The sequence below is a fragment of the Hemitrygon akajei genome, chromosome 10 (assembly GCF_048418815.1).
Source record: "Hemitrygon akajei chromosome 10, sHemAka1.3, whole genome shotgun sequence".
Lineage (NCBI taxonomy): Eukaryota > Metazoa > Chordata > Chondrichthyes > Myliobatiformes > Dasyatidae > Hemitrygon > Hemitrygon akajei.
Window position 1 is genome coordinate 41,787,263 of NC_133133.1, and position 144,179 is coordinate 41,931,441.

A 144,179-nucleotide genomic window follows, 5' to 3' on the forward strand; every position below is an offset into this window, starting at 1 on the left:
TATAACCTGCCAGCACCAAGGTCTTGTCACTAGGACAACAAGCTGTTTACTGTTTACTGTTTTATTTGTATTTTTACATGCATTTTCAATTATATTTTATTAACTTATTTATAGTATAATATATTGGTTTATGTGCTGTGTATGATATATGTTGTGTGGGTGCACCGTGGTCTGGAAGAATGTTGTTTAGTTTGGTTATATATACAGTACAGTGCAAAAGTCTTAAACACAAATTTCATGACATATGTGAATGATTTTTAAACCTGATTCTGAATTGGGTCTCTATTGCAGACAGAGGCAGGGAGAGAGGAATCATGATTGTGAAAAAGGGAAGGGTGAGGGGAGAGGGAGCAGGAAGCATCAGAGAGACATTCTGTGATGATTAATAAACCAGTTGTTTGGACACGTGACCTTGCCTGGTGTCTCAGGGCTTGGTGTGTCTGCACTGCGTCACCCTCCAGCCCTGTCCCACACCACTCCCATGGTGCTCCACCCTTGTCAATGCTCCTGCCAGATTTACAAACTCACACTCCACTCCATGTTGACAAATACAGTACTGTGCAAAAGCCTTAGGTACCCTAGCTAAGTATATGTGCCTAAGGCTTTGTAGTCAGTTAGGTGACCTTGAACTTGAATTGTTAGAAATGTGGGAACATTCTTGTTATGCAGTCTATAATTGTTCAAGAAGGCAATTTCCACGAATTTCACAAAGGCAGTCAGGCATGGACAATAAGTGCTGGCCTTGCCAGCAACATCCTCATCCTCTAATTAAATAAGAAGTCCACTTTTAAAGTTCAAAGTAAATTCATTATCAAAGTATGAATATATAACCATATTCTACCTTGAGATTCATTTTCTTGTAGGTATTCACACTAGAACAATGAAATACAGTAGAAACAATAGAAAACTACACAGTCTGACAAACATTCACTGTGTGCAAAAGAAGACTATTTGTGCAAATACAATAACAACAATAATAATAATGACAATAATAATACATTTACTTGCCTTCATCTGTACCTGTTAACAAATACCAACAATTTACTTAAAAATCCTGATAAAAATGCCCGAATTTTTGACAGAAGTTAAACCATGTCTGTAACCTAAAGGAGAAATCACAAAGGATCCATCAAAATATCATCCTATTACTTGCTTACAAACTATATATAACATTGTAACATCACGCATCTCACAACTAATCACTACTCACTTTCATAACCACAATATACTTACAGAAGAGTAGAAAGGATGCTGTAAGGGTTTGAAAGGACATGAAGAAGAACTGATAATAGATTTTGTAATTCTAAATCAAGCCCAGAGGAAAAGCAGACATCTTTTATGTTGTTATATTGACTACCAAAAAGCATTTGATTTTGTCCCACACTCATGGTAAATAATAGCTCTTAATATATATAAATTACACCCAATACTTGTGAAATTCCTACAACATCAGATAAAGCGTACTATAATCACCCTATCTATGAACAACTAAAAAAGAATAATCACCATTATCAAAATAACCTGAGGCATTTTCCAGGCTGACTCTCGAAGCACATTATAGTTTTGTCTAACTTTCAACCCACTCTCTAATTTACCGAATCGAATGAAAATAGGGTCTCAAAATCAGAGACAACCAAACAAATGATACCATGACATGCCTTCTATACATGGATGATTTGAAATTATATTCTCTGTCATCCGTAAAACTAAAGCAATTAATTCAAATGGTGGAACTATTTCCTAAAATATAAACATGAATTTTGGATTAGGTAAGTGGAGAATATTAAACATAAAGAAAGGTACAATAGAGTTTACAGAATATAAAACAGAGTGTCAGGATACAATACAACCGATGGATGAATACAAAGCATATAAGTATCTGGGATACCGACAAGCAAAGTAAATAGGTCATAGTGAGATAAACTTCTAACAGAGTTTACTTCAAGGCTTAAGAAATCTACCAAACAGAGCTCAATAGAAAAATTATAACAAAGGCAATAAACAATTTCACTATACCCACATTAATGTATTCTTTTGGTATAATGTCTTAGTCTGAAACACAGAAAAATAAGAACTGAAATGAGAAATTTTAGAAAAGACTAGGTACACTAGAACATACTTAGATTAACACTACCAAGGACAGAAGGAGAAAGAGGAATAACAGACATAAAAAAATTATGCAATGATCAGCTAAAACCTCTAAGGATATATTTCATCAACAAAAACAGGATTCAGCACTCCACGTGAGCATATCCAATTCTGATAAGTAGTACACACCACTAAACTTAAATAGAAGCACAACCCAGAAAAATGAAGAAATTATAACTACAGAAGAAAAAGTTAACCAATGGAAGAGCATGACCCTCCATGGAAGATGCTCCAATGATCTGAGCAGATCAGATGTCGACAAGAAAGCATTGGACACCTGGCTTAAAGTTGGAGACCTCTTCCCTGAATCAGAAGGGTTGCTTGTGTTAATACAGGACCAGGTGGTTAACATAAAAATGATCAAAAATACATAAAAAAATGACCAACAAATTCAAGACAATGAATGAGGAAAATGCCAAGAGAAACCAGAAACAATACAACAAATTACAGGATCCTGTAGCAGTTTAACTCAATCTGATTACTTACATAGGCAAAAAGAAGTGGCAAACATTACTCACCAAAATCTTGCTTTAATTTGCAAACTCATAAAAGAAACCACTCCTGATTGTAAATACAAGTCTGATCCAGTTTTAGAGTCAGGATCCCAGAGATTATATTATGACCAATCTATTATTATAGATAGGACAATCTGTAATAACCATCTGGATATAATAATATAGGATAAACAAAAAGAACAAAATTACTTAATAGATATAGCCATTCCAACACACATAACATACATAAATAAATAAATATGTGAAAAACACCAGAAATATGCTGAATTAAGTTCTAAATTCAAAATTTAAATTAAATTTATAATCCAAGTATTGTACATATATGTGACCATATACAACTCTGAGATTCATTTTCTTGTGGTCATACTCAATAAATCTTTTGAATAATAGCCATAACAGAATCAATGCAAGACTACCCAACTTGGCTGTTCAACCAGAGTGCAGAAGACAACAAACTGTGCAAGTACAAAAAGAAAGAAATGATAATAATAAATAAATAGGCAATAAACATTGTGAACATGAGATGAAAAGTCCTTGAAAGTGAGTCCATTGATTGTGGGAACATTTCACTGATGGGGCACTGATGGGGTTACCCATGACCTGACAACTGTTTTCTTACGTCCAAATGTCACATACGTTAATTTAGTCAGAAAACACTTCCATTATGATTGGCAAATCATTAGATGACCCAGAGGCAAATAGAGCAACATCTGTGAAGAGCAGATGCCAAATGGTGAGATGGATGTTGTGTTGTGAAATTATTTGGTTTTGAACAAGCTGCTATCAATCTTCAGTTCAATGGGTGGTTAGATTGAAGAACAGGGAAAGTACCAAAGAATCAGAATCAGAATCTGGTTTATTAATACTGGCAAGTGATGTGAAATTTGTTAACTTAGCAACAGCAGTTCAGTGCAATGCATGATAATACAGAAAGAAAGAAGTAAAAAAAAGTAAATCAATTACAGTTAGTATATAAATGTGTGTAATAAATAAATTAAAATAGTGCAAGAGAAGAAATAATAGATATTTAAAAAAAAGTGAGGTAGTGTTTATGGGTTCAATGCCCATTTAGGAATCATATGGCAGAGGGGAAGAAGCTGTTCCTGATTTGCTGAGTGTGTGCCTTCAGGCTTCTGTACTTCTTTCCTGATGGTAATGATGAGAAGAGGGCATGCCCTGGGTGATGGGGATCCTTAATAATGGAAGTCACCTTTCTGAAGTACTGCCCCTTGAAGATGTCTTGGATACTACAGAGTCTAGCACCCAAGATGGAGCTGACTAATTTTACAACATTCAATTTACAACTAATTTTACATGCTAAATCCCAGTCGTGCTTCTTGCTAGTATCAGTGCTATACCCAGATCATAATTCATTATTTTGGGTGATTGTCTTATTTTCCCCAAGAACTCCTTGAATAGCACAAGTATCTTCTGGGGGGGCAGCTAATTTTTAATAGGATCTTATAGAGGTAATTTCCACTTTATTTAGCTTAAGAAATACTATGTGGGAAGGTGCTTGTTGTACAAAGCCTTCCTCTTACAACAAGCAGCAGCCCCTATTGTAACTGGCTGTAATTTTACTGATGTTTATCCAGTTGTCGCACACTATCAAGCTCAATAACAGCGAATTGTAGTCTAACTTTTCCTTTTATGCATTGGCATATCAGAAAATTGCTAACACAAGGTTTCCTTGTGCCAGCATGTATTTGGAAAAATACCCCAAATGAGTCTATTTATTGAACATATCTCCTTTGCCCTTGTAGCATTTGTTATTCATTTTGGTTAGTAACAAGCTAGGAAGGACTGCATTATTTTAAAACATGTGGTCTGAATTCATCAACCATCTCACTGTAACACCTACAAGCATTTCTGGATCAAAGGAAAAGTCAGCAAAGTTTCTGTGCTTAATCATGGGTTCAAAATTACACCAAAATTGGTACAATACTGCTGAGGAGTCATGAGGTCTTCCTTGGTTCTGTCAGAATCACTCAAGGAGACATTGCATACAAAGTACACAGCAGCATTCTGCATTGAAATAATAAAAGATAGCTTAGCATAGATTTGTTGAACATTAAGTTGCAAAAGCTTAGTTACAGAATTGCTACTGATGTACCCAAAGACTGAAAAGTAAAGAGGTGTTTGGAAACCATTTGTGAAGCAGCCAATGCTTTTTGGTCCAAAAGCCTGCCACTGAGAATTTCAGAGTTGTTATTTTTTCACTGATACTGGGCCTTCCATGATGAAATAAGGGATTGGGGTAAGGTATGGGAGGATCACAGGGAATAGAGGCTCGTTTTGTGGTGGATCGGTCAGGGATCATAATGAGCGTCCGATCAGGTAGACAATTTGAAGGGTGAAGTGATAGTCTGGTAGATGGGTTTAGGCAAAGGTTATAGAGTTTGGCGAGTGTATGTTGCTACCTGTAAGGGTTTAAATTAAGAGGAGGATGGGTGGTGGGGGGAAGAGGGGATGAAGGATTCCTAGGCAGAGTTCAAGAAAACGAGCTAATTAAAGCTGACATGCCTGAAGGAGTTGCCCAACCTAGATTGGGTCCTGCTCTCAGTCAGATTCACTTTCAGTAAGAATAAAGTTGGTTTCATGAACTTTGTGGACACCTGTTTCAGTCTCAGTGGTCCTTGGATGATGAGGACCACATGGATATAAAAAATTTAAGGATGTGGCTTCAAGGCATAATTTGCTATTATGCTTGTCTGGGCTCCTTTCTTATTGCTATTTATTTGGAATTAAATGACAAAGCACATGAAAATATGGCACCAAGCGATGTAAGTTCCAGGCAAAGGGAGATTAGAATAAGGATGAATAAAGGAGGTGTTGAAGTTACTTACAGGATTCCTTACTAAAAAAGGATACAAAATAAATCTTCTTCTCTTCTGTGGGTAAGGTGTAAATTTTATTAATAAGGAACTAGTCAAATCTCCTTTCTTCCTGGATTGCTTAAATTGAGAGTAGGTCTTTGTCCCTTAGAGAAATACCTTTGGAAACAATGTAGGCTAAAACATTCAAACTTTGCGAAGGTCCACAAATGGTCAATCAAAAGACTCCTGGCTGTTTGTTGCCAGCGGTGACCTTACAGTCAGAATCATGATCTCTCCAGCCCTGCAGATTTAAATATGGACTGAGTTTGAGCCTTCCCTGTTATTTGTTGTTTGCTTCAGAACTGCTCCCGACAAACCTTCAACCCTTTGTGATCACACCAAAGAGAGCAGGATATAACACAAAGAGTTAAAATTTTCCAAAGAAGTTAGATGTTAAGGTTTGTTGCTTGCGTAAGGAAATATGCAGTGTGTAATTTCCCTTAGTAGTAATAATTAATTGCCACTTTGCATTTTTATACAAGCAATTCCTGATGCCAGATGATGATAAGGTGGGGGAGAGCAGTGCTCCGTAACTACTGTTTGATGTCTACATCTCTGTGCAATGGATGAGCGAAAGGTGCAGTTTGACTCCCATTCTTCATCCACTGATCTTGGAGGAGCTGGCTGGATCCGTCCATTCCCTTGGCAGGAATAAAATTCCTGGAAGTGCCAGTTTACTAGCTGAGTTATACTTAGCTCTGTGAGGCTGGATGAGCCCGGAACTTCTGGAAGTGTACAATGCTATGCTTCAGGCAGGCTGCACCACTGTGTATTTCCTTATGCATGAGATCAAGTTCATGCATGTGTGGACTATAAAATCCCACCCGGGGCCAATTCAAACAGGGTCAAGCCTGATCTGGAACAGGCGAGTCATCCAGATCAAACCTCTGACTTACCAAGCATGAAAAGCACTTACAGTTTGAAAGATAAGCCTTGCCTAACTGCAGAACAGGAGGGTGCAAACATGACTGATCAGCTTGGATCAGGAGAAGGATTCTGACTGGATATCACAAACATACATAGTGGATATGCTCTCCAAAATTGTTTTGAGGAGGGAACCAGGAGATGGATCTAACAGCTCCACAGTGATGCAGCCTGCCTGAAGCATAGTATTTTACACTTCCAAAAGTTCCAGGCTCATCCAGCCCACAGAGCTAAGTAAACCGTCACTTCCAGGAATTTTATTCTTGCCAAGGGAATGGATGGCTTCAGCCAGCTCCTCCAAGGTCAGCTGTCTGTAGTGGAGTCAAAATTAATGTGTGGGTTCAGATCATTTCCCCGTCAAGTCAGGTAGGGTTTGTCTTGCTTGTGTGCTGCATAGAACCCTTTGCCGGGTCCATCAGGAAGAAGGACAGCATTAAAGGGGTGATGTTGCCAAACAATTGAGACACACAAGTCAAAACCTCCATTTACATGAATGATGTTTCCATCTTCTGCTTGGATCCATGGACAGTTTGTAGATTGATCAGCATCGGGGACCAGCTTTAGTTGCCTTTGGGGGCCGGAGTCAACCAAAGGAAGAGTGAGACCATGCTTTTTGTTAAATACCCAAATATCCAATGTCTCTTTTGCCGTCAGGTCTGACTATCCAGAAGGTGCTGGGATCTTGTTTGGAGGAGGTGAGGCACGTAATGAGAATTGACTGCAGCAGCTGGGGAAAGTAAAACAAGAAGCAAGTTTGTGGAAATGGCATTCTCCATCAAAACAGGAAAGAACTTGGTCATCAGGTGTAATATACTCTCTGGGCTGCTGTACTTTGCACAGGTGTGGCCTGTTCCCAATCCTCTGCCTTGGTAATTACCTGGGATGTCTTTCAGTTTATCCGCAGGACCAAGATGGTGTGAGTCTGATGGGTCACCATACATGTCCCCTGAGGTTATGGGCAAAAGTGTACTCGGTGCCTCTGTCATCCTGATGACCAGCTTCATGTGTGGCTATATCTGTCAGTGTGTGGATCCAAAGTACGTGGACATTATGTGCCACGATGTTATTGTGAAGAATGGGCCTGGCCCCGTTACTACACAGTGTCCCAGTTAGTTGGAAATTGCTGTGCTACCTATCCTTTGCGGTAGGCTAATTCCATGTAAACACCTTTGATCATAGTTCCATCAGGCAGTGGTCAGTGCAGAAATATCCTGCACATACTGCGGGACCATAAGACCATAAGACATAGGAGCTGAATTAGGCCACTCGGTCTATCGAGTCTGCTCCACCATTCCATCATGGCTGATCCCGGATCCCACTCAACCCCATACACCTGACTTCTCACCATATCCTTTGATGCCCTGACCAATCAGGAAACTGTCAACTTCTGCCTTAAATATAGCCATGGACTTGCCTCCATCACAGTCTGTGGCAGAGCATTCCAAAGATTCACTACCACCTGGTTGAAAAAAATCCTCCTTACCTCTGTTCTAAAAGGACGCCTCTCAATTTTAAACCTGTGCCCTCTAGTTCTGGATACCTCCACCATAGGAAACATCCTCTCCACCTTCGCCGTATCTAGTCCTTTCAACATTTAATAGGTTTCAGTGAGATCCCCAAGCATTCTTCTACATTCTAGTGAGTAAAGGCCCAAAACTGCCAAATGGTCCTCATACGTTAACCTTTCCATTCCTGGGATCATCCTTGTGAACTTCCTCTGAACTCTCTCCAATGATAACACATCCTTTCTGAGATATAGGGCCCAAAACTGTTGACTATACTCCAAGTACAGCCTGACTAGTGTCCCATAAAGGCTCAGCATTATCTCCTTGCTTTTTATTCTATTCCGCTTGAAATAAATGCCAAAATTACATTTGCCTTCTTTACCACGGACTCAACTTGTAAATTAACCTTTTGGGAGTTTTGCTCAAGGACTTCTAAATTGAACTGCACCTCTGATATTTGAACTTTCTTCACATTTAGATTATAGTCCACACTATTGTTCCTGTTACCACAATGCATTATCATACATTCCCCAAAACGGTATTCCATCCGTCACTTTTTTCCCCATTTTTCAATTTGTCTGTCCTGCTGCAATGGCATTGCTTCCTCAGCATCACATTCCCCTCCATCTACCTTCATATCATCTGCAAACTTTAACACAAAGCCATCAAATCCATTATCCATTATGATCACTGCCTCCTAATGGTTCCTTGTGGCGACCCACTTCCTAGCGCACTCGAACCGGCTCACAAATAGCCAGCGCGCAGGCACAAAGGCCAGGTCCGCAACAAAGGGAAAAAGCCTGTGGGGGGTTTGTGAGTACGTGTCCCTTACAGCATCCGCGCCCGGGGAGGGCGGGATGAGGGAGGCTTTAAAGCAAGACTGTGAAGTTCGAATAAAATCATCTTTAATTGCAGTTTACCGACTCCGTGTCGTTATTTTAGCGCTGCGTGTAGCACACCGCTACACCTTTACATTAAACTCCCTAATAAGATCTGGGTTATTACACAACACCAATCTAAGATAACCTTTCCCTGAGTGGGCTCAGGCACAAGCTGCTCTAAAGAGCTTTCTCGTCGGCATTCAACAAAGTCCCTCCCTTGTGATCCAACACCAACCTGTTTTTCCCAATCCCCTTGCATATTAACGTCCCCCATTACAATTGTGTCATTACCCTTATTATCTGCCTTTTTCAGCTCCCTTTGCAATTTCAACCCCACTGGACACTGTGGATACAGTAGGGTGTTACCAAGGGGATCACAGGTGTGGCATGCTGTTATTGTTTCTTCTCTTTTAATAAAAAAGTTTACACTACTGAATATAATAAAGGTTTTGCGCTACTTCTTCCTGTGTGCGTATGTGTGTATATATAGAAGTCATATGTATGCCCACAGACGTTGACTGCGCAACACATTCGTCTTCCTCGGACTTCGAGAGACTACTACTATATATATAGATATAAAATGAATAAAGCATGTTCTTTGAAATTTAAAACAAAATTCTATTGATTTCATGACGCAAGTCAAATTTGAGGTGAAATTGATTTCAGTTCAGCAATAGCAGGAACAAGAAGTAGATGGAAGGGGAATTCAACCCTTTGTGGCCTCTGGTATTTCACAGTGACCATTAGCAAGAGATACTGACAGGAATCCGGGAGGAAAGGCATTCTTGACTAAATAGGTTAAAGATCAGTAGCAGGAGGAACATTGCTCTTGGTCTGTTAAGTTTTCCTTCACCTGAGCAGCCTATGCATACTCTACAATGTAAATTTCACTTCATGAATCCCATATGGGTAAAGGCTGGATTGCTATGCATTAGCAGCAAGCAACTGGCTGCCATTTCATACAGTGTCAGTAGATTTTTGCTGATTTATCCACTCTGTACACAAAGATCATTTCTTTGTACAGCGCGTTAAGACAAAGAGTGCATATGAAAAAGGTGACATATTGCAAAAAAGCATCAAATGCAAATATGCCCACAGCCAGTAATGTTCTGAACTATTGGGCATATCAGTTGCTTAAGATTATAATTGCTTTATTTGTCTGAACTGCTAATTTACTTCGAATATAAGTGGGATTGCTTTTCAGCAATTCACAAAATGGATACAAAATTGTACCTAACTACCCTAAGACAGATGAATAGCGGAGCATTCTGAAGGCTTGTATATAGAGAATGAAGAACAGTATGGAGGGAAATATCCCAGATTCTGCCAAGAAAATAAAATAAAGAAAAAGATTTCTTTTAATCCACAGATTATATATAACAGTGAGAAAAAAATCGTGAACTAGAGAATTATGAAGTGATTTTTTTTGCCTTGATATTCCCTAATTAGTACAGCTAAATTTGCTATTCAATCTTCTTAGCACTTACTCTGAAATTAATTTTAGTTCTATTGGCTTGGAAAGAATTTCCTTGAAAATGTATCTGAGTGTCCCCAAGTATTAAATATGAAAGACATCTTGCATATTCAAGAAATTAAATGTTCATATTGCACTAAAAATGTCAGAGCAGATGTACCTAACTAGAAAAGTTAGTTATCAAAACAGATGACAGCTTGCTTCAAGTTCACAGCTTCCCTTCTGTTAATAACTGTTGGATAATATTCTATAAGGAATCTTGCTTTTAAAAAAAATGTGCTTGATTTTTATGGCTATGGTAAGGTCTAAATTCACGAGGTCTGGGCAAAATCCAAGATTGGCATTGGTGATCAAGTGCAGCTAGTTTACACAGTTGGTAACACTTTCAACCTTTTCCTGATGATTTAGAATGGTCTGAAAGGGCAATAATTACCCAGACTGGATTAGTTCTGCTTTCCTGAACAAGATATACTTGGGCTATTTTCCACATGGTTTGCTAGTGTCCAGTATTTTAACTCTACTAAACAGCTTTGGTAGAGAGATGGGTAGTTCTGGAGTGCAGGTCTTCAATGTTAATTATGGGATATAGTATGGCTTCATTGACATTGCAATTTCCATTGCTCTCAGCTGTTACTTGATTTTGTGGAAAGTGAATTAAATCGGCTGAAGACTAGCTTCTGTGAAGATGAGTATTTCAGCAGGGAGCCAAAGTGGATCATCTACTTGGCGCTTCCAAATGAGTTGGCTGCATACGCTTCAGTGTTATATCAAGCATCTGCAGTTTGGGTTCCACCTTTGAGGGTAGGTTTGCATTTGGAGTTTCCTCCTCCTATTAGCTGAAGTGTTTTGATCTGATCCTCGTCACTAAGGTGAGTCTATCACATGATTTTTTTACAGGGCGATATTTATGCGAGGCTGTGTGCCAATTTCATTTTTAAATACTTCTTACAGCATGCCCTTACACACTGTTTTTTGAATCAGGATTAATCGCCCAACCTTGATAATAATAGTGGAGTGAGGGAAATGCTTGGGCATGAGGCTAAAGATGTATTTTTGAGTTGCTGCTAATGATCACCGATAGATCCATGTAAATACTGAGTTATGAGCTGCCAGTTTTGTTCTGGTTAATCAAACTTAACATAATTTTAGTGCCATAAAACTCAGTGGATTGTGTCCTCAGTTGTCATCTAGTCCCTTTGGAGTTGGCCATTGAAGTCTTCTATATTTTGCGGCTCTGTTATTTTCAGTGCCTCTCCCAAGCATTTTCCTCAGCAAAGCACCCTGATTGTTCAGGAGAATGATTTCAGGAGGGTGATTCCTTGTTCCTGTTTGATCTGGTACCATGAGATTTCTGAAGCTCAGCAATCAGTAGTGAGAAATTCCTGCCACATAGCAATACCCCTTCCAGTGGATCAGTCATGCCATTGGACAGAACTTACCCAGAGATTACAATGGAGGAAACTGGCATATTGCCTGTAAAGGGAAAGTTCTGTCAGGTTGTTGCCAGACCTAGTCTATGGGACAACTCTCCTAATTTAGGACCTGAAGTGGTGGTCATAGAAGATTACATCAAGGTCTTCAGATTTATCCATCCATCCATCTCTCCAGCAGCGGCCGGCTTCTTTTATTGTGAGCAAGAAGGATGGTAAGCTCCATCCTTACATTAATTATTGGCTCCTGAAAAGCATCACACTAACAAACCACTACCTTCTTCTCTTGCTTGTACCTGCATTTGAACATCTCCTGGTGTGCAATGCTTACAACCTGGTTTGCATTCAAGAAGGTGAAGAGTAGGAGACAGCATTCAACACCCCACTGGCCGCTATGTATGCCTCATGATGCCACTTGGTCTGGCCAATGCCCTTGCAGTTTTTAAGGCCATATTTCAACAATCTTGTCCGGGACATGTTGAATCAGTTTGTCTTTGTGTATTCGTTTGGCATTCTTATCTATGCTGCTCTCACCAGGAGCATGTCCAGAAGTCTCTCAGACAACTCCTCAAGATCAGCCAAGCCAGAGAAGTGTGAGAGCAGGTGTCGTTCTTGGGCTACATCTTTACCAGTGTTCAGATGGACAGTTCAGTAAATTTCAGGCAGTCACAGAGAGGCACAAAGCATCTACGGTCAACCAAGGAGGCAGTTCATGGGAGTTGCCAACTTTTATTGCCGCTTCACCAGTAATTTCCATCACAGCTTCCACTCACCAAGCACTAGGGTTTACTTGTAATTATATCTAACTGTCTTCCTTTGGTTTCAGGCATGTCAAGTTTTGAGCGAAGCACAGTGATGACAATGCTCCCTGCTTACCTTAGTCCATGTTCCAGAAAAAAAAGATTAGTGATTTAGATAGGCACTATTAAAGGAGTGGAATTAGTTTAGTTCTAGGTTACTGCTTTTGAGCTGCAGTGACAGTGTTAGGTTTTACTTAGTGGCCTATTGCCTCTGAGCAGTTTCTATTAAAGCTCAGTGAACTGTTCACTCTGTGTCTGTGTCTCCCTTCTGCACTTGGCCTTTACTGAACTGTCATCTTCCACATGGAGTCCTTATTTGTTCATTCATGTGTACTTCTCCAATCTTAAATAGAATGAGATCGGAAGAGAATTGTTAAATTCCTTTATTTCCATGACTAAGGAAAATCTGCTCATTAATATATTCTATAACCCCATTGTCTCCCACAGATGCTTTAACAAATCAGTCTTCCAACTTCCAACTTCCACCCTGCCCTCAAATTTATCTGGTCCATTTCCGACACCTCCCTCCCCTTTCCTGATCTCGATGTCTCTATCTCCAGAGACAGCTTATCCACCAGTGTCTATTATAAACCCACGGACTCTCACAGCTACCTGGACTATACCTCGTCCCACCTTGTTACTTGAAAAAGCGCCATCCCCTTCTCTCAATTCCTCTGTCTCCACCACATCTGGTCTGAGGATGAGGCTTTTCATTCTAGAACAAAGGAGATGTCCTCCTTTTTCACAGAAAGAGGCTTCCTTTCCACCACCATCAACACTGCCCTCAAGTGCATCTCTTCCATTTCACTCATTACCCTGCTCTTACCCCATCCTCTCGCCACTCTACCAGGGATGGGGTTCCTCTCATCCTTACCTACCACCCCACCAGTCTCCACGTCCAGCACATAATTCTCCGAAACTTCCGTCACCTCCACCAGGATCCCACCGCCAAGCACATCTTTTCCTACCCCCCACTTTCTGCTTTCCGCAGGGATCGCTCCCTAGGTGACTCCCTTGTCTATTCGTCCCTCTCCACTGATCTCCCTCCTGGCACTTACCCTTGCAAGCGGAACAAGTGCCACACGTGCCCCTACACCTCCTCCTTCACTACCATCCAGCTCCCAAAACAGTCCTTCCAGCTGAGGCAACACTTCACCTGTGAGCCTGTTGGGGTCACTTACTGTGTTCAGTGCTCCAGATGTGGCCTCCTGTATATTTCCATCCATGGCCTCCTCCACTGTCAGGACAAGGCCACACTTAGGTTTAAGGAACAACACCTTGTATTCCATTTGGGTAGCCTCCAAACTGATGGCATGAACATCGATTTCTCAAACTTCCAGTAATACCCCCACCCCTGCCTTCACCATTTCCCATCCCATTTTCCCTTTCTCACCTTATCTCCTTGCCCGCCCATTGCTTCCCACTAGTGCTCCTCCCCCCTTTTCTTTCTTCCATGGCCTTCTGTCTCTTTCACCAATCAACTTCCCAGCTCTTTACATCATTCCCCCTCCCCCACTCCAGGTTTTAACTATCACCTTGTGTTTCTCCCCCTCCCCCATCTTTAAAATCTACTCCTCATCTTTTTTTCTCCATTCCTGCTGAAGGGCTTTGGCTCAACATGTCAACTGTTTACACTTTTCCATAAATGCTGCCTGGCCTGCTGAGTTCCTCCGGCATTTTGTGTGTGATCCTCAAATTCTGTTTGTTTTAACATCTCAGTTCCATTCTCACAGCCCTTCATCACTGTCACACTTAGCCTTCAGATACCAATGCTTTTGATGTGTCCACTTCTTTAGTGATCATTCCCTTTCATTGCAGATAACAGGGGCCATGAGCCTGTCCAATGCATTTCCCACTCCTATTTCCCTATCCTTTCTCCTCCCACATCCATTACAGGGTTCTCTTCACCTTCCCTGTTATAAGGGAATCCCCATTAAAGGGAAAATGGAAGATTTGTTGAAAGCACTGTAAAGGCAGATGGCATTGTCAGCAAAGATGCATTGGAGATTGAAAGAATGGAAGAGTTCTTGCAAGTAAGTTTGGAGGATATGTGGTCAATGTGGCTGAGAAATGCAGTGGACACTGCTTATCACTTGAAATGGAAAGAGTCAGCTGTGGTCCATGTAAAGATTAGAAACCGGTAAAACATCAAATATCTGTGTCAGCCTTGACTGACAGCAACTCCAGGGTCTTCACGTCCTGCCGCTGGAACCCCCATCTCCCTTTTCCCCACCAACACTCTGCAATCCCTTGTCTCTCAGATCCTACCGCCAGCTCTTGGACCCTCAGAAACTCCATCTTCCTCTCACCGTACCTTCCCTGAACTCCCCAAACCTTCCCTTTCCTCTAACACGATCAATCACCTTTCCCCTCTTATCCCAACTCTCATCCATGCCGGGTCTTCACCATCACCTCCGATGTTCCCCTCTTTGATGTAGTTTGTTCTGCTTTCAGTGAGAGCCTCACCTTTGTCCCCCTGCAACCACACCTCAATGAGTTCTGCATCCGCCATGACGCTGAGCTCTTCTACCGCCTCCTCCATCTCCATGACTACTTCTTTAGCAAGGACTCTCCACCCCGCATCAATGACCCCTTCTCCCATCTTCAACCCTCCTCCTCTTCCTGGACACCCCATTCTGGTCTTCTGTCTGCTCTGGATCTTTTCGTTGCCAACTGCCGACAGGACATCAACAATCTTGACTTCACCATTCCGCTCTCCTATTCCAACCTTACTCCTTCTGAACGCACTGCTCTTCACTCCCTCCACACTAATCCTAAGCTCAACATCTAAGCTGCAGATAAGGGAGGCGCTGTAGTAGTTTGGCAGACTGACCTCTATCCAGCTGAGGCCAGTTAACAACTCTCAGACACCTCCTCTTACTTAGCCCTTGAACAGGAGCACCACACCATCATTGATCTTATTAACTCTGGGGATCTCCCATCCACTGCCACCAACCTCACAGTACCCTTGCCCCGCACCTCCTGTTTCTACCTTCTACCCAAGACCCATTGCTTCTGCTTGCTCCTGCCCCACTGAACTCATCCCTGCATACCACAAATCAATTTATCCCCCTTGGCTCAGTCCCTTCCTACCTACACACATGATACATCACATGCTCTTGATCTTTTCAATGATTTCAAGTTCCCTGGCCCTGAGCCTCTTATTTTCACTGTGGATGTTCAGTCCCTATACACCACCATCCTCCATCAGGAAGGCCTCAAAGCTCTCTGCTTCTTTCTAGACACCAGAGCCAACCAGTTCCCCTCCACCACCACTCTCCTCCATCTGATGGGACATCCTCACTCTAAATAATTTCTCCCTTGACTCCTCCCACATCCTTCAAACAAAAGATGTAGCCATTGGTACTCACATGGATCGCAGCTATGTCTGCCTTTTTGTTGACTACGTGGAACAGTCTATGTTCCAAGCCTAATCTGGTATCACTCTCCAACTTTTCCTATGCTACATCGACGACTGCATTAGTGCTCCTTCCTGCACCCATGCAAAGCTTGTTGACTTAATCAAATTTGCCTCCAACTTCCATACTGCTTTTAAATTTACCTGGTCCATTTCCGACACCTTCCTCTTTCTCGATCTTTTTGTCTCTGTCTCTGGAGACAGCTTTTCTACTCATGTCTATTATAAACCCGTTGACTCTCACATCTACCTGGACTGAACCTCTTCCCACCTTGTTACTTGTAAAAATGCTATCTCCTTCTCTCAATTCCTCCGTCTCCGCTGTTTCTGCTCTCAGGATGATGGTTTTCATTCCAGAACGAAGGAGATGTCCTCCTCCTGCAAAGAAAGGGGCTTCCCTTCCTCCACCATTAACGTTGCCCTCAACCAAATCTCTTCCATTTTGCGCATGCCTGCACTCATGCCATCCTTCCACCATCTCACCAGGGATAGGGTTCCTCTTGTCCTCACCTACCACTCCACCTGCCTCCATGTCCAGCACATAATTTTCCATAACTTGTTCCATCTCCAACGGGATCGCACCACCACGCACATATTTCCCTCCTCCTCCACTTTCTGCTGTCCACAGCGATTGCTCCCTATGCAACTCCCCTGTCCATTCATCCCTCCTATTACGATACTGCAACAATGAATATAAAATTGAGACAGGTATTTTATAAACAAATAAATATTTATTCAAACTCTGCTTAATAAAAATGAAAAGTAAACAAATGACTAACTTAACTGGAAGTTAACTGCTATACAGTAACTTGAACAGATCTTAAAGCGATAAATGCGAACACAGTTCTTAAAGTGATAAATGCGAAAGTCCAAATAATTTATACAGTCAATTAGGAGAGACTTTCCTGAAGTAACGAATTCCTCGATGACGTGACGTTACTGCTGATCCCAGCCAAAATATGCCTTGTCCGAAGGATTCACGATGAAGGAAATAAAAATGGCTTGAAGGAACTGACCTTTTCCTTGACGAATAACGCTGCACCCAACTCTTTCTGCTCTTATGGCAGAGGCTATCTCGGATACAGGTTACTATCTCTAGAAGGAAGATCCAATAAGGTCAATCCTGTATTACTGCAGACGACACCAACTTTACTCGATCCTCCGGGTTTCCGTACCTCGATAAATCTTCACTCTCCAATACTTAGACTTTAAAATTAAATCGAAGATACATCAAACATAACTGGCAGTGATTTTCAAAACTGCCGGCACAAGAACAATGTACCGTACAGTAAGAATTAAAACTCCACTTTAAAACAAAACTGCACCATGAAACCAAATACGCAGCATTAACGGAGTAACGGACAACTTAAACGCTGTCCCAACAAAAACTCCTGCAACACAGCAGGCTTTCCCCGTTTTATGCCTGTTGGAACAGGTCATCACATGACCTCACACTGGCAGGAAAATACATCACCCCACCATCACAAGGCCATTACATCACGCTCACCAGATACTCAATTACATCATAGTCATGAGACAGTCACAGGACACCCACGAGGCATTTAACACTCCCCAATGATCTCCCTCCTGGCACTTACCTTTGCAAGCGGAACAAATGCTACACCTGTCCCTACACCTCCTCCCTCATTACCAATCAGGGCCCTAAACAATCCTTCCACCTGAGGTGACACTTCATCTATGAGTCTGTTGGGGTCACTTACCATATCTGTTACTCTCAGTGTGGCCTCCTGTATATCAGTGAGACACGACGTAGATTGGGAGACCACTTCGCTGAGCACATATGCTCCATCTGCCAGAAAAAGTGTGATCTCCCAGTGGCCATGCATTTTAATTCCCGCTTCCCATTCCCATTCTGAAATCTCAGTCCACAGCCTCCTCTACTGTTGCAATGGCCACAGTCAGTTTGGAAGAGCAACACCTTATATTCCATCTGGGTGGCCTCCAATCTGATGGCACGAACATTGATTTCTCGAACTTCCAGTAATGCCTCCCTCCCTTCACCATTCCTTATTCCCTTTTTCCTCTCTCACCTTATCTCCTTAGCTGCCCATCACTTCCCTCTGGTGCTCCTTTCCCTTTTCTTTCTTCCATGGCCTTCTGTCCTCTCCTATCAGATTCCCCCCTTTTCTGCCCTGTATCTCTTTCACAAATCAACTTCCCAGCTCTTTGCTTCTCCGCTCCCTCTCCCGGTTTCACCTATTACCTTGTATATCTTCCTCTCCTCTCCCCACCTTCTATCGAGGACTCCTCATCTTCTCTTCTCCAGCCTTGAAGAAGGGTCTCGACCCAAAACGTCAGCTATACTCCTTTTATTAGATGCTGTGAAGCCTGCCCAGTTCCTCTTGCATTTTGTGTGTGTTGCTTGGATTTACAGCATCTACAGGTTTTCTCTTGCTTGAGCTATACCTGAGTTGTCTTCACAAAGACATAACTGGATAGGAATGTTACCTAACAAGCCAGAGACACTGATGGAGTTAGCTATTACCAAAGCAAGTTACATGGATGACTTAAAAATCCATGGAAAGTTTTGTTTCAAGCAATAATTTCTGTAGAATTCTTTTTCTTACCTGTATAAGACTGCATCTTGCCCATAGTTCCATCCTACTTTCTTGAAGTGGTTGATCTTCCAGTGAGAATCTAGGCAATGTGAAGTAGCTCAACAGTATGTGTACTGAGTTGGGCATTATTCATAGTTACATTGCAAATTTCTGGACAGCATTCAAGAACTTGAAATCTGCTTTACTCCCTTGCCTTCCAGAACAGTTATGTGGTAGCTAATTTTAGTTTTAAGGGACATGGTTTGATATCATACTCTCTTCCTGTACTACACAAGAGCTGGGATAAAGAGGAAATGGGAGAGGTGCCTTCAAGCAAAATATTTCAACATGTGTATCCAGAAATAATGGCCCTCTATTAATAAAAAACAAAGCTTTGGCTCTTAGCCCTGCACTTTACATTTCCACATTGTGCAAGGTTGTTTATTTCAAATGTGCTACTTGCTCAGTGAGAAGTTTCTGCTCAGAGGTGTATTTGTATGTTCATGTTTCATAAATCACTGATGACTCAGCTGGCTTTAATTGCAACTAAATTAGTAAAATTATATTAATAAAGTTACTGCAAAATAAATTGAGTGTCAGCATCCTCATCTGCATAAGAGATTGGAGCCGGAATACTCGTTGAGTTCTGTTATCACGATACATTGGTATTGGTTTATTATTGTCACATGTACTAAGCTACAGGGAAAAGCTTGTTTTGCATACAAATCAAATCATTACTCAAAGTATTGAGGCAGAATAAGGTAAAACAATAACGATGCAGAATAAAGTGTAAAAGCTGCTGAAATGTGCAGAGCATGTGAATGATAAAGTGAAAGATTACAATGAGGTAGATTGTGAGGCCAAGAATCCTACTTATTGTATAAGTGGCCCTTTCAAGAGCATGACAGCAGTAGGATAGAATCTGTCTTTGAGTATGGTGGTATATGCTTTCAGGCTTTTGCATCTTCTATCCAATGGGAGAGGAGTTAGGAGAGAACGTCAGGGTAAGTGGGATCTCTGATTATTCTGTTTACTTTACTGAGGCATCAAGAGGTATAGACAGAGTGCATGGAAGGGAGGCTGGTTTCTGTGATGTGCCATGATGCACATCCTCCGTTTCTTTCTCCTTCAAAAGTCTAAAAAGCATTCGTTTAGTTTATGCTGCCCTCTGTTTTAAAATTTGTTTCAGCTTTTGGCGTTTTGGTCCTAAAGTCATATATAGATTTTTCTTTTTAACCAGAGTTTGACCTGTCCCAGGTTTAGTAATATCTTCACATATTGGTGGTGTTTGGAAAAGACAGTAAAACTAGGCTCTGTTTATCTTCTCAGGTTAACTTGCAAGTTTTATGCATGATTTTGAAAAGCGAGAGAGTTATTTCAAAGGGCTTGATAACACTTATTCCTTAATTAACACTATAAAAATTGGGATTGGTGGTAATGGGAAATTAGTGGTGTTGCTAAATGGAGTTCAGTTGGACATCAATGAAAGAGGTATTTGACTCACTGAACACAATGCATTTTCACTGCCTTTGCTTACTGAGTTAGTCATTCTAGCTTCCATCCAAGACAACAACAACACAAGCCTTGCAAAATAAGCTACTACAAGGTATGTGCAATATACTTTTGATATAGTGGGCTGTTACATCCATTAGCTTCTCAGTCATCTGTGCTAATCACTTTCCTCTCAAAAGTGACCATAATTGGGACTAGATTGGTTCACCCCGAAATAAGTACAGTTTTGACTCAATTCATACTCTTGATCTCTGATTTTATGATGTAAGCAATGGGGAAATGTAAAGCAGCTGCAACATGATAGACAGATTAAATGAACGGGCAACCAACTGATGATGGAAAATAACACAGATGTATTTTTAATTGCTTTGGCAAGAATAATAGAAAAAACAGGAAAAAATGGTGAGAAATGATTAAATATTATTCAGAAAGATTCATGTTTCCTTGAACATGAAGGATGGCAAGTTAATTTGAAGCCATTAAGAAGGGAAATGATTTGCTGTTGATTGAGAGCCACAATTCAATGTTATGAAATCTTGCAATTCTACTGGAAGTTGGTGAGTCTTCATCAAGAGAACTGTGGGCTAGTCTGTCTTGCCAGCAAAGGATGGATGTACATGCCCAGGAAGTACGTTTGTACTATAACAAAGCTTCACAGCTTATTTCCTGGACTGAATAGATTGCCCTGAGAGGGGAAATTGATAAGGGTGGGTGTATAGTTTTTTAGTCATATGAGGAATTTTATTGAATGTTGAGGCTGGGATATGAGAGTGAGCAATAAAGTCTGGCATGTCTGAGCATGGATGACACTAACTGCTTACTCCAGAATCCTGTACCATGTGTCTCTAAGTGAGCTTGATATGCATGTGCTGCAAGATGATTTTCTCCAGGATGGATATCAGGACAAGCGTGAGAATCTCAGGTGAGGGGTTGGAGATAGGCTAATTAACATAGAAAACGAGGAGGAAATTCTTCACGTAAATGGCTGGGAATCTTGATGTCTCTCTACCACAGAAGCCTGTGTACAATTAGTCATTACAATCTGTGTACTTTTGCTAGAGGATTTTTGTCCTCTTGGAGGACTTGGGAAGTGGGCTTTGAATTAGTTGAGTGAAAGATGGGCCATAATCTTATTGATTTGTAGAGCTAGCTGGCTTGTGGGACTTACTCTGCCTCGACTTCAAACATTCTTGTGCTCTCATGGTATCTGTACAATGCAAAGTGCACTTTACCCCTGATGCACCTTGTGAAGCTGAGTCTCCAGCTCTTCATTTTGAGCAAATGCATATTGTCTGTAAGTGATTGCAAACAAGTGATTCATTTTCCACTAGAACAACAGCTTTTTAAGCCCCATGGTAAAATGTATTATTTAATCAAGTGTGGCACAAGCCCAGCTCTCAAGGGAAGTTATTCCAGCATCAGTAGCCAACATTAAGCAGTGGGTGGTCAGGTAATGGGAGAGGGATGGGAGCACTCGTACTGTAAAGCACAGTGCTCTACTCGTACAGCTACCCCAGCATCCCTGACAGCAGTGATCCAGTTTTGCTACGGTTACAGATTGGGGTGTGTATTCTCAGGAGCCGACACTGAATCACGGAGAGCATGACTTTTCCAGGGGGGAAAAAATCTTTTGTTGAAGTAGCAAACACTGAAGGAAGCCACAGAATGAAATCAAAGCCACGTGGGCCCAATCATGTTCAAGCTGATGGGTTCCTTCTGTTTCTGTATAAAACAGTTGTATCCGTGTGCCGAAATTGGCACTGTGTACTAAAAATGAGACACTGATAGATTCAGCCTTCACTCCAGCTGAGTCTTACTGTTGCAGAAATGTACTTCTGCTGCAATTTCCCACCTGCAGTTCACAGAACAACTGATAAGTTATATGGTGAAGCGAACCCACTTGATCCATTGATTCTGTATTGCCTCCATGTGAGAGCAATTCAGCTGGCCTGACTCACCCACCCTCACACCGCAGACCTGTAAATTCTTTTCTTTCAGACACTTATTCAACTTCCTGTTGTCTGCAGTAATTCAATTGGCCCTGACTTCTAACCCTCGTTCTTCATTCCAAGTGTTAACCAGCTACAGTGATCGGTTTTGTTATGCGCTTAACCCCTTTGCCAATGGGAATCGTTTCTTCACACTTACTCATTTCTTATGTCTCATAATTTTAAATACATTTATCAGATGTTCTTGCGTCCTCCTCTGCTTCAGCGACAGCAAACTTGGCCTCTCTAGTGTAAAGAGCTTCATCTAAATAACTAAAAGCCATCATGCCATGAATCATTTAGGTAATTTCTTCCACATCCTCTTTCCTAAAATTTGAAGCTGCGTGTGATTGGAACCTATGATTTACATTTTGATGGTGTGTTTTTGGGCTGATTGAGTGATGTGGCACTTTGCTGTCTCCGAGGGAGTATGGTGAGTTTGAGTATGTGAGTGAGTATATGGTGAGTATGTGTGCACCGGTCACCTGGAGGATTGGACGTGGGGTGCGAGGCTATGATCGATTCCATTGCTTCTCCCCAAATGAGGCACCAAGCAAGGTTGAAGTCAACGAAGGTGAGAGCAGAGGAAGAGCGTGTCTTCGCTTGACCAGTCTTCCTCTCTTTCGCGCCAGCTGCTGTCAGAGGTAAGTGCAGAGGTCTTGGTTTCGAAGTTGATTGATTGGCGAGGCTTGTGGCTCTGGACTCATTTTGGGAAACTTTGAGGTTCATGCTGCATGTGGTTCTGGACTTTGGTTGCTTTTCCTTCTGTTTTTGAGCGATTTGATTGGGGCACTTTGGCGAAAACTTGTTCTGAGGCCTGTAGTCAGCTAGTGGTGCTGAACTGAACCGAACTAAACTGAATACTCCTGGACTCCCAGTTTGATGTTAATACTCTAAGTGTTGTTTGCTAGCTTTTTACGGATTGTGTAATTTGTACTTCTGATCGTGCTTTAGGTGTTTGATGTTTTTCCAGGTACGGGTTCGATGATGTTTCCTTGTTTCATGGCTTTACGCCGGAGCACGAATCTCAGAGTTGTATTCTGTATATATACTGTGATAATAAATGTACTTTGAACTTTGAAAATGTGAAACTCATGAATGAACACAGTACAGCTCAGCCAATAATGCTTTGACTTCTGATTTTTTTGCTCTTGTACCCAAAGTTTCTTGTTATAAAGTACAGATAATTTATTCTTAAAACCACTATCTTAAATTGCTCTTCCATTTTCAATGCAGATATACCCCAATCCCTCAGTTCTTGAGGCCCATTTAGAACTGAGTCCTTGGGTTATATTGACTTTCCTCATTCTCTTTGCCAAAATTTAGCATTTGACATTTCCAAGTGCTGAATTGCTTCTGTCACCTAATCTTCCAACCTATCTCTAACCCCTCAATGTCTTTACTGTTCTCCTCATTGGTCATTGTACTTCCAGCTTTTGTGTCATCTAGAAATTTAGAAGTTCTGCTCTGCGCATTCAAATTCAGATCAGTAGTATGGCGCAAACACGAGGAAATCTGCAGATGCTGGAAATTCAAACAACAGCACACACAAAATGCTGGTAGAACACAGCAGGCTAGGCAGCATCACAGCAGATGCTGCCTGGCCTGCTGTGTTCTACCAGCATTTTGTGTGTGCTGTTGTCAGTAGTATGGCAGTGTGTCTGGTGGAGATCCTTGTGGAACTCAACAATACTTTTCCTTTGGTCCAAGTTAACAGCCCGCAACGGAACTAAAATGCTCACCAGGCTGCTGCACTCGTCTCTTTTCAAAACGGTCAGTTTTGACGACAAGCCTATTGTCACCTGATCAAATCCCTTTTAGAATTCCTTACATATTACATCAACTGCATTTGCCTTATTCTGTTATCATCAAAAAACTATCGAATTAGTTAGACCACGTGCTTTCAACAAAACCAGACTGGACTTTTTCTCAAAAACCTACACTTGTCTAAGTGACAAATAATACTGTTCCACATTATTGTTGCTGTAACTTTCCCCACCACTAAGATTAAACTGACAGGTCTGTAGTTAATAGATTGATTCAAGAAATTATATAGAGCCTCTCACTAAAATTATATAGAACATATTGGTGGTACATGGAATTTTTATACAGTTTTGATCTTGATACCAAAAAGGGACTGTGACAAAGATTCAACTGAATGGTGGATGGTGGGTATTCTGTCTGAGGCAATATTGAGTATAGTGAATCTGTATTTTCTAGAGTTCAGAATGAGAGATAATTCACATTGAAATCTACACATGGCTTCGTTCAGCGGACCCTGGCAGAGGAGTTCAGATCCAGAAGTCATAATCTCAGAATAAGGAATAGACCATTTACAACTAAGGTGAGGACAAACGTCTTCACTCAAAAGGATGGACTCCTCTCTGTAATGCTGTGGACACTTAATCCTTGAGTTTTTCTTTCACAAAAATGATCAATAGATTTCTAGCTATTAAGAGAATCAAGGTATTTATAGATAGTGCAGGAAAATGAAGATCAGCCATAATCTTGATGGTGATTGAGCAGACTGAAAGGTATATATGGCTTAATCCTGCTCTGAATTCTTATATTTGTATGCTCTAGTCCCTAATATTTTTTGCACAATACTGGAGCATTTGTGATATTATCAACTTGAATCTGGAAAATTTGGAAGATAATGCAGCCACCTGAGCGATTTCCTTCCTTACTTTCCACAGCAAATAAGGGTGCATCCCATCTGCACTGAGAAAATTTATCTGTATTTCATTCTTTGGCTATCCAGAATCTCGTCCATGTCTTCCTTTGCTCAGACTTCAGCAGCATTTTCCTCGATGGAGATACTTCATTTATTACCTCAGCCCTGTTCTCTGCCTTCATGAGTAGAGTGGGTCATTTTATTCAATATTCTCCACTATTTAAGCATTATTTCTTGTCTAGCTGATGGTGTGAAAAGGGAACCCATCTTCCTGTTGCACCTAGAATCATCGTAAGATATTCTGGGATTAAATCCAGCCAACGTTAGATCCAATATTACACCTGGAATGCAGAACAGTACAACACTGGACAGGGCACTTAGCCCATGATGTTGAACCTATCATGATGCCAATATATACTATATGTTCTCCTCCTGTGTATCAATATGCTTCCAAATACATTTGAAATCCTCCAATGTACTGAACTTAAAATCCATCCTTTATTCTTTCATTCCAGTTCCTCATTTCATCCCACTATTATAACTTAGCTACAGTAGCATGGTACAAGCCCCTCAGCCCACTGTTTGTGACAAAATCAGTCAGTAACACCAACTCTGCACTGTTCCCACTGTTGGATCCGGAGATGATAATGTCCAGAGGTTCTTCAGAAGTCAAGAATGAGGTGTAAGTCTTGTGGATACAGATAGTTTGTTAGATTTTCATACAAAGAAGTAGCAGTAAAGAATTGCAAGCAAGTAATACAGCAGCAGACTAAATCTAACTGTAACCAACTCACTGTAATAACAAACTTGTCTTTCTTTAACCTGAAAACTGGACAGATAAAGGGAATGTTCTCTGATATGAACAGTCTGTGAGTCTCTCTTCTCCTATCAGACTCCTTCTTCCCCAGCCCTTTGTCTTTTCCACCTATCACCTCCCAGCTTCATATCCCCCCAACACCCCCCCCCATCCATCTGGCTTCACCTATCACCTTCCAGCTTGTCCACCTTCCTTCCCCCCCCACCTTCTTATTCTGGCATTTTTCCCCTTCCTTTCCAATCCTGATGAAAGGTCTTGGCTCAAAACATCAGCTGTTGATCCATTTCCATAGGTGTTGCCCGACCTGCTCAGTTCCTCCAGCATTTTGCGTGCGTTGAGCAAGGAGAGTTTTGAGTTACACTGCCATGTCATCTCAAGTTTACAGATAAAGAATTTACAGAAGTATAATTGAGCTACCTACATTACAAATGACTGAAAATCCACTGAATATTTACAGACGTACAGGTGATTATGCAAACAATATCTCTGACTAGCTAACCTGTATGCAACATATTGATACAGCTATAAAGAAGGCCAGATACCGCTATATTTCATTAAGAGTTTGAAGAGATTTGCTTTGTCAACAAAAATGTGCAAAAACATTTCAGATGTTGATTGAAGTACTACGCAGATGCAACAAAAGCATTCCTGCGCAGGTCCGGCGAAGAGCTTTAAAAAGTACAAAGTTTTTTGACGGAAGTTGTTGTTTGTAATACTGCGCAGACACAACAGAAGTTTTCCCATGCAGGTCAGGTAAAGAGTTTTAAAAACTCAGTCTCTATGAAAGAGAGGTAACACCTAGCGGATTGGTCATTGTGGGAGCAGTTGTCTTCGGAGCTTTGACTCAACAGGACTTCTGCGAGAACAGGCAGAGGCAAAGTAACTAGGTAAGTGCATTCCTTCTTTATGATTTAAATCTTGAGAGAATAGGAGTATGTCTAAGGAGCCAGTGTTCTGCTCTGGGTGTCAGATGTGGGATTTCCAGGAGACCCCCAGCCTCCCCGATGGCCACATCTGCACCAGGTGTATCGAAATGCAACTCCTTAGATACCGAGTTAAGGAATCTCGATAACCTTTGGCTTGTTAGGGAGAGTGAAACCATGATAGACAGGAGCTACAGGGAGGTAGTTACAAGAGACAGATAAAAGTGTGACGGTCAGGATAGGGAAGGGAGAACATCACATTGTAGAGCACCCCTGTGGCCATCCTGTCAACAACAAATACTCTATTTCATTACGGTTGTAATAGGCGATTCTGTGGAGTGAAAAGGAAATATGCATGGCTCCTGGGTGCCAGAGTCTGCGATGTTTCTGAATGTATCCATGAATGAAAAAGGAGGGTGAGCAGCCAGAAGTTATGGTACATATTTGTACCAATGACTTGAGAAGAAAAAGGGAGGAGATTCTGAGAAAAGAATACAAGGAGTTAGGATGGAAGTTGAGAAGAAGGACCTCAAGGGTAGTAATCTTAGAATAGATGCCTGTGCCATGTGAGAGTGAGGATAGGAGTAGAGTGAAGTGTCAGATAAACATGGCTGAAGAATTGGAGCAGGGGGCAGGAATTCAGATTTCTGGAGAATTGAGACCACTTCTGGAACAGGTGGGACCTGTACAGAAGGGACGGGTAGCACTTGGTTGTAAAAGGAGCTGGAAAATGTATGTAATAAAGATAATTTCAGAATTTTAATGGGTGACTTCAATGTGCAAGGTGATTCGGAAAAATCAGGTTGGTGTCAGACCACAAGAGAGGGAATTTGTTTAATGCCTACAAGATGGTATTTTATAGCAATTTGTGCTTGAGTCTACTTGGGGAAAAGCTATCTTAGATTGGATGTTGTGTAATAACCCAGATCTTATTATGGAGCTTAATGTAAAGGAGCCATTAGGAGACAGTGATCATAATATGGTTGAATAGATACTGCAATTTGAGAGGGAGAAACAATGCCACATTTGTCAGTATTGCAATGGAATAAAGGGAGTAACAGAGGCATGAGAGAGGAGCTTGCCCAGGTGGATTGAAGGGGGATACTGGTGGGGATGACGGTGGAACAGAGGAGGCTGAAGATTCTAGGAATAGTTCACAAGGCGCAGGATAGATATGTCCCACAAAATAAGTTGTCCTCAAATAGTAGGCATAGGCAACCATGGCTGACAAGGGATGTTAAAAGCATAAAAGCCAAGGAAAGGGCATATAAGGTAGCAAAAGTGAGTGGGAAGTTGGATGATTGGGAAGCTTTTAAAATCCAATAAAAGGCAGCTAAAAAAAGCTATAAGAAGGGACAGGATGAAATATGAGGGCAAACTAGCCAATAATATAAAGCTAGTAATAGAAAACGTTTTTTTTCTCAGTTATCTAAAGAGTAAAAGGATGGTGAGGGTTGATATTCGACCACTGGGAAATGATGCTGGTGTAGTAGTAATGGGGGACCAAATAATGTCAGATGAACTTAATGGGTACTTTGCATCAGTCTTCACTGTGGAAGACACTAGAAGGGAACAGGAATGTTTGCTATTGCTATTGCAAAGGAAAAAGTGCTAGATAAACTCAAAGGTCTTGGACAAGATGGACTACATCCCAGAGTCCTGAGAAAGGCTGCTGAAGAGATAATGGCTGCATTTGTCATGATCTTTCAAGAATCACTTAAATCTGGCATGGTCCCGGAGGACTGGAAAATTGCAAATTTCACTTCACTCTTTAAGAAAGAAATTATAGGCCAGTTAGCCTGACCTCAGTGGCTGGGAAAGTGTTGGAATCTATTATTAATGATGAGATTTCGAGGTACCTGGAGACTCATGATGAAATAAGTCAAAGTCAGCTTGGGTACTTTAAAGGGAAAGTTTGCCTGACAAATCTGTTAGAGTTCTTCGAGGAAGTAACAAGCAGGGTGGACAAAGGAAGACAGTGGATGTTATTTGCTTGGACTTTCAGAAGGCATTTGATAATGTGCCACACATGAGGCTGCTTTACAGGAAAGAATTTGGCATCGATAGTGGAATGGATGACAGGCAGGAGGCAGTGAGTTGGAATATAAGGGGCCTTTTCATTTTGGCTGCCAGTGACTAGTGGTGTTCTTCAGGGGTCAGATTGGGATCGCTACTTTTTACATTGTTTCTCAATGATTTGGATAACGGAGCTGATGACTTTGCGGGAACGTTTGAAGGTAGCTGGAAGGGTAGGTAGTGCTGAGGAAGCAATGCAATTGCAGCAGGACTTAGACAAATTAGAAGAATGGGCAAAAAAGTGGCAAATGGAATACAGTGTTGGGAAATGTATGATAATGAATTTTGGTAAAAGGAGCAATAGTGCGGGCTATTATCTAAATAGAGAGAAGGTTGAAACATCAGAAGTTGAGAGGGACTCCTCATGCAAGACTCCCAGAAGCTTAATTGTTTGAGGTTGAGTCTGTGGCAAAGAAGGCAAGTGCATGTTGGCATTTATTTCAAGGGGAGTAGAATATAAAAGCAAGATGATAGTGCTGAGTCTTTATAAGGCACTAGTAAGGCTGCACTTAGAATATTGTCAACAGTTTTGGGTCCCATATCTAGAAAGGATGTGTTGTCATTAGAGAGAGTCAGGAGGAGGTTTATGAGGATGATTCTCGGAATGAAGTGGTTAACGTATGAGGAATGTCTGGACGTTTTGGACCTGTACTCACTGGAATTTAGAAGAATGTGTGGGGATCTCATTGAAACCTACTGAATGTTGAAAGCACTGTATTAGGTGGATGTGGAGAGGATGTATCCAGAATTAAAGGACGCAGTCTCAACATTTTAGAACAGAGGTAAAGTGGAATTTTTTTGATCAGAGTGTAGTGAATCTGTGGAATGCTCTCCCACAGACTGCTGTGGAAGTCACGTCCATGGATATATTTAAGGCGGAAGTTGATAGTTTCCTGATTGGTCAAGGCATCAAAGGATATGATGAGAAGGCAGGTTTGAGTGGGATCTGGGATCAACCATGATGGTGTGACGGAGCAGACTTAATGGCTGAATGGCCTAATTCTGCTCCTATGTCTTATAGTCTTATGGTCTTATGGTACTGTGGAGAGCATTCTGACTGGCTGCATTATTGTCTGGTATGCGGGGGGGGGGGTGGTTTGCTGTGGAGGGAGGCGTGGGTGGCTACGGCACAAGATCAAAAGAAGTTGCAGAAACTTGTAAAATTAGTCAGCTCTATCATGGCTATTAGCATCCTTGGAATCCAAGACATCTTCAAGGGGTGGTGCTTTAGGAAGGTGATGTCCATCATTAAGGATCCCACCCACTTAGGACATGCTCTCTTCTCATTGTTACCATCGGGAAGGAGGTACAGAAGCCTGAAGGCGCACACTCAGTGATTCAGGAACAGCTTCTTCCCCCTGCCATCCGATTTCCAAATGGACACTGAACCCATGAACACTACCTCACTACTTTTACAGTAGTTCTGTTTTTTTGCACTACTTATTTGAACTTAACTATTTAATAGCTTTAGGAAGGATAAGGCAAGGGAACATGAACTAATCACCATAGAGGGATCAGAAGTGGAGAGTGAGCAATTTTTAAGTTCCTGGTTGTCAAGGTCTCTGAGGATCTAACCTGGTCCCAACATATCAATACAGCTGTAAAGAAGACAAGACAGTGGCTGTATTTCATTAGGGTTTTGAAGAGGTTTGATTTGTCAACTAAAACACTCGGAAATATCTATTGATTCGGACATATATGTACTTAATTGAACTCAATTTTTTCTCTAAATTTATTCGTCATGCATTTCATTGTACTGCTGCTGAAAACATAACGGATTTCATGATATATGCTGATGATATTAAATCTGATTCTGATTCTGACAAGCAAAAAGGAAGTTATACTACATGAAAAATAATGATGTAGATCCTAATCCAACATCACATTATTTTGCCAATATTCCCCTTGACTCCTGCTGGATTCCAGCACTTGTTTACACACTAACACCAATTTACAGTAGCTAATAACTCTGCAAAATGCACAGATTTAGGATGTAGGAGGAAACCCCTGCAGGGAGAATGTGCAAACTTCTGCACTGACAGAACTGGAGGCAGGATCGGACTTGAGGCATTTGAGCTGTGAGGTAACAGCTGTACTAGCTGCCCTTTCAGACTAACGTTCAATTCTTTCCTCTGACTCAGGGTTTAATGCATCACGGGCACACCAAATAATCAGATTTATGTGGGCAGAAAACTGTTGCGACAGACTTTTGGAAAGTTTAGCAGGAACATTCTGAGAGTTATTAGTAGCCACTGAAAATCAGGAGAGGGAATTTAATGCTGCACAGCTTAAATATTGACCTGTTTACACTATTGACCAAATTTCAAATTGTCTCCACTGTAAGCAGTTTTGTTCTTTACAAAATATTTTCTTGTAAATTAATGTGTTATAACATATAATAAGTCATTGATTTATTGGTATTTATCATGTATTTATCTTGATAATGGGCATTGCTCTGCAAATATACTTGACTGTTAGGCAGCAATAAAAAGTCTCCATCAATAGCTCCAGGTCAGAAAATGAGAAATGTATAGGCAATTTTAATTACATGGACTTTATTTTGATTGCTTCAGTAAAAGTACCGGAAGATATTTTATCCATTTAGTTTAAATGGACACATATCCTTCAGCACATTTTAGTTAGACTCAACATCAATTTTTCCAAAGTTTAATAATTTATTTGAATTGTTTCACGGAAAACTGATGTGCATTGAAATTGAACTAATTATTTTCATTTGTATTATGATAAAGAGCTTGAGGTAATGGAAGGTCAAATACTATGTTGACCACATAACAGTATGTTTTCTTTCAACAAATTCATCTTTTGATGTATTGTACTACACTTTTCAAAATTATGTGAACCATACATCATTGTTAACTAAACAAACAAACTTGAGCCTGTAACTGCTGTTACAGCTTAACTCTAGGCAGCTATAAGTTAACTTCTAACCGACATGAAAATAAGTCTTAAAATTATTGCACAACACTAAGAAAATCTGAGATCTTTAATGAGAGAACATCACATAGAAATGAAAAGATCATTTGCTGACATTATGAATATAATGCTATCTTTTAAGTTATGCAGATTTCAGATCTTCTGCTTTTAATATTTCCTTCAAGTAATTTCAGGTTGAGTAACTTTTAGATTAACAATTAAGAACCAGCCCAGTGAAACATTCTTCTATGTAACAGCACTTTGCTAGAGCTTCCCCTGCTCCCACCCTTCACAATAACTGGCTTTGCAACGGTTCCTCCTGGGACATTTATAAATCTTGAACTAGCAACAGGACTGCCATTGAATACCAGATGCCTGAAAAAGCAATCTGAGAATTAAAGGCCTCTCACTCTGCTGAGTGTCTGAAGAGAACTTTTACTTTCTTGAATATGCTTGGATGGAATCAGATGAATTGATGTGGCTTCTTCATAATCTCGTAGAATTATCCCGCACCAAAGGAGCCCTTACATCCCAACACATCCATAATAATTAATGGGCTTACCTGAGCTAGTTCCCATTGCCTGCATTTAATCCGTTTCCCTCGAAGACTTGTCTATCTATTGACCTGGCTGGATATCTTTTAAACATTGTACTGTTACTGGCTCTACCACTTGCTGTCCTGATAATGCCACTTATATTCTCATCCAAATTACAATTATACAGAAATGACAGATAACAAAGGGCCCCACATTGACTTCTGAGACATACAGATATGATTAGTCACAGTCTTCCCATCTGAAAGGCAACCGTCCCCTACCACCTTCTAACTCCTTCTGTCAAACCAATTTTGTATCTATTAATACAGACCCTGGATCCTATGTGACCCAGCTTTCAGGTTCAGCCTACCAAGCAAGAACTTGTCAAAGGCCTTGCTAAAGTCCATGTAAACAATCTCTACTGTCCTGCCCTTATCAATCCTTCATCTCTTCAACAAACTCAATTAAATTTGTGAAACATGATTTCCCACTCACAAAGCCATACTGACTTTCCCTAATCAAATCTTGCCTTGCCACATACAGACAGAGCTATCTCTCAAAGTCTCACCCAGTAATTTCCCACCACTAATGTTAGGCTCACTAGCCCAAAGTTCTCTGTCTTGTCCTTACAGTCTTTAAGTAAAGAAACAACATGAGCTGCCACCCAGGTACTTCACCTGTTGTGGTCAAGGATACTAAAATATTTTCTGCTACTTCTTCATTTGCTTGCCACAATGCCCGAGAATACACTTGGTCAGCCCCTGGAGACATATTGAAATATATGAGGTTTATGACTGTCAAATAGCAGCTGAAAGTTTTAGGAAAGAAACAGGATGTATCAAGTTCTGATCGTTTATTCCAAGAAGGATGTCAAACAATTTAGTCCTGGGGATTCTGAAGCACCTAAGTAGGGTGAAGAAGCAATTTCAACCAGGGCCTCCACTGCAAATTATTGTTGCATTTAAACACACGTTGCAAATATTTGCAATGGAAAATGTGTCAACTGGCATCACGTTAGAGTTCAGGGGTTCAGGACAAGGGAGGACCAACAGTTGGAGGACAAGAATCAAAAAGGTATGGATCCTTGAAACATTTAGTAAGTTGGGCAGAAGCTGTGGAAGAAGTTAATGTTTGTGAGAAAGAGAGAAAACTAATTTGCTTTAAGTTGCAGAGGAGTGTGGGAGGGATGAAACAGTCTTTACTAAAGAGAAGCAAAAGTTTCTGAGGTGATAAGTCATTGATGAATCTATCAATTTGATAGGTTAACAAGAGAAGTTAGAGATTAGGAAGATGGCCTGTGGATGGAGGTTATAGCAAATATGGGAGAGTCTGGTTCACCTGGGAGGGCTGGGATGAGCTCAGGTTGGTTAATTAAATAAGTGAAGGAGACCATAGCATTTGGGACGTCCAATAAGAGAAAGAGTCATGAGGTTGATACATAGGTAAATTAAGTAGTTGATGGAGACGATGGCTGAAGCAGGTTCAAAGCTCGAGTCACAAGGATCAGCAGTACAGTTAGGAAGTTTTCGTCTATCATGTGTTTGAGGTGTAAATAGTTTTTACAACACTGAAGAATCCTCTTATGTTGTAGTTATCAATCTGTTACAGCATCTCCTGTGCACCTTCTCCCAACTATCTGTTCTCCAAGCCATGTGTTTTTAGTTGTTAGTTTTCAGATGCTGGTAGAAATGTTCCTGCCTCATTGAAGTTTGGTGATTCCAGTCCAGGATCCCTTTTCACTTGCAGTTAATTAGCTTCTGATTCCCAGTTATCTTCATTAAAATAGTCCTTACAGTGGGCTTCATGGAAGTGTGACCAATGTGAGGTCTATGTTGTTGTTGTTGATTCAGAGTCATCCTTTTGCTTGTGAGAGGTCCCAGTGCCCCACCAAACACCTTCTGCCCTACCAGTGGCAGAATCTGTGGAGTGCATACACTGGCTTCAACACCTACCTTATACCACTCTACCCCAAACTGCAATGGAAGCATGCCATCCTCAACCTGAGGATATGAAGGAAAGTTCACATAATGCTTTGGGTGCTGCCTCACCGAAGTCCGGTACAATTGCAGTACAATTTTGGAGAACATAGAGCAGCATAGCCCAGGTCAAGCCCTTCAGTCCATGATGTTGTTGCAAAACTAATAAACGAAAGACTCCTAATTAATCTAATCCTTCTTCCCTGCATATAGACCACACCCCTCTCTTCTCTGCACATTCATATGTCTATCTAAGAGTCATTAAATGCTCCCATGCTATCTGCCTCTGCCATTACCCTGACTCTACATTCTAGACTCGCCATTCTTTGTGCAAAAAAAAATTGCCTTGCATATCTTCTTTCTACTTTCCCCCTCCCACGTAGTACTAGATATTTCAATCCTGGGAAGAAGATATTGGCTCTTTATTTATGCCTTATATAATTGTATAAACTTCTATGAAATCTCCCGACAGCCTCTGCTGCTTTAGAGAAAACAGCCTCATCTATTCCAACATCTTCTTACAACCCATGTCCTCCAAACCAGGCAGCATTTTGAGAAACCCCCTCTGCATCACTACCAAAGCCACCTTTCTATAATGAAAGGATAAGAAATGAATGTAATACTGTACACTAAATGTGACCAAACAAGAATTTTTCTAGTTTTTAAAAACTCATTTTATTCCAAATCTCAATCAACGGTAAGGTATTTGCCTTCTTAATTGATTCAAATTAACTTTCCATCCTTCACGTTCAAGAAGACACAAATCCTTCTGAATAATATTTAATTGCTTCTCATCATGATTTTCAGATTTTCTATTCTTCTCACCAAAGTAATTAAAATGACAGTGTCTACCATTATTTTCCATGTACCACCTGGCTGCCCATTTATTTAATCTGCCAGTATCACCTTGAAGCTCCTTTCCATTTTCTCAGTGCTTACTTCATAAAATCAAACCTCCTCAGTGTGAATTAGGTAAAAAAAATTGTGCTGATTTTACTTCCAAATATGGTCGTCTTTGAGGAAAGTAAACATTGCAGATGCCTGAGAAACTGATGATTTAGAAAATCATTGTTCCTTTGTAACATAAATATCAGTGGCAGATTTTGCGAGGTTCATAATGTTATCTTGATATGGACTGAATGTTGATAACTCAGTCCAGTGAAAGTATAGTTGAGAACTCATTGCATTCAGAAGGATATTCACCTCTGAGATTGCAATCACGCCCCAGCACTATCACTATCTGCTGTACAAAAGTAGCTATCATTTTATTCTGCTGTGGGGAACTTCTACTTAAATAGGGAACATTCATTATCCCAATGAATATTAGACAAATATACAATCATTCTCACTTCTTAATGCCTTCTCACTTCCACCTTCGAGTCAGTCAAGCTCAAAGTTCAAAGTAAATTTATTATCAAAGCACATATATGTCACTATCTACAACTCTGTGATTCATTTTCTTGTGTGTATACTCAGTAAATTGATAATAGTATCGATGAAAGACCACACCAACTTGGGCATTCAACTAGTGTGAAAAAGACAACACACTGTGCAAATGCAAAAATTAATAATAAATAAATAAACAATAAATATCAAGAACATGAGATGTAGAGTCCCTGAAAGTAAGTTCATAGGTTGTAGCTTCTAAGGGAGAAAGAGAATGAAGGAACCAGAACTGAAATGGGGGTGTGGATAAGAAAAAGAAGAAAACAAGGAATAATGAAAGGAAGACAAGAAAGTCTGCAGATGCTGGAAATCCAAGCAACACACACAAAATGCTGGAGGAACTCGGCAGGCTAGGCAGCAACTATGGAAAAGATCAAACAGTCGACCTTTTGGACTGAGACCCTCCAGCATTTTCTGTGTATAATGGAAAGGAAGTCCATACGACAAGTAATTCTAATTTTTCAAGACTTCCCCCTGATGTTTAAAAATTAATAATTTTCAAGGTTAAGGATCTTAGACATATGTATACAGTTTTCCAATAGAAATTTCTGATAGAAAGAATACCAAACTCTCACAAATGGCAAGTGGAAAACAACACAATTTTTTTCTGATGGTCAGTTAAGGAATAAATATTAGTCAGGACAGTTAATATGACTCCAGTGCTGATGCAGGTACTTGACCTGATTTTGAACGATTATTTCTTTCACTGAAAGTAATTGGTGTTGCAGGACTCATCGAGTTCCTGCAGCATTTTGTTTGCTGCTCAGGATAACTCTTCTGTTCTTTAAAATCATAGTGTAAACTTAATCTCTTCCAAATAATAGCTGTGTCAGCCTAGATTAATGTGTCATTAAAACAATAGTCCTAATTGCATTTGTTAATATAATCATAAGGCCAAAGTAAGATAGTCTAAGTGCAGGATTTGGTCATGTGGCCATCGAGTCTGCTCCGCTATTCCATCACGGCTGACATATTTTCCCTCTTCTGCCTTCTCCTCAAAACTTTTTACGCCTTTACTAATTATGAACCTATCAACCTCTGCTTTAAATATACTCAATAATTTGGTCTCCTCAGCTGTATGTGGCAATAAACTTCAAAAATTCATCATCCTCTGGCTAAAGAAATTCCTTCTCATCTCTGTACTAAAGGATGTCTTTCTATTCTGATGCTGTGCCCTCTGGTCCTAGACTTCCCCACGATTGGAAACATCCTTTCCACTTTCACTCTAACAAGCCCTTTCAATACTCTGTAGGATTTAATGAGATGTCCTTTATTCTTCTAAACTCCAGTGTGCACCGGCCCAGAGCTACCAACTTCTCTTCAGACACTAACCCTTTCATTCCCAGGATCATTCTTGTAAACCTCCCCTGGACTGTCTCCAATGCCAGCATATCCTTTCTTAGATATGGGGCCGAAAACTGCTCATGATACTCCCAAATATTGTCTGATCAATTCCTTCTAGATCCTCAGCATTATAACTAGGAAGCAAGAAACTTGATGGGATCTGTTAGTTGAAGATTCACTTACAGTATGTCTATACATTACATGCTGGTTTTGTTGTGCTCCTGGCTATAGTTTGACAAGGCTGGCACCTCATTGCTGCTTTCACATGCCCTTCAGAACTCCTCATTGATTCCTTACTTTTACTGTAATGAGCAGTGATGGAAATACAAGGCCACAAGGTTAGATTTGGATCAAGTGCATAAATTATTGAGGACTATGATATGTGAAAATCAGCATGTGAAAGCATCTTGCAATTACTCTAAAGACCATAAAGTTAGAATTTGCATTAGTCTGATTTATAGCACCTTCCCTATTAGTCGAACGGTCATTCCAGCAATTGAGTACGTGGAGCTTATGCAACGTCTCTTCAGCCCATCAATGCAAACAGATTAGTACTGGATATTTGCAAATAGGAAATGGCAACTGTACTGTTATGTATAATTTGAGATTCAGTTTGGGTTTTGAAACTATTATCAGAATTGTAAATGTTATAGAATCTTTGCTAATGCTGCAATGGACTTGCAGCTCCTAAGCATTTATATACAACTGAGAAAATTTGTTGTTAAGTCAGTAGGTGTAAAAAAAAAAGTTAGCATAAGTTTCACAACTGGTCAGAAAATGTCATAGTATATATAATATATAATTATATATGTTATTAAAGAAGCAGTGCAAAAAGAAAGCAAGAAAGAAGTGAAGTGGTGTAAATGGGTGGAGATGACTGTCACCTGTTTGAGGCATTGCCTTTTGAAGATGTCTGTGATGAGGGGGAGGCCACTGCGCATGAAGGAAATGGCTGAGCCTGCAACTTGCTGCTTGCAGCTTTATCCAATCCTGTGCAGTGGTCCTTCCATACCAGATGGTGATGCAACCAGCTGATCTGCTCAGCATGGTACATCAGTAGAAATTTGCTAGTTTCTTCAAACCCCTAATAAAATAAAACTGCTGCTGTGCCTTCCTTGTAATTGCATCAATATGTTGGGCCCAGGACAGATCTTCAGAGCTGTTGACACCCAGAAACTTGCTTTCCACTGCTGATCCCTCGAAGGGGCTGGTGTGAATTCCCTTGAGTTCCCCTTCCTAATCAATTTCTTGGTCTTACTGACTTAGAGTGCAAGGTTCTTGTTGTGATACCTCTAAAGTAGTTGATCTATCTCACTCCTGTACACCTCCTCATCACCATCTGAAGTACTGCCAACCCAAATAGTTGTGTCATTGGCAAATTAATAGACATTGTTTGAGCTGTGTCCAGCCACACAGCCATGGGTGAAGAGAGAGTGGGGCAGTGGGCTATGCACGCATCCTTGAGATGCACCTATGCTGATTGTCAGCAAGGAGGAAGTGTTTATTTCTGATTATTAAATTGGAAATATCCAACCCAGCCACAGCTGTCTAGCATCCTTTATTGACGGAAGTTTAGTGTGGAATTGCCATTTTGCCTGTGAGAGGGCTTTCTGGAGATTGGACTTGAACCTTTAGTAACTTTCTTGGTCACCAGATATGAATATGTCTTATCTGGCCCTCAGCAGATCTTTGATCTCATGGTTCATCCATGGCTTCTGTTCTGAATGATTTTGTGGGGATTTAGCTGTTTTTTAAAAAGTCTATTACAGCAATGATGCGTTGATTCAGATCCCTAGGTGAGTGCTCAGTCCACCGACTCAAAGTTATTCTGTAATGGCTCCCCTGCCTACTGCAACCACCTCTTCTTTGTTGTCATCACTCTGGAGCTTTGCTCTTTAGCCTTTGCCTGTATGCAGGCAGGAGAAGTTGAGCCAAGTGATCAGATATCCTGAAAAGCAGACTGGGCATGGAACGGTAAGTATTCTTTATCTTAGGATAGCAGTGGTCTAGTGTGTTGGGACCCCAGGTTATATGCTGATGGTATTTGGCCAGCGATTCACCGCTGATTGAAATCCCCTATTATGATTTGAAATACATTGGGCTGGACCTTTCCTTGTTTGGTGAAGGCATCATTCGGTATCTCAAGCACTTGTTCATAGTTGGCTGCTGGTAGTGTGTAAACATTGGTCATGATCAAAGAGGAGAACTCTCTTGGTGAGTAGAATAGTTGGCATTTGATCATTATGTGTTCCAGATCGGGTGATGGTGTGCGACAAAGCTGCCACATTGGAGCACCACAGAGAGTTTATAATGAAGCACACACCTCCACCTTTTGCCTTTTCCAAATCAGCAGTTCGGTCCACCTTGTATTTTGAGAAGCTTTCAGGTCTGATCGCCGTATCTGGCGTATCTGAGCAACCACATTTCAGTAAAACACAGAACACAATAATTCCTCATTTTCCTATGATAAGCATCCATGCCTGTGGGTCCTCAGCTTTGACCTCCAGTACCTGCAGATTTGCTAACAAGATACTGGGTAGAGGGAACCTCATTCCTCTGTGTTTCAGCCTCTTTCCCTCTCTCCTGCTTTGCTTCCAGCTATGATGATGAACCTTCATCTACTTAAAGGTGCTACACCTGCTTGCTCGAGAGTTAAGACCGTAAGACCATAAGACACAGGAGCAGAATTAGGCCATTTGGCCCATTGAGTCTGCCCCACCATTCAATCATGGCTGAGCCTTTTCCCTTCCACAGCCCCACTCTCTGGCCTTCTCCCTGTAACCTGTGATGCCATGTCCAATCAAGAACCTGTCAAGCTCTGCTTTAGATACACCTAACAACCTGACCTCCACAGCTGCCCGTGGTAACAAATCCCACAAGCTCACCACCCCCGGCTGAAGAAAGTTCTCCATATTTCTGTTTTAAATGGATGCCCTTCTATCCTGAGGCTGTGCCCCCTTTACCTAGACTCCGCCACCATGGGAAAAGTCCTTTCTGCATCTACTCTGTCTTGCCCTTTCAACATTTAAAAGGTTTCAATGAGACTCCTGTTCCCCATTCTTCTAAATTCCAGTGAGTACAGACCCAGAGCTAACAAATGTTCCTCATATGATAACCCTTTCATATCCAGAATCATCCTTGTGAACCTCCTCTGAACCCTCTCCAATGCCAGCACATCTTTTCTTAGATGAGGAGCCCAAAACATTTCACAATACTCAAGGTGAGGCTGCACCAGTGTCTCATAGAGCCTCAGCATCACATCCCTGCTCTTGTATTCTAGACCTCTTGAAATGAATGCTAACAATGCATTTGCCTTCCTCACTACCAACTCAATGTGCAAGCTAACCTTTAGGTTGTTCTGCACAAGCACTCCCAAGTCCATTGCATCTTTGATTTTTCAAGTTTTCTCCCCACTTAGAAAATAGTCTGCACATTTGTTTCTACTACCAAGTGGATGACCATGCATTTTCCAACTTTGTATTTCATTTGCCACTTTCTTGCCCATTCTCCTAATCTGTCTACGTCCTTTTGCAGCCTACCTGTTTCCTCAACACTACCTGCCCTTCCACCAATCTTCATATTATCTGCAAACTTGGCTTCAAAGCCATCTATTCCATCATCTAAATCATTGATGTACAGCATAAAAAGAAGCTCTTCTAACACTGACCCCTGCAGAACCACTCGTCTCTGGCAGCCAACCAGAAAAGGATCCTTTTATTCCCACTTGCAGCCTCCTACCAATCAGCCAGTGCTCTAACTATGCCAGTAACTTTCCTGTAATACCATGGGCTCTTAACTTGGTAAGCAGCCTCATGTACGGCACTTTGTCAAAGGCCTTCTGAAAGTCCAAAAATGCAACATCTACTGCATCCCTTTTATCTATCCTACTTGTAATCTCCTCGAAGAATTCCAACAGGTTTGTCAGGCAAGATTTTCCCTTAAGGAAACCATGCTGACTTTGTCCTATCTTGTCTGATGTCACCCAATACTCCATAAACTCATCCTTAACAAGTGACTGCAACATCTTCCCAGCCACTGAGGTCAGGCTAATTGATCTATAATTTCCTTTCTGAAAGAGTGTAGTGACATGGTGCAGTCCTCTGTCACCATGCCAGAATCCAATGATTTTTGAAAGATCATTACTAATGCCCCCACAATTTCTACTGCTACCTCTTTCAGAACCCTAGGGTTCAGTTCATCTAGTCCAGGTGACTTATGGACCCTCAGGTCTTTCAGCTTTTGAGGTTTTTTTCCCTTATAATAGTAACTGGACTCTCTTCTCTTCCCTCACTCCAACATCTGGCACACTGCTAACATTTTCCACAGTGAAGACTGATGTGAAATACATAATTAGTTCACCTGCTATCTCCTTGTCTCCCATTATTTCTCTGGCCTCAGCTTCTAATGGGCTTTTATCTACTGTCTTCTCTCTTTTATTTTTTACACACATGAAAAATGCTTTTACTATCCACTTTGATATTCTTTGCTAGCTTGCTTTTGTGTTTCATCTTTTCCCTCTTAATGATTCTCTTAGTTGCTCTCTGTAGGTTCTTAAAAGGGTCTGGATTTGAGAGGGTGAGCAGTTTCAAGTTACTTGGTATACATATCACCAAAGAGCTCACCTGGACTGTACACACCGGCTGTGTGGCATAAAAAGTACAACAGTGTGTTTTCCACCTCAGGTGACTGAAAAAATTTGGCCTAAGCCCCAAATCCTCAAGACTTTCCACAGGGGCCGTTGAGAGCATCCGGACTGGTGGTATCACCTCCTGGTATGGGAACTGTACCAACCTTGATCACTGGGCACTGCAGAGAGCGGTATGGACAGCCCAGTGCATCCGTGGACGTGAGCTTCCCTCTAATGAGGATATTTAAAGGAGCAGGTGCAGAAAGAAGGCCTGGAAGATCATGGGGAATACCAGTCACCTCAACCATTAACTGCTTCAGCTACTTCTGTTTGGCAAATAGTACCACAGCATTAAGGCCAGGACCAACAGGCTACGGGACAGCTTCTTTCTACAAGCCATTGGACTATAAATTTGCATGTCTATACATTGCAACGGAACCACAATGCAAAGATTTTTACTCCCTTGTGGTGTGGGATTTAAAAGATTTAAATAAATACAGAATTCAGAATATTTTCCTGCTAATTTTTGCATCGTTGTATGCCCTCTCTTTTGCTTTTACATTAGCTTTGACTTCTGTTGTCAGCCATGTTTCTACTATTTGCCACTTGAGTATTTTGTCATTTTTGGAATCCATCTGCCCTGCACCTTCCTCATTTTTCCCAAAACTTATGCTATTGCTGCTCTGCTTTTATCCCCGCCAATATCTTCTTCCAATTCACTTTGGCATACTCCTCTCTCATACCACTGTAATTTCCTTTACTCCACTGAAATACTGCTATGTCAGAGTTTACCTTAAAATGATCAAATTTCAAGTTGAATACAATCATATTGTAAACACTGTCTCCTAAGGGTTCCTTTACCTTAAGCTCCCTAATTACCTCCAGTTCATTACATAACAGCCAATCCAATATAGCTGATCCCCTAGTAGGCTCAATGACAAACTGCTCTGAAAAGCCATCTCATAGGCTTTCAACAAACTCATTCTCTCGAGAAGAGCTACCAACCTGATTTTCCCAATTGATCTGTATGTTGAAATATCCCATGACTCTCATAACATTGCTCTTTTGACATGCCATTTCTATTTCTCATTGTAATCTATAGTCCACATCGTAGCTAATGTTGGGAGGCCTGTGTATAACTGTCATCAGGGTCCTTTACCCTTGCAGTTTCTTAACTCAACCCACAAGGATTCAACATCCTCTGATCATATTTCACATCTTTTCACTGATTTGATGCCATTCTTTACCAGCTGAGCCACATCACCCACTTTCCCTTCCTTCCTACCCCAATACAATGTGTAACCTTGGACATTTGGCTCTGAACTTCAACCATCTTTCAGCCACAATTCAGTGATGGTCACAACCTCATAGCTGGTAATCTGTAAAGGTGCAACAAGATCATCCAACTTATTTCTTATACTCTGTGCATTGAGATCTAACACTTTGAGAACTGTATTTGCCACCCTTTCTGAATCTGCATCCTTAATACACTGATACTCACCCTGCTGGCTGCGGTTTTGTCCTATCATCTGCCTGCCTTTCCTGACAGTCTGACTTCACGCTAACTTTGTGTTTTTACCATCTATCCTATCCTGAGTCCCTTCACTCCAGTTCCCACCCCTTCACTCCAGTTCCCACCCACTTCACTCCAGTTCCCACCCACTTCACTCCAGTTCCCATCCCTTTACTCTGGTTCCCACCCTTTCACTCCGGTTCCCACCCCCTTCAATTCAGTTCCTGCCCCTTCACTCCGGTTCCACTGAGTCCTGCAGAAGATCATGAAATCTGTGGTTTATCACATCAATTGAAAAGTAGACAATAGACAATAAGTGCAGGAGTAGGCCATTTGGCCCTTCGAGCCAGCTCCGCCATTCAATGTGATCATGGCTGATCATCCACAATCAGTACCCCGTTCCTGCCTTCTCCCCATATCCCTTGACTCTGTTATCTTTAAGAGCTCTATCTAACTCTTTCTTGAGAGCATCCAGAGAATTGGTCTCCACTGCCTTCTGAGGCAGAGCATTCCATAGATCCACAACTCTCTGGGTGAAATTTTTTTTCCTCAACTCTGTTCTAAATGGCCTACCCCGTATTCTTGAACTGTGATCTCTGGTTCTGGATTTCCCCAACATCGGGAACATTTTTCCTGCCTCTAGTGTGTCCAATCCCTTAATAATCTTATATGTTTCAATCAGATCCCCTCTCATCCTTCTAAATTCTAGTGTATACAAGCCCAGTCGCTCCAATCTTTCAACATATAACAGTCCGGCCATCCCGGGAATTAATCTCATGAACCTACACTGCACTCCCTCAATAGCGAGAATATCCTTCCTCAAATTTGGAGACCAAAACTGAACATAATACTCCAGGTGTGGTCTCACCAGGGTCCTGTACAACTGCAGAAGGACCTCTTTGCTCCTATACTCAACTCCCCTTGTAATGAAGGCCAACATGCCATTAGCTTTCTTCACTGCCTGCTAGACCTGCATGCTTACTTTCAGTGACTGGTGAACAAGGACACCTAAGTATAGACCTTAAAGGGAAATTACATGTTGCATATTACAGTGAGAGTAACTTTAAGGAGGTACATTTAGAAGCTTTGTATATAGCCTGCAGAATTTCCAAATTTCTGTCTGAAACTTTAAATCGCAGCCTTAATAAAATAATGGTTGTAATGTAACCGGTGCATGAAAGATACTAAAGTGGAAAAGCCTTGCACAGAGACAATCCCACTCTCTTGGCCTCAGAAGTCAGGATCCAGTGGCACGAAGAATCGTTACGTTTGGCAACTTCCTTGGCTGCATTGGATGGCCGTGTCGTCTCTGCTGCACCCTACAAACTCCACGATGCGCTGCTGCAATGCCTTCTCAGCCGTCGAACCCCCGGGGTTTCCTCCGCCTTCTCCACCGAAGCAGTCTTCGCATGCTGGGATGAGCAACCTTTATCATCTGTTATAAACAGTTAGAAACAGATCTTGTGAACTTGTCTAATCATTTCAGATAACACAACCTGTAAAGTAATTTACTTCTGCATGACTTACTGCTCTTGAAGCCTGGTGATACTATGTTCAAAATCAGGGAATATCAATATGAACATTAGATGGCATGGTGGTGAATCCGTTAGTATTGATGTCTCACTGGTCCGCCGACCAGCGGTGAATTCTGGTCTCAGGTGCTATCTGTGCATAATTTGCACATTGTCCCTCTGAACGATTGTGTTTCCTCTGGGTACTCTGCTTTTCTCCCATTTCCTAAAGATACATTGGTTGATTATTGGCGAGTATAAATTATCTTTTGTGGTAGATTAGTAGTAAAAAGAGTAACAAGGAAGGTACTGGGCATATGTAAGAAAGAATAATTTGAAAGGGCCTGGATCTGATAGCTGAATTTTTTTTCTTCTATGACATCACACAATAAGAAATGGCCACTGCTAGTAATTTCTTGTGTCTTTGTGTGGAAAAATTTAATTCCCAAAAAGACTATTCAAAGTTTTGAAATCTCAAGTAAGAATACAAGCTGATTTGAGACTTTCCCAATCTGAATCTAATGGGAATGGAATTGACTAATCCATGCTGTACCCACAGGCCCTCACTGAGATCTGCTCTTCTCCTGCTGCTCCCTCTTTTAGAGTGTTCCCCATTCCCAAAGGAGACAATCTGGTATATCAACCGAGCTTGGACAGTGGATCCTCTTGGTAAAAAAGTGTATAGACCATGTGGAATTAAAGCTTGTCTTATGGTTCCCAGTACAAATCTCCTGGCAGGGAAGGGTAGCAGTATCTTCCTGAAGCGGCAGAGAAATCACAAAAGCAGTATGCTGAGAAAACAGCTTCTTTGCACAGATTATTCACTGCAGAAAATTGCAATGAAACTGCCTGTAAAAGCACGAGAAACTCTTATGTAAATTTCTGCACTAATTGGTGACCACAATGCTGCCAAGTGCCCCTTTACGCTTAAGCTGAGCAAATATTAGACCATAAAATAATAAGACATAGGGGCAGAGTTGGTCCATTCAGCCCATTGAAGGCTCCTTACATTTATGATTGAGATCTCTTTCACTTCCACTTTGCATTATTAAACAACAACTAAAACAGTCCTGAGAGGATGTTGGAATGTGCCTAATTCAGCATTTGGCAAGGGCCATTAAAAATAAGCTAGGTTTAAGCGGAGTGGCCATTGTATGAGTGGGCCAGTAATAGAGTGGGGATCAGGCTTTGGCTCATAGAAGACTTGGTGAGGAGAGGCAAAGATAAATTTTTTATTGTTTATTTTTTTCTTTTAGTCAGGATGTTGAGGGGTTGATCGACAGGACATAAGGGAGGTAGTTACACACAAGATGCAGGACAAAAATAACTGGATGACCACCAGGACGGGGAAAGGGGACGTAAAGTACCCCTTTGGCCATTTCCCTCAACACTGTTGTGGGGATGACCTAGGAGAGGAAAGCCACAGTGGTCATGTATCTGGCACTGACACTGGCTCTGTGGTTCAGAGGGAGGAGAGGTGAGCTGTAGTGGTAGGGCATTCATTAGTTAGTAGAACAGACAGGAGGGTCTGTGGACAAGAATGAGGGTCCAAGATAGTATGTTGCTTCACAGGTGCCAAGGTCAAGGACATCTCTGATTGAGTCCACAGCATTCTGAAGTGCTACTGCAGTACAGGGGTGGGGTGGGGGTTGTTAAATCAGAGTTGCAGTGGGATGGGATCCAGAGTGACAGAGTATATAGTAGAGAGTTTGAGGAGAATGATATTGTTAATCATAAACACAAGAAATTCTGCGGATGCTGGAAACCCAAGCAACACACACAAAATGCTGGAGGAACTCAGCAGGACAGGCAGCATCTGTGGAAATGAATAAACAGTCGATATTTCGGACTGGAATCCTTCTTCAGGGTTGGATAGGAAGGGGGGGGGGGAGGATGCAGGAATATAAAGTTAGGGGGAGGCGAAGCATGATAGCTAGAAGGCTATTGGTGAAGACTGTTGGGTGGGAAAATTAAAGGGCTGGAGAGGAGAGTGGAGCATTGGAGAAAGGGACAGAGGAGGGAGAACCTGGGCAAAGGGGATAGGCAGGTGAGAAGAGGTAAGAGGCCAAAGTAGGGAACAGAAGAAGGGAGGGGGTGGGAAAAATTTTATTCGAAGGAGAACTTGATATTCATGCCATCAGGTTGGGTGGACTCATCATGGCACAAGGGGAGACAATGGACTGACATGTCGAAATGGGAATGTGAATCATAATTAAAATGTTTGACCACTGGGATGTTCCACTTTTGGCAAAAGGAGTGGGGGTGCTCAACAAAGCAGTCTCCCAATTTATGACGGGTCTTACCAATGTAAAAGAGGCTACATTAGGAGCACCAGACACAATAGATAGCCCCAGCAGATTTGCAGATAAAGTGTTCCATCACCTACAAGGACAGTTTAGGGTCCTGAATGGAGATGACGGAGGAGGTGATTGAGCAGATATAGCACTTAAGCCTCTTTTAGGGATAAGTGCTGGGAGAGAGATTAGTGGGGAGGGAAGATTTCTGCTGAAAGCAGAGGAGGGGAGTTAAACTATGTTGGGTGTTAAGATCACTTTGGAGATGACAGAAATTGTGAAAATTATGTGTTGGATGCAGAGGCTCATGGAGTGGTAGGGAAGGACAAGAGGAACTCTATCACTGTTAAGGCAGTGGGGAAGATGGGTGAGCGTGAATGTACGGGAAATGGAGGAGATGCGGGCAAGGGCAGCATCTATGGTGGAGGAAGGGAAACCCCATTCTTTGAAAAAGGAGTACATCTCTGATGTCTTGGTATGGAAAGCCACATCCTGGGATCAGATTTGATGGAGATGAAGGAAATGAGAAAAGAGAACAGCATTTTTACAGGAGACAGGGTGGGAAGAGGCGTAGTCAAGATAACTGTGAGAGTCAGTAAGTTTATAAAAGATGTCATTTGACATTTGTCTTCAGAGATGGAGATAGAGAAATCAAACAGGGGGAGGGAGGTGTCAGAAATGGACCAAATGAATTTAATGTCAGGGTGGAAGTTGGAGGCAAAGTTGATGAAGTTTGCCTCCAAAACTTAGTCCCTTCAAAACTAATCAGCAAAATCTAAGACTTAGGCCTCAATGCTTTCTATATTTCCTCACTTGCTGACCCCAGTCAGTTTAGATTGGCAAAAAGATCTTCTCCATGATGAGCACAGGTGCACCACAGGGCTGTGTGCTTAGCCCCCTCCTCTACTCACTTTACACCTATGACCGTGTGGCTAAGTACAGCTCTAACACCATATTCAAGTTTGCTCATGACACCGCTGTTGTGGGCTGAATCAAGGTGATGATGAATCAACACACAGGCGGCAGTCTGAAAATTTGGCTGAGTGGTGACATTGCTCGCACTCAATGGCAGCAAGGCCAAGGAATTGATTGTAGACTTCAGGAGAGGGAAACCAGAGGTCCATGAGTGAGTCCTCATCAGAGGATCAGAGGTGGAGAGGGTCAGTAACCTTATATTCCTGGGTGTTACTATCTCAGAGAAACTGTTCTGGGCCCATCATATAAATATAATTGCAAAGAAAGCATGTTAGTGCCTCTACTTCCTTAGGAGTCTGCAGAGATTCGGATTGACATCAAAAACTTTGTCAAACTTCTATAGATGTGTAGAGGAGAGTGCATTGACTGGCTGCATCATGGCCTGGTATGGGAACCCCAATGCCTTTGAATAGAAAATGCTTTAAAAAGGTCATGGATTCGGCCCAGAACATCACAGGTAAAGCCCTCCCAACCACTGAGCACATCTACATGCAGCAATGTTGTACAAAACCAGCATCCATCATCAAAGATCCTCACCACCCAGGCCATGCTCTTTTCCCACTGCTGTCGCTAAGAGGTACAAGAGGCTTAGGACTCGCACCATGCTCAAGAACAGTTACTATCCCTCAACCATCAGACTCTTGAACAAAAGGGGATAACTACACTCATCTATTGAGATGTTCCCACAGCCAATGATTTCACTTTACGGACTCTTTCTCTTGTTATTTCATGCTCTCGTTATTTATATTTGTGTTTGCACATTTCGTTTTCTTCTCTGCTCTGCTTGATCTTTCATTGATCCTGTTTACAGTTACTATTCTATAGATTTGCTGAGCATACCTGCAGGAAGAGGAAACTCAGGGTTGTATGCGCTGACAAATATATACTCTGATCATAAACATTTACTTTGAACTTTGCCAGCAAAAAGGGAGGCATAGCTGGGGTCCTTATGGATGCCCATGGCTGCCCTTCGAGTCTGGAGAAAGTTGGATGGAAGGAAAAAGGTTGAGGGCGAGGACTGTTTCTGTCAGATGGAGGACAGTGGTGGGCAAGAGGAACTGGTTGGTTCTTTTATTGAGAAGGAAGCTGAGAGCTTTAAGGCCTTATTGATGGGGGATAGAAGTATATGGGGACTGGACATCCATGGTGAAATTCCTGGTGGTCAGGCATTTTAATTCTGATTCAGATTCCCGTTCCAGCATGTCAGTCTATGGCCTCCTTCCTCTGCTCCCCACCTTTTTTATTCTGGCATCTTGCTTCTTCCTTTCCAATCCTGAAGTGGAGTTTTAGCCCAAAACATCGACTGTCCATTCATTTCCATAGATGCTGCCAGACCTGGTGAAGATATTAAGCTTTCATACAAAGTCATGAACCAAAAGGTTGAGCATGGTGGGAATAATATTGAGTTCTGAATAGTTGAATACAATGAGTATTATAGGAAAGTCTGATAAGCTTAGGGCATGGATCAGCACTTGGAATTATGTGTCACGGTCCCAACTGAATAGTGGCAGGCATCCAAGATTCAGGGCTCCATTCCCCAGAGTATAGTTAGCAACCACTCTCCCTTTAAGACTCAGACTGCCAATTGTTGGTCTGCCATTTTCCTTCATGGAAAGTCTGTACTTAAATGTTTCGTGCTGTGCACTCAGTACTCAATTGGACGAGTTCCATTTCTAGTATTACTGTTTGTGATTTTGCCTTGGGTTCACCACCATCCAGAGCTCTCTTGTTGCTGAATGATTGAGCCATCATAAACCTAGCAGAGTATGAATGTCTGTGAACTGCATTGGCCTCCCAACATTATGCTTCAGGAGATCATCATCACTCTCCAGAAGTTCTCCAACTCCGGTAGGCAGAATCTGGTGCAGCCGGAGCAGCTGCAGCTCCAGGCATGTTCAAGCTGGAGACTCTGTCGATACTCATGAGGGATCACTGAAACTATCAGCTCCTGAGGGGTATGATGGTAACCCTGGAGTATGCTGAAGGTTCCTGGTACAATGCTCCTCAGCCTTCGAGTTACAGCTATCCAAGTCCTGGTCGGAATGCAGTAAGGTAGCCTGTGTTCATCTCGTTCCTTACTGGAAGAACCCTTGCCTGGGCCACTGTGCTCTGGGAGAACTGGGAGAGGATTCATGTGTCTGTGCGAGTGTAGACTTCTCTTCAGAGACATAGTTCACTCAGCCTGCCTGAGAACACGAGTGATAAAGTTCCTCGATTTGCACCGGGGAATTGGTCTCTTGCTGATTATTCCACAGAATTTTGTACCTTGGCTGCAGGCAGCATTTGTAATATAGAAGCACAAGCCATTCTATTCCATAAGGGATTGAGTGATGAGCTAAAGGATGCTTTTGCCGCCTGGGACCTGATGGAGGATCTACAGAGCCTTATGAACCTGGCGATCGACTTGATAACAGAATAATGGAAAGGACAAGGGATAGATGAAGGAAATTATTCTGAAGAGATTTCCCCCCCCACCCCCGACTATTCTCTGTCCTCTCCTGTTCCCTGCTCTAGGACTTCTCCTGGACTACCACTGTTCCCAGACTCTGAGGAGCATAGCAAACAGGCCAGATCAGGCTCTTTTATTGAAGGAGAGAGAGGTGCTGCATTTACTGTGGAGAGGCCAAACATTATTAGACCCGTTGTCCCAAGCTGTTGGGCAACTCTTGAAGCTATGCAGGGGCCAGGTTTTACTTCATCACCACAAAGGATAATGTATTAAGGTCCTGCATTGACTATAGGGGGCTAAAATAAGATCACTGTTAAATACTGGTACCCTCTCCCGCTCATGCACATGGCTTTTGAGATTCTGCAAGGAGCTGCAGTCTTTCAAGCCTTTATCGATGGCATGGAGATGCTACAGCACTTTGTCTTTGTCTACCTAGACAATATACCCCTTTTCTGTCAATCCACTCAAGAACACATATTTGAGGTATGATGTTCTTGTTGGTGTTTTTTCTGTATGGGCAATCTGTTAGTTTTTCGTGTGTGTGGGGGGGGGGTTGGAGTTTGAGAGTGTAGTGGACAGTAAGGAAGGCTGTCACGGATTGCATAGGAATCTGCATCAGTTGGAAAAGTGACAGATGGAATTTAATGCAGGAAAATGTGAGGTGTGGCACTTTGACAATACAAACTGTGGTTTGACCTGCGCTGTGAACGGTGGAGCACAGAGGGGTGCAATAGAGCAGAGGATCCGGGAATACAAATTAATAATTCTTTGAAAGTGGTGTCACAGGTAGATGGGGTTGTAAGGAAAGCTTTTGGCACAATTGAATCATAGTATTAAGTCCAGGAGTTGGGATGTTATGTTGAAGTTGTATTAGATGTTGGTGAGGAATAATTTGTCTGCAATTTAGAGTTTTGTGTGCAGTTTTAGTCACCTGCCTAGAGAAAAGTTATCAATAAGATTGAAGGAGTGCAGAGAAAATTTACAAGGATGTTGCAAGAACTTGAGGACTGTGTTCTCAAGAAAAGTTAAATAGGTTAGGACTTTATTCCCTGGAGCATAAAATAACAAGTGGAGTTTTGATAAAGGTATACATCATTATGATGGGTATAGATAGGGTAAATGCAAGCAGGCTTTTTCCATGAGGTTGAGTGACACTAGAACTAGAGGTCATGGGTTAAGGGTTAATGGTGAAATATTTAAGGAGAACACGAGGGACATCTTCTTCACTCAGAGGGTGGGGAGAGGGTGGAATGATCTACCAGCGGAAGTGGCAGATACAGGTTCGACAGCTATGGTCTGGGTGTAGTTCAATGGAACTAGGCAGACTAATAGTTCAGCACAGACTAGATGGACTGAACAGCCTGTTTCTGTGCTGCAGTGTTTTATGACTCTAACAAGTAAAGCAGTATTATCCTAAGACAAGACTTCTGAGAATGAGAGTGAAGCTGATTTTGACCGTGAACTCGTGGTAACATTTTAGGATATCATTGATATGAGAAAGAAACACCTTGTTGAAGAATAGTCCATGTACTCCTAGCTTTTGAAGGTAGCGTTGATTAGAAGTTGCTCTCTGTGTAGCTGATGAGGTGAAGATTTTTGGAGATCTCCTTTCATGTGTTCTTTACATTTGAACCACTTTTCCTTTTGCGGACTTCTAGCATTTTTCCCATTTAATTCAAGGCACATCCACCCGAAATCACCTGCAGACATGGTGATTGGGATCCTGGTTTGAATCAATCTTCACTCTTGAGAGTGATTGCACTTCACCTTTAACTGTAGGAGAAATGTGTCTGGATCTCCAAGTTATGTTTGTAGAGTCATAGAGAGATAAAGAATGGAAATAGCCAATTTGGTCTTTCATGCCTGTGTCAACAATTCGGCATCCATTTTACACTAATATTATTGATTAGTGCCATCCTTATCTGAGCCTTCAGCATTATTAAACAGTGCTAATGTACACAAAAATCTTATGGTTAAAATGAAGGTACATTATGAAAGACTGCTGCTAACTCATTCAACTCTGATACCTTCCTTATCATTGCGTGGGATTTCAACCAGGCCAGCTTGAAGAAGTCTTTGAACCACTACAACCAACATGTCACCTGTGGAAGCAGAGGAGCCAACACACTTGACCACTGTTATATCACCATCAAGACCACTAACTGCGCCATCCCTCTCCCACACTTGGGCAAATCTGATCACCTGGCTGTAGTTTTACTCCCAGCGTAATGAAGTATGTATACTAATAGGATCAAAAGTTAACTCATTATCAAATTACGTATGCATGCAGTATACTACTCTGAGATTTATCTTCTCCAGGTAGCCAGAAAACAAAGAAAACCATGGAAGTCATTCAAAGAGTAACAGCAATGGCAACACAATCATTAAGCACAAACACCCTACTCCAGCACAAAACACAACAAGAACATCAATCTCCAAAACACCCTACACCCACAGATAAAAAATGAAAATGAATAGGCAAAAACACAATATAAAAACCATAAGACTGAAAGCGTTAATAGTCCATACTCCAATCCACAAAGACTGGACCTCGGTAACATCCTCTGACATTATTGAAAGAGAGAGACACCACTTGAACGCAAAGGCCTGCCACACAGTCTCCTCCTCCGGCAGCAGAGGGACACTATTGGTAATCAAGAAGCAGGCAGACGGCACTGAACCCTCATTCGCTTCCATATTCTCCGTGATGTTTCAATCTTCCTCAATGCTTTGATCAATGAGTAATGGAAGCTTTAAATGGTAAAATGGAGTTGAATATTGGCTCATGCCTCTTCTCAAAGTTTCTTCACCTTGAGGGTATTCAAACTTGCTTCCTGGAATCTTCTCAGAGACAGTAATATACACCTTTAAGATTCATGACTATCTGTAAGGAGATGAATCTCAAAGTTGTCTGTAGCATACATATTTGATAGTAGGCTGCTGTTTATTGATTGTACCTCAGCATACAACATAATCACACTCTCAGTTCTAATCAACAAGCTCCAAAATCTGGGCCTCTGTACCTCCCTCTGCAACTGGATCCTTGACTTCCTCACTGGGAGATCACAGTCTGTGCAGATCTGAAATAACGTCTCCTCTTCACTGACAAGCGCCACTGGCTCACCTCAAGGATGCGTGCTTAGACCACTGCTCTACTTTTTCTACACACATGACTGTGTGACTAGGCACGGCATGTACGCCATCTATAAATTTGCAGATGACGTAACTACTGTTGGCAGAATTTCAGATGCTGATGAGGAAGCATACAGGAGCAAGATAGATCATCTGGTTGAGTAGTGTCACAACAACAATCTTGCTCTCAACATCAGGAAGATCAAGGAATTGATTGTGGACTTCAAGAAGAGGAAGTCAAGGGAAAACACACCAGTCCTCATTGAGCGATCAGCAGTGGAAAGGCTGAGCAATTTCAAGTTTATGAGTGTCAACGTCTCCGAAGATCTATCCTGGGCCCAACATATTGATGCAATTGCAAAGAAGGCATGGCAGTTGTTATATTTCACTAGGAGTCTGAGGAGACTTGGTATGTCACCAAAGAAACTTGCAGATCTCTATAGATGTACAGTGGAGACCATTCTCAAAGGTTGCATCATCATCTAGTATGGAGTGGCTACTGTACATGATCAAAAAAAGTTGCAGAAAGTTGTAAACTCAGCCAGCTGAGTCATGAGCACTAGCCACCCTAGCATGGAGGACACCTTAAAACACGATGCCTCAAAAAGGTGGTGCCCATTATTAAAGACTCCCATCACCCTTTTCACATTGCTACCATCAAGTAGTGGGTACAGGGGCCTGAAGACATACAGCCAATATTTCAGAAACAGCTTCTTCCCCTCCATCATCAGATTTCTGAATGGACAATGAATCCATAAATACTACCTCACTACTTTTTTCCTCTCCTTTTGCACTACTTATTTCATTTATATTTTTAATATATATACTTCTTATTGTAATTTAAAGTTCCTTTAATATTATGTATTACTGCCACAAAACGACAAGTTTTATGACATACGCTAGTGATATTAAATCTGATTCTGAACTTAATATAAATGTGATAACACAGTATTAGCACAGTTTTCATCTGTTCAATATTTTGTTTTCTGGTGTTGCTCAGATGAATTTCCAGAATCGTGATTGTTGTACCTTTGAGTGGAGCATGTGGAGATTTTTTCATATTGATGTACAGGAGGGTGGATTTCTTACTTCAGTCCCCTGGTTTCCTTCAAATTTCATGATGTACTTTATTTGTGGAAATAAGAAGATTCATTTGGAGTATTTATTGGTAAACAATACTATGAATTAATTTATAGGGCTTCTGAAAGCATGTGTGGGCTTCAATCCCTGACTGATGCCAATGCAAAAACATCACAGTCAGGAGGAGGAGCAGGCAGATGGCTTCTTAAGGTACTTCCACATTCAAGAAGACCAGCCCTGATCCTGTATCTTATTCAGTGGTTCCTGCCCAAACCTATAACCTGTAATTATTTTTTAGTCAAAAAGTCGCAATGAATTCTGCTTTAAAATATCAAAGGTTTGGACTATGGGTGGAAAATATAAAAGATTTACAAACTTCTGAGTAAATATGCTTTTCCTCTAATTTATAAATAGGTGACCCCACCACCCCCTGCCATGAGAATATGGCCCCTAGCACTATACTCTACAGCTTATGGAAAAAGCATCTTAACATCCACCCTATCAAGCTTTTACAGAAGCCGCACTGAGATGATCTCTCATTCATTGAAATTCCAGTGAGTGTAGATTTTCTTACTAAGGTTTTCCTCACAGGACAACCTTCCCAAAGGACAAACTTCCCACCTCAGGAATCAATGCAGCAAGGCCCAATGAAGGGAATGAAAGTTCATTGATCTGAAATAGTAATTCCGTCTGTCTTACCATCTCCTCTTAGATGGTACCTAACCAACCATTTCCATTTTTTACCATTTCATTTATGATATCTGTGCGTCCTGACTCCCCATTCTTTATTATTGTTTCTAGCGTCCTCCAACAACGGATGACAGAAACCTGATCCATTTGTCTCTTACATTCCCTTTTGCTCTTGAATACTGTTGTTATGTCTATTTCCTTCTAACAGGTTTTCCTTCTCGCAGGCTTGGTCCACTGAGCTTGGGTGGGACTACAACTGGAGGTCATGGATTAAGGGTGAAAGGTGAAAATGAGGGGAAACTTCTTTACTCACAGGGTTGTGAGAGCATGGTATGAGTTGCCAGTGCAAATGGGCATGCAAACTTGATTTCAAAGTTTAAGAGAAATTTGGATAGGTACATTGATGGTAGGGGTATGGAGGGCTACTCTCTGGATACAGGATGATGGGAGTAGGCAGTTTAAATGGTTTGGCATGGACTAGATGGGCCGAAGGGCCTGCTTCTCTGTTGTATTTTTCTATGACTTCCTGCTAGAATTGACTCAAAATCTAGCTATATGTGGAAAATCATCACTGATGCATCCAGTATCATTGCAACTACATCTACTAGAATTGTGATATGCAGGTTCAGAGTTGAATCAAATTTATTATCACTAACATATGACATGAATTTTTTAAAGACAAAGCTCAAACTTTAAGTTTACAGTAAATTTATTATCAAAGCACATATATGTCACCATATACAACCCTAAGATATGTTTTATTGCTGGCATACTCAGTAAATCCAAAAAAACGTAACAGAGTCAATGAAAGACTGCACCCAATAGGACAGACAAAAAAATCAATGTGCAAAAGACTACAAACTATACAAATACAAAAGAAAAAGACATAAAACAATAATAATAAATAAATAAATAAGCAATGTATATCAAGAACATGACTTAAAGAGACCTTGAAAGTGAGTCCACAGGTTCTGGGAACAGTTCAGCAATAGGGCGAATGAAGAGTGGTTCAAATGATGGTTAAGGAGTAATTGTTCCTGAACCTGTTAGTGTGGGTCCTGAGGCTCCTGTACCTTCTTCCTGATGGCAGCAGTGAGAAGAGAGCATGGCCTGGCTGGTGGCATCCTTGCTGATGGATTCAGCTTTCCTGCAGCTGTGCTCCATGCAGGTGCACTCAGTGATGTGGAGGGCTTTACCCATGATGGTCTGGGCCGTGTCCACTATCTTTATCTGTTCAAGGGCATTGGTGTTTCAATACCAGGCTCTCCACTCTATATCTATAGAAGTTTGTCAAAGTTTACATGCCAAATATTTGCAAACTTCTAAGGAAGTAGAGGCACTACAGTGCTTTCTTCATAATTGCACTTATGTGCTTGACCCAGGTCTGGCTGACACTGAGTGAGAGGTTGTTGTTGTGGCATCACTCAGCCAGATTTTCAATCTCCATTCTATATACAAATTAGTCACCACCTTTGATTTGGTCAGTTCAAGAAAATTAAATATGGCACTGGAGCTCTGCTTAGCATCACAGTCATAAGTAGAAAGTGAGTAGAGCAGGGCCTAAGCATTCAGTCTTGTGGTGCACTTCTGCTGATGGAGATTATGACTGAGATGTTGTTGCAAATCCCAACTGACTGCAATCTGCTGGTGATGAAATTGAGGAACAAATTGCACAAGGAGGTATTGAGGCCAAGGTCTTGAAGCTTAATTGACTAGTTTTGAGGGGATGAGTGTTAAATGCTGAGCTGTAGTCGATAAAGAGCATCATGATATATGCATCTTTGATGTCCAGATGTTCCAAGATTGAGTAAAGAGCCAATGAAGTGGCATGTGCTGTGGACCTATTGTGCTGGAAGGCAAACTGGAGCAGATTCAAGTTGCTTCTCAGAAAGGAGTTGATCTGTTTCATCATCAAAACACTTCATCACTGTGGATGTAAGTGCTACTGAATGATAGGCATTGAGGCAGGTTACCATGATGTTATTAGGCACAGGTATACGACAAGGGAATCAAAAGCTATTGTGAAAGCAAAAGAAAGGGCATATAACAAAGCAAAAATTAGTGGGAAGATAGAGGATTTGGAATTTTTTAAAAAACCTACAGAGAGCAGCTAAAAAAATCAGTAGAAGGGAAAAGATGAAATATGACAGCAAGCTAGCAAATAATATCAAAATAGAAAGTAAAAGTTTTTTTCAAGTATGTTAAAAATAAAAGAGAAGTGAGAGTGGATATAGAACTGCTAGAAAATGAGGCAGGAGAAATAATAACAGGGGACAAGGAGTTGGCTGATTAACTAAACGAGTATTTTGCATCAGTCTTCACTGTGGAAGACACTAGCAGTGTGCCTGATGTAGCAGATGAAGGAAGAGAAGTGGTGCATTTACTGTTACAAGAGAGAAGGTGCTCAGAAAGCTGAAAGACCTAAAGGTACATAAGTCACCCAGACCAGATAAACTGCACCTAGGGTTCTGAAAGAGGTAGCATAAAGATTGTGGTGGCATTAGAAATGATCTTTCAAAAATCATTGGACTCCGGCATGGTGCCAGAGGACTGGAAAATTGCAAATGTTACTCTTTAAGAAAGGAGGAAAGCAGCAGAAAGGAAATTATAGACCAGTTAGCCTGACCTCAGTGGTTGTGAAGATGTCAGAGTCAATTGTTAAGGATGAGATAGTGAAGTACTTGGTGACAGAGGACAAAATAGTACAATGTCAGCATGGTTTCCTTCAGGGAAGATCCTGCCTGATAAACCCGTTGGAATTCTTTGAGGAGATTGCAAGTAGGATAGATAAAAGGGATGCAGTGGATGTTGTATATTTGGACTTTCAGAAGGCCTTTGACAAGGTGCCACACAGGAGGCTGCTTACCAAGTTAAGAGCCCATGGTATTACAGGGAAGTTACTAACATGGTTAGAGCATTGGCTGATTGGTAGGAAGCAGCGAGTGGGAATAAAAGGATCCTTTTCTGGTTGGTTGCCAATGACAGGTGGTGTTCTGCAGGGGCCAGTGTTGGGACTACTTCTTTATATGCTGCATATAATTGATTTAGATGATGGAATAGATGGCTTTGTTGCCCAGTTTGCAGATGATATAAAGATTGGTGGAGGAGCAGGTACGAAGATGATACGAAGATTGGTGGAGGGGCAGGCAGTGTTGAGGAAAGAGGTAGGATGCAGAAGGACAGATTAGGAGAATGGGCAAGAAAGTAGTAAATGAAGTACAATTTTGGAAAATGCATGGCCAGGTAGTAGAAATAAATGTCCAGTCTATTTTCTAAACAGGGAGAAAATCCAAAATTCTGAGATGCAAAGGGACTTGGGAGTCCTTGTGCAGATCAACCTAAAGGTTAACTTGCAGGTTGAGTTGGTGGTGAGGAAGGGAAATGCCATGTTAGCATTCATTTCAAGAGGTCTAGAATACAAGAGCAAGGATGCGATGCTGATGCTTAATAAGGCACTGGTGAGACCTCGCCTTGAGTATTGTGAACAATTTTGGGCCCCTCATCTTAGAAAAGATGGGCTGGCATTGGAGAGGATCCAGAGGAGGTTCATAAGGATGATTCCAGGAATATAAGTGTTATCATACGAAGAACATTTGATGCCTCTGGGTCCGTACTCACTGGAATTCAGAAGGATGAGAGGTTATCTCATTGAAACCTTTCAAATGTTGAAAGGCCTAGACAGAGTAGATGTGGAAAGGATGTTTCCCATGGTGGGAGAGTCTAGGACAAGAGGGCACAGTGGTCAGGATAGAGGAGCACCCTTTCGAAACAGAGATACAGAGAAATTTCTTTAGCCAAGTGATGGTGAATTTGTGGAATTTGTTGCCACATGCAGCTGTGAGGGCCAGGTTGTTGGGTTTATTTAAGGTAGAGATTGATAGGTTCTTGACTGGACATGGTATCAAAGGTTACGGGGAGAAGACCGTGAACTGGCGTTGAGGAGGAGAAGAGAAAAGGATCAGCCATGATTGATGGGCCAGATGGTCTAATTCTGCTCCTATGTCTTATGGCGTTATGGTCTTATACTTGAAGCAAATGGATACCTCAGTCTGCCAAAGCAAGAGGTTAAAGTTACTGGTGAACATTCTGACTAGTTAATCAGCACAGGTATTAAGTTCTCTGCCTGGTACACCATCTGGACCAGATGATTTCTGTGGGCATACCATCCTGAAGGATGCTCTTACATCAGCCTCAGAGGCTGAAGTCATATAGTCATTGAGGTAGGTGGGAGTTCATGTAAGTTTCTCCAGGTTTTGATGGTCAAAGCATGCATAGAAAACATTGAGCTCATCTGGGAGTGAAGCCTTGTTGTCAACTATGTCACTTGGTTTAATTTTGTAAGAGATAATAGCAATCAAGCCCTGCCACAGCTGTCAAGCTTCTTTCAGTAACTCAAGTTTGGTCCAGAATTGCCACTTTGCCTGTGAGATGGCTTTCCAGCAATCGTACATGGACCTCTTGTATCTTATTTGGTCACTATACCTGAAAACCAATGATCTGGCCCTCAGCAGTTTGTGGCTGTCATAATTCATAAGGGGTGTCTGGTGGGGGAGGTTGATTTTGTGGAAGCACACTTGCCTACTACTGTTTTTATGAAGTCTGTGACAACTGTGGTCTATTTATTCAGATTGTCTGATGAATCCTTGCACAGGGGCCCAGTCCACCAACGCGAGGCAATCCTGTTGCCGCGCCTCTGCATCATGTTAATGCCACTTTGTTGTCCTTATCTCTGAAGCCTTGCTTTTTAGCCTCTGCCTGTAAGCCGGTAGGGGAAGGACAAACTAGGTGATCAGATTTCCTGAAGTGTGACCTAGGCATGGATCGGCAGCATTCCCTATCATCGTGAATAGTGCTCTAGTGTGTTGGCACCTCTGTTTATTTGTTGATAATAATTGGGCAGAGATTTCTTCAAACAAGCCTTATTGAAGTCCCTGCATATGACTTGAAATGTGTCATGGTGGACTGTTTCGTGTTTGGTGATGGTAGCATTAATTACCTAGAGTGCCTGAATAATGTCAGCTTTCAATGGTATATAAACTGTAGTCAGGATTATGGAGGAGAACTCTCCTGGTAAGTAGAATGGTCGGCACTAATTGTTAGATGTGTCAGGTTGGGGGAAACAGGAGTATGACAAAACTGCGATGTTCGAGCATTACAGAGTTTATTATGAAAGACAGACTCCCACTTCGTGCCTTCTCTAAATTAGCAGTTCGGTCTATCCTGTGTATTGTGAAGCCTTTTGGTCTTATTGATGTATCCGGGATGTCCAGAGTGAGAAATGTTTCCTTGAAACACAGAACACAGTAATTCTTCATTTCCCTCTGATACAGAAACCTTGCCCTCAGGTCCTTAATCTTGTTCTCCAGCAACTATGCATTTTCTGACAAGATGCTGGGTAGTCCTCTATGTTTCTGCCTGGCTTGGAGTTCTCCCCTCCTCCCTCTTTTCTGGCCGTGGCTATGTAGCTTTGTCCTCTTAAAGGTGCCTCACCTGCATACTTGAGATTTAAGTCCACTGATTCCTTCAGACGATTGTGAAATCGCTAATTCATTAAGATGGTTCAAAAGTACATTGCTTAAAGGGAAAGGACAGCCTGCAGATTACAGTGAGTGTTGTCAATTTAAAAGAGGTATATTTAGAAATTTTGTAAGCAGCTCACAACACATTGCCATGGTTCACCAGTGCCAGCACGCCAAGTAAATAGTGGAAAATCTGGAATAATGAGATGCTGTTCATGAAATTCAGAAATCCGATGATGGAGGAGACAAAGCTGTTCTGAACTGATTGAGTGTGAGTCGTCGGGCACAGCAGTGCAATCTGCAAGCAGATTCAAACTCCTGGGAGTGCACATCTCACACAACCTCTCATGGTCCCAGAACACATCCTACACAGACAGGATATCTCACCAATGCCTCTATTCTCCAAAGAGGCTGAGAGAGCTGGACTAAGTACATCCACACTCACGTCATTCTACAGATGCACGGTAGAGAGCATTTTAACAAACTTGGTACAGCAACTCACTGGAGTGGACAGGAAAGCTGCACAACAGCTAGTCAAAACTGCCCAATGCATCACTGGTACCAGCCTACCCGCCATCAAGGACTTCTATACAGAAAGGTGCCAGAAAAAGGCCAGGAAAATCATGAAGGATGCCACTTACCCTGCTCATGGACTGCTTGTCCCACTCCCATCTGGGAAGAGGCTACGTAACATCCATGCCAAGACCAGCAGACTCAAAAACAGTTACTTTCCCCAAGCAGTAAGGTTGATCAACACCTCCACCCATTAACTGACCACTCCACCATCTCCCCCCAACCACCACTACTTTATAATTTCTTGTCAGTCACCTAATGTAGAAACACTCCTGGGATTAGCATCACTTTATAGACATAGAATACAATCAATCTATGTTATATAAGCTATCTTACATATTTATATTTATTATGTTTTATTATTATTATTATTATTATTATTGAGTTCTTTAACCTTTATGCATTTTTGTGCTGCATCAAATCTGGATCAACAATTGCTTCATTCTCCTTTTCACTTATTTACAGGAAATGACATTAAACAATCTTGTATCTTGAATATTGATTCCTGTACTTCCTTTCTGATGGTAGTAACAAGGAGAGAGCATGTCCTGGATGGTGAGGGTCTTTAATAATAGTTGCAACCTTCTTGAGCCACTGGATCCTGAACATGCCCTTAATGTTGGGGAAGATTGTGCCTGTGATGGATCTGACTGAGTCAATAAAACTTTATAGCCTTTGTCGATCCTGTGTATTGGAGATATCCTTCCAGGCTGTGATGTAGCAAGTAACAATTTGGTGACATATCAAATACACGTACAGATTTCTATAGATGTCTAGTGGAGAAGATTCTGACTTGCAAACTCCTAATGAAGTATTGGAGTGCCTTCTTTGTGATTGTATTGATGTGTTGGGCCGAGAATAAATCCTCAGGTGTTGACTCAATGATTTAAAGATTCAAATTATAGTTATGCAGAGTCATCTTCCCGTGGACAGCCACGAAACAGAGAAACACCATGGAACCTGTTCAAAGGAATCATTAAACACCTAACATGCAAAAAAAAAACCACCAAATCACGCAAACAGCCAAAGAAATGAGCGAGAAACACACAGAATATTAAACGTCAAACCACAGAGTTCTTGACACAATCTAGGAATGATTAGTTCAATACTGTTCAATTTAGCGCTGAGTTGTTCGTTGACCGCAGGCCGCAGAACTAGACCTCTCCGATCAAAATTGCTCAGAACAGCAATAAAAAAGGAGAAACCAGAAACAAGAAAGATATATAACATGAACTGCAGGATCCTCTAAAATGAGCCTAACCCACAAACCGTGTCAATCAACCTTGCCCAAGACCCAAGCCTCCGGCACTTTCCTCAGGCAGCGGTGAAGGAGAAGGAGAAAGAGCCCAATCAAACGCTGGCAGATGCCACTGAACACCTGCTTGCTTTCCCCTCTCATCCCTGCTGATTTCAATATTGTTCAATTCTTTAATCAGCAAAATCAGTCAAATCAGTAAGAAATGGATTTGATCATGAGACCGGGCCCTGTCTCCAGGCTTCTCGGCCTCCAGGCGTCACACTCCACACCAAACCTCAACGAACTCTCTCGGAGACAGCAAAGTGCCAGATTGCTCAATTGCCCCAAATATATGCCATCGCCATGTAACTCACAGGTTCCAATTGCATGCAGGTTAGTAGTAGAATTATATTTGAAAGAAGAAGTAAAATAAGTAGTAGTTCAGTGAGCAATCTGAAGGACATTGCCTTTAGTAACATTGTTTGCTGGTACCAACTTCATTCAATCTGATGCTCAGGAAATTGAGGGTGCTCACCTATTACAATGCTGATCTCTCAATGTGGACTGATGCGTGTTCTCCTGATTTGCCCTTCCTGAAGTCAACAATATTTCCTTTGCGGTTCCGGATTTTGAATGTGAGGTTTTGTTGTGACACCATTCGGCACAGGGCCGAAGGGCCTGTATTGTGCTGAAGGGTTTCTATGTTTCTACCATTCAACCAGTAGATCTGTTTCACTCCTTAAACCTCTTCATTGCTGTCTGAGATTCTACTAACATCCGTGGTGTCATTGGCCAATGTATCTATGTTTAGCCATACAGTTACGGGTGTAGAGAGAGAAGAGCAGTGGGATAAACACATATTCTTGAGGTATGCCTATGCACTGTACTTCAAAGACACACGGCTGGTTTCCATGGACATTGCACTCCCACCTGAAGGCTTCAGCTTTCACTGCATGGACTAGACAGTGGCATCAGGTAAGGCAGCGATGGCACTGTTTGCTTCATGATTACTTCTTTTTGGTGCACAGACATGACAGTTCTGTCTCAGTCCTGTTTCCCTAACCTGGAACATCTAGTAGTCAAATGTCATCCAATCTGTCTGTCAAGGGAACACTCTGTTGTCATTCTGGTAGCAGCATACATTCAATGCCTGGCAAGCACTGGGCTGGCATTGGAGGACCTGAGCATGAGACAATGCACTCAGGTGCCTTCCTGGTTATCGTAGTGGTCTTCAGCCAGGCTAGCATGTGGAAGTCTCCAAACAACAGCCATTGCCATCTGTGGAAGCACACTCAATCACTGTTACACTACCATCGAGAAAGCTTATTGTGCCACCCTCACCTGCACTTTGGCAGGTCCGATCACCTGGCTGTACTTCCACTGCTGGCATATAGGCAATTACTGAGGATCGCAGCGCCAGTAGTAGGATAACAAAGGTGTGGTCAAAGGAGTTGGAGGACCATTTACAGTACAGGTGTACTGGGCAATATTCATGGATTTATCTTTGGGACTGAATGAATACACCAGGGCCATCACTAACTTCATCAAAACCTGCGTGGATGAGTATGTGTCTTCAACGACATGTTGAATCTTCCCAAACCAGAAGCTCAGGTACAACCTATGGAAGGCCACGGTGAGGGTGAAATAGCAAATCTGATTGAAGCTGAAGACAGAATTAGACACATGACAGCTGCGGCAGAGTTCGCATGTCATTAACTTCCTATAAGGGGAAATCTAACAGTATAAATGGCTTCACTCCTTGATGAGCTCAATGCCTTTGAATGGAAGAACAATAATACACCTGTGTGAATCCCTACAGCATCTGGCCACCCTGTGACCTCTGTCTCAGAGCCGATGCCTGTACATCATTCAAGTTGGTGAAGCCTTGCAAGGCATCAGATCCTGATAGTGCACCTGGCAAGTTACTAAAACCCTGTGCTGAAAGGTTACATGCATTGCGCAAAATTTCTTTACTCCTTTCTCTGGTGTTAATTAATTCCCTTCAATGTCATTAGAATCTATTTACTGGGATATTCATTCTGTCTTTTACAGTAAGACATACAAAATATTTGTTTAAAGCCTCAACCGTTTCTGTATTTTACGACTTTTCCCTTGTTTCTGCTTCTAACAGACCGTCATCCATTTTTTGTCTTCTCATTTTCTCTTTGCGGAAGCTTTTGCAGTTTTGTTTTAACACTTCTTCCAGGTTATGTGAAAAATGTTAAGTAAAGATTGTAAAGCAATCTGAACAAATAGATGAAGAGATTACTTAAAAACCAAAATGTTTCTCTGCAGTATCTTCATTATCATTAAACAAGCCATATAGTTTATTCAATTATTTTTCTAAAGCTTGATTATTCTGAGGAAAAGTATTCTAAGAGGGAGAGAGGGAGAAAGAGAGAGAACCAAGCAGCATTTGAAGTTTATAAAGTGCAGATCAACCCATTGCTGAAACTTGATCAGTTGTGAAAGAAGTAGCAAAGGCAAGATTTCTGAAATTATTGAATATATTTTACTAAAGATTCAAAGTTCAGAATAAATTTATTATTAAAATACGTATATGTCTCCATCTACTATGAGATGCATTTTCTTGCAGGCATTTATGGTAGAACAAAGAAATACAATAGAATCAATAAAAACTACAAACAAAGACTCATGAATAACCAATATGCAAAAGAAGACAATCTGTGCAAATGCTAAAAAAGCAAGTAAAATAAATAACACCGAGAACTAGAGTGTAGGGTCCTTATAGAGTCAAGAGTTGAGGTGAGGTGAGTGAAGTTAGCCACACTGCTTCAGGAATCTGATGTTTGAAGGGTAATAACTGTTCCCTACTCGGTGGTGTGGGACCCAAGGCTTTGTGTACTTGCTTTCCGAGGAAGCAGCAAGAAGAGAACATGGCTGGATGATGGGGGTTCTTGATGATGGATGCTGTGTTCTTGTGGCAACGCTCCTTGTAGATGTGCTCAGTGGTAAGGAAGACTTTGCCTGTCATGGGCTGGACTGTATCCACCATGTTCTGTAGGCTTTTTCCATTCTTGCCCGTGATGCAACCCGTCAAGACTGTGCATCTAAAGTAGTTTGTTGGAATCTAAGATGACATTCCAAATTTGCACAAACATGGAAGAAAGTAATGGAGCTGTTGTGCCTTCCTTGTGAAGGCATGACAGGTTCTATGATATAATAACACCAAAGAATTTAAAGTTACTGACCCTCTCAACCTCTGATCCCCTAAGGACTGAGGACTGGCTCATGGATCTCAGGTTTCTTCTGGAAAATGTGGTAGTGTTCCTCAATCTCACATTGCACTTAGTTGGAAGATACAGCAGTTAGTTCAGAGTGGGAGAGGGATGGTGAATTTAAGTGACAGGTGAATGGAACCTAAGGGTCATCATTATGGACTGAACAAAAGTATTCTACAAAGTTAATAGAGAAACCAATCAGTGTTTGGTTTCTCTATTAACCAGGTGGTTTTATAATCAATGGACATCTGAGTAATCCTGTCCAGACCCTGTTTGGGACATTCCCTTTATTCTATCCATTCATCACTGGCTCTCTCTATCACTTAATTTTTTTTTAACTTTCCAACTCTCTGATGGAATTTTGAGCTCACACGTAGCATTGCCTCTCTTTCTACAGATGCTGCCAGCCGAATGTTTTCAGCACTTTGTTTTTACTTCGAACTTCTGGCTTTGGCAGTTTTGTTTTATTTATAAATAAATATAGATAATATAGATTCAGCCTATTTTTAGATGCAGAGTTTGGGGAGACAAGACTTAGGATACAGTCCAAAAATGAAATTCAGGGCATTCAGAAGCAGTTTGAACCTGTCAATATAAAAAAAGCTGTTTTCCTGTAATTTAATACACCAAAAACTCTCCCTAGAAATAACTTTCGCTGTTACATTTCCTTTGACATCTTAGGTCATGCACAACATGGGAACAAATTTTGGGCACATGGAAATCACAAACCAAAATGAAATCCTCATAGATGTTTGGCAAAATCTTCTACCGAAATTTGTCTAAAGTACATTACCATCTCATTAACATAAAATGCCAATATTTTGGGTGTTTCGAGTTTCCAACCAAATATTTGATATGCCCAATATATTAGAGATTACAGAACAAGGAGAGGTAACTGAGTTTGCTAAGGAATTCTTTGAGATGGAGGAACAGGCTCAAAAGAGTAACCCCCAACTATTCTGAAGTAGCTAAAGTAATCCCAATATTCCATTCTGGATGTTGATAATTGGAGAGTGCTGTACTCTGTTCTTTTGGCCCAGTGAACAATATGGTATGCAACCAGGGAGCAGAGTGCGGACATTTCAGATCAGACGTTACCTAATTAATCATATATATATGTTTGCGGCACACACAGACACATTTCCTCACACACAAAAGTTTATATGTGTACAAGAGTATTAATTTATATTCAAGCAGTTTCATTCACAGATGGATTCACATGTTCACTCACACATGGATGCATGTGGCTAAGTGTGCACTGCTGTAAGATTCTCCGAAAATAACAGCAATATATCTTAAAAACTACGATAGTCTCTGTTCAGTCCCTTTTCCCCAGCAGCATTCTAACACTTAAAGAAAAAAAACAAAAAGGTTTAAAATTGGGATGAGAGCCAAAACTTCCTGCCTTCCAGGGAGTAGAAGCTTCTCAAAAAATGTGTGGTTGCAGGTATTTCTGGGCTGGTTGCCATCACTGAAAGTAGCACCTGGCAATCACAGATGAGCTTTTGTCTTACATTCCCCATTTCTCCATGGTTACTATAATAACAAATTGTCTCACACTGCTGTCCACAATGTCTCCATCAACCGCAAAAGGAATCTAAACTGAGAACCAGTACAGGTACCTGTCTATTGTCAACATCTGCCCAGCTATTGAGCAATAAACACTTGGTCTTAATACTGTAGTTCCAGGAATAATTGCCCTGTAAATCTTCAAACTGACAGATACTAATTGGCAATCTCTATTAATTAACAGATTGCATTTTTCGATTTGAATGCAGATATTGAAGAACAATAGGATAGAGGCATTTCTTTTTCAATGTCTACATGCAAATCCAACAAATAGGATAGAGGTGAGAATCAGAATCAGGTTTATTATCATTGCCAATAGTTGTGAAATTTGTTAACTTAGCAGCAGCAGTTCAATGCAATAAATGATAATATAGAAAGAAAAAATAAACAATTAAGTCAATTACAGTAAGTACATATATGTATATTAAATAGTTCAATTAAACATTATCAAAACCAGAAAAAAAAATTATTATATTCATAATCAAAAACTTGCTTCGAAATAGAAACTCAAAAATGAAATCACACCTTACTATAAATACAACCCCGATCCAGTTTCAGAGTCAGAATGCCACAGATTATATTATGACTGATCAGTTATTATGGATACGGGAAATCCATACTAACCACCTGGACAGAATAATACAAGATAAACAAGCAAGAATTACTTACTTAATAGATATAGCCATTCCAAACACACATAACCTATAGAAATCAACAAGTGAAATATGCTGAATTAAAAGAGGAAATTGAAAGACTATGGAACATGAACAGGGCATACATTGTCCCAATAGTAATATCTACAACTGGTGTCATCCCAGAGGTACTACACAATAGCATTAAACAATTAGGGCTACGCAGTAATATCTATGTAAATCTTCAGAGAGTCAAAATACTAAACACCACTAGAATAGTCCAAACGTTCCTAACAATTGACAAATGAGTGTGCTTGGCGATGCCTGTACCCCAGGGTTTACCATCTTAAGCTGAGAAAAAATAAATAATAATGTTCCAAGATTAGTGGAGGATCAGGACAGTTAGGCATACTCTAAGAGCCAGGATAAACTTGATGGAATGAATGGCTTCCTGTGTCATAAGGAAATATGAGATATTGTAACTGCTGAAATGATGTACAGTGGTTTATACTTAGAGTCATAGTCATAGAATCAGACAACACAGAAAGCAGGACCTTCAGCTCAACTCATCCATGCCAACTGAGCTGCCTTCCTGAAATAGTCCTATTTGCCTCCATTTAGCCCACTACCTGTCAGATTCCCCCTCCTCCAGCCCTTTATCTCTTTCACCAATCAACTTCGCAGATCTTTACTTCACCCCTCCCCCAGTTTCACCTATCACCCGCCACCTTGTGCTTCTTTGTTCCTTCCCCCTAACTTCTTGCTCTGACTTCTCATTCTTCTTTTCCCAGACCTGATGAAGGGTCTCAGCCCGAAATGTCAGCTGTTTATTCGTTTTCATGGATACTGCTTGGCCTGCTGAGTTCCGCCAGCATTTTGTGGGTTTTGCCTTGGATTTCCAACATCTGCAGATTTTCTTTTGTTTGACCCTCTAAACCTTTTCTGTCCACGTGCCTGTCTAAATATATTTCAGACATTGTTGTTTTTTTTCCACTTCGACCACTTTCTCAGGCAGCTCATTCCACACACGTACCACCCCCTGTGTGGTAAAAGATGTTCTTTAGGTCCCCTTTAAATCTTTAGTGTCCCCATCCTGCTGAGTAGCCCCCACTTCTCAGGCAGTCACTTGCTCATTCACGTCCCACTGCAGAGAACAACTTGTAAAATCTGGGGTGACACTTTTGCATAAAACTCAAAATATATGAACTGTTACTATTTAAATGCTTTGTTTGCTCTTTATAAAAGATCCCAGATGTGATTTAAAGAAGAGATTACCTCTCTGTCCAGGGTAATCCCTCAACCAAAAACACTAAAGCAAATTATCTGCTCACAAAGCATTTATGGAATGTTGCTACAGGCACATAGTCTGCTTTATTTCCTACATTATAACAGCCATTATGCTTCAGAAGTATTTTATTTGTTCTAAAGCTTTTGGGATGTCTTGATATGGTGAATGACATGATGTAAATGCAAATGTTTCTTTCTTTGCTGATATGAACAGAGTCAGGTGAGCTTAATGGAGCAGACAGCTGAGTCTTTCAATAGACCTTACTGCCCCAGAGCAAGGAGGGGAGAAAATGAGTTTGGGTTCTCAATCCCCATGATCATCACTGTCAGCAAATCAGATAAAGGAATCCAGCTTCTGACTGGATTCTGGAAAGCGTATTATGTGGGCTCATCAGGGCTTCATTGTCTTGGCTATGACAATTATCCGGGTTCATCCTTGAAGCAGAAACAAATGTTGAAGTAATTATTCCCACAGGAAACAAAAGGAGAAAAAGTGCTATTGGAGCAAGCCTGTTAACTTGTATTGAAAGGAAACATATTTTGTGCAGTAAAGTAGACGAGTGCATTAAGAATAAACATTCTACTGATTGTGAGGAAGACTTTAACTGGGGCACATTCAAAACACAACTCTATTAAAAGCAGATTACTAGGTAGTGAATACTGTTTGGGTAATCTGTCCAGTATAACATGGTGTTTGAACCCTGACACTTGAATGAGCCTTGCATTGTTCCCCTTTACTTGTATTCAACCAGGTACACAATGGGGAAGAAATGTACTTATGTTTAGAAGGCTAAAAGCATGTTAGAATGTCTGGCATTGGTTGTATTCACCTCTGCTCTCTTTCATGGAATAAATATGCAGAGGTGACTACAACCTGTGACCCGAACCTTCAATTGTGTTTAGTGCCTGTACTCAAAGACAGATATCTCTCCTTTTAATCATGCAGATAAATAATTTATTTTACTATCCTGGGCAGAACACAAACTTCTTGTCCATTTCAAAACATGTTTATCTTCTACAAAGATCAGGTTGTTTTGTTATTACAACAGAAGAAACTCAAGGGAAATTTAATTATAGTGTACCAAATTATGAAAGGCCAAGATAAACAGGCAGGATCTATTTTCTATAACATGGAAAAGTAAAACATTAAATTTATTAGAAATACTAAAGCAGAACTGAAGATAGAGAAATCTACCGGAGGATTGTGAGGAACTGAAGCTCACTGTCTGGAAAGATGGTGAAGGCAGACATTCTCAGAATATCTAAAAGGTGTTGAATGTGCATTTGAAATGTGGAAACCAAAAGATTTAAGACCATAAGACATAGAAGCAGAATTTGGCCATTCAGCCCATCCAGTCTGCTCTTACACTTCATCATGACTGATCCTGGATCCCACTCAACCCCATTCACCTGCTTTCTCACCATATTCTTTGATGCCTTGACCAATCAGGAAACTATCATTTTCTGCTTTAAATATTCCCACGGACTTGGCCTCCACTGCAGTCTTTGGCAGAGCATTCCACAGATTTACTACTCTCTATTCTAGAAGGATGCCCCTCAGTTTTGAGGCTGTGCCCTCTAGTTCTGGATACTAGCATCCTCTCCACATCCACCTTATGAAGTTTATGGAACAATGGCCTATTCCCCTCTCTGGCCTTCTACTTCTTTTCTTTACCTGCCTATCACCTTCCCCTGGTGTCCGTCCTCTTTCCCTTCCTCCTATGCTCCACTCTCCTCTCTTATTAGATTCTTTCTTCTCCAGCCCTTTACCTTTCCAACCTATCACCTCCCAAACTCTCTTCATCATCTCTCCCACCCATTTGGCATCACTCATCACCTATCACCTTCTAGATTGTCTTCCTTCCCCTTCCCACATCTTTTTTTTCCTGACATCTTCCTCTTCCTTTCCGGTCCTGATGAAGGGTCTTTGCCCAAAACATCGGCTGTTTAATCACTTCCATAAATACTGCCAGACCTGCTGAATTCCTCCAGCATTTTTTGTGTATTGTTTTGGAACAATGGCTAGGAGGTAGGTTTAGACAAAATCTCTTTTGTGCCATCACAAGCAAGAAAGCCTCCTCATTTATTAAAGAATTGATAAATAAAAATGGCATAATACATTACTGTGACAAAGACTCCCCAAGTATTCATTTCTGACAGAAATAGCTCTTGCTTCCATTCTGTTCTTTTTCTCTTTCCTTAAAAGTTGTTTGTAACCAGGGTGGTCATGAACACAGGTCAAGAGATTCATATTGTTTACATCCTGCCATATCTGTAAATAACTAAAGGCACATGTTGGTGAAGACAATATATCAAATTTCAGTACAGAGGAATGAACAAATTTTAGTGCTTTTGTTCAAAAATAAGAAAATATAAAACTTTTAAGCAAATACGTATACACAGCTGCAATGTTTCAACCAGTCCTTGATTCAACAGATCAGTTAGTTTTAGTTGTTCACAATGAGACTTTAAAATTGTCACTTTCTAATGATCAGTTCTATTGTATTGATAATAATATTAATTTTCTAAACCTGCACATGTTTCATGTAGCTTAGAAGTACTTCCACTTGTTCTGCAAATCATGACGGACCTCTTTGGTGAGAATGTGCTGAAACATTGAACTCCCTTGCTCTTTCTCTTTCTCTCTTTTTTCTCTCGCTCTCTCTCTCTCACACACACACACACACACACACACACACACACACACACACACACACACACACACACACACACACACACACACACACACACACACACACACACACACACACACACAGTTTCTCATTATCTTCTGGCAGTACATTTGTGGAACCAATCCCGTTTATGTTTAAGTGCTACTTGAGACTAATTTACATAATGATTACCATACTGTCCCTGAGGTAATGTCATACTTACTAAATCAATTATAAATGGTACGATTCATATGTATCATGTGCATGCTGTCCTTGTTCTAGATGATAGATGTTTTGAGTTTGTAAAACACTGTCATAAATACTTTGATGAGTTTCTGCTTTACATTATGTGTGTGGTCTGCACTGCAATCACATTGAGCCAGTAATAGAGGGAGTGCGTCTAAAATAGAAGGGTCCAATCTTTTTGGCCTGGCTGATGTTGAGGTTCATAAGTATTGGGAGTGTATTCATGCAGGCAGGAAGAAAGTATTCCATCAATTCCAGCTGTAAATAATGGAAAGGATTTGGAGAATCTGTAGACTGGTCACGTGGCATAGAATATCCAAATCCCTACATGCTCCTGTAGTGCTGTGTGTGTTTGTGGTTATTTCATTAGCATCCTGAAATGAATAGAGAACCACCAGATGTTAATGATTGGAAACATATCTGGTAATGCCATCGAATTGGAAAAAAATGTGGTCAGACTTGTGGGTATTTGGAGATTATCTTTGCCCAGCACTTTATTGTCATGAAAGTTTCTTGGAAGTTCAAACCTAAATGTTTGCCAAGGTCAAGGACAGTTTCATTCTCCGAGAAGCTTAAACAGAGTAACTGCTCATAAATATCCCGACTTTGAATTCATGATAATGGAATGGATGCAATTAGAACATTGGATCTAAAATACTGCTCGGGGAACTTCAACAGTATTATCCTGGGGCTGATTTGATTGGCTTTCAACAAACTGACTTCATTTTCTTTTGTGCTGGCTTGACTTCTGCCAATGGAGAGGCTATCCATTTATTCCTGTTAACTTCAATTTTATTAAAGGTACTTGATATAACATTTGATTGGAGGCTGCTTTGATATCAAAAGCAGTAACCTGTGGAAGTCAGTGCTCTTAAGACCATAAGCCATAGGAGCAGAGTGAGGCCATTTGGCCCATTGGGTCTCTCCACCAAATCATCATGACAGGTTTATTATCCCTCTCAACCCTACCCTCCTTTCTTCTTGTTATCTTTGACACCTTTATTAATCAAAAGGCAATGAACCGCTATTCTAAATATACCCAGTTCTAAATATTCTAAATATATTCAGAATATACCTACTCAGGCCTCCACAGATGTCTGTGGCAGTGAATTTCACAGATTCACCACCATCTGGCTCAAGCAATTCCTCCTCATCTCTGTTTTAAAGCGATGTCCCTGTATTCCGTGGCTGTTTCCTCTGTCATAGACACCCACCCTATAGGAAACATCATCTCCACCTCCACTCTATCTAGGCCTTTCAATTTTCGATAGATTTCAATTAGATCTCACCACCCCTCCCGATCATTCTTCTAAACTCTAGTGAGTTCAGGCCTAGAGTCATTAAACACTCTTCATATGTTAACCATTTCATTTCCAGGATCATTCTCATGAAACTGCCCTAGACCGTCTCAAATGCCAGCCCGTCCTTTCTTAGTAAGTGGCCCAAAACTGCTCATTGTACCCCAAGTGCAGTCTGACCATGCCTGATAAAGCCTCAGCATCACATCCTTATTTCCATATGGATCAATATCCTAATGACTCATGGAGCTGAATGATTTTGAACACAGACAAAATATTGGTGAGAAGGTTATCAGTAAATAATGTAAACTTATGGTGTTATTAATAATCCCAATCATCAGTTTGCTAATGATTAAGAGCAAGCAGATAGGATGATAACTGTTTAGATTGTATATGTCCTACTTTGAAGATGGATACACCTGGGTAATTTTTCACTGTATTAGGAAGATGCCAGTGTTTTAGTTGCATTTGATGATGGTGGCAAATGGATGACAGAAAAATGGAAGGCTATGTAGGAGGGAAGGGTTAGATTAATCTTAGTGTAGGTTAACTGGTTGGCACAAAATTGTTGGCTAAAGACCCTGTACTGTGCTGTAATGTTTTATGGAATAGCTTGGGCAAAGGTGCATCTTGTTATGGCCCACACAGATAGGATATTAACTGGCCTTGTGCTTGCATCCAATGTTCCCAGCCATTATTCCTTGGAACAAGGTACAGTGAAATGATTGGCAGAGAATTAGTGGTTAGTGTGATGCTATTGCAGCTTGGGGTCTTCCAGAGTTAAGGGGGTTCAATTCCGGCGCCATCTGTAAGAAGTTTGTACACTCTCCCCATGACCACATGGATTTCTTCCTGGTGCTCTGATTTCCTCCCACAGTCCAAAGACATAGCAGTTAGAAAGTTAATTGCTCAATGTAAATTATCCTGTGATTGGGCTAGTGTTAAATAGGTGGGTTGTTAGGTTGTACTAAAAAGGACATATTCCAGCTGTGTCTATAAATAAATAGATGTCTTTTGTGATTATAAGGACCTCAGGGAGGAACCTAGGTGGATTATCAATCTGAGACTTTAATTGAAGACTTTTGCAAATATGTCAGACTTGCTTTTGCCATTCACAGAACAGGTCCAGTTTGACACTGTGTCATGAGCAATTGTTTTAGATTCCCCACAATGCTGCAATAGTAGCATTCCCCAAGTGAAGCAGACTTAAAAACTGTGTCTCCTGAGCAAGTGTGATACATACTCAGAGTTCTTGGTGGAAGGATTGGAGCGACACAAAATGACTGGGAATTTTCTGGAAGAAATTAATTTTCAGTCATGTAATTCTAATAGAAATGTTAGGCAAATATATTTCTATGTAGCTAGGGAGACTTAAAGTTCAAAGCAAATTTATTATCAAAGTACATATACGTCACCTTATACAACCCTGATAGTCACTTTCTTGTGCACAAACTCAATAAATCAAAATCAAATTCAAAATTCAAATCAAATTCAAGTTGAATTATCATTCGACCATATGTGAACACAGCCAAACAAAACAGTGTTCCTCCGGGGCCAAACTGCAAAACATACACAGCACATTCAAAATAGCGAGCAAAAGAAACCATAGTCATGCTAAAAAAAAAACAGACGTATAGTCCAAGACCCTGAGCAACATGTTCCGCAAATTGATTGTACAGATCAATAGTGGTGTGCAGACACTGCAATCCTGCCTGTCGTCCCGTGAATTGAACACTCAAGAGCAGAACCAACAGGAGGGACCAGCCCCTAACTGAGAACAAACGCCACACTACCTCATCTCTGGAGTCTCCTCTCCTGGACTGCAGCAGCAGGCAAGCACACAGCTTGAGGCCTAGACATCGCTACAACCGAGGCCACATAGTTCCCACATTGCCTGTTGATAATAAAATAATAATTATAAAAGAGTCAATGAAAGACCATTTGTCTTTTGATCAATCAGTGTGCAAAAGAAAACAAACTTCAAATCCAAATGGAAGGAAATAATAAAAGTAAACAAATAAGCAATAAATATTGAGAACATGAGATAAAGAATCCTTGAAAGTGAATCAATAGGTTGTTGGAAAATTTCAATGATGTGTGAGTGAAGTTATTCCCTTTGGTTCAAGAGCCTAATGGTTGAGGGGCAATAACTGTTCCTGAACATGGTGGTGTGAGTCCTGAGGCTCCTGTACTACCTACCTGATTGCAACAGTGAGAAGAGAGCATGTCTTGGGTGGTGGGGTACCCTGATAATAGATGCTGCTTTCCTGTGACAACACTTCAACTAGATGTCCTCAGTGATGGTGAGGGCTTTACCTGTGATGGATTGGACAATACCTACTTCTTTCTGTAGAATTTTCTGTTCAAGGGCACTGGTGTTTCTATACCAGGGTGTGGTGCAGCCAGCCAATATACTCTCCAATACACATCTATTGAAGTTTGTCACAGTTTTAGATGTCATGCCAAATCTTCGTAAACTCCTAAGGAAGAAGAGGCGTGTGCGTATTTACGTGCTGGGCCCAAGGCAGGTCCTCTGAAATAATTTCACTGTGGAATTTAAAGTTGCCGACTCTCTCCATGTCCGATCCCCCATTGAGGACTGGCTCATGGGCCTCTGGTTTCCTACTCCTGAAGTCAATAATCATCTCCTTGGTCTTGCTGATATTGAGTAAGAGGTTGTTGTTATAGCATCACTCAGCCAGATTTTCAATCCCCCTCCTATATGCTGATTCATCACCAAAGGAGTTGACATGTTTCATCACCAACTTCTCAAAGCACTTCATCGCTGGGGATGTAAGTGCTACTGGACGATAGTCTTTGAGACAAGTTACCATGTTCTTCTTAGGAACAGTATATTTGAAGCAGGTGGGTACCTCAGACTGTCAAATCATGAGGATAAAAATCTCAGTGAATATTCCAGCCAGTTGATCAGAAAGGCTTTTAGTACTTGGCCAGGTACCCCATCTGGGCTGAATGCTTTTTGTGTGTTCATCCTTCTGAAGGCTGCTTGCATGTCAGCCTCAGAGACAGAAATCACAGGGGCATCAGGGACTGTGGGAGTTCATGACAGTTCTTCCATGTTTTGACAGTCAACCCGAACATAGAAGGCATTGAGCACATCTAGAAGCGAAGCCCTGTTGTCACCAATTTTGCTTGATTTAAATTTGTACAAGATAATAGCATTCAAGCCCTGCCATAACTGTTGAGTGTGCCTCATTGATTTAATTTTGGTTGGAATTGCCACTTTGCCCATGAGATGGCTTTCTGGAGATTGTACTTGGACCTTTTGTCTGGTCACCAGACTAGTATGCCTCTGATCTGGCCCTCAGCAGAATATGGATCTCATGGTTCACCCAGGGATCCTGGTTGGGGAAGACTCTGAATGGCTTTGTGGGAACACACTTGTCTATAACTGTTTTAATGAAGTCTGTTACAATCAAGGTGTATTCATTCGGTTCCACAGATGAGTCCTTGAACAAGGCCCAGTCCACTGACTCGAAGCAATCCTGCAGTCACTCCTCGGACTCCCACATCTTTGCTGTCCTAATCTCTGGAGGTTTGCTCTTTCGCCTCTGCCTGCACGGACAACAGATAGGAGAACGACAGCCAAGTGAATCAGTTTTCTTGAAATGCAGTCTCGGCATGGAACAGTAGGCATTCCTTACCTTAGTATAACAGTGGTCTAGTATGTTGGGGCCTCAGGTGCTACAGGTTATATGCTGATTGTAATTGGGCAGGGTTTTCTTCAAACAAGCCAGGTTGAAATCTCCAGCTATGATTTGAAATGTGTTGGGATGGACTGTTTCTTGTTTGGAAATGCCATCATGCAGTATCTCAAGCACTTGATTATAGTTGGCCGCTGGATATATGTAAATTGTGGTTAGGGTTATGGAGCAGAACTCTTTGGGTAAATAGAATGGATGGCATAAGAGCACAAGAGCATAAGAAATAGGAGCAGGAGTAGGCCATCCAGCCCATCGAGCCTGCTCTGCCAGTCAATAAGATCATGGCTGATATGGCCATGGACTCATCTCCATCTACCTGCCTTTTTCCCATAGCCCTCAATTCCCTACTATGCAAAAATCTATCCAACATTGTCTTTAATATATTTACTGAGGTAGCCTCTACTGCTTCATTGGGCAGAGAGTTCCACAGATTCACCAGTATTTTGGAAAATCAGTTCCTCCTCATCTCCATCCAAAATGTACTCCCCTGACCATTTGACCATTAAGTGTTCAAGGTCGGAGGAACACAAATTTGACTAAACTGTCACAACAAAACCCCACCAAGAGTTTTTCATGATACATACCTCCACCTTTTCTAAATCAACAGATCATTCCATTCTGTAAATTGAGAAGCCTATGGGTCTGATCACTGTATCTAGTGTGCTGGAAGAAAGGCATGTCTTTCTCAAACATAGAACACAACAATCTTGACCCCAGGGCCTCAGTTTTGTTCTCCATTGACTGTACATTTGCTAACAAGATGCTCAGTAAGTTAACAAAGGATAGGGTAAGATAAAATTGGCATAACGGTGATGAGGACATTCTGTAAATGAAAACAAAATTTTATTTCACTTCTGACCATGCCATCCGATGTTGATTGAACCACTACTCATTTGTTGAATCTCTCTGTAAAATAGGCTTTGTCAGATAGTATTCCTAGCATCTGATTGTCTTGTGATTAAAAATCTACTAGAAACTAAAGTTATTGTACATACAAGCGATTTTGCAGATGCTGAAAATCTTGAGCAACACTCGCAAAATGCTGGAGAACTGAGCAAGTCAGGCAGCATCTTTGGAGGGGAATAAACCCTTTTGGACCAAAACAATGACAGTTTATTCTCCTATGTAGATGGCTGTTTGGCTTGCTCAGTTCCTCCAGCATCTTGTATGTAAAATCGTTGTATTCTTCCTGATGGAAAACTTCATGAGTGAATAGTTGATGGAAAACTAAGCACAAGAGATGCTGGGATTGTGCATTTCCTCCTGGATGCCATACCATGATATTTCTGAGCTGTTCTAGAGCGAAAGTTTAGCCAGAGGCCATGGTACACATTGGTACAAAGGAGATAAATGGAACAAGGGGTAAGGTCCTGCAAAATACGTAGAGAGTTAGGGATGAGTTTAAGAAGTAGGACCTCAAGTGTAGTGGTTCTTTGATTACTCCTGGTGCCAAGTTCAAGTAGGTCAGAAATAGACAGATTGGCCAGATAAATTTGTGCCTGATGAGCTGATACAGACGGCAGGGATTCAGATTCCTATTACCACTGGGATCTCTCCTGGGACAGAGGCAACTCGTATAAGAAGGATGGGTTCATCTGAGACAGAGAGGTGTCAATATTATTACAGACATTTGCTAATGCTAATCAGGAGAATATAAATTAGACTGACAGGGAATGGGACAAGTCATAGTTTTTCAGGTTTGTAGAGATGGCTGTAGGGACAGAGAGCGATGTCAGGAGCCAGGCTAAGGTTTAGGGACAGGAAAGTGGAGGAATTAAAGGACAGACTGGAGAGGATGTGGTTGGATGTCAGGTCGGCAGATCAACAAAGATGGTGGGGGGGCGGGGGGGGCGGTGGTGGCTCCTAAGTTCATGAGTTGCGAGAATAGAGTTCAAAGCCGAATGTTTGGGGTCCTGTCATTGACAGGTCTGGAGCTTGAGGCTTTTAGTTCAGATGCTCATCCAGGCTTCCCATTTGTTGCCATCAGTGAATCATGAATCGATGGGAAGTCTAGGCCTGATGGCCCGAGCTGCTGAGTCTGCATATCTCTGTGAATCCACTGGGGAAGTCGAATGCCCGATGTCTGTGAATCCGTATGTCTGCTGGAGGATGGAGGCTGAAGACAGCCTGTCCTGGGATTAGAGGACTATGTCAGTGTGCGGATGGGTGAAGTGAGTGACAGGGTGGAATCGGCTAGTTTTGCTTTGTTGTTTGGTATGTTCTGTGTCACTAATGCCAAGCGTGCTGGGCATGCTATGGTGGTGCCGGAACGTGTAGCAACACCTGCGGGTTGCCCCAGCACATCTTTGGGTGTGTTAGTTGTTAATGCAAATCATGCATTCCATTGTCTGTTTCGATGTACATGTGACAAATATATCTGAATCTAATGCAGTAGTCAGTGAGATCAAGTTTAGCAATTAGGATTGCCAGAGGTACAGTAAAGAAGAGAAAGGAATACTTATATCAATGCATGAAGATCTGTAGGTAAAGTGGATGAACTCAGAGCATGGCTTGGCTTTGATGTCTGGGATGTTTTTTCTATCATAAATCATAGCTGAAAGAAGGACAGTACTGGCAGCTCAGTGTTCCAGGGCAGAGATGCGACAAGGTGAGAGAGAGATACAGGTAAGTGAGGAAGGGATGTTACCATTTTGATAAGGGACAGTGTTACAGAAGTGATTAGAGACCACATCCTTGAAGGATCATTCAATGACACAATATGGGTAGAACTTAGGAACAAAAAGAGCTTCACTCTAGTGGGCCTGTATTATATACCCCCGCCCCCCCCAATAGTCAGCAGAAACCCAAGCAGAGGTGTATAGAAACATTCTTCCTAGTTTTAAGAATAACAGTGTCAGTGGGAAATTTTAATTTTCATGGTCATTTCCTCCACGAGTGTTAAGGATGGAATCTGTAAAATATGTCCAAGAAAGTTTCCTGAGCCAGCATTGCAGAATCATCTCAGGGTGGTGCAATTTGCTTTTGAAAAACGAGGCAAAGCAAGAATGAAGTTGCAGTTTGGGAGAACTTTAGATCTAGTAACCATAATTCTACCAGTTTTAAGTCAGTAATGGAAAAATTAGGAACCTCAACTGAAGTAGGGCTAATTTTGAGGGAATTAAGCAGGAGTCAATTGGGACCAAAGGTCTAAAGGTAGAGGAAGGAATGGCAAGTGGGAAGCTTGTAAGAGTGGGACATCAAGAGTCCAGGGGCAGCATGTTCCTGTTAGGATGAAAGGGAAACCTGGTAAGTTTAGGGAACCCCGGTTGATGAGAGATACTGAAGAGGGATATCAGTAGGTCAAAGTGAGGGTATGACAGGACCTAACAAGTAAGATTAAGGAAAATCCCAAGAGGTTCTATAGATAGAGGAACAGTGAAAGGATCGCTAAGGACAGTGCAGGTCCCCTTAGAGATTAGAATGGCTGCCTGTTGTTTAAGAAAGGTAGCAAGAATAAGCTAAAGAATTACAGGTTGGTCTTCCATTTCATGCACGTCTGCTCTGATCTTCTGCTTCTGCCACCCTACTAGGGATAGGGTTCCTCTTGTCCTCACCTACCATCCCACCAGCCTCCGGGTCCAGCACTTAATTCTACGCAACTTCAGCCATCTACAATGGGATCTCACCACCAAGCACATCTTTCCCTTCCCCCCACTTTCTGCTTTCTGCAGGGATCGCTTCTTTCACTACTCCCTTGTCCATTCATCCCTCCCATTGTTCTCCCTCCTGGCACATCCCTGCAAGCGGAACAAGTGCTACACCTGTCCCTACACCTCCTCCCTCACTATCATTCAGGGCCCCAAACAGTCCTTCCAGGTGAGTCAGCACTTCACCTGTGAGTCTGTTGGGGTCATGTACTATGTTCAGTGGTCCCGGTGTGGCCTCCTGTACATCTGTGAGACTGGACATAGATTGGCAGGGTGCTTCACCACGCACCAACGCTCTGTCCGCCAGAAAAAAGCTGGATCTCCCAGTGGCCACACATTTTAATTCCACATCCCATTACCATTCCGATATCTCTATCCATGACCTCCCCCGCTGTCGTGACGAGCCCATGCTTAGATTGAAGAAACAACACTTTATATTCCGTCTGTGTAGCCTGATGGCATGAACATCGATTTCTTGAACTTCTGCTAATGCTTCCTTCCCTTTCACCATTCCCCATTTCCTTTTCCCTCTCTCGCCTTATCTCCTTGCCTATCCATCACCTACTTCTAGTGCTCCTCCTCCCCCCTTTTCTTTCTTCCATGGCCTTCTGTCCTCTTATATCAGATTCCCCCTTCTTCAGCCCTGTATCTCTTTCACCAATCAGATTCCCAGCTCTTTACATCATCCCTCCCCCTTCAGGTTTCACCTATCACCTTGTGTTTCTCTCTCCCCTCCCCCCACCATTTAAATTTACTCCACAGCTTTTTCTCTCCAGTCTTGCCAAAGGGTCTTGGTCAAAAGGTTGACTGTACTCTTTTCGGTAAATGCTGCCTGGCCTGCTGAGATTCTCCAGCATTGTGTGTGTGTTGCTTGGATTTCCAGCATCTGCTGATTTTCTCTTGTTTGCCTCAGGGGCATTTTGATCAGTTAGGGAAGGGCTGAGGAGTGGCAAATGGATTTCAAAATGCATAAGTCTGAGGTGATGCAACTTGGAGAGTCAAAACAGTGTAGGATTTTCACAATGAATAGCAGGACACTATGGATTGAAATGGAACAGAGCGGCCTGCGAGTACAAGTCTATCATGCTTTGAAAGTGGTATCACAGGTAGACAGAGAGGTGAAAAATAAGGTGTTTAGTGTGCTGACCTTCATCAGCCAGTGTCTTAATTGTAGGAGCTGGGATATTATGGTGCAATTGTGTGAGTTGTTGGTGAGACCTCATTTGGATACTGTGTACAGTTTTGGTGATCCTATTTTAGGAAGGTTACGATTAAACTGGAAACAGTGTGGTAAAAATCTCCCAGGATGTCGCCAGGACTAGTGGGCCTGAGATAGAGGGAGAACTGGGACAGATTGGGTCTTTATTCCTTGGATTATAGGAGAATGAGGGGCAACCTTATCAAAGTGTTTAAGATTATGTGAAGCATCGATAAGACGGACTGTATTAGTCTTCTCTCCATGGTAGGGAAATCCACCACAAGGGGATATTGATTTAGGCGAGAGCAGAAAGATTTTAAAGGGACTTGAAAGGCCACATTTTCAAGCACAGTGCCCTCCCACCTATGACTCTACGTACAGTCGGCCCTCCGTATCTGCGAGTTCTGCATCCGCAAATTCAATCAACAGCGAATTGAGAAAACCCGAAGTGCTCTTCCAGCACTTGTTGTTCGAGCATGTATAGACTTTTTATTCTTGTCATTATTCCCTAAACAATGCAGTATAACAACTAGTTTACATAGCATTTACATTGTATCAGGTATTATAAGTAATTTAGAGATGATTTAAAGTATACGGGAGGATGTGCGTGGGTTATCATGGATTGGGATCGGAAAAAATCAGAAGTTCTCATACTAAGTAAGTCAGAGCAGGTACATCTGGTATTATTTAGCGTCAGTTAGTCAAACATTTGTCTTAGTATATAGTATATATTTTACCTTTCTATGCATATAAAACACTTAAGAACTTGTGTTTCAGCACCGAACTTGGGAGCCAGTGACAGACCATTTTCGAGTGCGCTCTCCATCCGGCCGGGTTGATGTGGAGAATCAAAAACTCAAAACCCCAAAACCAATAATTAAACCACTGCGTTACTTAGTAATAATTGTAGCTTTCATCGGGGCAGGGCCTTTCTCACTTTATCCTTTAAAATTGTTCCAATCATTGACCGACGTAGCCTAACGCTTTTTCAATGACCGATGGCGTTTCACCTTTTTCCGATCACTTTATTATTTCCACTTTATTTTCAATTGTGATCGTGATTATTTTCGTGAACAGGAACACTGTGGATTCAGAGCTCTACCGCTGGGTCCTAATGACCACCGCACTGAGAAAGGTTAAATAAGGTCTGGGGTTCTGCTGGGTCCTAAGGTCCAGCGCATTGAGACAGGTTGGATAAGGAACTTGAGCATCTGCGTTTTTTGGTATCCGCGAGGGGTCCCGGGACCAATCCCTCATGGATAAGGAGGGCTGACTGTACAGACAATCACATTCTAGTACTTTGTTGTTGCCTCCCAATTCTATTTTCCTTTGTGAATTAGGCAAACCTAAGGAAGATGTATTTGCCACTTTATAAGTTGTAACTCAGTAAATCCTCTCAGTGTTGAATGCTCTGCAAACTGTGTGCTAAAATCTAACTGTTATTCTTGTTTAAATTAATTAATTACCTGTAAAGTGGTACCTGGTATGAGGATAACATAAAGAGCGCCTGGGAAGAATACCCTGTATAATTTGTCCAGACCTTAACATTTAGGTCAGGAATTCTGTTGGAAATTAGCCAACAATCCAGTCTATAATGGAACAAAACATTTTCCAAGATAACACCTTTTGATAATTTGCAGACGTATTCTGCATTCCTAAGATCAATACCATGTTCAGATTTGTTCATCTTCATAATTTCCACTCATCGATTTTTAAACACATGATCATCATTATAGATTCAGCAAATTATGCATTGTATCACACCTGATTACTAGACTATTTCTGACCACTACCCACAGACTTTAACTCTTTAATATGATGTCACATGTATTTTCATGATGCTTATCCACTATGAATTGTAAGAACTGCTGAACCAAACTTGTTTCTCTGACTATTGGAAAAAAGCCACACCAGAGAGGTACGATGTAGCAACCGTTTATCTATAATCTGACATTGTGAAGGTGTTATCACTCTCATTTAAATGGTAAATTAACCTTTATAATAATTAACTGTTTTTGATTTCACTGACTTTTGGGCTAATTGCTGATCTGTGACTTGAAGGTAGCAAAACATGTGACCTTGATCCAAAGTTATATTTTTCCTTTTGAACACTCCTGATGACACCTACAGTGACAAATCTCAATGTGAATGTTGATCACCATCCATGTAGACTGTAAGCTTCTCAACAGCAAATCACTTCAACTTATTGGAAGAATGCATGAATTAGAATCATGCGTACACCACCAAAACTGTCAGTAATCTTGTCAATAATTGCCAGGCAAAGTTAATAACCCATACTAGGCCTATAATGGGGTCCAACAGAAACAACTTAGGGAGGGATCAACAATGTAAAATGCAGGAAAAATTCAGCAGTCAGAAACCATCTGGGGGTGGCGGGGGGGGGGGGGGGTAAGGAACAGTTGTTTCAGACCAAGACCCTTCACCAGAATGGAAGAAAGGGGCAGATGCTTGAATAAGATAATAGAGGAGGGGGAGGAGCAGGGGCTGACAGGTGATAGGATGATGGAGGAGGGGCGAAACAAGGGAATAATGTGAGAAGCTGGGAGGTGTTAGATGGGGAAGGAGAACTAGCTGAAGAAGAAGAAATCTAATAGGACAGGCCAGCAAACCATGGAATAAAGAGAAGGAAGCCGGAACTAGAGGGAGGAAAATGAAAGTGAAGGGCAGGTCATCAGGGCAAGGGAGAAGGAAGAAAAGGGGTAATGGGGGCCTCAGGGATAAGAGAGAATGGGAAGGGGGTGGGGGGTATGTATGTTGGTGGAAAACAGAGAGTTGGTTACCAGAAGTTAGACAAATCGATGTTCATGTTGTCAGGTTACAGATTACCAAGACAGAATATGGCATTTTGCTCTTCCCATTTGCACTTAGCTTCAATGTGGCAATGGAGGAAACCGTGAATAGACACGTCAGTGTGGAGAAGGGAAGTCGCATTACAATAGTTGGCCACTGGGAGGTCCTGGCTATTGCAGTTGATGGAACAAAGGTATCTTGACAAAGTAGTCCCCTAATCTGCATCAGGCTGGGGATCATAGGATGATTAACAAAAAACAAAACTGATGCTGTACGTCAGGGTATCACTGGATAATCTTACTCCCTTTTTGAACCATTACCTCTTTGGATAATAGCCTCAGGTAGGTCGGAATAAAAATGTGAAAATTGCACAATGTGCATTAACTAATCATAAAGTTTATGTATGAATGAGGACCAGGATTTTCTTACCATGTACATATATTTAGTAAGTTAGGGAAATATTTTATAATTTGTAATACAAGCTTCTGAAGGAAATCAGACAGTATCGATGGAGGGCAATGCATAGTCAAAATTTTGGGTTGAGATTTTTCATCTAAACCTCAATTGTGCTGTTGTAGTAGGTGAGAAAGCAGACATAGGAATATACCCATGGTTGGTCTATTTAGCTGCCACTTAACTAGTGAGTTTCAATGTGAATGTTTAAGCATCTTATAGAACCAGTAAGCCTGGTTGGATTTGAGCATGTCCAAGAAATCAATAATGATATGTGTTAAGGCTTTCCTGCTAACTGTTCTAAAATTACTTTTCTGATATGCTGGGAGAGACAGAATGGAATTGACAGCATAAACATTACCTGACCAGATATTGAGATGTATAGGGAGGTTTCTTCACAGCTGTTAGCAAAGCAGCCAGTTTGATATACGGAGCTGAGAGAGGGCATACGATCAATGACAAGTATTCTCTGAAACATGAACTGTAAGTCAAATGGAGGCTCCATCTTGATAAAAGGAAGATTTATCCAAATACACAATTGCATCCTTTGGCAGCAGTTTTTCTTCAGCATGGGATTTCTGTAGCACGCTTCCTCTGGATTAAGGAAGCTCTGTGATAGCAGGATAGATCTCTTTGGGGTGATGTCTTGATTTATAATAGAGTTCAACAGTTCAGCTTTGCAAAAGAAATAGTGAATCCTTGTTGCATTAAGTGATTTAAGAAAATGAAACATTAGTGGATCAATACTAAACATAAAATGTTGGATTTCCTATAAATTGATAAACACACATCTCTCTCGAACTCTAGCAGAACCTGTGAGGCAAAAGCAGCTTGAAGTTTTTGCTTCTGTAGCTCTTGATGTGAGAGGATCATGGAGCAATGCTTTTGAGGTAGAATGATCTATCTATATCCATTGAGACCAGACAAGTAATTTCTTTGAAGTTTAGCCTTGGTTTTTGTGTGTGTTTCTCTTCAGTTATCACTAAATATTTTATTTTGGAGCTTCAGAAAGTCACAGAATAGTCCAGTGAATTTAGAATGTCATGGATTGCCAATGAACCACTGCCCAAGAAATAATTGCAAATGCATTTAATGAAGCCGGCAGAAAGAGTTTCTGGTTGCTCTTTCTGTTGGTCAGAGCTGCGTCCTTCATCCAAATTCTGAATTCTGAGAAGCGTAACTTCAGGTTTATTATTTATTTATTTATTTTATTATATCGCGATACAGTGAAGGGCCTATTATATTGAAATAGGCCCTTCCAGCCTTTTGAGCCATGCGGCCCAGCAATCGTCCAATTTAATCCTAGCAGGACAATTTACAATGACCAATTAACCTACCAGCTGCAAGCAAAGGAAAACCTGCAGATGCTGGAAATCCAAGCAACACACACAAAATGCTGGAGGAACTCAGCAGGACAGGCAGCGTCAGTGGAAAAGAGTACAGTTGACTCCTCATCTTTTTTTCCTCCAGTCCTGATGAAGGGTCTCGACCCTAAACATTATCCTACCAATACTGAGAAATATACCTGACATAATCATTATATATACCTGAAATATAATCACTATGTATTAGCTATTTACTATACTATGTAATCACTTCTAGGTACTGAATATTACTATGTATTATTTTACTAGACACATTTTGCTATGTGTTGTTTTAACTAGATACTTAGTACTCTCTTAACTGCATACTGTGGCACTTACAGGACATCTGTTTAGCTAGCAGCACTATTAGCTAAAATGTACCCCATGTATTACACTCAGCCTTTGTTTAGTAAGAGATAACGGTGGTGGACAGGATGGTGCGAGCAGGAATGTAATGTGAGGGAGGTTGTCTGGAAAAAATAACCTTGGCCAGGAATAAGGCCCCAATGCGAACGAGTGAAACATAATGGTGGCGCACCGAGAGCTAGGCAAGAGCGATTGATTAGTTAATATATAGATGATATGCAATTAAAAATTGATTGGGTATGCTAATAAAACCGAAATGTAACTGGGATAAGAAATTACTATAAAGAATGCTGTACACCGGAGCTCGGTGGGCTTTCGGTGACAAGTTCATTGATTGCCTCAGCCTTTGTTTGCAAATAAAGGTTTAATTTTCTTGAAGAATTGTCTGCGTCTCCAGGTCATTTCAAGTAACCACGACACCAACTGGCACATTTTTGGACTGCGGGAGGAAATCAGAGTGCCCGGAGGAAACCCGCAGTCATGGAGAGAATGTACAAATTCCCTATAGGCAGCGGTGGCAATTGAACCCAGCTTGCCTGTACTGCAAAGCATTGTGCTAACCACTACAACACCATGCCACCCATGAAAGAGGATTGTCTTTGAAGGGTTAACTTTAAGCTTGTCTTTGTCAGTTGCTGCACCATTTGCTGTAGTGTAACTATGATATACTTCTGTTGGGATTTTTTGTTGAAACTGGTATGCACTGTGATAAACAAACTAGATGTGAAAATTTAAAGACCACTACAGCCATTGTCCAATAAAAATAAAGAAATTTCAAAGTCTCTGTGACAAGCAAGCTGGTCCCGAAGAGACAGAACAAATCTTCTGTCTACTATGTTATGAGAAATGTGAGCAAGATTAATCATTGTTTGCTCCTAACTGCCTATGAGAAAGTGTAGAGCCACATTCTTGAACACTGCCACACTTTCAATGAAGATTCTTCCATGCCTGCTTCATTAAGTACACTTGCAGTTATTTCTCGGGTAGTGGCTCATTGGCAATCCAGTATGTTCTAAATTCACTAGACTATTCTGTGACCTTCTGAAGCTCCAAGATAAAATATTTAGGACAGCAATACATTTTCAAGATAGTGCGTGTTTACAAAAGAAAATGTCACATTCCCCCTTATCTGCTGCTCTTCAAGTTGTACATCTGAAAAACTATAGTTTTCCTTCTTCTTTACAGTAAACCTCCAGAATCAGTTGAAAGTATCTGGTTCTGAGAGCAATTTACATTTATTTGATGTAGGGGTTATATTGCACCTCCAGAGAACACGCTGAAGCCATATATTTTAAACTGATCTTTGTTACCAACAGTTTCTAAGGGTGGAGGAGCAACACCTTATATTGTGTCTCGGTAGCCTCCAACCTGATGGTATGTTTATTATTTATTGTAATGCCTGCACTGTTTTGTGAACTTTATGCAGTCCTGGGTAGGTCTGTAGACTAGTGCAGTTCTTTTTCTGTGTTTTTTTATGTAGTTCAGTCTAGTTTTTGTACTCTGTCATGTAACACCATGGTCCTGAAAAACATTGTCTCGTTTTTACTATGTACTGTACCAGCAGTTATGGTTGAAATGACAATAAAAAGTGACTTGACTTGACTTGACTCGATGAAACCCAATTTCCCTCGGGATCAATACAGTATGTCTGTCTGTCTGAATATTGATTTCTCCTTCCAGATAACAAATTTCTGCCCTGCCCACTATTCCCTACTCTGACCTTTTACCTCTTTTCACCTGCTTATTACTTCCCCTCGGGTCCCATCCTCCTTCTCTTTCTCCTCTGATCCACTCTCTACTATCAGGTTCCTTCACCTATCCCGCCCACTTGGCTTTACCCATCACCCTCCAGCTAGCCTCCTTCCCTTCCCCCCCACCTTTTTTATCCTGGCGTCTTCCTCTTGTCGTTCTCAGGCTTGAGGAAAGGTCTCGGACAGAAATGTCGACTATCTATTCATTTCCATAGATGCTGCCTGACCTGCTGAGTTCCTCCATCATTTTGTGGGTGTTGCTTGGATTTCCAGCATCTGCAGTTTTTCTGGTGGTTAGAAGTTTCTGAACAGGACAGATTAATAAGTTAGTCATGCGCTACCCTGTCACTTAGCACATATTGTTAGTAACGCCCTAACCATTTTCTGCAATGCAGCATAGTTCACAGTTCATATAAAGTACCAGTAACTAATGCTAAGTAGAATCTAAACATCTCAGACTCTGGTGCATCTTGGGAATAAAGAACAATGCGTACAGAGGGTCTGTTGCCGGTGACTATCCTTTTTTTTACCACAAATGATATATAATTGACTTGGATGAAAGGACACAATTGATGGTTTCTAAAGGATCTAGTGATACCAATATAGGTAGCTAAATTGTGATGCAGTCATAAGGAGATTTTGAGAGAAATCAGCTAGGTTTATTGAGTGAACTAAGTTCTGGAGTACAGATTCTAAAAGGAGAAAATGTCTGGAAAAGTAAACAGAAAGCCTTGTTTTCTAAAAGGTGAGCAATTGTCGAGGGATTTCAGTTTCCTGCTGCATAATTTGTAAAAAGTCAGAATGCAAATAAGGCAAGTAATTAAGGTAGCTAAGAGAATATTATTGTTAAGGGAATTGAGCACAAATGTAGAGAGGTTAGACTTCAATTGGTGGTAAGGTAAGGAAAACTTTACTAGACTGATACCTGCAAAGGGTGGGTTGTCTTATGAGGAAAGACTGGACAGACAATGTTGACTCCACCAGAGTTCAGAAAAGTGAGGAGCAAATTGATTGAAACATAAGATCATGAGGTATCTTGATCTGTGGAAATGAAGAGCATGTTTTCTCTTGTCTGAGAAATTAGAACTAGACATTACTGTTCACAAATAAATGGTCACTCATTTAGAAAAGCAATTGGGCATTTTTTTAAAATTTCAGAGTTGTGATACTTTCTGATTTTCCGCTACATAGCAAGTGTAATGTAGTGCTTTCCCTGCTTTTACGCAGGGCCTTAGAACATTTTTATAGCTGTGGTAGTCAGAAACTTATTAAACAAAGTGTGCAAGGTTATCGGAAATAAGCAGGAATGTGTAGCTTAGGTTACAGTTTGATCATTCACAATCCTTTGAAAGGCTTGAGGGAATGAATGGCACACTCCTCTCCAAATTCAAATACAATATTCATATCCTTGTATGTAACTTCAGGCAGAGCAGTCAAGAGGATAAAAACATCTTTTGATTAATTTCATGATTAAGAAATCTAAGTTTGTGTCAATTCTACTTTTCATCCTAAGTAGAAGCATTTTACCATGTAACTATTTTGCAGAAATCAGAATTGATATTAGGATCTAGTCAATCTTTGGGAAATATTAGAGTAGAGCCATTTTTGTTGATTGCCTGTGTGCTATGCGTGCATCTTACCTTTCCATAAGATGGCGGCACTCTTGGATGCAGTGGCTGCTATGGAGTCAACCAAAGCAATTATTATCTTTTTGAAATGTAGTTTTTTACGATTACAAGATCTTGCTGGACATTGAGAACTTAAAGTACTGCAGGTCTATCCCATTAGTGAGTTGCTCGTTGGTGGAGAAATTGAAGGAGCTGGACTTGGTGTGGACTGTGATGCTGCCTGCAACAAGGAGGCATCAGTGCATGAGGGATGTGTGCAGCCTAACAGCGAGTATTCATCTTAGTGCTTTTCCTGTGATTGCAAGACCTTGTTGGACATTGGTGGTGGGGAATGCTGCAGTCCAGTTCATTGGTTTGACAGTGAATGTGGGGGCAGGCGGCACAGGAGCTTCATGGCCTCAATTGTAGCGAGGACTCTGCCTCCAACCATGGTGTCACCTGCTTGCTGCCACACAGGAGGAGGTGTCAGAGTAGGGTGCTCTACCCAGAGTGCCAGAGGAGGTGTGGTGCAGTGTCTATGCTGCCCCTCCATTGTTCACTTGGCAGAAGACAAGCTGTATTGTGTTCGACTACAGACTGCTGCACCATTCATGGACTCAGGGACCTAGACTATATATTTTTTGTGTGACTGTATTTTTCCGCTGTCTTATATGTGCAATATGTGCCTTGGGCTGTGTATGACTATTGGTACTGTGTTTAGCACCTTGGCCCCACGATAACACTGGTTCATTTATCTGTATTCATAGGTATTTATATATGGTTGAATGACAATTAAAATTGAACTTGAACTTGAACACACTAACTTTCCTGCAAAGGCATTTGGATAGTGATGAGGAGATTTTCTTTGATTGTAGCCTTGGGCACCAAAGTGAATTTTAATGCCAGTGCCTCCTTAGCTGAAATCAGATAATTCACCACAGACCAAGGCAGAACCAAAACATACCTAGAATGCATTGCTGTATACTGTATTGGATTGTAAATAGAGGAAGTTTGGGGGGGGGGGGGAAGATAGTGTTCTACCACATAGTTTTTTTCTGGAAAACTGGAGTAGAGAGCTCACTGTTTGTTGCAGGCAGTCTATCAATAAATCTTAAAATTCTTAAGGTCATGAAAGACTCCACTAATGAAAAATCACATTCGTTTTTCCTGACCATTGTTATCCGGTGTTCAGTATTATGCAAAGAATGAGAACACAAGACCAGAAAAATACTGGTGGTTATAATTGAAAACATTCTCTACCTAAAGTTACTTGTGGACATGTCAATAAATTGTTTTTAACAGACACATTTTTAACATTTTCATTAAACAGTTAATCATTTTGTGTACAAGAGCAAAATCTATGTTCCCTCTGACAGGATTTATTTTTCCTAATGATTTGGCAGACCGAGCAGGGATGAAGAATATAGACACATTCTCAGCACTTCACGAAGAGGGGATTGCTGCCAATTTCTATACTGAATATCTCTCCACCTCCACCTCCTTTTCATTTGGTCCTAATTCCCATTTTTACTCTTACTAAATTACTGCATGTTGATCAGTGATTTGGCACAAAATCTAGATTAAAATTTTTACATTGAAGGCTATAAGGTTAGGCATTCTGTGAAAGACTCTATGGTGCAAAAGAAAATTGCAAAATAGTGAGGGTGGTAAAAAGTATGGAAACAGCTCCCTGAGTTTAAATATCTTGTGCTTTGGATGGAGAAGCGCTCATCGACAAAAGATAATTGTCTCTTTTCCATTGTTTTCAGAATCTAAATCACAGCAAAAATGATCATGCTTGGTTGTGAAGTGAAACTACGAGTAAGCTTACATTTCCTGTTTCTGTAGCTTCTAGGAAGAAGAGGTTAGGAAACAGAGGGGCCTTAAGTAAAAGAAAGAGTAATACAAGAGTGTCATTTTGGAACCTAACTTTCAAACCTCAGTGCCTGATTCATTTGAACGATGCTTGCGCATATCCTATCAATATTGTTGTTTTGCTGTTCTTTTGATTTTACCTATTCGCTCTATAATTCTCTCATTTTCAGCTTTTGAAGCTGTGCTTTCAAATACTCAGCACCAGGCCTATGTACATAAATATTGAGGGAAGGCCAGCATTACCTCGCATGTCATACCACTATTCGCTTTCTCCAACAGAAAACATTTATTTCTTAATGTTTATCATCCCTTTTGTAACTATCTGTGCTATTAGATTCCCTTTGATTATTTGTGGTTTACTTTTATCAGAAAACTACACATGGAGGCACTTTAACAAATTTGTTTTGAAAAATCCACTTCACAACATCTAGTGCAATTCATTTATCAATAAACTCATTAGTTCCTCCAGGAACTGAGACATAGCTTGACTTTGACAAATCTGTTTTGGTTGTCTTTAATTAGCCTTGATTCAGTGTTAATTTTTTCTATATTTTTGCCTCTGGAAACTTACCAATTACTGTTGTAAGGCTGACACGTTTTTGTTTTGGTTACTTGGTTTATTGCTTGCTTTCTTTCTTTCTGAAAAAAGGTGTCATTTTGGCTTTCCTCCAAGCCTCTGGTCAAGGATGTTTGAAAGATTGTGTTCAGAGACTCTGCTATTTCCTCTCTGATATCCCATGAGGCCCTAGAATGCGTGCCTAAGGCCCTTTCTGCATCGAATGCCATTAATTTTTCAGTACTAATTCCTTGTCTGTAGCTATCCTATCTAATTACTCTGCTTCCTCCTCATGTACTATTTCACTCCCACTACCAATCCCCTGTTAAAACTGAGGCAAAGTACTGTTTAGTGGCTCTGCTATTCCTTGGCCCTCCACAGCATTTACTTTTTCTAAACATTCCTGCAATTTTTTTTAATTTTTAGACTATTCTTTTTGTTTGTATGTTTTACAGAGAACCTTCACTATTATTCTCTGGTTTACTTCCAATCTTTACTCATATTATTTCTTATTTTTTCTATATTTTATTTTATTTTCATTTCTGTTCTTATATTTTAAGTTTGCCCTTCATCTCCCCTTAGGCCTAATATTTTTAATTTAACCATTGTAAAAGCTAACTACGATAGCTGGTCCCAAGCCCAGGTGTAAAGGGAGGAGGTTTCGGCATGGGACTACTCGCAAACCCTTCCCGTAAAAAACCTGCAGAAACACCAACAGAAGCTCTACAAACCACATCGCTAGGAGGTGAGGGATACGCCAAGAAAATGGGCTATACTTGGAGACAATGTGACAGACTGGTCCAAGACAGAGGACTCTGGCAAGCTACTATTGGCGGCCTATGCCCCATAATGGTAATGGGGCTTGTATTGCAAAAACTGCTGAAAGCGTTCAGGTAGCTGAATAGCAATACAGCAGAATTCATGTTCTTTTTTAATCTTATCAATTCTATGATAGTTACTGTTCATTTCTTCTCCATCATCTTCTTAGATCTTCTTAGCTTCAAACAAACTATGTTCATCAATCTCACTGAGGTGAAATCATTTCATTCTAGTTGATTCATGCCCAGAATATAAAAAAAATGTGATATCCTTTGCTTATAGTATTTTATTACTTTTTCAAGAATCTACTAACTTTTAAATCGAAGACTTAACTGCACAAGATTACTACAATCCAATTTATCTTATCTTCACTTTTTTTAAACTGTAATGTTTTGTAACTAAACTTCTTTTTTGGATTGTTTCTCAGATTGTTATCTTCATAGTTTGCCTACGTCCTTTGAGAACCAGTGTTTGTTTGCACAATAGCTATCAGACATGAGATGGTTTTGATTCTTCTGAAAGTTAATCAAGTCTCATACATTGGAATAAGAGTAGATTATTTTTTGATTTGTTGCATCAGTTGCAGAACAAACTCAAAGTGACTGCGAAAAAATTGCTCATGCACATCTGAGGCACGTTTCTTGCGTAGCTGCTTCGGGCAGTTATTTTCTGGCTGGGTACATTTGGATTGCTGGAGTCATTGCACACATTTTGACCAGAGCATTATTAAAGCCCTGGAGTTATCCACAAATCTTTTAAAACATATCTGTCACAGTATGGGATACATTAATGCAGTGGTTAAGTTATTGGACTAACAGCCAAAGTTCTAGACCATTGGTCCCAAGACATGAGTTCAAATCCCACCCTGGCAGCTCAGGAATTGAAATTCAACTAATTAAATAAATATACTCTCAGCTACAGCAACCATAAAGGTGCCAGTTTGCTAACTAAAACCCATCTGGTGCATTTCTCTTCTTCAGAAAAGGAAATCTGCCACCTTTACCTGACCTGCATTATACGTGACTCCAGACCATCGAAAGGCTGACTCTTAAGCATCACTTCGGGTGAGGAGCAAATTGAAATAAATAATAAATGCTGTCATTGCTGCCCACATCTTCTAACTAAGCACTTGCACAATATACCTAGCTTTCACCCAGACTCTGCTCTTTTATTTTCTAATTTAGTTCTAAATGGGAAGGTCAGAAAGCTGATACTGGAGGTGTCTGGCAAGACAAAACAAGATCTATGAAAGGATTGGTTTATATAATATTTCATGGTTTGAACGTCACAATATAAAAGAAGTCAGGTTTAGAAGATTAATGCATATTTGGGCCACATTTTCTTTGGTATTACCACACCCTTATACCAAAGATCAAGGAGAGAGATTAGCAGTGTCTGAGTAATTAAGGACTCAGATGACAAACCCATGTCATCATAGTTTAGACAACTTCATACAAATTGACTTTGGTGGTTAATGTTACTAAAAAAAATACTGAACTGTTTTTGTTTCTTCACATGCCTGATTCTAGGACCATAGCTGGATGCACAAATGTCATGTGATGCAGAAATATTCAAAACCCAAACTTCTACCTCCTTTTCAACTAAAGTTCCAAAGGAGCATATATGGGTCGGTATATTTGAAGAAAACAATTCAGGCACTGAGTAGCATGTGTCTGCTTCATCTCCATCAGTGGAATTTATATCTAACCCTTATTAGCTCTGTTTTAGATAACAAAATTTCACAAGCTCACTGGGTATGCAGGAGATTATAAACTTCAGTGAGGATTATTGATGCTGTACAATACTGTAACATGCCAGTAGCAGTGCTGGCAGGCTGCTCCTCCAGGTCAAATTAGTAGAAATGGAACAAACTGTTATGAACTGATTTTCCAATTTGTCAGAAGTCCTTTAGGGATTGGTGCCTGGCAGACTCAATACTCTGTCCTGATGAGCACAGATCCTAGATCCTAGCAGACGGACCACAGGCAAACCCATATCCACTCACATCATGGTGTTTTTGATGTTGTTGTCATTGCCAATGATCCATCTTGAAATATGAAGGGGAATTCCTTCTTGTTTTGTACAATCTCCCCATAGAAGTATTTTTCAAGGCATCCCTTTAAATTTTAATGATCCTTACTAGCTATCTTTGCAACACTTGATGTCAGGAATATACCATCTGTCAGATGACGCTTTCTCATCATAAATGCCTCATTAATCATAGATGAACATATTCAATATGCATTGTCACTTATTGTGGGAAATCCTGGAGCTGGTGAGGGATGCTGGGAAGCTGGCTCTCCAGTTCAAATCCTGCCTGCAGCAAGACAGTTCTGAGGCTGAAAATGCAGACAATGGGTGAGAAAGAGCTCAGAGATGGCAAGAAAATTGTATTGGTCTGCTGTGTCACCTCTCCAAAATCCTGAGTCTGCACAGCATTGTTTCTTGCAGTATGTTATATGCTTTAGTCTTATACAACCATGGAAATCCTATTGAAATGTAGTAAATATAAATTTAACTTGTAATTCATTCTGGGTGACTGCAACTGACAACATCTATATTATAGTTATTTGACATGCAAAACAATCAGAAGTTCTGAGCGTAGAAAAACTTCTAATTATCAAGTGCATTAAAATGTATTCTTTACTGTATTCTGTTTGGGGAAAAGATAGCTGTGTGGAAATTAGTCTAACAGTAACTGCCAGTCAACTTCAGGCAAGAGCAGATGAGCAATTAAACCTGAGAATCCAAAGTTTGCTCCTGTGTTGAACTGCTCCAGTGTTATGCTTTGCGAAAAGACCTTTCATTGCTTGGATTGACACTGAGATACACTAAATGAGGTGAAATTATTGAATTTGCATTGGAGATGTGAAATAATCTCACCCACCGAGAGTCAGAACAGGTTTGACGTGATACAAAAATGCTGCTGTCAAGCTATGTGTACATATGTATAATTTTATTTATGTGATACCTTGATTAAGATTTTAATGCTAATGTAGGTGACTTCACTTAATGGTTTTCTGTAGAAGCAGTGTGTTCTGCTGGTACTGTTCGGGCTACTGTTAGAGATAAAGGGGTGCAATGCTCAAGCTTAGGAATGTAGTGTCATCCAATCAGAATGGTGGAATTGGGAGAAGGTTCTAGAGAACGCTGGGTGGAGATGTTTTGTGATGGTCACTGGGATCGGTCAAGGACTTTCTCAGTGGGAGACAGAGAAAGAAGAAGCTTGAGAGAACTGGCCATAGGATTCAATTCAACGGGAATGCGGAATTCCAAGAGGGGAAATCCTACCAGTGATCGATGAATAAGAGATGGCCCTGTGAGTACCTCGGACGCATCAGCTTTTGGAAGATTTGAGCTCCAACCTGCCCACATTTGACTGTTTCAATTATGATGGGCCCTTTCATTTTTTATTTTTTTTTCTCTTTCTTCTTCAATTATGGTTTGGTTAAGTTAACATTCATAAATATCCTTATAATTGTATGCAGAGAACAGTCTGTTATGTCTTGCTGACGGTGGCAGTAATTACAAAGTATTCACACAGATCATGTTTTGGGTGAACAAGACGTCCAAACCTCCTGGGTTTGGTGGGACTCAGACATACTGACCCTAGACATACGGAGTCTGGCAAGGTGGATTTCTCATTGCTGAGTCAGATGGCTATTATTGAGGGGCTAACAAGGCACATCTCTAGAGAAGATCAGTGAAAAGGGGTTTCATTCTGGGGCTCCTCCAGGATTGGATTTGCCGAATACTGAGCAATTGCTCTAAGAATTAAGTAATTTGTGTGTTTAAGCCTGTGTTAAACCTGGGAAAGTGATTAAGATACGAGATCATGGATGCCACATGGATGAAGTATTGGTGCGATTCAAAGAGATTACTCATAAATAAGGCTTGTGATCTGAGCAGAGTGGGTATTCGTACACGAGCGAGGCAGTGGACACGTGCAGAATACGGGCACGGAGGCAGAGTTGGGAGGCATTCTTAACATAGTGAGCATGGAATCAGTATCCAGGAGCGACTTAGACTTAGAACTGGCAGTCCTAAGAACCATGAAACAAGGTTGCTCACACCAGAGTCAACCAACAAACTGGCAGCTCCTTGCTGTGATCACGGGGTTCTTATCCTGCATTTGCTGAAGGAAAGCAGGTGTGTGTAGTTAGTGGAACCTGGGAATGATTGGAAACTAAACGAGGGGATTGAGGCCCAATTCCTGAGGTAAATAGCCAGGTGGAGGATTGCCAGAAGGGACCATGACAAGATGAATTGTTAATTAGCGTTTAAGTACAGTTAAAACATTAGGGAAAGTTACGATCATGGAACGGCTGTTTGATCAAATGGTGGGCAAAGATGTCATTTTAGTTTAGACTAGCAATGACATGATGGTAGTGGATCTGCCTGGTACTGTTGGGGCCATGGGGCATCCTTACTTCCAGAAAAGAGAGGAGTGTAGGTAAGGGTGCCAAATTGGAAGCTGCATCTCTTTAGGCTGAGGGCAGAGCTTTAAAGACTGGTTGCTTTCATTTCAGGTGCTGAGGGATGATTGTGTTGAATGATGAACTGAAGTCCATGAACAGCATTCGATCATATGTGTAATTTTTGTCCAGGTGGAGGGTGGTGGCTATGGCATTGTCTTTTGAACAGTTGGGATGATACGTGAACTGTAGGGGGTCCAGTGAAGAAGGCAGCAGGGTCTTGATGTGCCTCATGATGAGCCTCTCGAAACACTTCATGATGATGGATGTGAGAGCAATGGGATGGTAGTCGTTGAGGCAGGACACTGAAGACTTCTTCGGCACGGGGATGATGGTGCCGGCCTTGAAGCACGTTGGAACGGTGGCGATGCTCAGGGAGATGTTGAAGATGTCAGTGAGAACATCTGCCAGTTGGTCTGCACATCCTGTGAGCACTCTATCAGGAATATTGTCTGGTCCAGCAGCCTTCTGTGGGTTGACCCTGCATAGAGTTTTCCTCACATCAGCCATGGTAAGACACAGCACCTGGACATTGTGAGGAGGAGTGGTCTTCCTTGCCACCACGTCATTTTCTGCCTTGAAACAAACGTAGAAATTATTCAGTGCATCTGGGAGGGAGGAATCATCAGCACAGGCAGGTGATGTTGTCTTGTAGTTGGTGATGTCTTGAATGCCCTTCCCCATGTGCGATGTGTCGCTGCTGTTCTGGATGTGACTGTGGATGAGGTGGGTGCGTGCACGCTTTACCTCTCTGATGGCCTGGGATAGTCTGGCCCTCGCTGTTGTTAGGGCTGCCTTGTCGCCTGCTCTGAAGGCGGAGTCATGGGTCCTCTGCAGCACACGCACCTCTGCTGTCATCCATTGCTTCTGGTTAGCACGTAGAGTGATGGTCTTGGACACAGTAACATCATCAATGCACTTGCTGATGTAGCTGGTCACTGATGCCGTGTACTCCTCTAAGTTGGTAGAGTCGCCATCAGTTGCAGCCTCCCTGAACATGTGCCAGTCAGTGTGCTCAAAGCAGTCTTGAAGAGCAGAGATGGCTCCTGCTGGCCAGGTTTTCACCTGCTTCAGAACTGGTCTGGAGCGCCTGACGAGCGGTCTGTTTGCTGGGATTAGCATAACAGAGATGTAGTTTGAGTAACCGAGGTGGGGGCAGGGCTTTGCGGTACAACCGACAGAGTCTGAAGAGTTTGCTGAGGGCAGCCTACAAGTGTCTCCATGCTTCTGGCACCAACATAGCATGGCCACAACTTTTTACTCCAACTTGTTCATCTTTGGAATGTGGTGGAAACTGGAGCTCCCCGAGGAAACTCATACGGTCACGGGGAGAATGTACAAGCTACTTGCAGATACTGGCCGGAATAAAACCCTGATTAGTTGGTGCTGTAAGAAATTTGCACAAATTGTTATGCTATTGTGCCATCCGTCAGGTTTTAGTAACTTTTATAACTAACTGGAATTTGCTTGTATACAAGGTGGGAGAGCCAAAACCTGATTGGCGATCAGGAGGGACAGACTACCAGGGTATAAACACCACCAGACTAGACATGTCCAGGCTTCATCTGATGAAGGTGGCATCGAAAAGTCAGTCATAATCAATATTTGTACCTGACTGGAAACCCGAGAAGAGTTTATTCATTGTAAAACTTTTATTTCTTCTTTCTGTCTCTTTTTATCTCTACTTAATGCAACCTTTTCTTCTCTGTCCCTCTTTCTGTACCTAAATTAGAAATAAATTCACCTTTTCTAGAACACACTTCATTCTCAGCCCTTGTGTCATTTATTTCTCTGTGATTGAATCAGACTAGTTAAGCTATTGAGTCAGGTCATTCAGATCCTCATTGCCTAGTTTCCTGTGCTCTGTTTTTTTTTTTAGCTCTCAATTCCAGCCATTTAGTTCAAAATGCTGTTAAGATGAAATGAGCAAATGCAAGTCCGATTATTGGCATGTGCCATTAGGTTTATCCCTCTGTCAAAATATGACTGACAATGACAGTATTATGAGATGATTGAAACTTCCATGAATAAACATCAGTTTTAGAAGCTGACAGACAACACCATGGATTCCAATCTAATAGTTTGAGAGCCTCTTGTGTGTCCTTAAGTTAGGATATAATATTAAAGTACATTCAATGGCTACTTTATTCAGTGTACCTGTACACTTGCTTGCTAAATCAAACATCTAACCAGCCAATCATATGGCAGCAACTCAATGCATTAGAGCAGGAGATTGGGGCTGTGAGGGAGAATCGATCAGCCAACTTGAAATGGCAGAGCAGACTTGGTGGGCCAAATGGCCTAACTCTGCTTCTATATATTCTGGTCTAATAGTAGTCAAGAGGTTCATTTGTTGTTTGGACCAAACATCAGAACAGGGAAGAAATGTGATCTAAATGATTTTATCCGTGGAATGATAGTTGGTGCCAGATTGGGTTATTTGAGTATCTCAGAAACTGCTGTAGTCCTGGGATTTTCATGCACAACAGTCTTGAGAGTTTACAGAGCATGGTGAAAAAAAATACATCAGTGTGCGGCAGTTCTGTGGTTGAAAATGCCTTGTTAATGAGAGAGTTTAATGGCCAGACTGGTTCAAGCTGACAGAAAGGTGACAGTAACTCAAATAACCATGCCTAACCTGCCATACATACATGTTACCACATTCAACAAAAGAATCTTGGGGTTGTATGTGGTGACATGTATCAGAATCAGAATCAGAATCAGACTTTAATCGCCAAGTACCTATGCACATACAAGGAATTTACTTCCGGCAGATGTTGTCTCTCTGCTCATAACAATAATAATGATAAATATAAATGAAAATATAAATTGTACATACAGGTAGTGCAATCCAAGTAATAGTTAGCTGACAGTTAACCGGCAGTTAACTGTTCAGCAAAGTGACCGCAGTAGGGAAAAAACTTCTCCAGTGCCTATTAGTCTTAGTCTGGAGGGATCTGAAGCGCCTACCAGACGGAAGCAGATCAAACAGTCCGTGCGCAGGATGGGAGGAGTCCTTTATGATGTTTCCCGCCCTCTTCTTCAACCTGGAAGAGTACAGGTCCACAATAGAGGGCAGGGAGGCTCCAATAATGCGCTCGGCAGTCCTCACTGTGCGCTGTAGTCTGGTTCTATCCTGCTTGGTGGCGGCTCCAAACCACACAATGATGGAGGTGCACAGGACAGACTCAATGACTCTGATAATAAATTTTACTTTGAACTTTAACAACAGTGCTGTGCAGTAGAGCAACTCTGAATGCACAGCATGTCAAATCTTGAAGTAGATAGGCTACAGCAGCAGAATACCATGAGCATACACACAACGGCTACTTTATTAGGTACAGGAGGTACCAAATTAAGTGTTCATTAAGTGTCTGTCATCTTCACTTGCTCACAAATTCTGTACACGGCTACTTCTTGACAAGCAAGGTTCAAAGCCTGAATCATTGATTGAAATGAATACTTAATATGATAGAAATCTGAAACAAAAACAAAAAAAAATTATCAGCAACACTCAGTATGTCAGGCAGCATCAGTGGAGAAAGATACGAAGAGCTATTGTGAAGATTGGCACAAATGAATATCTTATCATGTAACATCTGCAATCTGAGAAAGCCAAGGCACTCCACGATGTGACTTTGGAAACACTTGAATAATTTTCTTCTCATGCTTATTCTTCTGTTTGGTCCAGTGTGCTCTACCAATTACTGGCACAGTATTTTTTTTCTTTTTTGTATATGTTAGGAATGCCCTTTGTCCCCAAAGTAACATTAAATTTGTGTGTGCACTCTGGTAGGAGTATCACCCAAGGTTTACAGAATAAGTAGATTAAAGTGTCAACCTGTACACAGTGTTATTATGGAGCCATTACAGAATTCAACGCTCCAGTTAGTGCCCTCACTTAACTTCATAAGAATTGTGAAATTTTAAAAAAATCAAAGTTACTTTCAATTTAATTGCTGGTTATTGGCTGATTTCTTCTACAAGTATTTAGCACTTTCCATAGTTGTTTCAAGTTGCAGAAGTCTTCAGGGAATGTAATGGCAAGTATTGAAGGTCTTTTTGCTGACATCAAGGCTTTGCCATAAATCATTTGATCCCAGAGGTTCATTAGTAGCTTTCCTTTTGCAGTGCAGCTGAACCCGGAGAATCAGCAAAGCAAAACAAGCTGCTAGAGCAGAGGAGAGCTGCAAATAGGAGACAAGATTTGTCTTAGAATGTTTACTACCACCTGATCCCAATGAAGTTGATTGTGTACAGGGTCAGATGCGGATGTTGGCACATCAGGAAGACCTGCTCACTGAAATCAAACACCTGATACCATTGCAACTGTAACCTCACAGCAGCAGTAGCTTATATTCCCACTGGCCCTCAAGGTGACCTTGACCATGATCTTTAATGCATTTGGTTGCTTCCAGGCTGGATTTAGAGACACTTATACATTGTAAGCACTTGTTGTGTACTGTAGAATATAGGCTAATGGTAAGAGTGAGGGTGGGAGTGAATAGGGAGGTGGGTGGGGGGAGCAGCAGGGTTGATGAGGTCCCTGAATTTCACAGATAACTGTCCTCCTTTCATTCTTTCATGCTGTACAACAGCAGGTGGAGAGACAAGGCAGCTCTGTTGGGGTTGCACTGTGAGATGGTTTGTGAACAGAAGGAGGGAAGGAAGAGTGAACCAGAGGGCCCCAGAACGAGCAATTCATTTGAAAGAAGGTAGGCAAAGATGTGTTTTATGCTGATTGATGTCAGAGATGTCTGAAATGACAGAGGATGGACCATCAATCATGTAAGTGTGGGGTGGAAGGTCATACTGTAAAGTCTATCATTATTCTGGGAAGGAAGAGAAAAGATGAGAGTAGAGGCATACAGCAAAAAAATGACAAACATAAATATCTGTCAATTACCTTTTTTAACATTTTTCACTTGTAGGATCTGGCTGACAATATTACAGCAGGCATTTATTATCTACCCTTACAAAAGTTGTTGATGAGCCTTCTTAAACCACTATAGTCATTCTGATGAAAGTACTTCCAAGTGCTGTTTGATGATGAGCGATAGGATATGGAGCTAGCAATGCTGAATGCCCAGCAATGTATTTCCAAGTCTGGAAGTTATATGATTTACAGGAGAATATGTCGGTAGTGATGTCCCATATGCCTGATGCTTTGGTCCTTCTTAGTTTTAGAGGTCAGGAGCTTCCAAGTTTCTGTCAGGAGGTAATAACGCACTGCAGCTACTATATACCAGTGGCGGAGGAAATGGATGTTTAGAACACTAGACAGGGTACCAATCAAGTGAATTTCTTTGTCATTGGTGATATCCTCCTCTTGAGGATCATTTGCACTGCACTCATCTACACAGGTCGAAAGCATTCCATTATACACCTGACTTGCATCTTGTAGATGGTAAAAATTCTTCTGGATACTGTACCTGGCATCTGATCTGCTCTTGTAACCATGATTCTTATCTGATCCAACTGAGTTTCTGGTCCCTCTCACCTCACCTCTGGAGTCCAGCAATCTGCACCAAGTCTAGGATGAGATCTGGAGCCAAGATGCTCAGCAAAATCAAAATCAGGTACCATACGATGAGTGTTGTTGAGTAGCTGCTACTTGATAGCAGTGTCAAAGTCACCTTCTATCATCTTGCAATGATTGAGAGTAGACTGCTTAGACACAGGAATGAGCCCAACTCCACCATCTATCAAGAAGGTTGACACCACCCTGGTCAAAGAAACATGAATTGAATTGACTGAGAATTAATTTCTGTGATGGGAGGGATCTCAGGATGAATCAGAGCTGGATCAACTGTTTTGCACTTCTGAGCTCAGAGGTGAATGTTGCAGCATTGTCTTCAGCACTCACATCCTGAGCCATGCCTTTGTGGAGGATAGGGATACCCTTGAAGTTGCCTCCTCCTGTCATTAACTATCCACAATCTGTCATGACGAGAGATGGCAGTGCTGCATGTCTTTGACTGTAGTAAAATGAGCATTCATCAGATGTATGTCTGTGTAGGTGACGTCTTCAGGACAGATTGCATGGAGAGACTGGGAAAATAGACTAAAGCTCTGACAGGAGGTAAGATGTGAGGGAATGCTTTGAAAGCATTTGGTAGGCATGTACTGAAGGTGACTTTATTTTTGTGGCACTGACCCTCGGGGATTGTCACCTGTAGTTGACCGCCAGTGAAATTCTTTATCACGACCTTTCTAGCAAAAAGCATAGCTGAAACATGAAATCATGAGAAAACAGGGAGTAAAAGCTTAAAAATGCAGGAGGAGCTCAGCAAGTCAGACAGCATCTGTGGAGGGGAATAAAGAGTCAATATTTCGGGTGGAGACTCTTCATCTGCTCTCACCCGCATCTCCTCCATTTCCTGCACATTATCCCTCATCCTATCCTCCCACTGACATTCCCAGCATAGATGTTGCCTGACTTGTTGAGGTCCCCCACATTTTCTGTCGTTTCTCTAGATTCTAGCATCTGCACAATCTCATGTTTAGTCAATGCTTAATGCATTCCACACATCGAGGGCAGGTTATTCACAAATTACAATCCCTACCCATTTTAGGAATCTATTGAATTGATTCCACTTGAAATCTCAAGAGCAATTCGGTGATAATGAGTCCCAACTACTCCAAATAATGACTCACAAACACAGAACCATTGGCATATTAATATTGCAACAGGTTATTTAATCTCTACTTACTCTTAACATTGGGTAAATTATCTGGTTTATGTACAGTTGCTCACTATCTACTGTAAGAACACTTTATCCATAAAGGATCAGAGCTGAAATTTAAGAAGAAGGTGACGGTGAGAATGAACTAATTAGAGAAAATCTAAAAATACATTAAAAAGTTCTGCACATAATCTTTGTAATAATCCATTTTTGTGATCTTGCCATGCTTTAGAAAACCATTGTGAAATAAGGCTGAAGATTAATTCCCCAAATGAGGTGATGAGACAGAAATAAGTTGTGAAATTCTGGAACAGAAACTCTTCTAGTTTTGGCAGACATTTGAAAGACCAATCTCTTCATGTGAAATATGTTGTCCATCAAAATATTATAAAGAGATTGCTCCCTGCTCTTTTTAAATTAGATCTATTTCCAACTGTAGACAGCTGTTTCTCTAGGCTTTAGGAAACGTTGCATCTGGAAGCAGAAGAGGGTGAAATCCATGACTTAATGCCTAAATGGAGGTGGTTGAAGGGCACATCCTTCTTTTTGGCAAAGCCAGTGACCAATAAATAAGAACATAAGAACCAGTTATTGAAATTGTTCATTTGTACATTCTTTATTATTTTGTCAAATCAATGACCTTCCTTTATAACGGAGGTGAGGTATTTTTTTTTGCAGAGTGTTGTGAATCTGTGGAATCTGTGGAGGACAAGACATTGGGTATTTTTAAGAGAAGGTTGATACAGTGGATTCTTGGATTTTGTCTCATTGCAAGTTCTCAGCAATAACATAACATCCCTTGATTGACCTAATAGCTAAATGTACATCAATCTTTCTCTTGTTATAGAAACTGTTCTCTTTTGTAAAGAGTTGCAAGGATTCACTACTTTTTGGATGAATAAATTTCTTCTCATCCTATACACTCAAAATGCTGGAGGAACTCAACAGGTCTGGCAGCATCTATGGAAATGAATAGCTAGTTGATGTTTCAGGCTGAGACCCTTTATCATTCTTGAAGAGGGGTCTTGGCACAAAATGTCAACTTTCTATTCATGTCCATGGATGCTGCCTGACCTGCTGAGTTCCTCCAGCATTTTGTGTGTGTTGCCTTGGATTTCCAGCATCTGCTGTAGGTCCTTCAGACCTTCCTCTCTCTGAGGCAGAAAGTTCTGTCCTCAGTAAGGGCCTCACCTTTGTCTCCCTGCATCCACACTTCAGTGAGTTCCACTATGACACTGAGCACTTCTTCTGCTGCATCTGTTTCCGTGCATACTTCTTCGGCAAGGACTCTCCACCACACATCAATGACCCCTTCCCCAGTCTTCAACCCTCCTCCTTTTCCTGGACGCTCTGGATCCTTTCATTACTAACTGCCGACAGGACATCAACTACCTTCACCATTCCTCTCTCCTATTCCAACCTCACTCCTTCTGAATACTCTGTTCTCCACTTTCTCTGCACTAATCCTAGCCTCACTATCAAACCCGCAGATAAGGGAGGTGCTGTAGTAGTCTGGCAGACTGACCTCTATCCGGCTGAGGCCAGGCGGCAACTCTCAGACACTTCCTCTTACTTGCCTCTCAAACAGGATCCCACTAAGGACCACCAGGCTAACGTCTCCTACACCATCACCGACCTTATTAACCCTGGGGATTTCCCATCCACTGCCACCAACCTCATAGTTTCCTCATCCCATACCTCCCATTTCTACCTCCCACCCAAGATCCACAAACCTGCCTGTCCAAGTAGACCCATTGATCTACTTGTTCCTTCCCCCTGAGCTCATATATACATACCTCAACTCAATTTTATCCCCTTGGTTCAGTCCCTTCCTACCTACATGCATGGCACTTCACATGCTCTTGATCTTTTCAATGAGTTCAAGTTCCCTGGGCCCAGTCGTTTCATTTTCACTATGGACATCCGGACCCTATACACCTCCATCCTTCATCAAGAGGGCCTTAAAGCTCTCTGCTTCTTTCTGGGTAACAGACCCAAACCGCTACCCTCCACCACCACTCTCCTCTGTCTGGCAGAACTGGTCCTCACTCTCAATAGTTTCTCCTTTGGCTCCTTCCACTTCCTCCAAGCCAAAGGTGTAGCCATGGGCACTCACATGGACCCTAGCTATGCTTATCTTTTTGTTCACTATGTGGACCAGTCTGTGTTCCAGCTCCCCAGCTTTCCCTCATTTACATTGATGACTGTTTGGTGCTGCTTACTGCACCCATGCCGAGCTTGTCAACTTCATCAACTTTGCCTCCAACTTCCACCCTGCCCTTTAATTTACATGGTCCATTTCCAATACCTTCCTCCACTTTCTCGATCTCTCTTTCTCAATGTCCGGAGACAAGTTATCTACTGATATCTTTTATAAACCCATTGGCTCTCACAGCTACCTGGACTATATTTCTTCCCACCCTGTCACTTGTAAAAATCCCATCCCCTTCTCTCAGTTCCTCTGTCATCTGCTCTCACAATGAGGCTTTTCATTCCAGAGCTAATGAGATGTCCTACTCTTCAAAGAAACGGGCTTTCGTTCCTCCACCATCAATGCTGCCCTCACCCACTTCTCTTCCATTTTGCACATATTTGCCCTCACTCCTTCCCACCACCCACCAGAGATAGGGTTCCTCTTGCCCTCACCTACTACCCCAGTGGCCTCTGTGTCCAGCACATATTTCTCCATAATTTCCCCATCGTCAATGGGATCCCACTGGCAAGTACATCTTTCCCCCCACCCACTTTCTGTTTTCCGCAGGGAATAGACAATAGACAATAGACAATAGGTGTAGAAGTAGACCATTCGGCCCTTCGAGCCTGTACTGCCATTCTGAGATCATGGCTGATCATCTACTATCAATACCCGGTTCCTGCCTTGTCCCCATATCCCTTTATTCCCCTATCCATAAGATACCTATCTAGCTCCTTCTTGAAAGTATCCAGAGAATTAGCCTCCACTGCCTTCCGAGGCAGTGCATTCCAGACCCCCACAACTCTCTGGGAGAAGAAGTTTTTCCTTAACTCTGTCCTAAATGACCTACCCCTTATTCTCAAACCATGCCCTCTGGTACTGGACTCTCCCAGCATCTGGAACATATTTCCTACCTCTATCTTGTCCAATCCCTTAATAATCTTATATGTTTCAATCAGATCCCCTCTCAATCTCCTTAATTCCAGCGTGTACAAGCCCAGTCTCTCTAACCTCTCTGCGTAAGACAGTCCGGACATCCCAGGAATTAACCTTGTGAATCTACGCTGCACTTCCTCTACAGCCAGGATGTCCTTCCTTAACCCTGGAGACCAAAACTGTACACAATACTCCAGGTGTGGTCTCACCAGGGCCCTGTACAAATGCAAAAGGATTTCCTTGCTCTTGTACTCAATTCCCTTTGTAATAAAGACCAACATTCCATTAGCCTTCTTCACTGCCTGCTGCACTTGCTCATTCACCTTCAGTGACTGATGAACAAGGACTCCTAGATCTCTTTGTATTTTTCCCTTACCTAACTCTACACTGTTCAGATAATAATCTGCCTTCCTGTTCTTACTCCCAAAGTGGATAACCTCACACTTATTCCCATTAAACGTCATCTGCCAAGCATCTGCCCACTCACTCAGCCTATCCAAGTCACCCTGAATTCTCCTAACATCCTCATCACATGTCACACTGCCACCCAGCTTAGTATCATCAGCAAACTTGCTGATGTTATTCTCAGCAAGTTGTTATTAATGCACGCTATGATGTTATTAATGCACGCTATGTGACTCCCTTGTCCATTCATCCCACTCCACTGATCTCCCTCCTGGTACTTACCCTTGCTAGCAGAACAAATGACATACCAGCCCCTGCACCTCCTCCTTCTCCACCATTCAGGGCCTCAAACTGCCCTACAGGTAAGGAGACACTTCGCCTGTGAGTTTGTTGGGGTCCAATGTTCTTGGTGTGGCCTCCTGTATATCAGTGAGACCTGACGTAAATTGGGATACCTCATAGCTGCATACCTACCAGAAAAAGCAGGATCTCTTAGTGGCCACACATTTCAATTCTACCTCTCATTCCTATTCTGATATGTCAGTCCGTGGCCTCCTCTATGGCTGTGATGAGGCCACACTCAGGTTGAAAGAGCAACATCTTATATTCTGTCTGGGTTGCCTCCAAACTGATGACATCAACATCGATTTCTTGAACTACCTCCCTCCCTTCACCATTCTCCATTCCCTTTTCCCTCCCTCACTTTATCTCCTTACTTGCCCATCACATCCCTTTGGTGCTCCTCCTCCTTTCCCTTTCTTCCATGGTCTTCTATCCTCTCCTATCAGATTTCCCCTTTGCCAGCCCTTTATCTTTTCAACCTTTCAGCTTCCCAGCTCTTTACTTCACCCCCTCCCTCTCCCTGTTTCACCCGTCACCGACCACCTTGTACTTCTTCCTCCCTTCCCCCCACCTTCTTGCTCTAACTTCTCATCTTTTATCCCCAGTTCTGCTGAAGGGTCTCAGCCCAAAATGTTGACTGGTTACTATTTTCCATAGATGCCTGATGAGTTGCTCCAGCATTGTGTGTGTGTGTTATCTGCAGACTTTCTTGTGTTTATTCTTCTCATCCTAGTCTTGAGTGGTCAATCACTTAACTAAATCCATCCTAATCAATCCTGTGATCCTTTGCTGAGATCCTTCTATTGCAAGTAAATATTTCCTCAGACTGGTAAATCAGAGTTGTACATATTGTTCTTGATGCAGTTGCACCAAGTTTCATTGTAATTGGTGCAGTATTTTGTTACTTCTCTGTGTACAAGTATATCCAGTGCCCTCCAAACACCAACATTAAATACCAAACACCAAATCTAAGACTATAAGAAAGAGGAGCAGATTTGGACCAATTGGCCCATCAAGTATGCTCCACCATTCAATTATGGCTGTTAGGCCTCTCAACCTCCTTTTCCTGCCTTTTACCCATTATCTTTTATGCCCTAATTTATCAAGAGCATATCAACCTCTGCTTTAAATATACCTAATGTCTCGCCTTCCATAGATTCTATAGATTCACCACACTCTGCCTCAAAAAAAAATTCCTCCTCACCTCTGTTATAAAGGGACATCTTGAATCCTGAGGCTGTGCTAGACTCTCACCTTATAGGAAAGATCCTCTCCATGTTCCCTCTATCTAGGCCTTTTAATGAAATCCACTCTCATTTTTCTAAACTCCAGTGAGCACAGGCACAAAGCCATCCAATGCTCCTCAGATGTTAAACCTTTTATTTCTTGGATCATTCTTGGAAACCTCTTCTGGACCCTTTCCAATGGCAGCATATCCTTTCTTAAATATGGGGCTCAAATCTGCACATTATTCAAACTCCTACCATTTAAAACATTTGCTGCCTTTCAATTATTTTTCCCTACTAAAATTATTTGCAAGTAGCAATTAGCGCAACATTTTATAGTGCCTGTGATTAGAGTTCAATTCCTGCTGAGTCTGTAAGGAGTTTGTTTGTTTTCCTCTTTACCAGGTAAGTTTCCTCTGGGTTCTCTGGTTTCTTCCATCATTCCACACTTAGAGGTAGGGTTAGTACTGGATGTTGGCACTGGATGCTACCCCTGTGCATCCTTGGACTGCATTTGTTATTGATGCAAGCAACATATTTCACTGTATGGTTCACTGCATATGTGACAAATAACGGTAATCTTTAGCCATCAAGATGACTATTTTTCCACATGTTATTTCATTAACCACATTCTTTTCTATTCTCTGTTTGCCAAAGTTTTTCCACAGCTCTCTTCACAAAGCATATTACTGATTATCTTTGAATCATATGTAAAACTGAATATATTACATTTGGTTGGTTCATTCAAATTATTGATGCCATCTCATTGGCTCTTCACTCAACCCTGGAACATCTGGTCAGCAAAGATGCAAACATCAGGATGCTCTCTTTACTGACTACAACTCAGCATTCAATACCATCATCCCCTCAACCCTAATCAATAAGCTTCAAGACCTTGGCCTCAATACCTCCTTTTGCATTTGGATCCTTGATATCCTCACTTGCAGACTTGAGTCAGTTTGGATTGATCCTCCACAATCTCCATCAGGAAAGGTGCACCACAAGGTTGTGTACTTAGTCCCTGCTCTACTCGCATTACTCTTATGACAGAGCTCCAATGCCATACTTAGGATTGCTGACAGCACCACTGCCATTGCCGATTCAAAAGTGGTGACAAATTAGCATATAGGTGGGAGACTGAAAATCTGGCTGAGTGGTACCCAAATAACAACCTCTCACTTAATGTCAGCAAGACCAAAGACCTGATTATTGAGAAGAAAATCAGAGATCCTTGAGCCAGCTCTCTTTGGAGGTTCAGAGATGCAATGGGTCAGCATCTGTAAATTCCTTGGTATCATCATTTCAGAGATCTGCCCTGGGCCCAGCACGCAAGTGTAATTACAAAGAAAGCACAGTAGTACCTCTACTTCCTTAGGAATTTGTGAAGATTCAATATGACATCTAAAGCTTTGACGAACTTCTATAGATGCTTGGTGGAGAGTGTATGACTGGCTGCATCACAGTCTGGAATGGAAGCACCAATACCTTTGAACTGAAAATTCTGCAAAATGTAGTAGACATGGCCCATTCCATTATGGGTAAAATCCTCACCACCCCACTGAGCACATCTCCATGGAGTGTTGTTGCTGGAAAGCAGCATCCATCATCACGGACACCCCACCGCACAGGTCATGCTTTCTTCTTGCTGCTACTATCAGGAAGAAGGTACAGGAGCCTGAGGACTCACATCACAAGATTCAGGTATATCCCCTAAACTATCAGACACCAGAACCAGAGGGGATAACTTCACTCAACTTTACTTGTCCCATCACTGAACTGTTCCCATAACCAATGAGCTCATTTTAAGGACTTTTCATCTCATGTTCTTGATATTTACTGTTTATTTATCTATTTGTCTGTCTGTCTGTCTGTCTGTCTGTCTGTCTGTCTATCTGTCTATCTATCTATCTATCTATCTATCTATCTATCTATCTATCTATCTATCTATCTATCTATCTATCTATCTATCTATCTATCCTTGTTCTTTCTTTGCACAGTTTGTCATCTTTTCTGCCCTGGTTGTGTGCCCTGCTGTGTGGTCTTTCATTGATTCTGTTATGGTTATGGAGTTATTGTGTATGTCTGCAGGAAAATGAATCTCAGGGTTGTATATGGTGACATTGATGTTTTTTGATAACACATTTACTTTGAACTTTGATATAGTTTGTGATCATTGCAGTACCAGCAGCTTTCCTAAAATGTTGTGCAATTCATCATTCCCCCTCCCCCCCCAATCTACCCATCTTCTCCCTCATTTGGTGTCACAGATCACCTGCCAACCTGCAATCCTTCACCAACCCCACTTTCTTCACCTTCTCAGCCTGGCTTCTTCACCTTCTTTTCCAGTCCCGATGAAGGGTCTTAGCCCAAAATGTTGTCTGCATAGATGTTGCTGAGGAGGCAATGCGATTGCAGCAGCACTTTGACAAATTAGAAGAACGGGCAAAAAAAGTGGCAGATGGAATACAGTTTTGGGAAGTGTATGATAATGCATTTTGGTAAAAGGAACAATAGTGCAGACTATTATTTAAATGGGGAGAAGGTTCAAACATCGGAGATGTAGAGGGACTTAGGAGTCCTCATGCAATCCTCCCAGAAGTTTAATTTACAGGTTGGGTCTGTGGTACAAAAAAAAAGGTAAATGCAATGTTGGCATTTATTTCAAGAGGAATAGAATATAAAGTCAAGGAGATAATGCTGAAGCTTTATAAGACACTAGTCAGGCCGCACGGAGTATTGTCAACAGTTTTGGGCCCCGTATCTCAGAAAAGGTGTGTTGCCAATGGAGAGAGTTCAGAGGAAGTTCACAAGGATGATTCCAGGACTGAAGGAGTTAACATGCGAGGAGCATTAGGCAGCTTTAGACCTGTACTCATTGGAATTTAAAAGAATGTGGCGGGATCTCATTGAAACCTACCGAATGTTGGAAGGGTAGATAAGGTGGAGGTGGAGAGGATGGTGGGGGTATCCAGAACTAAAGGGAACAGCCTCATAATTGAGGAGTGACTCTTTAGAACAGAGGTAAGGAGGAATTTTTTTAGCCAGAGTGTAGTAAATCTGTGGAATGCTCTGCCACAAACTGCGGTGGAAGCCAAGTCCATGCATATATTTAAGGTTGATTATTTCCTGACCGGTCAGTGCATGAAAGGTTATAGCAAAAAGGCAGGTGTGTGGGTTTGAGTAGGAACTGGGATCAGCCATGATAGAATGGTGGAGCTGGAGCAGACTCGATGGGCTGAATGGCCTAATTCTGCTCCTATGTCTAATGATCTTATGGTCTTATGGACCTGTGGGGTTTCTTCAGAATTTTGTGTGTGTTGTTCCTATTCTGTTTTCTGTTCTTTTACCAATCCTTATTTCACACCAGAATTTTAACCAAAACCACATGTTCTTACAGTTTTTATTAATCTTTGTGTGACATCTTATTAAAGGCATTTGGAAAGTGTAAGTACTCCACTTCTACGGATTTATCATTTTCCATTCTGCTGCCCACAACCTGAAAAAAATCCAGCAGATATGCCAATTTTTTTTCAGAACACTGTATTGATTCCACCCAATCATGGTTATGCTATAAGTGCCCTGTTTTCTCATCTGTAATTGTCAATTCTATTTTTATCCCTGCATACCTGCTACTGACATCAGACCAACTGGAATATGGCTTTTTGTTTCCTTTCTCCTTCCTTTCTGAAATAAAAGGATTAGAGTATTTATTTTTATTAGAGATACAGTGTGGAATAGGCCCTCCCAGAAGTTTGAGCCACAGCGCCTAGCAACCCATTGACAACCTCAGTTTAATACTAACCCAGTCACTGTTCTACCCATCTCTGGCAACCACTTTATAATCGATAGCTTTTTGGAAGGGTATATCTACTATATCCACAGTCAATTTGTCCAAAATCTAAGTAGGGAAGTCATCTGGTTCTGAGAATTTATTATCTTTCGCTATTATTAATTGCTCTAGGTCAATGGCTGAGTTTTCCCCCTTCACTGTACACCTGTAGGTATTCATTACTTCTGGGAAATGATCTACATCATTTTCATAGAAACAAACACACAATATTGAATTAACTTCTCCTGCCTCAGCCCATTCTTTACTTTGCTACGTATCTGTCAAAGTTTCACCCTAATACTCTCCCATTCAGTTTTCCCTTTTAGCGTCAGTGCTTTGATGTGCCTTTGTTGAATTCTAAAATTTCTATAGACTTTAGGCTTATACCACTTTTGTCAATATTGTAATCCCAGACTCTGTCCAAAGGTCTCTCTGCTCTCTTTGCCTTTAGAAAACTTTATGTATCGACTAACTCCTCTCCTTTTCAGACTATAAGCACACCTTCGCAGCCAATACTTCCTTTAAATATTTTTTATTCTTTTTTTTTACAAACGACAAAAAAACACAACACATCCACAAAAACCACGACCATAACAAAATCAAATTAAATATTGAGCAGCAAAAGGAAGAATAATATAAAGGCAAAAGTAATCATATACAGCAGAGGTGCACCACACCAAAAAAACCTCAGTCCTCACCCCGTAAGAAAGTCCAATACAGGGCCCTAAATCCTTTCAAAGTTGTCTCCTCTGTCCTCATTACATAGTCTCAGTCTCTCCATAGTAAAGTATTTGCCAGTTCTCTCAGCCACAGATCATATGTTCATATGTAGGCACAGAGTCCATTTTCCACATTTGCAGAATTAACTTCTTAGCAATCACCATTCCAAACAATACAGCCATTTTTTTCATACTTATTGGCTGGAGATAGGGAGCTTGTTGCTCCAAGGATGACTATGAGCGGGTCCGGTTCCCACCGCTTCCCATAAGCCTCAGAGAAACAGTGAAAAATACTTTTCCAGTATGCATAAAGCTTACAACATGACCAGAATGAATGTGACAGGTTACTGTTCTCAAATTTACATCTATTACAAACTGGTGAAACATCAGGATAGAAGCTGTGCAACTTTTCTTTGGAATAATGGAGTCTATGGATTGTTTTAAATTGTATAAGTCTGTGTCTGACATTGACCAAATAATCATGTATACTCTTTAAACACTCATCCCAGACCTCCACTGTCAGTTTTCCCTTTTTGCGTCAGTGCTTTGATGTGCCTTTGTTGAATTCTAAAATTTCTATAGACTTTAGGCTTATACTACTTTTGTCAATATTGTAATCCTAGACTCTGTCCAAAGATCTCTCTGCTCTCTCTGCCTTTAGAAAACTCTATGTATCGACTAACTCCTCTCCTTTCCAGACTATAAGAACACCTTCCCAGCCAATACTTGCACCTTCCTACTAAAGTAAGTACATTGGGGTTAAACACCGAGTGGCAAAGCAATTGTTGGGATAGTCCAGACCATGGAAAGCATGTAAGGATATGGAGTGTCTCAAGAAGTTTCCTTTAGATGACAGCCTGATTTAATTAAGTTCCCTCATTAAGTTCAAAGGGTATCCCTTTGTCACAATTCTACTTCACATCCCGCTCAGTCTCACCAATTAATACAAAGTTCAGTCTTGAAAGCTCAAGGTTGTTCTTTATTTCATTGTTATATTAATTTGTTACATTAAAAAAACTTGGAAAGCAGTCATAAAAATTAGGATCAGTCTCAATAAGATCATGTCTGATCTTACTATAGACTCAAATCCAGCATTAGACCTTACCACGATAACTTTCCACCAACTCACTTACCAAAAATATATTGATCTGGAGCTTAAATTAGAGTTCCAAAGACTCACGCCCTTCTGAAAACAAAATAATATTAAAGGGCAGATGGGCCCACCGTTTTAAATTGAATTTATTTCAATTCACATAGCATAACAAGTGAGGCAGACGAACTGAGGGCATGGATTGCCTCTATGAGTTAGGATATTGAGTCTGAGAGAAGGGCTGGACTGTCTGGTCAATGTTCTGCAATACCAGTGCTTTTGGTACTAATGAGAGAGAGGAACAGATAGGTGTAGAGAAGGTGTTGAGTTTTTCAATAAAAGAGAACATTACAGCAGTGCTTATATAGGATGTTCTTAAGGGATCATCTAATAAGGCCATTTGGGTAGACCCTGGAAATAAGAAGATGGATGGTCACCTTAGTAAGGCTATATTACAGACCCTTCCCTTAATTGTCAGTGGGAACTTGAGAAGTAGCTGTGCTTAGACATTGCATGCAATTGTGAGAATAGTAGGGTAGTGCTGGCGAGAGATTACCATTTTCCTGGAAACGATTGTGACATCCAGAGTGCAAAGAGCCTGGATGCAGCAAAATTTGTGTGCTGTGTCCAAGACAGTTTTCCCATACAATATATATGTAGAAGAATCTACTCAGGAAGAAGTAATACTGGACCTCCTTTTAAGGAACAAGTTGGGCCAAGAAACTGGAGAGGTCATTGGAGAGCACTTTGGGTCCAGTGACCACAATTCCGTTAGTTTTTAAATAGTTATGGAAATAGATAGAACAGGTCCACAGGATAAAGTCCTGACCTGGAGCAGGGTCAACTTTGAGGGCATTGGGTAGGAACTAGCTGGGGTCAAATGGGGATTCTCTTTAAAAGCAAAGGAACAGTTGGCATGTTGGAGGTTTTTAAAAGGATCATATTAATTGTTGCCATAATGGTGAAGGGTAAACATATGTCACATAATATATCTTCAATTATAATAACAGTGAAAAGGTAACTAGGGACAGTTTACATCCTCTTACAGACCAGCAGTGCCATCTATATATGAGCAGCAGGGGATGGCCATGATTTTTGATGGATCTTTCTTCTCAGTTTCTACTAAGGAGAATATCATGTATGCCACAGGAATGAGGGGAATAATTAGTGAGGTCTTGGAACATATGAATTTTACAAGGATGGAGGTATTTGCAACCCTGAAGCACATTAAAGAAGGCAAATTCCCAGGACCTGACCAAATGCACCCTGGACCACAACAGAGACCAGGGAATGAGTTGTGGAGGCCCTTGCAGAAATGTTTGTTTTGTTGTTAGCCACTGATGAAATCCAGAAGACTGGAGGATTTCGAATGTCCCATTGTGCAAGAAGGTTGGCAAGGACTGACTAGTGAGCTCGACTTCAGCTGTAAGGAAGTTACCAGAAGAAGTTCTGAGGGGCAAGATCTACTATGACTTGGATAGTCAAGGCCTGATCAGGAATAGTCATCATGATTTTGAAGAAGGTCATTTCTGACAAATTATTTGGAGTTTTTTGAAGAGGTAACTAAGGGGACAGATTAAGGTAGGGCAATGGATGTTAGCAAAGCAGATTTCAGAAAGGCCTTTGACAAGGTTTCATATGAGAAGCTGATCTGGAAGATTAGGTTGCATGGGATTCAAGGGGAGCTACCAAGGTGGATTCAGAATTGGCTTGATGATAGGAAGAAGAGGATGTTGGTTGAAGTTTGATTCCCTTACTGGAGGCCTGTGATAAGTTGGGTGTCCTGAGGTCAGTTATTTATTATTTATGTAAATGCATTATAGGACTTCTGTTATTCAATATTAATATCATTGATTTGGATATGAGTGTACTTGGTATGATTAGAAAATTGGCTGATATTAAATATTGGTGATAGTAAAGCATGTGAAAATGAATGACAAAGAGATCTTGATCAGTTAGGTAGATGGGCTAAGGAATGACAAATGTATTTCAATTTAGATAAGTATGAGGTGATATGTTTTTGACGTTCAGGTCAGTGTAGAACCTATACAGTGAAAGGTAGGGCACTGATGAGTGTTGTGGAATAGAGGGAACAGCAGGGCCTGGGATAGCAATTGCACAATTCACTGAAATTGGCCACATAAGTAGATGGGAAGGCGAAAAAGGCGTTTAGCATGATGGCTTTCATCAGTCAGGGCACTCAGCTCAGTAGCAAGGGCATTATGTTGTAGTTATGTTAGTAATTGATGAGACTGCTCTTAGGGTTTGTCTACAGATTTGGTCACCCTGTTATAGAAAAGGCATTGTCGAGCTGGAGAGGATGTAGAAGAAGAGACTTACAAAGATGTTGCCTGGACTAGAGTTATAGGGAGAGACTGGCCACACTGACTATTTATTTCTTGGAGCATACCAGAATGAGAGATGACCTCAAAGATGCTCATAACATTTTGAGGGATACGGATATGGTTGACAGTCATTTCCCCAGGGTGGGGGAGGGTTCAAAAAGTAGAGGGCGCAGATACAAAAGAGACCTGAGAGGTAACTTCATAACTCTGAGGACAGTGAGTAACTGGAATGAGCTGTCAGAGGAAGTAGCTGATGTGGGTAAAATTATAACATTAAGAGGTATTTGGATAGGTACATGGAAGAAAGGACTTTAGAGGTTAATCAGCCAAAAGTAGGCAGCTGGGACAAGCAGGGAGAATGCTATGGGCAGCATAGACCAGTAAGGCCAAAGGGCCTGTTTAATTCTATGGATTTATGCTGTGTTTGTCTATCATTCTTTTTCTGTCCTAAGTTGGCATTGGTTTATTATTGTAAAATATTTTGATTTACAGTGAAAAGCTTTTCTTTTATATACTATCCAGACAAGCAATCCCTAACTTTTAAATGGTTATGTCTACTTTAAACAACACTCTCTCCAAATAGAAACATAGAAACATAGAAAACCTACAGCACAATACAGGCCATTTGGCCCACAAAGTTGTGCTGAACACGTCCCTACCTCAGAAATTGCTAGGCTTACCTATAGCCCTCTATTTTACTAAGCTCCATATACCTATCTAAGAACCTTTTAAAAGACCCTATTGTATCCTCCTCCACCACTGTTGCCAGCAGCCCATTCCACGCAATCACCACTCTCTGTGTAAAAAAACTTACCCCTGACATCTCCTCTGTACCTACTCCCCAGCACCTTAAACTTGTGTCCTCTTGTGGCAACCATTTCAGCCCTGGGAAAAAGCCAATCGAGGCAACATCCTTGTAAATCCCCTCTGCACTCTTTCTATGGCTTTCACATCCTTCCATTAGTGAGGCAACCAGAACTGAGCACAGGACCGTAAGATATCAGACAGAATTAAGCCATTTGGTCCACCAGGTCTGCTCCGCCATTTCATCATGGCTGATCCGATTTTCCTCTCAGCCCCAATCTCCTGCCTTCTCCCCGTATCCCTTCATGCCCTGAAAAATCAAGAATCTATCAACCTCTGCCTTAAATACATGTGAAGAATTGACCTTCACAACAGCCCGTGGCAACAAATTTCACAGATTCACCACCCTCTGGCTAAATACATTTCTTCTCATCTCCATTCTAAAAGGATCCCCTTCTATACTGAAGCTGTGTCCTTTGATTCCTGACTCTCCCACCACAGGAAACATCCTCTCCAATCCACTCTATCGAGGCTTTTTAACAATGGATACGTTTCATTTAGGTCACCCCTCATTCTTCTAAATTCCAGTGAATACAGGCCCAGAGCCATCAAACACTCTTCATATGACAAGCCATTCAATCCTGGAATCATTTTCATGAACATCCTTTGAACTCTTTCCAGTGTCCACATGTCTTTTCTAAGATAAGGAGCCCCAAATTGTTCTCAGTATTCTAAGTGAGGTCTCACCAGTGCTTTATAAAGTCTCAACTTTATATTCTTGCTTTTATATTCTAGTCCTCTTGAAATGAATCCCTCTTGTAAAGGTTATCACATGTTTCAAACAGAAGAATAATAACAGACAGGACAATTTATAATCTTTTTATACCCTTTATTTATTCTTCTCCTATTCACTTTAAGGTGCTGATTCTTCTTGGAGTAAAGTGCCATGAATGCCAGGTGGTTTCCAATATCACATCCACATGAACCTTTGACTATGAATGTCAACACATTTTCCATTTTGGGGAACTTTACAGCTGAGCCCAATCTAATTTGTCCCTTTATACACACCTTGCCAGAGCAGATTGCTAGATGTGAGAAGAGAGAACTTAAACTGAATATCAATCCTACTTTCTTGGGAGAAATGTGTGAGTGTGAGAAAGAGAGGGGTGGAGGTAAAGGAAACAGGTGACTAGAGGATTATGCTTTTTCCTTGCCAGATTAGTGTCCAATTCTGACTTGCTACTCGGACCTGTTGTGAAGCAAAGCTGTCAATACTCCAATGGACGAAATTTGGTGTCTGTTTAACCCCTGAAACATCTTCCAGTTCTTCTGTGAAAGGGCCATAAGGAACATATTTTAGTGGCAGATTATTCCATTTGTCACTGGAAATCCCATCAGTTTGAAGCACTACTTAACTTAGGCATCAAATCTCCAATTTAACAGCATTGGCAGCAAACATTTTCATCAAGCGAATAAGTGAACCATTTGGTTGCCCAGGTAAATAAGGAACAAAATGAAATGAGGGGCCTATTTCTCAATGGCATTAAACCACTTCCAGGGTCCTTAATATTCTGTATTCCTGAAAGAAAACTGAGAAAATTTCTCACTGATCATGATTGTTTCAATAGTCAATAAAGTCTTTTTGAAATCCAATCTATGTTAAATGAGGTGCTTGAGGTTAATTTTTGAAGAGAAAGTTTCCAAATGTACAAATATAATAATGAGCAGATAATCTAATTTTATGATGCCATTTGAAGAATAAGGATTCACTAAAACATCAGCAAAAACTTTGAATAGTACTGTAGGTATTTTACTTGTACAAAAGACACTATTCAGGAACTCAGTTTCATATGTCACCTGAAAAAAGCTTTGGCATGTGCACATGAGTTCCAGTATTTTCAATTGCAATGGTTAATATTTTATTCTGGATTGTAGGGTGTAATCCTCTGACGATCACAACCTTGTTGTGGTTTGGAGGCTCATGTGTCTCAATGACCTGGAGAGCTATGTTGGCTAGAGTCAGGGTTTTATGCTTTGGCACTTGGTAGGGTCATCCACGCCAAACATGTCAAAGGGTTGAGGCCAGACTAAGAGTGGTTCACCAGTCCTCTGTTGTTGGGGGATCAGCTCAGGGCTAACAGCCCTGACTGGTAAAACAAAACTGTTCCAGAAACAGCAAAGAAGAATCCCTCTACATCTGAGTGGCCAAGGATTCACTGCTGCCCTAAGCGCCAGTGGCGTAATGGGGAGTAAGTAAGAAAGTAGGGTGTAATCTGGAACACATTGAAACAAAAGTCGTTAAGCTTGTTTGTGTTGATATTTTAATTGTCAAATGAAAGACTCATGCTCCTTAAAATGGAGTGTTTTCCATTTCATGCATTGCTAACGCTGCCTAGAAAGTCAGGGACTCCAAGGTCTAAATCTGGACCTCTGACTTGTTAACTAGCAGAGAGGCCATTGGTCATTGGTTGAGAGGATATTGCTGTTGTAAGCTCCATCTGATGGGGACATCTCCCATGGAGCCCGTACTAATTTCAGGGACTGATTCTCTAAATATTTTTTTGTCTTGCACAAGAACAGCATGCTGGTATATTGGGATCAATAGTGCCAACTACCTTTATTTCCTTTAGATAAGTTTTAGTCAAAAAATTCTGAATCACAAAGCCAAGATAGTGGCAATCTGACAAAAGCCCAATCTGCATTGGGCTCTGACTAGCTTTAAAGTCCTTGTTGGATACTCTGACTGAACTTGACTAATAATCCTAAAGTATTTCCTTGTGGATTTGAGCATGCATGTGCATTTTTCAATATGCTGTACATGTCTATTTCCAATTGGTTACAGTTTCTGTGAATGACTTCCCATGCAAAGAGTATGTGATAGAGAGAAGTGTGTGTGTATGCATGCCCATTTATGAATGTTCATGTTTTACTTTTATAGAAAGAAACAAATGATGAATCTATGTGGTTTCTGTCGCTCTATATAGCTGAATAGCAGGCCATCCTCTTAAACTTCTAGTAAATGGGGAAAAATCAACATGAATGATAACACTGTGTTTGACGCTCTTAAAAACTCCATCTGGATTCAACAGCTAGTTATCTGAATAAAAAGGCCTGGTAATCCCGTAAAGTCTGTCGTAAAGAATTGATAAAATAGAAATCTTGATCTGGGAAGATCTGATAGCAGTATATGAGACTTCCAAAGCAATTTTAAAGTTAAATCATGGTAGACAAATGACTAAAAGCCCATCTAATAGCCTCTTCCTCCTGTACGAAGCATGGACTTTTTGAAAATGCATTATGAGGAGAACACAGGCATATTAGCATTGCTGCAGCAGCAGCTTCGTGTGCTTTTAGACAGCCAAGGTCTTTGAAATACTGTTCTGAGCAACACTGGGGGCTTTGTTTCTACTTTTACAGTAGATTCAAAGGCCTCCGTGTCATTACAAAACTTGCTGCTTAAAGAGGAATCATCAGATCCAATGCAAAACCACTGTCATGTGTTTGAATCTTCCTCAAAATATGCTTTGCAATGATTTTCAAATTCAGAAATGCTCTCAAAATTTGTGAAAGCTTCGTTCCATTCATAAATACTCAAACTGCCCCAGCCTTTCTCAATGGAACCAATTCCTGCTGCTGCCTGTGAAGAATTAATATGTTCTCACCGTTACCACTTGGGTTTCCTCCGGGTGCTCCGGTTTCCTCCCACAGTCCAAAAACATACCGGTCGGTCAGTTAATTGGTCATTGTAAATTGTGCCATGATTAGGCAAGCATACATTAGGGGGATTTCTGGGCAGTGTTGCTCGAATGGCTGATAGGGCATACTCCGTGCTGAATCTCAATAAATAAACCCACTGATTGTAACTCTGGTAGGTTTTTGGTTAGTAAAGCCTGAGAAGGAAGCATATATTAAAAAGTGAAGACATACTTATTTGAACTCACCCAGGTTCAAAACGTAACCTATGAAGTTAATTCAGACATCATAACATCTCTAAAACATTATTCTTACTTGTTCTTGAAGAGCGGGCCTATTGTTAGAAAAGTCAATAGATCAATGTGTATTCTTGCTGCTTGTAAAATTGAAGTGATTTAATAATGCTTACCTAGTCTTAACTCACCAGACTCTAGTCATCCCAACACCTCCAGAACATCAAGAGGCATGCACAAGCATATTTAGAAAGTATTAAATTCCCAGAGTTTCTTTTCTTACACTTCAAATTATTTAAATCTTTTAATTAGCTATTTGCCAATGGAAACACACCTGAATACAAGATAATAAGCATTACCTGCATTGTTTATGTAAATATCGAACCATCATAAATCTTTCCTCATTTCATTGCACTGAGGGAGCCGGACTACACTTTTGAAGACTGTAATGAAAAGACAAATAGATGCTGATTTCCCTGTATTTAATCTGTGCTGTGACAGATCTGGGAATATTTGAAAAGACAGTATTGACTAAGCTTTATTATGCATTTAGACTGTGTGGTATTTAACTTGAGAATGCTTAATAAAGCAGGTGAGCAAACTTTTCTTATCTAATCCATGATACAGCTTAGACTCATGTTTATTAAGTATCTAATACATTTTATAACAAGTGACAAACATGTGGTGCAAAATAGTAAGTAGTAATTAATCTGCATCAAATTGTATCTGTAACGTGATTACTTTAAGTTAGTGTAGATTGGGCACCACAGTGGTGTGGCGGTTAGCAAGACACTATTATAGCTTGGGGCACCAGAGCTCGGAGTTCAATCATGATGTCTTCAGTAAGGAGTTTGTATGTACCCCTCGTGGAATAAGTGGGCTTCCTCCCATAGTCCAAAGGACATGCCGGTTGATAGCTTAATTGGCCATTGTAAATTGTCCAGTGATTAATCAAGGATTAAATAGGGGGTTGCTATTGGTGCATGTATCTCTAAATAAATATATAGCTTTAGTTTACAAAAGGGCATGCTCGGACAGGTGAGAGAGGGACAGTTGCGGGGGAAGGGTGCTGAGGGGAGCTGGCTGTGCAAAGAGGTTTTGCCTTGCCCTGCAAAGTGCAGTAGGCCAAACCATGCTGATAAAGAGCTGGCAGTTCTGGCTGTAGGGTTAGCCATGGCTGTCCAAGATGTGCTAACGTTCAGAAGTCACTAATGTGGATGAGGAGAGGGTCTAGTTGCACCTCTTTGCAACTCACAGCTTCATGCCAGAAAGGGCTGATGTGCAAACCTTCATTTCAAAGAGGGCCCCGACCCTTGGGATGAAGATTAGTTCCTTCCTCATTATATTTATTTTTCAGTAATGTTTTCTATGGTACTTGTAGTGCTTTAACATGATTATTTGATTTTTTAGCAGAACCGTTTAAAAATCTCAATTGTCAATGGCTTTCAGAGTGTTCCCATGACAGATCCTCATGATACAACATAAAGGTAGAAAACAAGCGAAATACCCAGCACGTCAGGCCACATCTGCAGGTAAAGAAGTGATGCTATTGTTTCTAGAGGTCAGCAGGATGAAGCAGCGGAGAGTTTACGAGAGGGAAAAAACAGGGTGATCGTGGAGATAAGTTGTAAACAATGTTGCTGTTCTGTATTTAATATTTCAATAATATTTGAAAAATCTTGCATATATATGATGTTATCAAGCTACCACGTGATACATATGTGCCTCGCTTAAAATAAAACACAAAGTTAGACTCACATTTCAGACTCCCTTGTCTTTCTTTGAATTAGTTTAATGTTTTGAGGTTACAAAATAAAACACTGGTGACAAGGTATTTTTAAAATGTATCCGAGATGACTAGCGACCTGTTGAAGTGCAGTGAGATGTTCGAACTAAAAAAAAGTGCAGTGAGGAATGGTAAATAAAAAATGCAATCTAGTACATGCAGAGACACAGGGACAGTTAAGTTTAAAAAAGCTGAATGGAAGACATGATAGAGTTTTAAAAGAAAGTCAGAAAATAGAAGATTTTGTGGGTAATCATAAATGGCTGACTATACCATTTTGGGGATTTCATTCCACAAGAGATAACTGACTCATGTACAGTGAGCAAAGTGAACAGTATTTTGAAGCGGCTGAAACAGCCAATGAGAAATTAGTATCAACTTTGCTGAGTTCATTAGGTTTACAGGTATACAGTTTGCTTCAAAGTTTAACTACTTCAACCAAACCATCTGAAACGAGCTTTGCTGATATTGTGAAAGTTATGCAGGAAGATTTAGAACTGAAGTTATTGTTGACTGCAGAACGAGTTAGGTTTCAAAGGCAGAATCCAAAAGAAGGGTAGTCCATTTATGCATACATAACTGGATTGAGGAGATTGCTTGAGTATTGTCAGTTCGGTAACAAGCTTAGTGATACTCTGAGAGATTGTTTAGTTTCTGGAATCCTAAAAGAAAGTTTTTAAAAATGGCTCCAAACTGAAGCTCCACTACATTTAAAAGAGCAGTGGAAATTGATGTTTTAATGGGAACCGTAGACAGAGACAGAATTGAGTTGCAGTCAGGAATGAAAGTGAGCATGAACAACATTACATGTCTGGAAGAAGGCCTGCTTGGCTGAGCAAATTGTGTTACGGTTGTGGTAGGGACAATGCAGATTTAGAACATTGCCGATTTCTGGGCAGAAGTTGCAGAAAATGCAACAATGTAGGACACATACAAAGAGTATGTTGGGCAGACAAAAATAAATGGATTGCACAGGGAAGAAAAAAAGCTGTTTCAATCACTCTACAAGTTTGAACAGTATTTCAAAAATACTGAATTGAAGCCTCCAGATATCCAGCTAAGAACTTAAGCTGGAGAAAAGATAACTGCTGTGGGAATGACACTTATAGCAGTGAAATACATTGGACTTGTATGTGGTAACAGCAGGAGGGATGAGCATTGTGGGGATATGGTTGTTTGAAACAATTACAACTTGTTTGGAGATCCATCTACCATTTCAATGCCACATCCTGAAGCCAACTGAAAGGGAACTCAAAAAGGGATTGGATGATGTATGTCATGTACAGTTCCCCTGAAGAGGAGGAAGACACACCTGATAGGTTAGACTGGACATGTCATCCTCTCCTGGAGGAAAGAAAAAAAAAATAAGGAAGGAAAAATAAACACACTGAGTCAGAATGAGGGCTCCACTCTACCTTCACCAATCCCATACTCACTATCAAACCCACAGACAGGGGCAGTGCTGTTGTAGCCCGGCAGACAAACTTTGACCTTGTTTGGGCCAAACTGTATCAGTCAGACATATCCTCTTACCTACTCCTTAAATGGCACCACATTAAGAAGCAACAGGTTATTGCCTCCCATACCTTCACCAGCTTCATTACATCTGGAGATCTCTCATCCACTACCAAGGATTGGACTATTCCACATAGTCAATGAAAAGACAGGCATGAATGGGGTCCAGGCAAGTGGCCAGGATACACCTTCGGTTTGGAGAAAGTGAGTGAGTGAGGCCTCTATCGGTCAGGGCCGGCCATGGATATTGTGTTCAAGCTGTCTATGTATGCAAGCCCGGGAAGTATGATATGGCAAGCAAGCTGTTGCCCAATTAGCAAGCTCCCTGTCTCCATACATCTGATGAACCCAAAGGAATGGCAGAGAACGATACAGTTTGGTACCCCCAGCGTCGCAGGAGCTGCCAGTTAGCATTGAACTCAATGTGGGACTGTCTTAGGGACTCCAGCTCCAGACTTTTCCTTCAGGGTTTACTCCCGAAGCCTTCCCCATGAGAGGGTATAGCTGCAAGGCAGTGGAGGAATGAGATCAGAGTTTTCCTTCTCCTAGCTGAGTTGCCAACCATGACTGATGAGCCCCATCTGCCCGAAGTGACTGGTTTTAGGGCTCCAGTAACCCTCCTTTGTCCCTTCTCCTGTCAGTGAAATGGTTCTGCTGGGCTTAGTAGCTAAACCACACATGAAGGCCAGGAGCTGGTCTTGTATGTCAGAGGCTATTCGAGGAGTATCTCCTCCACTTCCTACATGTCTGCCCCTACTCCTTCCGTACCATGTCATAACAGAGATAGGGATACCTTTGTCCTCATCTACCTCCACAGACGCCTCAGAATCCAGTACATTATTCTCTGTAACTTGCACCATCCCTGACAAGATTCTCCTCCACTTCCCATTTCCACAGGGATTGCTCAGTAGGTGACTATCTTGTCCACTCATCCCTCCCCACAGATTTCCCTCCTGGTGCTTACCCCTGCAAGCAGAACAAGTGCTACACCTGCCCCTACACCTCTGCCCTTGCTACTATTCAGGACCCCAAACAATCATTCCAGGTGAGATGACACTTCACTTGTGAGTCTGCTGATGCGGCCTACTATATCGGGTGATCCTGGTGCAGCCTCCTCTACATCAGTGAGTTCTAACACAGATTCAGGAATCGGTTCGTAAAGCACCTTCATTCAGACTGCTGTGAAAGGCTGAATCTCTCGGTGGTCAGCGATTCCAATTCACCTTCCCACTCACACACTGACATGTCTGCCCATTGCCTCCTCTACCGCCACAATGAGGCCAAATGCAGGTTGGAGGAGCAACACTTCATATTCCATCTGGGTAGTCTCCAATCTTATGACATGAATATTGATTCCTTTAACCTATGAAATCTACTCACTCCCCTCTTGCACCATCCCTTCCTCTATTCTGTTGATCCTCTCATCCCTTCTCTACTCACTCATCTTCATCACCTTCCTATCTCTTCGTTCCAATTCTGCACCTCTTTTTCTTTACTCCACTGTCCTCTTCTGTAATATTTCTTTGTCCTCATCCTCCACCTCTTCAACCTATCACCTCCCAGGTTCATCTACCTGCCCCAGCTACCTACCCAGCCTCCCCCTCACCTGGTTTCACCTATCACCTGCCAGCTTGTACTTCTGCGCCCCACTTTCTTATTCTCGCTTCTGCCCCCTTCCTTTCCAATGCTGCTGAAGGGTATCAGCCTAAATTGTCCTCTGTTTATTCATCTCCATAGACACTGCCTGACATGCTCAGTTCATCCAGGATTGTGTGTGTGCATTGCTCAAGCTATCAGAAGTTGTACAGTTTGGTATTGAGTTGCAACATGGCCAGATTGAAGGTAGTGTACTGCTTCTCAAGCTTGAATTTAGTCTCATTGAATCAATGTCAGAGGCCTCTGACTGATAGATTAGTTTGTTAAAGAAAATTAAAGAGGCAGGTGCTAAGAAGCTCAGGGTTGCCTCTGTACACGGAATGTAGGTTCTCCACAAAGTGGTCGCCCATTCTGTGTTTGGTTTCTCCAGTTCCGAGGAGCACCTGTGTAGAGTCTGAAGGGATGGTGCTTGAACTTGCTGTTTGGCTCATGCAAGGGCATTTATGTGATTCCTTGGAAGGCTACAACAAAACCTACGGATTTAGATAGCTGCTCTTGCCTGAGATTTATCCTCTTTTTGTACCTCTCCCGGAATGCTTCAGGTTACAGTGGTGAAAGCTGTAACCTGGTTATGACCAATGTTGTGTTGTATGACAAATGCTGGCAGAACACCCATGATGGTTTTATCTTCATGTGACCCATATTATATCTGATAGTCAACACCAAAAGATCAGATTAAATGTTCTATTGTTTTAATGAAATCAGGCAAATGATCTGCTTCAAGTTATATATTTGTCAAGAATTTAAAATTCTAAAAATGTTGCATTTATTTTGATGTTGTATACCATGGAGTTGGATCAATTGGAATGCTTTTTGTTGGTGATTTGGGAATGCCAAGCTTTGTACGTTGGAATATTGCCCACATATAATTGTTTGATTAGCTTTCTGGACTCCAGCCCAAAATGGTTTATTTGATTTGAGTCAACTTGATGTACTCCTCTCTTTGGTCTGTTTTTTTCACAAAGGTAAATGGTAGGATTTTATTACTTTTATTTCCTGCTTGAAATTCCTGTTAGACTCAAAGCTGATGTTTAAATCTATGTAGAACTTATAAAGAAATGTTTTAATCAAAGGTGCAAGAAAGATGGAGCCAAGTCCATGTATACTTGAGCTCTGGGAATGCTGATAGCATGGGTCAAGTTAGGAGGCTGATGTGGCCCTTAAACCAACAATTTGTCCCCCCACCTTTTTATCCTGACGTCTTTCCCTTTCCTTTTCAGTCTTGATGAATGGTTTCGGCCCAGAATATCGACCGTTTATTCATTTTCTTAGATGCCGCCTGACCTGCTGAGTTCATCCAGTATTTTGTGTGTGTTGCAACAATTTGTCTTGACTTCTTTTGGCCCAGCTGAAATGTGGTTTGGCTTACTTCTCTAAATCTATGCCAAACACATCAACACAGTAAATACATGATTTGGATTGGCAAATCACGCCCTCCGAAAGAAGACTCAGCTTTCTAACTTGTCACTCACAGCCAAAGTTCAAAGCAGGTTGAGCTGAATTACTGTCTAGTTGACTCCCAGAATAACTTGGATGGGGAAGATCCTGGTACACATAAGTTAGCGAGGCTGTTACTTTTTTTTCCAAATGGATTAAGCAGGGCAGTTAAAATGAGTAAGAAGTAATTTGAATTTATGCAAGTTGTAACATCAGCGCATCCTTAATGGAGTAATAATGATGCAGAAAAATTCATGAATGAAGACATGCTATGCCCTAACATTGCACCACCCTCTTCCCTGGTTGGCAACTTATAGAGTAAAGAAAATGAATTTTTATGCCCACAAGAGTTTGATGATACTTGATTAGATTGGAAATTAATGTGTGCCTTTTCTGATCTATAGTAAATTAATGGTTCTTAGTTCAGCTGATGATTGTTCTCCCCATAATTTCTCCTTGTGGTCTGAACCAATAAGAAGAAAACAGTGAGCATGGATTTGTTATTCTTGGCCAATATCCAATCCCATTAAATTGTCCCAGGAAATATGGGGTGGGGAGGGGGAGGGGGTGTTAGAAACATGGCAGTGGCAACCTGCAGCCCACAGATTGACTAAGCGTTGAAACACCCCACCAATTGGACAGGGTAGCAGAGAGATACAGTTCCATCTGTTATTAATGGGCAAGACTATGCTCTGTAATCACTAACTTGTTGCAAAGAGCTATTAGATCTAATTTCATTTGACAAAGATATACTGGAGTATTTTCTTTAGGCTTAGCCACCAAGATACCAATCAGCACCAGGTCCTGGTGGCTCTGAACTGTAAAACCTCTTGTTTCATATTATAGAATTCTTTCGAAGATCTCATTTTTGTTTATACCCCATACAAATATAATACATACATTAATCATCATATCAAATAAAGCTAGCATAAGGCTCTACAGGAACTCCCTACTGTGTCTAACGCACTGTGAAAAATCTAATTCATCATCACTGTGTAGATAAATCAAAGTGTGAAGTCTGCAGTCAAACAACTTCATTTGCGCAGCTGTGCACAAATCAGCTCAGCAGGAGAAGCAATAATCTTTCATTTCAAATCCCCTTTTATTGCACTGCATTTTTTTCAGAGGTGAAAGAAGCCAGTTACAAATGTTCTGGTCAAATAATTATCCGACGTGGACCAATTTCAGAATATAAGCAGTCAATTTTATGACAGTAATAATCGCTTACCATTTGATTAATTACACTTCCAGTGCCAATGCCATCCCCTCCCCCGACTATGATAAAATTCTACATCTCATCTCAAAGTGGTTCTCGCTGGGCAAACAGGAGCCCAGCTCAAACTGATAGTGGGCTCCCACCTGAATCGACTAAATAAAGGTTGCTGCTTTAAGCCTTAGCCTATTAAAAGCAATATAGGGAAAAAACACAGAAAATATCACACAGAAATTGAACACGTGACACACTGAGGTTTGTGGTTATTTTTAATGTGGAGCTATGACTGTTCATGAGCTTAATGATTAAAACTAATGTGATGATCCTGGTGAAAATGAAGCTTGTTAATATTCCATGTTTCCTATTTTGAATTGGCTTTAGTCTGCTCTCAAAACATGAATTGAAGCACATTTGCCAGAGATCTGCAAGAACCTAGGAGGTCAACAAATCTTCAAAATCTGTGTATAGAAATTAAAAAAGTCATGACATTCAGTGAACAAGTTTCCAGCACTAGAATGCATAGATAGTTCTACTCTTGCTGACACAATGTGGAAGGCTAGCTGCAAGAGGTAAACAGGAGGACCTTATAACTAGTGTAAAGTAAATGGAAATATATGTGATGTTACTTATGAGGTAGTATGTTGTAGTGTATTACTAAATCAGAATCTCAGTATGATTTATAATTACGAACATACTGCATGATGTGAAATTTGTGGAATGGGGTGGGGAGGGGGTGAATGGCAGTGGCAACCCAAACCCCTTTTTGTTTGAGCTCCCCATGTCTCAAGTGTATCTGTCTGTGTACTCTTCAGTGGACAGCTAGAGGTTAAGAACACACTGAGTGTACATATCTTACACAGCTGGCAGAACAGGATGGTGAAGAATCACACATGTCCAAAGGTACTAAATCACCGGGGACTTTGAGTGACTATGTGATTACACTGTTAGGACGAGTCTGAGAAGCTCATAATTAACCACAGTGAGTCTGAGGTGTAGATCAGAGCCTGCCAGAAGAAATGAAACACATAAAACTATTTTACAAGAAAAAAAGACAAACTCAGTACCAGCTGAAATGGAACTCAGTACAGTCGGTGGCTTGGTTCCAATACCATTATACTGGAAATGTTGGTGGTTATGACATGGTACTTTCAATTTATGCATCTTATAGATGGAGAGGATCAACAACGTAGAAGATATGAATGTAAAAGCTTTAAACAAGGCCTTAATTGAATGCAAGGAGGTGATTCACAATCAGAGATCCAGCAAAATAATTAGCAGTTATATGGTTCTAAAATGTCTGCTCTGGCATTGCATCTTCAGTGAGGTCTTGGACCTCACAATGTGAGTTGAGTTAGTATGTGGATTAACTGAAGAGCATATTCAGTCCAAGTTGCTAAATGTACCAGATCTATCATTCCAATAGATGTACAAAATTCTGTACCTATATTTGCGGAATGGCTAGCTCAAGACATTAATGTAAAACAGACCAAGAGCAGTAGCAATGGCCTGAGCTCAAACTTTAAATCCAGGTTACAGGAACTGGATTTAAATTCTGCTGCAGTTGCATAGGGCAATCATTCAGCACAAGTGCATCAGTTCAGGACAGCAAAATATTATCATTATAGAGAGCAAGGAAATACACCCTCTGTAGTTCAGGTCAAACAGCAAGCTAAAGGAATCCCAGTCTCAGAGAAAGGGGAACACTAATCACAGAAAAACTATGTACATAATATTGAGCAGGTTAAACAGTCCAGTATAGGGTTATTTTTAAAAAGCCTATATACACTTTCAGAGGCCATATCCACAGGTGTAACTATTCTACTTGTCAGTTCAGTTCCTATTCTATTGTGTTTAGAAACTTGAGGTTGATTTTTTTTTTCTCTGTAATCCACACATAAACTTATCTCATAGTGTAAGACCCAAGAGCACATGAAGTTCCAATGTCCTGACAGTCTTTTTTGATCAACCATATAATCACCGATCATTTCACCTGATGTCTGATTGTGGATCACTTGCTTGTATTTGACTGGGGTCTCATTTTGTCACAGACACGGGCACATGAACAGAAGCTGTATGACAAGCTTTATCTATGAAAGGGATAGATGTGAGCAGAAGTTCAGAAAGATGCCATTAGGAAGGAATACCTGGAAGCTGAAAGAATGTTCTGATGAGCCCTTGTGAATATTAGAACAATTGGAATGTGTCATCCCTCAAAACACAGTAGGTACAGACCAAGGCCACCAATTATAATCGATGATGTGACTCTTGTCGGGAGACTGGCTGAGAAGATTGAGGATGGTTTGGAAGAAGTATTTAGCTTTGCTATATCACAACCATGTTTAAAGGAGCATCTGAAATACTATGAAGCTATGTTTCAAGATCCATATATAATACCAAGCTCATATGTGTATTAATCAAATACCAAAATGATCAACTGTAAAGCCAAGTCAGTTTTGTTTGAGCTGAAACCTCAGGTAGAAGGAAAACAAAACACGTTGGACTGTCAGGGGTTATTGATGAAATTAAATAGTGCCGGGGAATGTACTGGCACCGTAGACAGAGAAGACCATCCAACCTTATGGAGATTATAAAGGGATGATGAGCAATCTAGTTTGCCCTTGCTCAGGATTTGTACATCAAATTAGCAAGAGCGAAGGTCTTTACTAAATAGACCTTTCTGATGTCTACACCTAGCTTAACTTAAGAAAGAGAGATCATAGAACATAGAACGTTACTGCACAGTACAGGCCCTTTGGCCCATGATGTTGTGCCAACGTTATAACCTACTCTAACATCAATCTAACTCTTCCCTCCTACAGAGCCAAAACTGCTTGAAAACTGAAACTCTTAAGTAATGGTATTGAACTTAATGTATAGAATAAATTTGTCAACAAAATATGTATCTGGTGAGATGCTGCACGTAATTGCGAAGTACCTAATCAAGACAATATTTTATTTGCAATAGTTACAGAGGATGAAAATCGTTGGACACTTCATCATAGTGCAAAGCTTATAGAAAGAATATCAAAGTCAAAAGTCAATTTATTGCCATATGCTCAAGTACACGCATGTACAGTGTAATGAAAAACTTACCTGCAGCAACATCACAGGCACAAGGCAACATATAATGTCTAATATTTAACATATAACATGTCTAATACAATAGGCATGCATTTACGATGAGAAGGGGTAAGTTCAAAGGATATATGAAGGGCAAGTTTTTTTACTTGGAGAGTAATGGGTGCCTAGATTGCACTGTCTGGAGTGGTGGCAGAGGCAGATACATTAGGTATTTTTAAGAGACGCTCTGATAGGCAGGTTAATGTGAGGGAAACGGAAGGATGTGGATATTGTGTAGGCAGGAGGGATTAGTTTAGTTGGTGACTTGATTACTAAGTTATTTGGTTCTGCACAACATTGTGGGCTGAAGGGCCTGTTAATTAAGCACAATTGTTGCTTCAGACCAGAATAAGCTCCATTTTAGTGTAAAGTGATCAAAGTGGTCACAGTGTTGTTCAAACTGTAGTGATTAGGGCTGTACGGCTTGATTCAAGAACTGAACCCCGTGATGTGGGACTTCAAGCTTCTGTACTTCCTGCTCAGTGGCAGCTGTGAGAAGATGGGACAGCCTGGATCGCGGGGATATTTGATGATGGATGTTGCCTACTTGTGGCTGTGGCTCTTGTAGATACTGGCAGTGGCGGAAGGGGAATTGTCCATGATGTATGAGGCTGAGTCCACTATTCCCTGTAGCTTCTTATGTTCCTGTGCATTTGAATTACCATACCCGACCACGACTGAACCAGTCAGGATTCTTTCAACATTACATCTGTTTAAGTGTATCAGAGAGTTTGGTTACAAGCTGAACTTCCTTAATATCCTAAGAAAGTAAAGACGCTGGTGTGCCTTCCTTGTGATTTCATCTATTTCCTGGACCCAGGACAAGGCCATCTAATATGTTAAAGCCCAGGAATTTCAAGCTGGTAACTCTTTCCAGTGCTGAACCCTTAATGTAGAAGGGCTCATGTTCTCTCAGCTTCCCCTTCTTGAAGTCAACAATCAGATCTTTAGTTTTACTCATATTGAACGAGAGGTTGATGTTGCAGCATCACTTGACTAGGTATCCTATTTCACTCCTGTACGCTGGCTCATCACCATCTGCGATTCAGCCATTAACAGTGCAGTCATTGGTGAATTTGTACATGGCATTTCAGCTGTGCTTAGTCACATAGTCATATGTGTATAGAGAGTGGACCAGGGGGTTAAGCATTCTATTTAGATGCTATTATCCAGAAGGTGTGATTAATTTACCTGTGCAAGCTGATGAAAATAGACTGTAGCCAACTGGAAAAAATTGTGGCCATAATCAGAAGAAGATAAACCCCAAAATGTCATGGAGTTCTGATAATTTAAAGGGAAGGTCCAATACTACACAAGAATCTACAGAACCTTGCTATAGTATTCACTCTACTTCATCAAATGTTAAAGAAAGACAAGTTTTGATGGTAGTGAAAATATCAGCGAAACATTGGGCTTCATAAGACAAGTCTCAGCACTGTGCTGTTTTGATTTTAATGTCATCATTTTCAGATTGCCAGGGATCTCACTGAAGGAATTGTTCTCAGGTCACACCTCACATGTAACCTCTCATTTCCAAGACTACAGGGGCTCTTCACAGCTCATGGCCTACCCTGAAGTAAGTCTACCATCACTGGCAGAGGCAAAGATACTCTTGACTTCTTCACCAGGTAAAGATGTGGTTGGTTTGATGAGATTGTTGAGTTAATTAACCACAAACATAAGGTGGTTCTGAAAGGGAAACTCCTCCATTCCGGAAGGAAACTTGCTGAAGTGGTTAGCCCCAGCACTTTACAGTAGCGGCAACCCAGGTTCATTTCCTACTGCTGCTTGTAAGGAGCTTGTATATTCTCTCTGTGACCATGTGAGTTTCCTCTGGGTGCTCTGGTTTCCTCCCACAGTCCAAAATGTACCTGTTGGTATGTTAATCAGTCTTTGTAAATTGTCCCGTGATTAAGCTAGGATTAAATCGGGGGGGGGTTACTGGGCAGTGTGGGTGAAAGGGCTAGATGGGCCAGTTCCGCTCTGTGGCTCAAAAAATAAATAAAAATGAATAAGCAAAGAAGCAACTGTATAGACACTTCAATGCAGAAGTCTGGGAGAAAATCTATATCCTGAAGAATATATGGAGGATGGGTAGAATGCAAGAAGCAGAAAACTCATAGACATGAGGGTTCTACAGTTCAGTAAAAGCTATCTGGAGCCCAAAGACCCAAGGACTTGTGGCCTGTTAAGAGCAAGTAACAGGGTCAGACTCATTAGGGTCAGAGGTAGTCAATCAAAGGTTCAACAAGTCAAAGATGGTGAGAAATACCACAGTAACATCCTCTTACTCATTGTCAGCAAGATCAAGAAGATAATTATTGACTTCAGGAGGAGGAAACCAAAACTCCATGAGCCAGTCCTCATCAGGGCATCAGAGGTAGAGAGAGCCAGCACCTTTAAATTCTTTGGTGTTATAATTTCAGAGGATCTGCCCTGGGTCCAGCATGGAAGTGTCATTATGGCGAAAGCACAGCAATACCTTTACTTTCTTAGAAGGTTGCAAAGATTCAGCAAGTCACTTAAAACTTTGACAAGCTTCTATAAATGTGAGGCAGAGAGTATACTGACTGGTTATATCGTAGCCTGGTATGGAAACACCAATGCCCTTTTTAGAACCAATACAAAATTACTGGATATGCCTTAGTTCATCACGGGTCAAGATCTCCCCACCATTGACCATACATATACAAAGGGCAGTCACAGGAAGGTAGTATCCAAAATCAAGGATTCCCCACCATGCAGGCCACTGTTGCTATCAGATAGAAGGTACTGATACCTCAGGACTCACACCATTAGGTTCAGGAACAGTTATTCCCTCTCAAACCTCAGATTCTTGAACTAGCGGGGAATACGTTCTCCCAACTTTACTCACCCCACTGAAATGTTCTCACAGTCTATGGACTCACCTTCATGGAGTCCTCATCACATGTTCTCGCTAATCATTGCTTGCTTGTGTAACATGCGGTAGGGTTTCACTGCTGTGTAACGTGCTGTAAAGTTTCACTGAAAATGTAATGGTTTTTCTGTAGCAGCAATGTTTGGGTTATGACTAGAGATAACAGGGTTAGGAATGCTGTTGTTCTTTCTTCAAGTCAAGTCAGATGGACTTTTCTCAGCCTTTGCGAAAAGTAGAGACGTTGCTGGGCTTTCTTGGCTAGGGACCTGGTGATGAGGGACCATGTGAGATTCTCTGCCAGGTGAACACCAAGAAATTTGGTGCTTTTAACGATCTCAACAGAGGAGCCGTCAATATTCAGCGGAGAGTGGTCACTCCGTGCTTTCCTGAAGTCAACAACCATCTCTTTTGTTTTGTTCACATTCAGAGACATGTTGTTGGCTCTGCACCAGTCTGTTGGACACTGCACCTCCTCTTTGTATGCTGACTCATCGTTCTTGCTGATGAGACCCACCACGGTCGTGCCTTCGGTGAACTTGATGATGTGATTCATCACATCATTGCTATGTATTGCTGCACAGTCGTAGGTCAGCAGAGTGAACAGCAGTGGACTGAGCACACAGCCCTGGGGGGGCCCCCCGTGCTCAGTGTGATGGTGTTGGAGATGCTGCTCCTGATCCGGACTGACTGAGGTCTTTCAGTTAGGAAGTCTAGGATCCAGTTGCAGACGGAGGTGTTCAGGCCCAGTAGGTTCAGCTTTCCAATCAGCTGCTAAGGAATGATTGTGTTGAATGCTGTACTGAAGTCTATGAACAGCATTCAAATGTATCTTCTTGAGCTGGAAGAAAGATTTTCATGGTCTTTTGACTGGGGAGAGATGAGGAGAAAAGATGCGACTGGAGAGAGTTGGCAGACCGCCGGATGAGGTGGACTTGGAGTGAGGCTCCAAAGGGTAGCTACGATTGGAGGAGGTCGATGGTGGACGATCGACTTATCAGTGAGCTCCAACATTGCACAACAGACTGTTTAATAAGATTAGGCCCTTTTTTTCTTTTTTTCATTTCTTTACCAACCATATAGTCAAAGTAAGAATTATAAAGCTCAATCGTTTAATCGCATATTGTGTACTGTTTGTTATTTCGGGGTACTGATTTGTAACAGAGGACACATTGTGCAGCATCCACCCAAACGAGATTTCTTAAGTTTGGCCGGGCCAGGGGCTATCACCCCCTATATTAAGCCGCTAGCTGAAGCGAGAGTTACACTTAATTGTTTGTTTGTTTGTTTATTTATTTATTCTTCCTTTTCCTTTTGTATTTGCAGTTTGTTTTTCTTTGCACATTGGTTGTTGTCTGTCCTGTTGCATGTGGTCTTTCATTGATTTTATTGTATTTCTTGTATTTTCTGTGAATGCCCAGAAGAAAATGAATCTCAAGGTTGTATATTCACTCAAATCCACTCGCGAAGTAGAAAAAGGAGGAATGGGTCACTTCAGTGAAATAGACCTTTGAGCAGTGACCAAATTAAAGGAAGGCAGGGACAAGCACAACTGCTGTTATCTGACTGGACTGAGTCAGAGTAGTGACCTTGAGGCTTCAGTCAGAGAAGGCACTCAAGAGAAAACCTTGCCTGACAAATCTGTTGCAATTTTTTGAAGAAATAACAGGCAGGATAGACAAAGGTGAATCTTTATCCCTTGATCTCCTAAAACTTTCTTGTAGGAGTTAACTAATCTCCAGATTTAACATAAAACTTCAATTTACAGTGACGGCACTGCAGGACTAAGATCACCAAACTTCACTGTTGATATGCATTTACACATGCTGACAAACTGAACTTCAAACCATTGTCTGCTTGCACTGTGAAGCTTATAGGAGGGTGGGCCTTACATTCAACATCCAGAAGGCAGAGTCCCTCTGTGAACCTATATCCACTGTGCAACACTGGCCTCTGACAACTGAGATTAAAGTTAAGACCCTGAAGATACGTACCTCTTTCCATATCTTTGGAGACTTCCCTCAACAAAAGCAAGCATTGGTGACAAAAATCACCACTTCCTTCAATGCAATAGCAAAGCCTTTCAATTAATTGAAGAAAAAAAAATTAAAGATCATAATTTCAGATCTGGCAGAAAGTTTATGATATAGCAAACAACAGAAATGCTTCACTTCCTTTATATTGCATAATTCTGGTCTACCTGCAGTGAACATCTCAAGGCACTGGAAAGATACCACCAGCACCACTTCTGCAAAATGCTCTAATTTCAGCCAGCTTTTCCGCTCAGTAACAGATTTCTCAAAAAGACAATTAAATCTGTCACGGTACAAGAATACCAGGAGGACAAACAAAATGATTCAAGGATGTACTGAATACTGCCTTGAAAAATGAGAGATCATCACTGACTCTTGGGAATCTCTGGAATATGAATTTTCCAAGTGTAAAAAAAACCCACTGTGAATAATGAACCAAATAGAACCTTTTCTTTAATGGCAGAAGGAATGCATTATTTTAAAGTCTTCCCAACAGGCTTTCTATCAGACACCTCCAGAACTAGTGGAAAAGTTTGTAAAGACAACATCAGTAAGGGAAGCAAGTTGTTCTTTTTTCCAAGAACTGCCTAATAAGGTCATGATAGCATCTGCAAGCTAACCACACAGTGGGTCAATGCATAATTATGTCAAGAAGCCTATTGTTATTCACCATGCATACTGTACACAAATGGAAAGAATAACCCTCATACAGAGGAGTAATCAGCATTTATATTTGGAATTATAAGGTTTCACTAACAGCTGACATATACACTATTTTCTGATCATCACTCCTCCAACTGAAGTTGTTATTGCTTTGAAGGTGGCATTAATGATTCAGGATTATTCAATTCTTCCACAATAACTTACGACTTTTAGTTCAGAGCATTGAACCTAAATGCAAAAACAGATGTTGTGTTGAGACTATTTAATGAAGAAACACCACCAGCGAAAAAAAAAAAATGGCCCTGCAAGTGGCTGCAGATGATTTCACATCACAACAGTGAAAATTGTTAGAGAAGCTATGGGGCAGATTTGTGGATCATTGGGATCTCTTCTGGGGAAGGTATGTACTGTACCAAAGGGGTGGGTTACACCTTGACTCAAGAGGAATTAATGCCCTTGCAGGCAGGTTGGCGAAAGCATCAACAAACTTGGTAGGGGGTTGGAAGCAGAGTGGTGGGTGAGATGACAGAGCAGTTGGTGTGAAGGTAGATGCTATATGCAGAAAGACTCTGAGGAAAAATAGGTAGTGGGTAGGACTTAAATGCGTTCAATTGGTTTGGTTGAAATGGGCTTAATGTGAGAAGTATTAAGAATCAAGGAGATGAACTTCAAGAATGGCTCATAGACATAGAACATAGAACAGCACAACAGAGGAACATACCCTTTAAGTTAAACCAATTAAATTCGTAATCAAATAGCCAACTAAACCAATCTCTTCTGCCTGCACAGTGACCATATCTTCCCATTTCCCTCATTTTCCTATGCCTTTCTAAATGTCACTTAAAAGTGCCTAATGTGTTTGGCTCTACCACCCCTGACAGCACATTCGAGGCACCCACCATTCTTTGTGTTAAAAGCTTGCCCCTCATTTTTCCTTAACTTACCCCCTCTCACCTTAGATGCATAGCCTATGGCAATAGAAATTTCAACCCTGGGATAGGGATATTGTCTGTGTGTCTATCTATGACTCTCATAATCTTACAGACCTTTATCAGATCTCCCTGCAGCCTCTGTCACTCCAGAGAAAACAACACAAGTTTGTCCAACCTCTCGTTATAGCGCATGCCTTTTAGACCAGGCAGCATTCTTTTAAGCCTCTTCTGTATCCTCTCCATGATTGCTGCATGGTATTATGATGCTCTGGCTGTATTAAGGACAGATTGTTGCTAGATGTCCTGGGATTTAGGGGCATAGAAATTACAGCACAGAAACAGGCCCTTTGGCCCATATAGTCATTACCAAACTGTTAATCTGCCTAGTGTCATCAACCTGCACCTAGACCATAGCCCTCAGTACCCTTCCCATCCCTGTCTTTCTTAAATGTTGAAATCAAACCCAATTCCACCACTTCCGCTGGCAGCTCGTTCCACACTCTCACCACCCTCTGAGTGAAGAAATTCAACCAGTCAAAGTACTCTTCTTGCACGTCTAGAGAAGTTTGTCAAAGTTTTAAATTACATGCTGAATCTTTGCCAACTTCTAAGGAAGCAGGGGCACTGCCATGCTTTCCTTGTAATGGCACTTAAGTGCTGGACCCAGAACAGATCCTTTTAAAAGACAGCACTGAAGAATTTAAAGTTGCCGACCCTCTCCACCTCTGATCTGATAAGGTCTGGCTCATGGGCCGGTTTCCTTTTCCTGAAATCAATTATCAGCTCCTTCATCTTGCTGACATCGAGTGAGAGGTAGTTGTTGTGGCACCACTCAGCTAGATTTTCAATCTTCATCAGGGGCAGAGAGTTGTCAGCAAACTTAAATATGGCATTGGACCTGTTCTGTGTCTCACAGTAGTAAGTACAAAGCGAGCAGAGCAGAGGGCTAAAGCACACGGACTTGTGGTATACTGCACTGATGGTGATTTTAGGAGAGATATTGTTGCCAATCAGAATGGGCTGGGGTCTGCAAATGAGGAAATGGAGAATCCAGTTGCACTACGAGGTACTGATGTCCAGGTTTTGGAGCTGATTGATTAGTTTTGAGGGGATGATAATATTGAATGCAGAGCTGTACTCACTACAAAGCATCTTCTCTCTCCAGATGTCCCAGGGCTGAGTGGAGAGCCAATGAAATATTATCTGCTGTTGACCTGTTGTGACAGTCGGCAAACTGGAGTGGGCCCAAGTTGCTTCTCCGGCAAGAGTTTATAGATTTCATTGCCAACCTCTCAAAGCAGTTCATCAGTGCATATAGGCGCAATTGACCTTTTCTCTGTAATTCAGGTCCTCATGTCCTGACAAAATCTTTATAAATTTTCTCTGAATTCTTCCAACCTTATTGACACCTTTCCTGTAGTTAGGAGACCAAAACAGCACATGATACTCCAAATTAGGCCTCACCAACATCTTATAGAGCTTCAACACAAAATCCCAATGCCTATACTTATTACTTTGATTTATGAAGACCAATATTCCAGAAGTTTTATTTATGACCCTATCTATATGTGACGTCACCTTCGAGGAATTATCAATCTGTATTCCCAGAACACTTTGCATTAATGCACTGCCCAGTGCCTACTGCTCACTGTGTATATCCTACCATGGTTTGTCCTCCCAAAATGCATTACTTCACAATTGTCTGCGTTAAATTCTATCTTCTATTCCTCAGCCCATTTTTCCAGCTGATCCACTTCCTGCTGTGAGCTTTGAAAGCCGTCCTTGCTGTCTGCTAAACCCCCAGTTTTGGCGTCATCTGAAAATTTGCTGATCCAGTTTACTACATTATCATCCAGATCATTGATGTAAATGACAAACAAAAGCAGACCCATCACCGATTCCTGCAGCACGGATCTCCATCTACTACCGCTCTCTGGCTTTCCTCACAAAACCGATTTACAACCTCAGCCTGAATGCCATGTGACCGACAAGCTTCCAATGCTTGACCTTGTCAAAGATCTTGCTAATGTCCATGGAGACAACATTTTCTGCCTTGCCCTCATCAACATTCCTTGTATCTTCCTCGAGAAGCTCTATAAAATTAGTTAGATATGACCTACAATGTACAAAGCCATGTTGACTATCTCTTATCAATCTTTATCTATTCAAATACTTATGCTTGTATATCCAATCCATTGGAATACTTTTCAATAATTTACCCATTACTGATTTCAGCTCACCAGTCTATAATTTCCCAGCTTACTCTTATAGCCTTTCTTAAACAATGGAACAGCATTAGCTGTCCTCCAATCCTCTGGCACTTCACCCATGGATAATGATATCCCTTCCGGTTCTCCTGCAATTTCTTCACTAGTCTCCCACAGAATCAGAATCAGGTTTACTATCACCGGCACATGACGTGAAATTTGTTAACTTAGCAGCAGCAGTTCAATGTAATACATAATCTAGCGGAGAGAGAAAAAAGTAATAAATAAAATAAAACACAATAATGAATAAACAAGTAAATCAATGATGTATATTGAATAGATTATTTTAAAAAGTGCAAAAACAGAAATATTAAAAAAAGTGAGTTAGTCTCCAAGGCTTCAATGTCCATTTGGGAATCAGATGGCAGAGGGGAGGAAGCTGTTCCTGAATCGCTGAGTGTGTGCCTTCAGGCTTCTGTATCTCCTCCCTGATGGTAATAGTGAGAAAAGTGAATGCCCTGGGTGCTGGGGGTCCTTAATAATGGATGCTGCCTTTCTGAGTCACCGCTCCCTAAAGATGTCCAGGGTACTTCGTAGGCTAGTACCCAAAATGGAGCTGTCTAGATTTACAACTTTCTGCAGCTTCTTTCAGTCCAATGTTTCAAAAGGGACAGGGAGGGACCTAAAAGGGTGGGGTGGGGGAGCGGCATTGCTAATCTGTGATATTATAAGGACACGTAGGATTATATAAGTAGGCAAATTTTGGACGGGTGCAAAAATAACAGGACCTTTCTCTTGGGTGACTTCAGTTTCCTTAATACTGATTGGCACCTCCTTAGTGCAAAATGGTCCGAATTTTAGATAACTGCACATCCAAGAAGGATTCCCGACACAGTATGTGGAAAGGTTGACTACAGTAGAAGCCATATCGAATCTAGGATTAGGCAATGAACTTGTCAGTTGACAGACTTCTCAGCAGGTGAGCTTCTCAGAGATAATGATCAGAACTTCCCAATCTTTAGCTTAGCCATGGACAAGGATACAAGCAGGTGGTATGGGAAAATATTTAACTGGGGGAGGGCTTCCTATGATGGCATTAGGGAGGAACTTGGGAATGTGAGTTGAGAAGTTATTCTCAGGGAAGTGTACAGCAGAAATGTGGAGTCTGTTCACCTGATCGGGTACTGGATAAATTTGTTGTGCTGAGACATGGAAGTGATGATAGGGTGAAGAAACCATGTTTGACAAAAGAAGATTAAGTCAAAAGGAAGAAAAGAAGCGTATTTAATTTTTAGGAAGCAAAATTCATGCATGACTCTTGAGAGATATAAGGTGTCCAGGAAAGAACTTAAGAAGGGATTTAGGAGAGCTAGAAGGGGATATGAGAAAGCCTTAGTGAGTAGGATTAAGAAAAACCCCTATGTATTCTACACATATGTGAAGAACAGGAGGACGATTGAGTGATTGCAGGACAGATCAGGGATAAAAGAGAAAACATATGCCTGGAGTCAACAGAAGTAAGGGAGATAGAGAGAGGTTTATTGATGTACCTTTGATGAATACTTTGGTTTAGTATTCACCACTGGGAGGGACCTTAACAAATGTGAGGTTAGCATATAACAGGATAACTTGATGAAACATATCAAGGTTAAGGAACAGGTAGTGTTGGAGTTTTTCAAAAACAGCAGGATAGATAAGTCTAAGAGCCAGATGGGATATACCCCAAGTTACTACAGGAGAAATGGTAGAGTTTGCTGTGCTGTTAGCAAGGTCAGGAGCTGCAGAGGAGCCTTGAACCAAAAGCAGAACAGTAGGGACACTTCAGCAGTAAACAATACTTTATTGATAAACTGCAAAATAACAGGCAATGAGGGGCCACAAAACAAGAGAGACAGATACCAAAGATCATAGGCAACAAAGTAGCTGAAGGCAAGGAGCATCTGAATGAAGCTGGCTAGTTGTCTGTGGATGAGAGCTGGGTTTAAATAGGCTGCAGGTGATGAGTTGGAAATGAGTGGCAGGTATCTCCTGTTAGCTGGGTGGAGACTGTGAGGTGCCTCCTGAGCAAGCCTGACAGACACCCTCATCCTCCAGCCTTAGACAATCCAGGTGGGTCCAGTGGAATCCCTTAATGAGCATTGAATCCAAAATGAAACTGTATGAGATTAAGATCTCATACAAGATCTCTCCTCTCTTCCCAGTCGACCATGTACTGCACACCTCATCCAAGACAACATGAACCCATCAACCAGGTGAACCGTGTACACTGGC